The sequence below is a fragment of the Lissotriton helveticus genome, chromosome 2_1, assembly GCF_964261635.1.
Source record: "Lissotriton helveticus chromosome 2_1, aLisHel1.1, whole genome shotgun sequence".
Lineage (NCBI taxonomy): Eukaryota > Metazoa > Chordata > Amphibia > Caudata > Salamandridae > Lissotriton > Lissotriton helveticus.
This window is the reverse complement of record NC_136059.1, coordinates 1,182,714,658-1,182,858,836: the sequence shown is the minus strand read 5'-3', so window position 1 is coordinate 1,182,858,836 and position 144,179 is coordinate 1,182,714,658. Positions and strand designations below refer to the sequence as shown.

General features: G+C 43.9%; 1 protein-coding gene across 1 annotated transcript; it reads left to right on the top strand.

Moving 5' to 3' along the window:
• Positions 1–54,708: 54,708 nt before the first annotated feature.
• AMBN (ameloblastin) lies at positions 54,709–119,676 on the top strand. The gene is made up of 11 exons (XM_078677467.1): positions 54,709–54,773; positions 68,658–68,726; positions 69,942–69,992; positions 75,073–75,135; positions 78,190–78,288; positions 84,294–84,539; positions 95,639–95,677; positions 105,206–105,679; positions 105,771–105,815; positions 105,926–105,970; positions 118,626–119,676. The coding sequence occupies exons 2-11, from the start codon at positions 68,673–68,675 to the stop codon at positions 119,220–119,222; spliced, it is 1,713 nt and encodes a 570-aa protein (XP_078533593.1). The 5' UTR covers positions 54,709–54,773; positions 68,658–68,672; the 3' UTR covers positions 119,223–119,676.
• The last annotated feature ends 24,503 nt before the right edge of the window (positions 119,677–144,179 follow it).

Sequence of the window (144,179 nt, the reverse complement as noted above, 5' to 3'; positions counted from 1 at the left end):
TTTAGATTTACAAAAGTAGAGAATCCAGTATGGTCATACAAGTCACCCAAATTATTTATGCCATTATCCGAGAACATAGAAGTAGCTGAATCATGAAAAACACCTGATAACCCTGGATTATACCAGAGTGGTGTTTTGGCATGAAATAAGGAGATGTTATTCTTGACAAGGATAGATCGCCAGATATTAGCTGTGTCTCGAATCGTCTTAAACCGTACTCGTTTAAAGTAGTTGGGGTCGTTGAGTCTGTAGAAGAACATAGTAGCTTCATCCCCTAATATAAGTTTATGGAAGTAAAGACATTTATCAGGAATGAGTAGGCTGCGAAAACGAGTTAGAAAAGCAGCCCAATAGTATAATTTAAAGTCTGGTAACCCAAGTCCACCTTGGTCATAGGGGAGTTTAAGCAGAGATATCGCACGTCGTGCTTTCTTGTACCCCCAAATGAAACTGCTAATAATACCCTCCAGTCTGCTAAAGTAAGTATTACACACTTTTAAAGGTATAGACCGGAAAAGATATAGAAATCTAGGTAAGATCTTCATTTTGATTAAATTGATTCTTCCCAAGATCCCCATTGGAAGTTTGTGCCATTTTTTGAGAAGAAGAGACGTTTCTTTTAATAACGATTCATAGTTAAGTGAAATTATTGAATCTAAATTAGAAGAGATTTTAACCCCAAGGTATGTTGCAACATTACATATTCCATCTATTGGTGTTAGTGAAGTAAAATTTGTGATTATTTGCGTTTTGCTGACATTTAACCTATACCCTGATGCCCTACCATATTTATCTGCTTCGATACCTATACCTGATATCGCTTCAGGGACATTCGTGGAGAAAACCGCTACATCATCTGCGTAGGCAGTTATTTTTAGTGCATTAAGACCATTTTTGAACGGTACAATCATCTCTTGCTTGTGTAATGCGATCAAGAAAGGTTCTATTGCTAGAGCAAATAGCAGAGGAGACATAGGGCACCCTTGTCGAGTGCCACGTTCTATTGGAAAAATAGGTGAGCATTGTCCTGAATAACATACTTTACCCCTTGGTTGGTCATATAAGGATTTAACCCACTTCAGGTACTGACCTTTTATGCCGAATGCAACCAAAGCTGCCCAGAGGAAGTCCCACCCCACTCGATCAAATGCCTTTTCCGCATCTAAAAGAATCATTCCGAGTGGGGTGGGACACGTCCTAGCAACATCAAATGCCGATATAGCAGTATTAATGTGAACGGTAGTATCACGTTTGGGGATAAACCCGTGTTGAAATGGTGAAACCATCTGTGGCATTAGTAACGCAAGCCTTGTTGCTAGTATTTTTGCAAATATTTTTGCATCAGCATTAATTAATGATATAGGTCTATAAGACCCTCTCTCTTGTGGGGGTTTCCCCTTTTTAAGAAAGAATATAATTTGAGTGCGGTTCCAGGATTTTGGGGCTTGATCCCCTTTACCAATAGCTTTAATGACCATCATCAGGAGAGGAATCAGTTCCTCCATGCACCTTTTATAAAGTTCTAGGGGGATTGAGTCCTCACCTGTGGCTTTACCCTTTAATTTCCACACTTTTGTCAGGTATGTAAGTGCAACAATGTTGCGCTTTCAACATTCTGCAGACTCCGCCCTCTTTTGCCAATAACGTGTCCAGGGCAAGACGATTTTGTAAAACCATCGATCTGACCGCAACCAATTCGGTATTGACCATCAGGAAACCCCCAGCAGTGTCAGTGGATAACCGATCCACTACTGTTGACAATTTGCAAATTCTGTGTGTGTTCAGAGCCACTCCCACTGTAGGTATCAATGCACTAAAAATATCACCTACTATTTCACCAACACTTCACCAACACTTTCTCTTTTACTACCTACTAACTCATTAGTGCTTTCAGTGCTTCCAGTGATTTTCCCCACATGGTATATCTTTGGGAAGACAATACCAAAGTAACAGCTCCCATACCAATGGTCGGGCAATTTTTAATAAGCCTTGTTCCCACATATATAATAAATTCCAGGTAACACAGGCTCTGACCCATCTTTGAAACCCCAACCCCCAATTACCTTATAATTGTGTTCGCATTCAGTGGAACCAATGAATATATTGTTATAATAACTGGTTCTTTCTCTTTGAAGACAGAGTTTCCCTTTCTTTTGGAAATCCAGCAACATAGCAGCATTAGCCCCACCATTTGAGATGCTCCCTATGCTTTCAGCCCATTTAGGGGTTTTCAGATTTTTGTCTTTTGCTTTCTTTTGGAAACGTTCTCTTCTTTTCTCTACTATGTTCAGAAACATTTTCTCTTTTTCGTGTAATGAACAGGTCAAGTTATCTTTTTGTGCGTCATCTATGTTTATTTTACCTACAGTTAGAAAATATTCACTCATGTATTTGGCTACATCTCTAGTTCTATGTACAGGGTTCAGGTTTCTTCGCACAGGAAGTTCGGAGAATATCACATCAAAGTGTGAATAATAATACTGTAAAGGTCCTCTTCTATAGAACAAACTAGTTAGAATACTACAGGAGATTCCATAGGTTAGTGGCAGATGGTGGTACGTCACACCTTCAGCAACCGAAGTTGGCAGCTTCATACAGACATAACAGTCGTCTATTTCCATAGCTTCTACATAATGTACTAACAGGTTTGCGAAAACATTTAAATGAGTTTTGTTCTTAATTCTAATATAATGTAGTCCTTCCTCATCTGGTGCTTCTAAGTCTAATTTTGTTTGCTTAAGGCTAAGTGGCTTTTCTGGTGCATCTACTCTTTGCGGTGTATTTCTAGTCTGTAATTCTTCAGTGTCTTTTGGCAATTGATTAGTAGGGTACAGGTTTGGGTCTTTACTCATCATAGAAGGAATGGATATTGTTAATCCTATCCAAAGTATCAGTACAATTGCTACACTACATAAACATACTCTGCAGCATGTTTTTAAACAATCTCGTCTCGGTCTCCCATTCATAGAGGAATCAGACATTTTGACTCAAAGGAAGCTTCAACCCCTCTTTGTAACTCTGTACATCTTACTTACCTGGGGCAACTTTTCAAGTTGGTTTCGCTTCTTCTTCGGTCTGGTCAGTAATCAACTCTTCATCACTTTCGTCGCTTATTTCTAGATTTTCAAATTCTTCCAATACAAAGTAAGTCCACTCAGGACTTTGATACTTGTTATTCAGCTTCTTTATACGGGCACTTCTTCTCTTTGTTTTTATCACAGCTGCGTCAGTTTGACTTGACACTTCATTTATCTGCTCAGGTTCTTCGTTTATTGTCTTTAGTCGCAGTCTCAATCTTTTTACAAATCTAGGTACTGAGTCACCTTTTCTGAGTCTTTTAACTGGCACTGTGTCTTGACTTTCCTCAAACACTCTTTTATTTTCGTTCAGTTGTGGCACATTTGTTTCAAGTTTGTCTTCAGTGTTTCTCCCTAACTGACTAGGTCCAGGTCTTATATCGGTTTCTTCTGCCTGGTCCCTAAACTGGCTTTGTTCAGGTTATTACGACCCAATCACCTGGATTCTGGTCATGTGCTGGAGTCGTTGGCCTGGCGACAGCGTCTTCTCCAACCTGGTGAGAGATAGAACGCACTTGGTCAGCCAGTTCTTTGCAGTATTCTAGTACCAAATCATCAGATATGCTTATCAGTTTGTATCCTGGCACCCATGATTGCCACATTGCTCTTCCTATCAGTATCTCATGGGGACTCAAGCCCGTGTTCCGGTCTGGAATACTTCTAAGTCCCATCAACACAAGGGGCAAAGCATCTGGCCATTCCATTTGAGTGAATTCACATTTTTCCCAATCTCGATTTGATAGTGCCATTCAGCTGTTCTACTACTCCAGAAGCCTCTGGGCGATATGCACAGTGCAGTTTTTGCGTGATTTTGAATGCTGCATAAATCTGCTTTATCACTTCATTATGGAAATGCCTTCCTCTGTCTGATTCAATTGTGACTGGAAAACCGTACAGAGGGATAAGTTCCCCAAGTAACAACTTGGCAACAGTGAGGCTATCATTCCTGCGTGCGGGGTAAGCTTCTACCCACTTTGAAAATAGGCAGACAATGACAAGTAGGTATTTCATTCCTCGACAAGGGGGCAACTGAATAAAATCAAATTGTAGTCTAATAAAAGGGCCTTCTGCCTTTCCAATCCTTCCTGGTAATACTACAGTTTTCTTTCCTGGGTTAAATTGCTGACAAATCAGACACCTTTGGCAGAGTGCCTCTGCTATGTTTCTGAATTTCGAATTGAACCATGTCTGTCGGAACATGCGAATCATGGCATCGCTTCCAAAATGTGTGTCTCCATGTATCAACCTAGCCATAGGAGCAAGCAGACAGTCTGGCAACACAGGCATACCATCCAGGTAAACAATGACACCATCTTCCACCCTCCTCTGACAACCACATTTTCTCCAATTTTCTTTTTCTTGTGGATCTGCTGTGTCCTGTAAGTCTCTCACTTCCTCCCATGTATTTATTCCTTCTAGCATCAAAAGTTGGCAGCTGTTTACGTTTCCCCCAACCTTTATATTGATTGCTATTCGGTATCTTGCACAATGTTGGGCTAACTGCTCAGCATATCGATTACCTGCTGTCACTTTGTCATCGCCAGATTTGTGAGCAGCACACTTGACCACAGCCAATTATTTTGGTAACTGGATTACTTCCAGTAAATCCTGCACATAGTTTCCATTTCTGATAGGGGTGCCTGAAGAATTCAGGAACTCCCTTTGCATCCATAATTGGCCAAAGTCATGCACAACCCCATAACCATTGGCCATGGTATTCGATTGGTTCCAGCATAACAACTTGAAGGCCAACTCCAGTAAATCGGAGGTTCTATTTTTTGGATGTGTCACTGACCCCGAGTGGCGGCAATGGTGGCCGGCTGAAATGAGCCCTCCGGCACAGTCATCCTTGGTTGCCAAAAATCTCAGGGTTAAACTTGACAATAAGTTGTCATTGAGAGCCCATGTACTTGGTCTGGTGGGAACCTGCTTCGGTGTTCTGAAGATGCTCCGCAAGTTTCTTCCATTGCTTTCTGCGGAGCACAGGCGGATTTCCGTGCAGGCGCTTATTGGGTCCAGGCTGGATTATGCCAATGCCAAGGAATATATTCTGTGTTAAACAATTGAAGTGTCTAAACTGTGTAGATATTTTATGTATTAGGCAATGTTTTGTGTTACATGTAAATATTTGTGTATAAAAATGACTGAAACAGGCTTATAAGAAGTAAAAAAGAAAATAAGAGTGTTCATTTAAAAAAAAAGTGTATATATCATATCCACACCCCCAAAAAAAAGAGTTATAAAATAGAAATAAAAAGATTTAACACTCAATGATATTTGGTGGAGCAGTTCTTATCTCGTTTCAACGTCTGAGTTACTCTGTTGAATAATCACACGTAACCCGGTGTGTACAGTTCTCTCCTTACAAAAATTTAGTATACCTTGCTAGGGTTTATCCTTTATTGCAGGGGCCCCCACTTTACAAAAGAAATGCCCTCTTTCTTGGCCTTCCTGACTACCTGGTCCAGCGTTTACAGGTGGCGCAAAATTCTGCTGCCCGCGCGATTTATGGCCTGCATAGGCGATCGCGAGCTTCGGGGCTGTTACAGAAGCTCCATTGGCTGCCTATCCGTAAGCGGATTATGTTTAAATCCCTTACGTTGATGCACAAGGCATTGTTTGGCTCCGGGGCCGGGTATTTACGGCGCAGGCTGATCTTTTACCGCCCTGCTCGCTCACTGCGTTCCGAATCTCTTTTTACTGCCGTGGTTCCTCGCGTGCGGAAGGCCCGCACTGGGGGCCGCTCCTTTGGCTTCAAGGCACCCCAGTTGTGGAATTCCCTACCACTGGCGTTACGCAGTATTCCTAATCTGCTTCAATTTAGGAAGAGCCTGAAAACATGGCTTTTTAATGTCTAGTTGCTCTTTTGGTGGGTCTTTTTTTTTCTGTATCTTGTTTCGTGTTATGTTACTACACACTGAGCTGTTTGTGGAAAGCGCCGGGACACTCTGTCGGAGTAGCCGTGCGCTATATAAATTCATTTTAACATAACATAACATAACATACTGGCTATCAGTATATATGGTTATCTTCGAGTTCTTCCCAAATTTACAAGCTTTTGTCAATGCAACCAATTCAGCTACTTGTGCAGATTTGACTCCATGTAAATAAGATGCTTCTACTGGACCTCCTAAAGTACACACTGAGTAGGCAGCACTTAGGCCTCCTTCCTCATGTCTCATGCATGAACCATCTACAAATAGCTCATAATCTTCATTAGTCAAAGGGTCTTCTTTTATGTCTGGGCGTGGTTTTGTACTGAACTCGGTCAAATCAATGCAGTCATGCTCAACTTCTTCTCTCACTTCTGCTGAGAAAGAATTAGGCAGTAAGGTAGCTGGATTCAGAATATTACATCTAGCAATGGTTACGTTTCCTGCACCTACAAGGATTCTCTCATACTTAGTCAGCCGACTAGGTGTGAGATACTGAGTTTTGGTTCTTGTCAGCAAAATCACAACAGAATGTGGAACATATACAGTTACTGGATGTCCCATAACAATGGACTCACTTTGTTCCAGACTCATGCATGTTGCAGCTACAGCTTTCAGACATCCAGGTAATCCAGCTGCTACTGGATCCAATGTGGAAGAAAAATATACCACTGGACGTCGAGTTAAACCATGAATTTGGGTCAGGACTGATAATGCACAATTGTCTTGTGTGTCACAGAAAAGTGTAAAATATTTTGAATAGTAGGGCATTCCTAATGCAGGAGCTGTACACAGACATTCTCGCAATTTTACAAAAGCAGTCATGCTTTCGTCATCCCATTCCACAGGATCTTTTGCTCCTTTCTTTGTCCTTTTTATCAATGGTCTTGCTAGGACTGCAAATCCCACAATCCACTGCCTACAGTACCCTACAACTCCAAGAAACATTCTGATTTCTTTCTGGGTATTGGGCAACTCCATGTTTTGAATTATTCTAATTCTTTCAGTGGTAACTTTCCTGATACCTCGCTCTATCTGGTGCCCCAGATATTTTACTGATGAGGTGCAGAACTGTAGTTTTTCTGGCGACACTTTATGTCTCCTTCACCTAGATGGTTCAGTAGGTCAATGGTGTCGACAACACAGTCTTTCCTGCTCTTAGACGCCACCAAGAGGTCGTCTATATATTGCACCAGGACTGATTTTCCAAGCAATATCAAAGTTTCAAGGCATTTTTTCAGAATTTGATTAAAGATCGAATGGCTTTCTGTGTACCCCTGAGGAACACGATTCCGCAAGTAGAGATGGTTGTCGAATTCAAATGAGAAAAGAAATTTGCTGTCTGGATGCAATGGAATTGAAAAGAATGCATGACATAGGTCAATGACGGTAAACCATCCAGCATTCCACGGTATTTGGTATAGGATCACTGCAGGGTTTGGCACAACAGGACAGCAAGGAACCATGATTTTATTAACCTTGCGCAGGTCCTGTACGACCCTGTACTTACCACTAGGTTTCTTTTTGCCAATTATTGGTGAGTTACAAGGACTGCTCAATACTTCTTGCAAAATGCTTGCTTCTAGCAATCTTTTGATTTCTATAGCAACTCCTGCTTTTACTTCTGCACTCATTTTATACTGTTTAGTATTTGGGTAGACTGCATCTTCTTTTATGGCTATTTTGATTGAGTCAACATTTGCCATTGATCCTACATCTTTTCCAATAAAATCCCATACCTCTGGTTTCACTGTCTGTTGGAGTTCTTCAGGTAAGTCTTGTATTGTCAGTCTTTTATCTCTGAGTCAGGTCGTGCTAATATTAATTTGTATATTCCGTCTTCATCTGGGGTCTGGATTTAAACACCATTTGGAGTGCAAAAAATGGTACAGTTCATTTTGCACAACAAATCTCGTCCTAATAAGTTCACAGGACTGGAATCACAGACAACAAATCTGTGCATCTCTTTAAAATTCCCTATTTTAATTTCCATCGGTTCTGTAACTGGGGTACTAATTAATTTATTAGAAACGCCCACTACTTGGATCGCTTCTCCCGAGAGGGGTAGGTTTGGAATGTCTGCTGTTCTCACAGTTGAACGGGTAGCACCAGTGTCCAACAGAAAGTTGACGTCATTTCCTTCAACCTTTCCTTCAATGTATGGCCCTGACTGGTCCACCGGCAAGGAGGCGCCAAGTACGCACTCCTCGTCCTCCCCCCTCAGGCACCGTCAGTAGGTATCATCACAAAGGAATGTGTCATTTAACAGAACTTTTGAAATTGCTGCATTTCTATCCTCCCTTCCTTTGCAAGCTTCGGTGTCTTCACTCTGTTGTGCTTTGCTCCTGTAATTTGGCCTAGGTGCACGAGGCAACTGATTCTGTTTTACCTGCTGCTGGGTCTTCCGTGGTGTCTCATTCTGCGTCTGTGGATTTAAATAATTAATTTGCACATTACCATTCTGCACAGCCTTACATTCGTCCCTCCAGTGTCCCACCTTTCCGCACCCGTGGCAGGGAAATTTCTTCCTTGCTTCTTCTCGGCTCATCTTTACTCTTGGCTTTCCCCCACCCCCGGGGCCCTGGCCCTGATTATTAGTCATTTTGCTTAACTTCTGTTCCTGGTGCTCTGCTAATTTTACCTGTACCCACATGACTTTTTCTTTCAATTCCTTTCGCTTATCTTCCAGCTCATCTTCACAGTACTTAGCATATTTAAGGACTTCATCAATTGGTTTAGCTTGCCAGCAGATTTTATTGTCTTTAATCCATTGAGAGATCTCAGGTCTTAACCCTAACACAAATCGATATATGAAGTGGGTCATGTCCTTCATTTCTATGTTAGCCATGCCACTGTATGTTTTAAACACCTGTAGCAGTCGTTCATAATAAGAATGTACAGTTTCATCTCGATTCTGGGTAGTTCTATCTATTCGGGTCCAATCAGTTTTTTTTGCAGGAACCTTTCCTTTCAAATACAACATTACCTGATTGTATTTCCTCATGACATCCCCTGAAGGAGCCCCTGTCTTTGGGTCTCTCGGGAATTCTTCACTAGGCCAATCAACAGCAATTTTACATTCTGTTTATAAATCTACGGGAACTACAATGTCAAAAAAACCATCTAGATCTTACAGGAGGCATTTTTGGACTTTCACAAATCTCTCGACCTGTCTGTACCATTCTACAGGTTTTTCTCGCAATTTTGGGAAGTCATTTGTAAAGGACACAATATCCCGTCGAGACCATGGAACATGTACATATCCTTCACCTGGCAATTCTCTCATAGGATATAATTTTTCCACCTTTTCTGCTTCTTTTAAGACATACTCAGAAGTCATCTGTTTGGATATAATTTCCTCTTTTTTCTTTGCCCACCTGGCTTTCAATTTTTCTAAATCTCCCCATTTTTGTAACAAATTTAGTAATTCTCTTATCTGTACCTTCTACCCTGACACGTTCATGTTTTCCAAATCTTTATCTGAGAATTCTGCTCTGTAGGGTTTTTGCAACACTTTAGATCGGCCATTATCTATTCCCATGCTAGCTGCAGTATCCATTAATTTCTCATGGTACACTCTGGTATTACGGGTTATACTTTTGCAAATGAATAACAATTCCTCTTCACTAAGGGTGTTCAGTCTGTCCAAACCCACATTCCCAGATATCAGTTCCTCTAATTCTATTCTCAATTTATATATATCCAATGGTTTTGGCTGAGGATTTGGTTTCTCTAATTCTCGAGTCCATCTGTCGCTTTCTTCAGTAGTTACTACCGTAGCACTTCTAGTACCTGAAGCTGACTCAATTTGAACTTCTCTTGAAGTAAAAGGAGTGTTCTTTCTCTGTGAACTCCCTTCTGGTTCCCTTATCGGTAAATCCATTAAGGAAATCACAGATTCGCATTCACTTGCCTGGTCATCTATTATCAAGGGCTCTTTTCTTGGCTGTACTACAGATGGGGTTATACTTGGAGTTTTTGGACTGGCTTGCTTGTCCCCGTACAAAGGAACAAATGGGCCAATAGTAACTGGAATTGTCAGAGCTTCAGGACTGGTATTTAATTGGGAGATTTTCTGAATTAGTTCAGTTCTTTGTTTAACTAAAGCCTCTCGTTCTCTATCCTGAAGTACCTTTTCCATGGAGGTTTCATGTACTATCTGTGGAATTAAAGGAGGGCCATAACTCGGGGCACTTGGATTTGCCATACTTGGTCCCTCGCCATAATTAGGTTTCAGGAATGGGTTTCTCGTGCTTAGGGATCTTGGCTCCTCATTATAAGGTGGTGGATTCTTCATTAACAAATCCTCCAGATACTCATTGTCTGAATCACCACTGGTCATTAAATGTTTTGTTTTCTCTGTCCTTTTCCCTCCCATGTGTTCTTCTACTGTTAATACAGGGTACAGTCCTTCTACCATCATGTTCTGTCTCCATTCTTTCATTCTTTTTTCTCTGGTTTCTTTCTGTACCTTCGGATAAAATTTAGTCAACCCATTGTCAATCCTGGATCTGTCCCGCTCAAAAGCCTCTATTTCCCATTCTTCTACGGCCTCATATTGCGTCAGTCTAGGTCTGGGATGTAAATCATTCATTCGGGTTCTCAGGTTGAACAAAATTCTTCCGTTAAATGTACCTTCTAAAGGAAATGCTAAAATTCCGTCATCTTTAGTATATTCCACCCAATTTTCTAACCATACGCAAGCATGGTAGCCTCTGTCAAATAACATAAATGATGCGGGAGTATTAGGTGGTGGAATAATAACTCCTTCTCTAGTTTTGATAGGCTTGTCTTTCTTGAAATAATTCTTTACTTTGTCTACAAGAGTCATTTTTCTCTTGCTTCCATACATAATGTTATTTCTAGCTGTTCTCCACTGATCCCTCACAAACCCTTGATATCTTGGATCAGGTCGAGTCTCGGGATGAGTTGGATATCACATATACTTTTCGCAAATTACTTTTTCTGTGGTTTCAAACAATTTCAACCAATGAGTGCGCGGCTTTTCTCGTGAGATGAGTTCCCACGCTCCTGTGCTCACCCCTCCTTTACAATGCTACACGCCCGCTGTCTCGACCAATACCAGCGCGGCACTGAGTGACGTAAGCGCAGCTCCGCAACTGACTCCCTCCTTCACAAGGTATCATAAAATGTAATTCTTTATTTAAAGTGCAAGTGCTCTGTTTATTTTACAACGCAAAACATTCGCCACTGTACTTGAGTGTCTAGAAAGAAAAAAGATTTGTTTCACTGCAAGTAAATCCCTTCCGTTTACTTTTCATATACTGCGAGTAGATCCCTTCTGCCTACTCTTCACACAAGCATTAGAGAACCTGCTACTCCTTCGGACTAATCCACTCCGGGATATATACTGAGTCAAAAGTTTCACCAGCGAACCCCTTTGCTAACAATCCAGCTTAGACGAACCTGCTACTCCTTCCGTGTGACCCTTACTAGGTTATATCACAATAGAAGTTTTGCCAGAGAACTCTTTGCTATCATATACTCATACATTTATACAGAAAACCCTAATTAGTGCTTCCAGTTCTGCCCAACCATGCACTAACTTTCCTCGAAGTAAGTGACCTCTATGCGACGTGGCTTCTATTCTACCACTCGCTATTCTGCCCTCGGGGATTCCAGACAAACATATAACAATCACAGACGAGTTTTGTTAATACATAATCAATATAGCAGCATATAAAAGAAATATTTCAAAACATTTCAATACATTTCAAACAATTTATATTTGATCGATCGATTCTTATTTAGCAGCAATTTTACTTGTCACAGTTTAGCAGCAGTTTACCTACCTACCTATCTTAACTAGTCCCTAATCATGCCTCTGCTACCAGAAAATTACTGATAGAGCGCGCAGGTCACCTGACTATAATTTTTTTTACCAACATGCACACTTGGGCCCATAAATTTAATTTACCATATTCATTCTAATCGGGTAACCTACACTCTACTACCAGTAACCCAATTCGTTCCTATCTATTTCCTATATACTCGACTTACCAATCCCTGTCACTGGTACCTATGATCACAATGGATCAGGGAGCTAGCTGAAAAGATAAGCAGTAACCAAAATACAATAACATTTATAACATTTGCACTCATGTAATAACCACAGACTCAGTAAGTCTTGAAAACCTTTATCTAGTCTTCATCAAAAGTAGAAAGCATGAAGTTTACAGCAAGCAAACTATCAATAACCAAAATCATGAAAATTGTATAACCATGCAGAAAGTAGATTAGGCAGACCCCCCAGGATATAGCGGCATGGATTAGCAAATTTAGCGGCACAAATATGGAAATTTAGCGGCACATATATGGAAATTTAGCGGCATTTTTGCGGCACTATATTTTACTCCTAATCATTCATTTTCAGCATTAAAACAATGGAAACTGTTTTAGCAGACTGACGGTATGTGCTAGGCAGTCCTAACATTAGAATTGTGCACCCGTCCAGCAGATTACATGGCCCAATGCCTGGCCATGTGTACTCCCCGATGAATATTGTGCCCAACGGGGAAGTAAAGTCACAGACTGCAGAGAGACCGGCAATGAATGAGAATACTAGCTCTTCACCCATGGCATGAAGGCAACTAGCATTTTGTAGCAGAAATGCATGAAGAGAAAAATAGCATAGAGTCATATCTACTATTATTGGACAGCAGCGGGGATTATCCCCCGACCAGTGAATAAACAGGCTATTTTGTGTCACTCAATGCCCCACTCCATGCCACAGAGGTCATTATGTACTGTCGAGTATAGAATATGTACTTGAGGCATTCTATCCAAATACGAAATCCTATTTATTGACCACAGCAGAAGGGTCAGGCAAACTGGATATGTGCTGTCCATGGCAGCACATATGCACTGCATCAGTTTCTGGGAAAATCATTGCATTTCCTATTGTTTGTGCCTGCTTGCATGTGTTAGTTTTTGATGCAAAGAATAATCCAGAGGCCTTAATAGATTGGCTTTAGTATCACACTCTATGGCTGTTTGCAGTGATCCTCCCCAAGAACACTCCTTGACATATAACAGAGCAGAGTGGAATTGGTGCTGAGAAAAGGCCACTTTTCCAGTGCAAGATAACTTTTGTGCTTGAAAGTCTATTACTGCTGCTGATTTATGCCACATTGCGGTTCTTTGCACCATGCTTAATGCCAGCTTAATGCCAGCTAAGAGCTTTAATAACTCACCTTTGTACGGCAATTGATACTTTTCCCTGAATAAATCCAGATTAATAGCAATACTGCAAACATTAGAATTAGAACCTTTCATACTCGCACTTAATTTCTCGTAGTTTTCATCCATTTTGAGTTGGACAGGAGATAATAACCAGGTTCACATTCCTCATGAATGTTTTCATGCACATTGCTCTTCCGGAAAGTGCCTATTCGTGAGAAAACGATTTCCTTCCCTAACTTGACTAACCTTGCACCGGGCCTGCGTTTGGGGCCGTTAAATTATAATTACTTAGGTTTGCTGCCCTCCGGTGGCTGTTAACAGAAATTCCTTTACCCTCATCTGCTATATCTAATCCCGTGTTTTGGTCACATAATGTAGGTATGTGATTTGACGTAATTAGAATAACGCAACTCGTTGTGAGATCACTTGTTTTTCCAACGTGGTACGGAATCATAATAATTCCAGGCACAAAGATCTTCTATCAGAAGGGTGTCTCGCCATCGAATTTTCCAGACTAAATTCAGAACAAACAGGTCGGGCCGTGCAATCTCCTACTTTCCTGATGAAAGTCTATATCCAATCAGCAGGAAACATGCTTCAATAGGCGGTCATCATGACCCGATGCACTTGATTCCCCCATACCAGGAGGAAGCAGGTATTGGACGGCTGGATGGGGGCACGTAGTGACGTGTGCGCCCACAGCCAATGAAAGAACTTTGTTTGTTTTGCCAACGCTTTTTTTGTAAATATCGCGGCAATGATGCAAATATCGCGGCCATCGCGGTAGTCAGCCGATTTCGCGATTTTATCGTAAATCGCGAAATCGCGAAAAGCTGGAGGGTCTGATTAGGCCAACCATTTAGAAAACTAAAGGGAAGGTAAAAACAGGGAACATGCTAATAAGAAATTCCAGACATTAGACTTGATATGGCGTTTCTAAAGGACGGGAACATAAGAAACATGGTAGAATGTCACAGGTTGAGTACCACTAGAAAGTGGGTAAATAAAAAAGAACTATATTTTATACTAACGGAAATTTTATCATGTAACTATAGGGAAGGTGAGAAATGGAACACGCTATCAATTTGGAGCATCAACTTTAATTCGGCTAAAGGAGGGTAAAGAAAGGGAGCATCTGTATGTCATGAACAGTATTCCACAATTTGCTTAATGGATAGGGGGAAAATGGAATATGCTAGTAAACAGCTAAAATGTAAAACTTTATTATTGGTCAGCACAGGGAGGGTAAGAAAAGGAACAATGTGCAACATAAGAATTTTAGCAGTTTCAAAGAAGGCAAGGAAAGGACGTAAGTGCGTTTCCCTCACAGATTTATATTTACCTAGAATGGTGTGGAGACCAACCCTGGCCACGGGTCAGTTAAGGACAAGAGAACCCCAAAGAATGCGGTTGCCAGTAGGCCAGCAGGTGCAGAATGGAAAACCAGGGTAGGAAGACCAGATTAGTATCAGGACAGGACCACCAAAGTTGAGACCAGCACCCGCAGTTCAGTTGCAACGCCTGCGCTACACCTTCTCTGCAGCTATCAGTCAAAACCCCGATTGGGTTCTCAAATTCCCCAGCAAAGTGCTTCGCCAGCACTTTAAGGTTCCCAAAACCACGAATGGGTCTGTGAGTCTGTCTGACAGAGTGCTCCGCAGCACCTCTGTTCTCGATCAGCTATTGAGTGCGTTGGGTCAGTGACAGGTCAGCTATTTGGACAAGTCGGACAATTTCTCTAGCTAAACCTACGCTAGTTATACTATTTTCCAGGTCAGTGTTCCACCCCCCAAATGTTGCAAGTGTAAGGATCCCCAATTTCGATTGGACAAAAGAAAGGACACCACCTAGGATTTGAGCTTTCTCAAGCCCCTCATTAGAATTTTCATGCCCGCCCATCAAATTTCGGGTTCACATGATGACTTCAGTTTGCGAAACAATGGACAGTCTATCGATAAATACATTGTAGTCTTTTGACTTCTTCTTAGTGGGGTCAGACGCAAATTCCCAGGCTCATCTTGGCTGGTGCTTCTATCTGGCTTGAGTTCAAGAACACCGAGTTAATCCTCTGGCTGAAGACTGTCATGTGCAGTAAGATTTTCAAAATGGAGTATTCCCGTCCCTCATGCTCAAGGATTATGATACATGAAAAGTAAATAGAAACAGTTTTAGAACACAGAAAAAATGAATACACTGTATACCATGAATCTTTACTCTATACCCATTACTTTATAGTAACTATAGCATTCAGATTAATGCAGAACGAACGACAAAGCAAAAGCAGCAATGCAAGCTTTTTGCATGTGAGAACACAAAGCAGCCATTTTAGCTCTTATGCGCAAGTGCAAACAGTTTCCCACCAGAACTGCGAGTACGTCACGTCACATGGGTATGACCGACGCATGCGCAGTAGAAATTCCCGCATAGCAGCAGCCATCTTAGATAGCAATTCAGAAAAGGGGGGTGGCGATGGACAGAGCATCTGAATTAAACAGAACACTCATACCCAATCAAAAGATCAGGGCTTGATCCATCACCGTTTTTTAGCTCACTAAACCATCCCAGTTCAGAACCTGGCTATATACAAATTAGTCCGACCCTGGCCCAGTGCATCATGGGAACAGGGCAGACCAAACTACCAAGCCAATTCTTTACTGGAAAGGAAACAAGCTTCCGGGGACCGGTTTCTGGCATTGCAGCCGTCTTCGGCCCGGCTTGCTTGAATCCTAATGGTGCAGTGAGCAAGGGACTCATGTCTGAGCATACCCTGCCACTCCTATAGTGGCCAAAACGATTCAGAAAAGGGGGGTGGCGATGGACAGAGCATCTGAATTAAACAGAACACTCATACCCAGTCAAAAGATCAGGGCTTGATCCATCACCGTTTTTTAGCTCACTACACCATCCCAGTTCAGAACCTGGCTATATGCAAATTAGTCCGACCCTGGCCCAGTGCATCATGGGAACAGGGCAGACCAAACTACCAAGCCAATTCTTTACTGGAAAGGAAACAAGCTTCCGGGGACCGGTTTCTGGCATTGCAGCTGTCTTCGGCCCGGCTTGCTTGAATCCTAATGGTGCAGTGAGCAAGGGACTCATGTCTGAGCATACCCTGCCACTCCTATAGTGGCCAAAACGATTCAGAAAAGGGGGGTGGCGATGGACAGAGCATCTGAATTAAACAGAACACTCATACCCAGTCAATAGATCAGGGCTTGATCCATCACCGTTTTTTAGCTCACTACACCATCCCAGTTCAGAACCTGGCTATATGCAAATTAGTCCGACCCTGGCCCAGTGCATCATGGGAACAGGGCAGACCAAACTACCAAGCCAATTCTTTACTGGAAAGGAAACAAGCTTCCGGGGACCGGTTTCTGGCATTGCAGCCGTCTTCGGCCCGGCTTGCTTGAATCCTGATGGTGCAGTGAGCAACAGACTCATGTCTGAGCATACCCTGCCACTCCTACAGTGGCCAAAACGATTCAGAAAAGGGGGGTGGCGATGGACAGAGCATCTGAATTAAACAGAACACTCATGCCCAGTCAAAAGATCAGGGCTTGATCCATCACCGTTTTTTAGCTCACTACACCATCCCAGTTCAGAACCTGGCTATATGCAAATTAGTCCGACCCTGGCCCAGTGCATCATGGGAACAGGGCAGACCAAACTACCAAGCCAATTCTTTACTGGAAAGGAAACAAGCTTCCGGGGACCGGTTTCTGGCATTGCAGCCGTCTTCGGCCCGGCTTGCTTGAATCCTGAATCGTTTTGGCCACTTAGGAGTGGCAGGGTATGCTCTGATGTGAGTCCCTTGCTCGCTGTACCATCAGGAATCAAGCAAGCCGGGCCGAAGACGGCTGCAATGCCAGAAACCGGTCCCCGGAAGCTTGTTTCCTTTCCAGTAAAGAATTGGCTTGGTAGTTTGGTCTGCCCTGTTCCCATGAGGCACTGGGCAAGGGAAAGACTAATTTGCATGTAGCCAGGTTCTGAACTGGGATGGTGCAGTGAGCTAAAAAACGGTGATGGATCAAGCCCTGATCTTTTGACTGGGTATGAGTGTTCTGTTTAACTCAGATGCTCTGTCCATCACCACCCCCTTTTCTGAATCGTTTTGGCCACTATAGGAGTGGCAAGGTATGCTCGCTCAGATGTGAGTCCCTTGCTCACTGTACCATCAGGAATCAAGCAAGCCGGGCCGAAGATGGCTGCAATGCCAGAAACTGGTCCCCGGAAGCTTGTTTCCTTTCCAGTAAAGAATTGGCTTGGTAGTTTGGTCTGCCCTGTTCCCATGATGCACTGGGCCAGGGACAGACTAATTTGCATGTAGCCAGGTTCTGAAATGGGATGGTGCAGTGAGCTAAAAAACGGTGATGGATCAAGCCCTGATCTTTTGACTGGGTATGAGTTTTCTGTTTAACTCAGATGCTCTGTCCATCACCACCCCCTTTTCTGAATCGTTTTGGCCACTATAGGAGTGGCAGGGTATGCTCAGATGTGAGTCCCTTGCTCACTGTACCCTCAGGATTCAAGCAAGCCGGGCCGAAGACGGCTGCAATGCCAGAAACCGGTCCCCGGAAGCTTGTTTCCTTTCCAGTAAAGAATTGGCTTGGTAGTTTGGTCTGTCCTGTTCCCATGATGCACTGGGCCAGGGACAGACTAATTTGCATGTAGCCAGGTTCTGAACTGGGATGGTGCAGTGAGCTAAAAAACGGTGATGGATCAAGCCCTGATCTTTTGACTGGGTATGAGTGTTCTGTTTAACTCAGATGCTCTGTCCATCACCACCCCCTTTTCTGAATCGTTTTGGCCACTATAGGAGTGGCAGGGTATGCTCAGATGTGAGTCCCTTGCTCACTGTACCATCAGGATTCAAGCAAGCCGGGCCGAAGACGGCTGCAATGCCAGAAACCGGTCCCCGGAAGCTTGTTTCCTTTCCAGTAAAGAATTGGCTTGGTAGTTTGGTCTGCCCTGTTCCCATGATGCACTGGGCCAGGGACAGACTAGTTTGCATGTAGCCAGGTTCTGAACTGGGATGGTGCAGTGAGCTAAAAAACGGTGATGGATCAAGCCCTGATCTTTTGACTAGGTATGAGTGTTCTGTTTAACTCAGATGCTCTGTCCATCACCACCCCCTTTTCTGAATCGTTTTGGCCACTATAGGAGTGGCAGGGTATGCTCAGATGTGAGTCCCTTGCTCACTGTACCATCAGGATTCAAGCAAGCCGGGCCGAAGACGGCTGCAATGCCAGAAACCGGTCCCCGGAAGCTTGTTTCCTTTCCAGTAAAGAATTGGCTTGGTAGTTTGGTCTGCCCGGTTCCCATGATGCACTGGGCCAGGGACAGACTAATTTGCATGTAGCCAGGTTCTGAACTGGGATGGTGCAGTGAGCTAAAAAACGGTGATGGATCAAGCCCTGATCTTTTGACTGGGTATGAGTGTTCTGTTTAACTCAGATGCTCTGTCCATCACCACCCCCTTTTCTGAATCGTTTTGGCCACTATAGGAGTGGCAGGGTATGCTCAGATGTGAGTCCCTTGCTCACTGTACCATCAGGATTCAAGCAAGCCGGGCCGAAGACGGCTGCAATGCCAGAAACCGGTCCCCAGAAGCTTGTTTCCTTTCCAGTAAAGAATTGGCTTGGTAGTTTGGTCTGCCCTGTTCCCATGTTGCACTGGGCCAGGGACAGACTAATTTGCATGTAGCCAGGTTCTGAACTGGGATGGTGCAGTGAGCTAAAAAACGGTGATGGATCAAGCCCTGATCTTTTGACTAGGTATGAGTGTTCTGCTTAACTCAGATGCTCTGTCCATCACCACCCCCTTTTCTGAATCGTTTTGGCCACTATAGGAGTGGCAGGGTATGCTCAGATGTGAGTCCCTTGCTCACTGTACCATCAGGATTCAAGCAAGCCAGACCGAAGACTGCTGCAATGCCAGAAACCGGTCCCCGGAAGCTTGTTTCCTTTCCAGTAAAGAATTGGCTTGGTAGTTTGGTCTGCCCTGTTCCCATGATGCACTGGGCCAGGGACAGACTAGTTTGCATGTAGCCAGGTTCTGAACTGGGATGGTGCAGTGAGCTAAAAAACGGTGATGGATCAAGCCCTGATCTTTTGACTGGGTATGAGTGTTCTGTTTAACTCAGATGCTCTGTCCATCACCACCCCCTTTTCCGAATCGTTTTGGCCACTATAGGAGTGGCACGGTATGCTCAGATGTGAGTCTCTTGCTCACTGTACCATCAGGATTCAAGCAAGCCGGGCCGAAGACGGCTGCAATGCCAGAAACCGGTCCCCGGAAGCTTGTTTCCTTTCCGGTAAAGAATTGGCTTGGTAGTTTGGTCTGCCCTGTTCCCATGATGCACTGGGCCAGGGACAGACTAATATGCATGTAGCCAGGTTCTGAACTGGGATGGTGCAGTGAGCTAAAAAACGGTGATGGATCAAGCCCTGATCTTTTGACTGGGTATGAGTTTTCTGTTTAACTCAGATGCTCTGTCCATCACCACCCCCTTTTCTGAATCATCTTAGATAGCAAGCATATTAGGATTAGTAAACACATAGGCAAGCTTCACTCGGATACCCCGTGTAAAGTGAAGAAGGAAAATTAATAAGACAAACAGATTGATTAATTAATTAGGGTTATTCGAGGTTCATGAATACAAGCAAGGCGCTTTACGTGGGAATGCTTGCTCCATCAGGTGAACTACTACATGCTTCTTCATCCTTAATAAGAAGATAAGGATTGAAGTCACTGTTTTCTTCACTTGGATCACTCATTTCCTGACCATTCATGTTTTTTGTAAATTGCAACTCTTCTTAGATTCCAGTTTTCACCATTTTATAATGTGACATGTTTTGAGTGTACACTTTTTACTCTGTATGGACCACGACATTTAGTAAAACCAGCACTAAAACGTCCAGGTTTAACCTTAACGAGGTCCTTGGGTTTTATTTTAACATCACATGGAAAAAACCCTCATCCTTCACAATATCATGTTTCAAATTTGCTAAACCTATAGACTCGTTCATCCATGCTGGATTTCATTTAGTATTGGCAGGGCATTCCCTCATTACTACAAAAGGAATTTTTCCAGAGACAGTATTAACAGTAGTGCGGTCAGCCCACACCAAATCATTGACCATGCACTTTACATTGCATCTATTCAAAACAGCCTATTGACTGACCCCCTTCACCATGCGATTCGCCCTTTCCACAACACCATTTCCCTGTGGGTTTTATAGTGATGTACGGCTATGTATAATCCCACAGAACTTTAGATAAGTAGTCATCTCATTTGAAGTTAACTGAGTGCCGTTGTCTGTAATCAATTTTACAGGATATCCCTCCTCTCTAAATATTTCAGATAAAACTTCAATAATATTACTAGTGGAAATTTCCCTTACAAACTTCACTATCAACCATTTAGACATGAAATCTACCATGACCACTCCAAATCTCAAATCAGCCCTTAAACTTGCAAATGGACCTATAAAATCCAAACACACCGTGTGCCACGGTATACTTGGGTCTTCAATATTTCCTAATTCAACTTTCAAACTTTTTTCACTCTCACTGCATTCAACACATCTTTCAACCCAATCCGAAAGTTGTTGGTCCATGGTAGGCCACTAAAAGTGCTCTCTTAACCTCTTCTTGGTAAGAGTTTGACCCATGTGACCTTCATGAGCCAATTTGAACAGCACAAACCTCATGTCTTGTGGAGGAATACATTTGTCTCCCTTCATAATTATGTCTCCTTCTTTGTCAAATATAGATAAATCTTCCAGAACCTTCAATAAGGTCTTACAGCAATAGGGATAAAACTCCCCCCCTACCACCTTTAATAATGAAGCATTTGACTGCCTACATGACATCATCCTTTAACATACCTTCCTTCCATTGTTTCTAATCTATAGCTCCAGTACATAGTTCAACTAATTCATCCACGGTGACCACAGCGCCCTCACACTGCGAAGACTCAACACCTGACTTATCCACCACATCCCATGGTAGTGGTAATCTGGATAAACTGTCAGTTACACAAGTCTTCCATCCATCAATATACTCCATTCTATATAGATACTCCTGTAAACGAGCAGCCAACCTAGCCAACCTTGCTGATCCTTTACCCGCTCCACCCAGAGATAACATTTTGACAAGACGTTTATGGTCTGTTTGTAAAATGAATTGAAAACCCCATAAATACAACCAAAAATTCTCTGCACCTCATGCTCATGCAAGAGCTTCCTTCTCTATTACAGAGTAATTTCTTTCAGAACTGGTGAGTGATCTTGAAGCAAATGCCACTGTTCTAACACCAGATGTATGTAACTGTGCTAACACAGCTCCTACGCCTACTGCACTTGCATCCACTGTGAGAATTCATTTTATTTTTGTATCAAATGGAGTTAAAATCTTTGCCTCACAAGTTTCTCTTTTAATTGTATCAAATTCCTTGTGTTGCTCCTTATGCCACACAAATGTGTAGCCTTTTCTGAGGAGCATTTTAATCTTTTCTGTTTTTTCTGCAAAATTATATACACATTTTGCATAATATTCTGTGAGCCCTAAGAATTACCTAAGCTGATCCTTATCTGTAGGTGCTGGGGCTTTCTTTATAGCTTCAAGAAGATCACGTTTTGGTTTAATCCCCTCAACAGACAAAGTGTAGCCTAAGTATTCCACCTCTTCAACTGAAAATTTTCACTTCTCTTTTTTGAGAGTTAAGCCTGCATTATCCATCTTACTTAGCACATCCTTTAAAACTAAGTCATGGTGTTCTTTTGAGTCACCAAACACTAACACATCATCTTGGAAGTATACAACATTCTTTGTGTTTTTCAATACTGACCCCATCATTCTTTGGAAAACTCCAGCAGCGGATGCCAAACCAAACGGCATTCTGGTGAATTGGAATATTCCCTCAGTTGTAATAAATGCCGTTAATGGTTTGGACTCTGAGTGTAATTTAATTTGATGATAAGCGCTGTGTAAATCTAATTTGGAGAAATATTTCCCTCCTTTCAAGGATAATATCAATTTGTTTATATTAGGTAATGGGTAATTATCCAGCACAATGTTCTGGTTTAATGTGCGTAAGTCCACACAGAACCTGTAACTGCCATCAGGTTTGGTCGTGATAACCACAGGCGAAATCAAACTTGATGTTTCAATCTGTTCTATGATTCCCTGTTCCACCATATCATTAAGCATACGTTTGACCTCTTGTCTCGCAATTATGGGAACTTTCCTTACTTTATGCTGCATGGGAATAGCATCTGGTTTAAGTACAACTTTGTGGACGTACCCTTCAAGTTCACAAATTTGCTCCGAAAATAAGTTGTCCATACTTTGAACAATGGTGTCAGTGGTAGCCTCATCCACTACCATCAATTGGTGAGTTGCTCTGGGATTTATCATTATATGTAGGTCATATTGGTTTGCCCACCCAAGATGGGTGAACCAGTATGAGCCACATAAACTTTGCCTCAATGTATATTCGAGCATAACTTTTTTAATGCTTCAAAACAACTTCTTAAATAAAGAAATAGATGTCCTTTCTTACTTTAGTTTGAGTTCAGTGTACAATTTCAAGTTGATTCTTGAATACGATGAATAGTTAGTCAATCAAATCCGATACTTAATTTCAAGTCGATTCTTAAATACTTTTCACCAAGAGGATAAGTAATTCCCTCTGCGCTCTCTTTTGTACTTCTTTAAACTTGCTAGCAGATCGTCGCCTTTTGTTGTGTTCAATTAAGGATGCACTCACAGGATGTAATGCTTCAATGAAGATACTTTAATCAGAGCACAGAGATAACGTTGGCATTCCTACGGTAGCCAGTGGACAACTGACAGTGCAGAGATACAAACATAACAAGTAGCATAGCAACGCTGGAAAGAGTAATAGAACTGGACATTTTAAGTGCCCAAAACCAGAATACAACACAGTACAGTTTAATGTCACCACGAAACTGATTTCCCACCCAGAACTTTCTATTTATACATCAGTTTTTTCAAACAAAATCATGTTGTTAAACCTAGGAATGTACTAAACAGATTCAGTGACACCAGGAACATACACTTCATGTCAACATGAAGGAATCTGGTCGCCTAATGTTGGGACAGATGTCTTCTCTATGGTTTAGTAAATTTGCAGAGTCCTACATCCCATGACCTGATCCATGCTTTTCCTCCAATGGACTCCAGAAATTCCAAGTACAGAAGCGGTGGGAGGGGATTCCACCTTCTATCAAGTGATGCTGGGCAACAGGGCCTAGCTTTGGTGAAAAGTGGTCCACACAAAGTGTACCCACAACCAAAGTGAGGGTGACTGTGGCTCCCACATAAAAGGCTAGGAGGTGACTGGTGGTGGTCTGGGCAAACTATAGTTCTTGGGAATAGCTCTATTTCTTGAACTTCTGGTAGGGAGGCTGTCCACTGTCCCTCACTTGTCGTCAATACAGCCCAGAATATCAAGAATCATTGTCTTTCTTGATATGTGAAATATATACATGATATGTATGTGTGTTCTTCACTCAGTTTTGACCTGCACATGGTAGGCAGGTTGGTGCATCTCCACTGCTGTGTGTGGCTGCCCCAAAATGGTGAGTTCCCTGTAGGATGTCATCTTTATATTTTAGACGTGACAGGCTGTCCTTGTTTAGGGCCCTTCATGAAACTTGAGTTGTTCCCGAGTGGCAGGCATAATCATCATTTCTTTCACTGCTGGAATAGGTTTCTTGTCTGCACAGTGAAATCCAACATTTCCCCACTTCCTGTTTTGGTGGCTGTCATTTGGAAACCGTTCAATACTGTCTGACTAAGAACACAAAATACCTTCTCCACTTCTGACCAAACTGACAGACTAGACAGCTGAAAAGTTTCACAAGCTAAATACAAAATACAGTAATGGAAATATTCACCATTGGAGGAGGAATTTGAACTTTTATGTTTGAAAAGAGTTTTATCGAAATGTAAGCACTTTCCAATAATTGGTGATACTACAAAAACATAACTCAAAAGACACAACTACTACTAAACAATATCAAAAATAATATGAGTAATATGAGTAATGATGATAAAAGAGAGGAAACAGAGAAAAGCAGAAGGAGAAAGAAAGAAAGAAAACAAAGGATATCCCAATATATAACATGTAGGGAATGATCCACCAGTTACCACCGTCAAACAATTTAAAAGTAGTGTAAAAGAACAGTAATGAAGTGCATCTAAAAGGAAATGTAAACATGTTATTATTGTACATCACTAGGTTTAGAAGATCATAACGTCTAAAAATGTACAAAGGTAACTTATTATTCTTAACAGTATTCCAAAGAAGGGTGGAAGGAATTTTTAGAAAAGTCTTTTCATCAGAATGAAATCTGCTTAAATGCTATAACAATAAGTAGACCGACAATATTCAGCATTCGTGAACAATTATTTGCAGAGCAGGCCTTAGACCGCAAAAAACATTATGAAATGTAAGAGAAATGCCATTTTTAAATAGTTTACCACAAAGTATCAAACAGAATTCAAAGACAAAAGCGCACATTTAAATTCAGATGACATCATCAAGTGTTAAAAAAAAAGAATCAACAGTGACAATTTTTAGCTTCTGCCTCTGAAAGGCATGACAGCGTTTAGAAAACTGAAATCACGTTGTGCACATTTTAGAATAAATTGTTGTAGACCTTGCAGTCCATATAGAAAATTGCCTCGAGAAATTCCCCAGGCTCGGGGTGGTGCCTGCTGGGTGGTGAACACAGCAACACCCTGGTGCTTGAGGGGATAAAGGGCACAAATAGAGGAAAGAACCAAGCTGCAGAGAAAGGTTGGACAAAGAATGCTTGTTCTTTCGTGCAGTAGCATGTTAAAGCCAGACTTATTGGCTTGGACAATACATGTTTGTCTTTCTTGCTGTTGGTATACTACTTGTGTTAATGCTCCTCCAGCCTGCTTAATTCAGCATTTAATGCTGCACTTTGGTATAGTGCAGGCGAAAAAAAAATAGTTTTGAGATTTTCTGCTGATGGTCTCTCTTTTGCGTTTCTTCACTGTGTGGAAAATTATGTTTTCTCTTCCTTGTGTGATTTGTTGTGTTCGGAGACTGGTAATTAGACCTCCCAAAATGACTACCTAAGTCTACATGGAAATGACTCGTGGTGTGAGGTATCCTAAACCGTTTATGACTAGCAATCCCCTACTGTGTTGAAAGATCTTGGGGTTGCAGCTGAAGTACTGTCTAGTCTTTATAGATTGCGCAAGACATACATTTAGAGTTAATGACTGAACAAAACAGTGATGGTTAGCACAGAGAAGAGAATTAATGCATGCTGTTTTGCATTTGATAAATGCGTCCCACCGTAGACCATATTATGTATCAGGTGCACTGTTTATGTCAGTGCTACAGCGCACCCTAGGTGTGTAAGTAACAAACATGAATAGTGCGCCTGATTACATTGAATATGATGTCCAGTGGGGTCTACCCTGGGGGCAACGCATTGAGTGAACTATGGAGTGACTGCTTTAATCAGCCACTCCTAATGCTTAATTTGTAAAATAGGGCAGCATGCAACACCCACCACCCTTGTCATTGCTGCCAAAACAACTGCTAACCATCTTCCTCACATGTAAATGCGACAGTTCAGATTATCGCAGGCCCCCAAAGCTAAAGGAATAGCTGGGAAGGCAGCTATTAGCACTATTTTAATGTATATTGCATTACAAAGAAACCTGTTCTGCTCATCTCTAAATTAGATGAGCAGTGCCAGCATGTGGTAGACTGTTCTAAGTATGGTGTTGAGAATTAGGTGCCGACCACCGGAAACCAATTTAGGGGCTCATTAGGATGGAGGATTTTCCGCATCCTCCGGCCCGGCGGAAGCCACCGCCGGCCCGGCGGAGGCAGAAAATCATCTGCGGACCCACCAAAGACCCACTGCCAAATTAGGATGGCTGGTGGGTCCTGGTTTCAGTCCGCCGCTTTTCCGCCGCGGTTGGCTTTCAACCGCGGCGGAAAAGCACTAACATGGCTGGCGGTGTCTATCAGACACCGCCAGCCATATTAGGATGGTGTAAAATGTATGCTTTTCCGCGGCGGCTTTTCCGCCGTGGAAAAGCATACGGATCTTCACTTCGGGGGCCCGTTGCGGGCCCCCTGGGTGAAGGGGGGGTGGGGGGTGCACATGGGAGGTACCTATGGTACCCCCCTGCATATGTGTGAACAAAGCAGCAGGCACCGCACGGTGCCTGCCGCTTTGTGCACGCAAATGCGGTGCATGCATTTTTAACATTGCGGCGGGTGCAGCTTGAAGCTGCACCCACCGCAATGTTAAAGATAGAGGATGTGACCGCCACCCTGGCGGTCACATCCTAATTGCACTGGAGGGACCGCCGCGGCCCCTGCGGATGGTCCCTCCTCCTCTAGGGTGGCGGACGGATGCAAGTCCGTCCGCCATCCTAATGAGCCCCTAAGTGCCGGTGCTGAGCACCAGAAAGCACCTGTTCAAAAAAAAGCACAGGCCACTCTGTGTTTCACAGGGCAGGTAGCACCGGCCTCCATTTTATTAATAGAACAGAGATCCCCCTGCAGGCAGATGCAGTGATACACTTGCAAGCAGGGGGATTCTTGAGAGTTCATGAGACCCCCTTTGTCCCCCCAAAGGGCTGCCCACAGAGGGGCACTGGCAGTGCTTTGCCTTTTTGTGGTGCACTGCCAGTGCGCCTTCTGATGGCTTCTTAGCCTTTGCGCCCATGTCCATATTACGACACTGACGCAGAGACAGATTCGTTCATTTGCATGGGGCCACGCCCATGCAAATGAGGGAATGCCCTCTTGAGCTATCACTGGTGCTACATGTGTGCCAGTGTTTTGGGGTTAAGGAAAGGACCAGACAAGCAGCTTGAGCCCCTTCTGTAATACCGAAGTGCCCGTTGTGGGATACATAGCGGGCGCACAGGCCCATCGCAATCTCAGGGCACTTTGAGTAATGTGTCTCCAGGTAGATGTATGTTCATCTGCCGCAGTCAATTATTTCATATGTAGTTGTGAGTTTGTGTGTATGTAGTATTTCTACAGCATGTACCTAGGAGAGAACCAGTAGAGCACCGCAGAAGGTCATATTTAAATATACAGTCAGTGAATGATTGGAATGGTAGCTGGGTTCTGGGAAATGAAACGGATAGTTACTCCAGCAGGGTGTAGTGTTCCCTTAAAGAAGTGTGTCTTCAGCTCTTTACTGAATTGAAGCAGATTTGAGGAGGCCATTATGGATACAGGGATGTCCTTTGACATCCTGAGAGAAAAGTTTGACAAGGTCTCTTGTCTTGTTTTTTTCTAGTTTGCACCACTTCATGTCCAGCCTGATGTTAACGGAATATGGATTTGCCAAGAGCCGCCAGAGGTGGTGAGCTAGTTACCCCAGCCACTGGGGCAGAGCAGGTTTACACTGCCTGTAGCTGCTATGTCTGTACAAAACCTCACCTGTGTGTGCCTGAAGTCACATGATGCAGCATGTTATTCAGTGCACTGTGCTTCCAGAAAAAACACAGGTGTTTAATTTGGCCGTCTGATAAAGGCAAATAAAATAATGGACTGCACCACGATAAATGAAACCTCATTTCCTGTTTTTCGAATATGACTGTTTTTTAGTACCTAGGTATGTGGGCACAAGCTCGTGTCCTTTGCTTACATTATGGAACACAGCAAAAGACTATATTTATTTTTAGATGTGAGACTGAGGAAGTGGTGACAGCTTTGTGAATTTGTTCTCTTTGTGATTATATCACAAGAGCGCTTTGCAAGTGCCATTAACTGCACATAGAGTTCAGAATGCAAGTAGTAAAAGGAATGTTCATACACACTATTCCCCTATGTATATATGTGTGTGTGTATACATATATTCTCCCATGAGAAGCTTGAAATGGAGGGTATTCGCTTAATCAAGATTCACAAAATCATCATCCAGGAAAAGGAAGTAAAATTAGCAAGAAAAAAAAAATGCATCCAATGTTGATGGAAAATGCATCCAATGTTGATGGAATGGATAGGTGCAGCTGTAAATGAGGGAAAGGAATGAATCAAGTGTGAAACTTCCAGTGGATGCAAAACCAAAAACAATTAATTCATTAATTCATGGCATAAAACTTATGTGGATACCTCAGCCCACCGGAAAGCCTTTATGGACATTAATTTGGAACAAAATAACCCTTACAGGGAATAAATTATTGTTATGACAGAAAAATATGAACAGATTAGAATTTGTGTTTATTACATAATAATAAGATTGAATTAATCAATATTAGCCATTTCCTCCCACTGTAATTAATTACTTATATTATTTTTTAACAAAAGCTTATTTGCACTAGTCACTTAAACGCACAACATGATCATGGTAAGCACATTAGCACTTTATAAATACATTGTCCTCAGATTAAGTTGACTACTAGAACTAGATTGCATTGTGGCAACAGGAAATGATAACATGTATCCCAACAGGAAATAAAAGACATAGTGGCAACAAAAGAGAAAAACAACCTGTGATCAAGGTCTAAAGGCAGACCGAAACACGTTGGGTATTTTTGTAATCATATTGCTAATAAAAAGGAAACCAAACTTGATTGTGAGTGCGCTCCGTACTTTCTGTGCCCTAAAGCCAGATGTTGGAAAATATTACCGCTAGGCCCTGCGGGGGGAGGAAAATTCACTGCTGCAAAACACAGTGCCTTTCGGTCCAATTCGGGCATAGACGATTGGAATATATATACATGCAGCCACTCATACACCCACTCACTCACTAATACAGCCACTGACATATCCACTCATACACCCATACAGCCACTCACACACTGAGTCAGTCACCCCTAGAGTTACTCACACACCTACTCACTCACCCATACAATCAATCACACAGCTACTTATCCACCCATACAGTTACAAACACACACATTTATTTACTCATACAGATACTAACATGTACCCACTCACCTATACAGTCACTGACCGAAGAACACACTCACCCATATGACCAATACAGTCACTCATACACTCCATCACTCTCCTATACTGCCTTTCAGATACCCAGTTACTCACCCATGTACCACAGACAAATCTGCTCACTCACCCACACAGCTAAACACGCACTCACCCACTCACTCGTACATACCCTCACACAGGTACTCACTAACTCAAACAGCAACTGACTCTCCCTCTCACTCACTCATCCATACAGGCAGACATGCATACCCTCAACCACCCATGCAGACACTCAGACAGCCATACAGGTACTCAGACAACCAATCACTCACCCATGCAGGCACTCACATTCCCACTCACACACTCATACAGCCACTTAGACACCAACTGATAGACTGATACAGAAATTCACACAACCAGTCACTCACCTATACATTCACAGAGACACCTAATCACTCACTCATACAGTCAGTCATGCCCCCACTGAATCATCCATTCAGGCACTCATACACCTACTGATTCACCAATACACCTAGTATATATATATAACACTCATAAACCTTTTAAAAACACTCAAAATAACTGGATGATGTCATCAGTGATGTCATTTGAGATGTCATCAGTTATGTCACTGACCATGTCAAGAGTGATGTAATATGTGAGGCCATAAGCAGTACATTGCGCAGGCATGAGTTATAGTTAGCTCAGCTAACTATAACTGATGAATTTCACTGGTTTTGTATGAGAGAAACCTGAGCCAAACTATAATATTTTTGTAACCTTTGTTTTTTTTCAGTGATTTTCAAAGTTTTTTTAAATTCCATTTCCTTATTATAAAGTCCTTGTAACCTTTGTTTTTTTCAGTGAATTGCTATGGTTTTTAAAATGCTAATTCCTAACTTTATCGTCCTTGTAACCGTTGATTTTTCCTTGAATTTCAATGGTTTTTTAAGTAGTAGTTTAATTTGCAGAGTGGTGGAGAAAGGGGACAGGGTCTCCGACCAGCTCTCAGGAATCCCGCTGTGTAGTACTTACTGGAGGTAACAGGAGGGCTTCTGGGCCCCCAAGAACACTCAAGATCCCAGAGGACTTCATCCCCCAACGAGTAATGTACCAAGAGGTGTTTGCAGCGTGGTGAAGGAAGTTGGCATAGCCTGCAAAAACCTCTCTCCAATTCCTCTATGTTGGACTTACTGGAGGTAACAGGAGGTCTTGTTGGCCCTTAAGGACACTCAAGAGCCAAGGGGACAGAATCTCCCACCCAGCAGTGCACCATGAGGCATGTTTGCAGGGTGGTGGAGCAGGGGCTCCAAACACCTTTCAGCAACCCCCTGCGTGGGACTTACTGGATGTAACAGAAGGGCTTGTTGGCCCCCAAGGACCCTCTGGAGCTAAGAGGACTTCAACCCCAAACCAGCAGCGCACCACAAGAGATGTTTGCAGAGTGGTAGAGAAAGAAGGTATGGCCTCCAAAGACCTCTCAGCAATCCCTCTGTGTGGGACTTACTGAAGTTAAAAGGAGAGCTTGTTGATCCCCAAGGTACCTCTGGAGCCAAGGGGGCTTCATCCCCCAAGCAACAACGCACCAGTGCGCAGTTTCATCAAGGGGTCAACAAATCAACATACATAAAGCAGACCTTTATCAAAAATTCACCACTAACTATGATCAAATGTGTATTTCAAATATTCACACATTGCAATGTTTAATAATAGGGATTGCCTCAACATGTTTTCAATGACACATTTTTTTAGATAACAGCATTAAACATGTCTGTAAGTCCTTTTCGAACAAAGAAAAACCAAAAGAAATGATGGACGGAGCGTTGACAATACAAGCACTCACCCCCAGTCAACTGATCTGGGTTTAATCCATCACCGTTCTTTAGCCCACTCTGCCACCCCAGTTCAGACATGGCCATATGTAAATCAGTCTGACCCTGTGCCTCATGGGAAGAGTCCAGCCCGAACTGCCAAGCCATGCCTTCCCTGGACCGGAAACAAGCTACCGAGGACCGGTTTCTGGCATTTCAGCCGTCTTCAGCCCGGCTTGCTTGAATCCAGTGGCAAAGTGAGCAAGGGGCACACGTCTGAGCATACCCTGCCAACTTATGGCGAACAAAGAAAAACCAAAGGAAATGATGGACGGAGCGTTGACAATACAAGCACTCACCCCCAGTCAACTGATCTGGGTTTAATCCATCACTGTTCTTTAGCCCACTCTGCCACCCCAGTTCAGACATGGCCATATGCAAATCAGTCTGACCCTGTGCCTCATGGGAACAGTCCAGCCCGAACTGCAAAGCCATGCCTTCCCTGGACCGGAAACAAGCTACCGAGGACCGGATTCTGGCATTTTGCCCGTCTTCAGCCCGGCTTGCTTGAATCCAGTGGCAAAGTGAGCAAGGGACTCACGTCTAAGCATACCCTGCTAACTTATGGCGAACAAAGAAAAACCAAAGGAAATGATGGACGGAGCGTTGACAATACAAGCACTCACCCCCAGTCAACTGAGCTGGGTTTAATCCATCACCGTTCTTTAGCCCACTCTGTCACCCCAGTTCAGACATGGCGATATGCTAATCAGTCTGACCCTGTGCCTCATGGGAACAGTCCAGCCCGAACTGCCAAGCCATGCCTTCCCTGGACCGGAAACAAGCTACCGAGGACCGGTTTCTGGCATTTCAGCCGTCTTCAGCCCGGCTTGCTTGAATCCAGTGGCAAAGTGAGCAAGGGACTCACGTCTAAGCATACCCTGCCAACTTATGGCGAACAAAGAAAAACCAAAGGAAATGATGGACGGAGCGTTGACAATACAAGCACTCGCCCCCAGTCAACTGATCTGGGTTTAATCCATCACCGTTCTTTAGCCCACTCTGCCACCCCAGTTCAGACATGGCCATATGCAAATCAGTCTGACCCTGTGCCTCATGGGAACAGTCCAGCTCGAACTGCCAAGCCATGCCTTCCCTGGACCGGAAACAAGCTACCGAGGACCGGTTTCTGGCATTTCAGCTGTCTACAGACCGGCTTGCTTGAATTCAGTGGCAAAGTGAGCAAGGGACTCACGTCTGAGCATACCCTGCCAACTTATGGCGAACAAAGAAAAACCAAAGGAAATGATGGACGGAGCGTTGACAATACAAGCACTCAACCCCAGTCAACTGATCTGGGTTTAATCCATCACTGTTCTTTAGCCCACTCTGCCACCCCAGTTCAGACATGGCCATATGCAAATCAGTCTGACCCTGTGCCTCATGGGAACAGTCCAGCCCGAACTGCAAAGCCATGCCTTCCCTGGACCGGAAACAAGCTACAGAGGACCGGATTCTGGCATTTTGCCCGTCTTCAGCCCGGCTTGCTTGAATCCAGTGGCAAAGTGAGCAAGGGACTCACGTCTAAGCATACCCTGCTAACTTATGGCGAACAAAGAAAAACCAAAGGAAATGATGGACGGAGCGTTGACAATACAAGCACTCACCCCCAGTCAACTGAGCTGGGTTTAATCCATCACCGTTCTTTAGCCCACTCTGTCACCCCAGTTCAGACATGGCGATATGCAAATCAGTCTGACCCTGTGCCTCATGGGAACAGTCCAGCTCGAACTGCCAAGCCATGCCTTCCCTGGACCGGAAACAAGCTACAGAGGACCGGTTTCTGGCATTTCAGCTGTCTACAGACCGGCTTGCTTGAATTCAGTGGCAAAGTGAGCAAGGGACTCACGTCTGAGCATACCCTGCCAACTTATGGCGAACAAAGAAAAACCAAAGGAAATGATGGACGGAGCGTTGACAATACAAGCACTCACCCCCAGTCAACTGATCTGGGTTTAATCCATCACTGTTCTTTAGCCCACTCTGCCACCCCAGTTCAGACATGGCCATATGCAAATCAGTCTGACCCTGTGCCTCATGGGAACAGTCCAGCCCGAACTGCAAAGCCATGCCTTCCCTGGACCGGAAACAAGCTACCGAGGACCGGATTCTGGCATTTTGCCCGTCTTCAGCCCGGCTTGCTTGAATCCAGTGGCAAAGTGAGCAAGGGACTCACGTCTAAGCATACCCTGCTAACTTATGGCGAACAAAGAAAAACCAAAGGAAATGATGGACGGAGCGTTGACAATACAAGCACTCACCCCCAGTCAACTGAGCTGGGTTTAATCCATCACCGTTCTTTAGCCCACTCTGTCCCCCCAGTTCAGACATGGCGATATGCAAATCAGTCTGACCCTGTGCCTCATGGGAACAGTCCAGCCCGAACTGCCAAGCCATGCCTTCCCTGGACCGGAAACAAGCTACCGAGGACCGGTTTCTGGCATTTCAGCCGTCTTCAGCCCGGCTTGCTTGAATCCAGTGGCAAAGTGAGCAAGGGACTCACGTCTAAGCATACCCAGCCAACTTATGGCGAACAAAGGAAAACCAAAGGAAATGATGGACGGAGCGTTGACAATACAAGCACTCGCCCCCAGTCAACTGATCTGGGTTTAATCCATCACCGTTCTTTAGCCCACTCTTCCACCCCAGTTCAGACATGGCCATATGCAAATCAGTCTGACCCTGTGCCTCATGGGAACAGTCCAGCTCGAACTGCCAAGCCATGCCTTCCCTGGACCGGAAACAAGCTACCAAGGACCGGTTTCTGGCATTTCAGCTGTCTACAGACCGGCTTGCTTGAATTCAGTGGCAAAGTGAGCAAGGGACTCACGTCTGAGCATACCCTGCCAACTTATGGCGAACAAAGAAAAACCAAAGGAAATGATGGACGGAGCATTGACAATACAAGCACTCACCCCCAGTCAACTGATCTGGGTTTAATCCATCACCGTTCTTTAGCCCACTCTGCCACCCCAGTTCAGACATGGCCATATGCAAATCAGTCTGACCCTGTGCCTCATGGGAACAGTCCAGCCCGAACTGCCAAGCCATGCCTTCCCTGGACCGGAAACAAGCTACCGAGGACCGGTTTCTGGCATTTCAGCCGTCTTCAGCCCGGCTTGCTTGAATCCAGTGGCAAAGTGAGCAAGGGATTCACATCTGAGCATACCCTGTCAACTTATGGCGAACAAAGAAAACCAAAGGAAATGATGGACGGAGCATTGACAATACAAGCACTCACCCCCAGTCAACTGATCTGGGTTTAATCCATCACCGTTCTTTAGCCCACTCTGCCACCCCAGTTCAGACATGGCCATATGCAAATCAGTCTGACCCTGTGCCTCATGGGAACAGTCCAGCCTGAACTGCCAAGCCATGCCTTCCCTGGGGTGGCAGAGTGGGCTAAAGAATGGTGATGGATTAAACACAGATCAGTTGACTGGGGGTGAGTGCTTGTATTGTCAACGCTCCGTCCATCATTTCCTTTGGTTTTTCTTTGTAAGTCTTTTTCAACATTTTTAAGGGCACCGAACCATCGCAAAGGGTTCCCTGCACTCCTGCGGAAAATCATGCGACTTACTGTGTATTATTTATGTTGCTGGAAGGTTGCTGTGCTTCCTGCAGCCCTTCAGAACATTGCCCATTCGAGGGGTAAAATAAAAACATGTGCCCAAAAAGTCCTCACAGGACATTATAGAGCTGAATAGAGCTTAATGAGAGGCTCCTGATGCTCATTTATTATTCTTTTGTTTCTGTTTAAGAAAAAAAAGGGAGCCCCCATGCCTACCCAGGGCACCTTCGCCTTTTAAATTCTTATATTTATAAGTTTGAGGCTACAGGGGCGGAGCCTCAAGGCCCCCGTAAACCCTGCCCGCTCTCCAACCATCATCCAAACTGGGTGCTGGCAGGAGCATGGATGGGGTCCCTGGGGCCTTAAAGAGGCTCAGGGAAGGGGGAACTAAGGATCTGCGGTCTCATTAAAAAAAGATACAGCTTTTGGCCCCCCACCACGACAAGTGGGGTAGGGTGTCCTACCCTGCCCACCTATGTTGTTATTCCTTTATTCGGGCAAGGGCGCTCAGGACAAAGTCCTGAAATAGCTGTTGTCACATCAGGGCACAAGTCCTAAAAAAAGATGTGTGGGGACGCTCCAAGTTAGGTGGTGTCACCGGAAGTGACGTCACCAGGGCCAGACTGGCCATAGTGGTCACCAGGCAATCTCCCGGTGCGCCGCGCGGGTGGGTGCCGGTTTTAGGCCCTAGGGGGCCATTTTTGTTACAGGGCCGTTTTTGCAGCATAGCTGCAAAATCGTCCCTGTAACAAAATCGTCAGAAAACCGGTCCTGGCAAAGAACTCGGCGGCACCCTCAACCCCCTGCCGGGGAGGGGGGGGGGGGGTTTGGTTCCCAGTCCTGCCCTGGACATCACGACAGGAAGTGACGTCACGAAAGGTAGTCCCCTCTTATTACAGTGAGTCCCGCTTCACTTGGGGGGGGCACGTTAACCCACTGTGGAATGTAGCCTCATTCTCTGTGTGTTACCTTCTCTTTAAAGCAAATAACGTTATTTTTAAATAAATGTTTGGGGACTTAAAATTAAACATGTAGGAATGTAAATGTAAGGTGCTGAAATGCCCTTGCTTTTTTACCATCCTGAGAAAAAAAGTTTATTTTCCCCTGTCTCTGCTAACAATCGAACAGGCAGTGAATGTATTAAATTGCATTGAATGGCCGTGTATGGGAGTTTCTTCTTAACAGAGCACCTTGCGTGTCCCATCCCTTGCTGCAACCCTCCCCCATACTTTTGTGGCCTTTTTTGTTGACCTCTGTTGCATAACAGTGGCTGACGGATCAGGTGTTAATGCGCTTCTTCCCAGGTTCAACATAGCAAAGGTTACAAGTCGATGGGGGCAGGTTCAAAGGGCAAAACAGAATTTAGATAGGTAGCGCATTTGTGCGCTACACAAGATTGACAGCCAGCCCTGTACTTGGGAGATCGACGGGACGGCCGTGCGGGCAAGTAACGCCATAATGGAAAGTCCAGCTTTTGGGCAGGGGGGACTGCGACCACCTGGTAAAATAAGTTGGGGGACGCCATCCACCCACGTAGTAACCTGACTCGAGCCCTGTGTCACATCTTTGTTGACCTTATCTTTTTGATCTGTGGGTCCTCTGTGCTGTGAATCATAAAAAAATGTAAACTACATTTTTCTAAACCTCCTGAACAGAATAACACTAAATCATAAACACGCTTTCTGGAACATGGTTTTGAGGTATCAATTTCCCTATGTAAAAATCAATGTGGAAAACATGTTTAGAGACCCCCTTTTTCTCAACCCTCGCTCAAGGGATCACACCAAAACTTTGTGGGAATGATCAGAGGTGTATAAGACTTTTTGGGGGAAATTTAGTGAAGATTCGTCAAATGGCACCAAAGTTTTTAGCAAACCAAAAAATGCTTCCCCAATGTAAACATGATCCTAACTATAACTACCTTGGGTTAAGACGTATAAATAATTAGAAAAAAATGTTAATCTCATTCACAGCCATCTTTTAGAGCTGAAAACACAAGGGTGAGTTTTGGAAAGAGGCACTAACATGCACCCAATGTACCTATCAGTCAACCCAGAATGCATTTGACTTCATCAAGAGCTACTGTCCAATTCTAGTAAATGATGGAGGCAGTCAAACATCTGCCTATGTAGGATGTTTAAATACTAGACCAAATCAGCTCACCATTAACCAAGAGGGGACAAGGAGTACCTCAGAAGCCTTCACAATAAAGGAATAAAGAAACATACCCATATAATAGCTAGAAAATAACCTCTTTGGTTGTTTTATGAAAAGTAATTGCTGATTTTAGAGATAAAACGTGATTCTTCACAGTGCCAAATACAACTCACCCAAAAAATATGCTCCCTAACATATCTTACTTTTAAATTAGCTCCTAATTCCAGAATCAGGAAAATAATCTTGCTGTGCGTTCATATTCCTCCATAGTGCTATCTTTCTGATTAATATCACTATGGCTTAAACGGACTCATCAGTGAGTAACCAGTATCATCAACACCTGTCGCCTTCATATCTACAATGTGCAATAGTCCATCTTCAGAAGCACAATATAACCCCTCTACTTTGTACCCACTATAAGCCAATCTCGAATTTCTGAACAAGAATTATTGCCTTCTATCTGAAGGCTAACATGGAGCATAACATACACACAGGGGCTTATTTAGAGATTGACGGAATAAAGCCCACCATGTTTAGGTATCTCAACCTACTTGAAGTATGTCAGAATGCCTGCCTTAATTAGTGAAAATGATCAGATGTACATAACAACAAACCACAAGCCCTTTGAGCCGTCTTTGCAAGATTTTGTCGGCAGAGTTAGTGGTGGCTCCACCAGCAATAACCTGATGGTCTGCCCAAATCTAAAAAGTATAGATGGACTTTCAATTTGGTCTGCACATGGTGCTATAATAAACTCTAAGGGGTATTTACTAACATTTTGCGGCTTGGATGCACTACTTTTTTGGCACAGCCATTTCACAAAATGGTATTTCTGATTTACGAAGCCATGCAATTCAATTTTGCGGGGCTTTGCGTAGGAATTTCCCCAAAAAGAAACACATGGACTTTATATGTTTCCTGCAACTGAGGTAACCTGTAACTGATGTAATTTTGAACACTGTGGAAATTCATGTAAAGCGCTCTGATACCTTCGGATCTAGACTGTTTTTTTCCTGAACGCCGAGACTGAGCAACAAGCCTGATGTGAGGTGGAGCTGCTAGACAGCTATAGAGGAGATTGGCCCTGGTTTACCCCTCGACCGTCACCTACTTTGGACACAGTTCCTCCTTGCCTTCCTGCTTTTGGCTCCTTCCTCCTCTCCCTCCCTCCTACGAACTCTCGCAACATTGTTTTTGTTACTGTACTTTACTATGCTCCTGTAACTGATGTAACTTGTAATGCAACAATCCTAAATGTAAAGCGCTCTGATACCCCCTGGGGTCTAGTTCGCGCTATACAAAACATTAAACAAACAAACAAACAAGGTAGCGAATAGCAAAGTTTGCATTAGAGAGGTGTCTCATGAGCACGTGCAGGGGAATTCTCATGCATTCACCCATGAATTGTGGTGCATTCCAGATCTACTAAAGTTAGTAAACCTGGGAGTGTGTCCTAAAGCGATGCCTAAAGACAAAAGGTATGCTGTTCCTAGGGTGCTAGAGGGAGGAAAAGATGACTCAAGCCAGGTCAGTAATGGCAGTTAACAGTAGGTCCTAACTGCCATTACTGACGTGGATTGACCTCTCTTTTTCTCCCTCTAGCCCCCTAGGAACAGCATACCTTTTGTCTTTAGCTCATGATTGGGTCATGTATGCTGGACCTATTGAGACCCCGTCCCTACCTGCGAGTTCTTTTAAAGCTACGCCTCCCTGAAGGAAGCATAATTAGGAGAACTATCTTTTTTTCTCCTTTTTACTTCATCGATTGTTTTTGACCACAAAGGTAGCCTGTAACGCTACATTCAAGCATAGAAATATGTGGTGCAAGGGCGCCTGCAATGTGCTAGGCTGCACACAGTCCGCCAGCACTACGAGACAGCAGAAATGCACCATAGCTCAGTAGGTGTGGCACGTTTCTGCTGTCTCCCTTTCACGCATTGCAGTGCAGCAACTTTGCTTGCTGTCCTGTATTGCAGAAATTGTATTTAAACATGCCCCCTAAATGAGGTTCTTTAAGCGCAATTCCAAATACTGCAGAATAGAAGGTGACATTTACTGCACTCAGTTGATACTGTTAAGCTCCTGGAAGGGTGACTTTCAGGATTGTGGAAATACGTCCTGTTTGAGGTTTCCTAGCTGGAATAAAGAATAAAACCATTTTTATTTACTAAAAAAAAATCCCTGTTCATCCCTTTTGGCAGCTGCTTGTTGCTCAAATCTGTTAGTTGAAAACTGTAGGTGTCTGATAATTATAACACTATCCAGAAATCCAGTCAAATCACCAACTGCTGTTTGCTTATGGATCGAAATTTATCTAAACATGTGGAATACAGCCCATGGATAATCAAACTCTAGCCTGACTTCAATCTCACCTATTACACAAAGTCAGAAGTTCTGACTTGTGTGACGAAGTACACTGGGTCACTGACAAGCTAGTATGTTGACTCCTTCTGGATCAGCTAGCAGCCTTTGACACATATTATCATGAGGACCTATTGAATAGTCAGAATAATTGGGCAGGGTTTGCCAGGGAGTATATGACACTCTTCCTTCAAGGAGATTCCACATTATGAGACCTATAATTCATTTTGATGGCTACAGCTCAATACACAGTAGCATGTCCCTTAAGCCATCACTTTCCACACCTTACTATTTGTTTTGTGAGTCTTCCACTTGGGGTTGTACAGCATAATACATAATCAAATCATCTTCATGCTGTTGATACTACCTGCTCATTATCAAAAGGGCTACTGAGAGCACAGCTTTTAACACCACTTCACCCAAGCACAGTGATCACAATGAAAAAGTCACTGTTGTCACTAAGCTAATCTTGCACATATTGGGGTATAAAAGCAAAACCGTCTTAACACGCGCAAGCCAAATTTTTTGATAGACACATTGCTGCATATCTGAGAACAGAAAACGTCTAAACCATTTTCTAACAGCAAGCCTGGAAAACGCTCTGATCAGAGTAGTCATCTTCTTCTAACTAGACAACTCAACATGGTCTAAGAAAGGGTGCTGTAAGGCCTTGGGCTAATAGATCACAACATGGTCACCAACAACGTTTATAACAATGACCTTAAGGCCATGAATGAGCCTACCCTTTCAAACAAACTGTTCATGAAGTTTAATGCTGTGGCCAATCCTTCACTCTCCTAGAATGCTTCTCCTTTCCACCATGCACCCAGACAAATACCAGTGTGCCACCAGAAACGGAAGGAAAATAATACAAGATTGCTTTAAACTAACTGAAGGCCTGATGTAAATATGGATAATAATAGTAAATCCCTAGATTTCTGAAGGAAGTACTTCATCCAGCAGACAATATTTGGGTAAAATAGACAAGTCAATTTGTTGCGGAACCTAGAACTGATTGCAATACAATTTCTGTGAGTGGATTCTAATTGAAATTTTTCCATAGAAAACGATGGTGAAATGTCTACCACTCTATCATGATGCGTTAATCCAATATGGCGGATTTTTCAAAATGGCTGCCCATTATTTGAGATGTAGGGTATAACTGTTTATATGCCCATGTGTGTTATCATTTTATATGTTTTTAGGGATGGAAAAGTCAAAAATAACATTAAAAATTGTTTGTGATGACCATAATATCAAATAATCGCGGAATATGTCAGATAGACAAAGTTTGAATAATTTTTTCGTTGACTTATATGACAAAGTGTGAAGGAACGTAAATATTACAATTAACTTTTGAAATAAAAAGTTTGCTATTGTTTGTGTTTTGTTTTGTAACTTTGTTGTTATTGTTTGTTTTTTTGTTAATCAAAAATGTTTCATTTATGTGTTACAGGTTCTTGCCAGTTGCTGTGAGATACAGTGAAAATGGACGTAGAAAAGTGTTTCATTTGTGATGTGGTGTTTCAAGAAGATGACGATGTATCTGTACTCACTGAAAGAGGAGTGACTGGAATTCAAAAAACATGCAAGGAGAGAAAAATATCTAAGTTTCACGTTTGTGTTTGGCAGAAAGTTCACAAAAAATGTGGAGCACGTTTTGTTAACATGAAAACTCCGTTCCAGGAGAAAGAATCAGATCCCACAACTTCTCGTGTGAAATCCCGTCTTAATGACTGTTGAAAATGTTCCAGTTGGAGTCACAGTAGCGATAATGCCCATCCCATGAAAAGTACCATGGCCATCTATTGTAATGATATTGTGATCAATATTATCAGCTGCATATTGAACGAATTGCGGAGGACTTTCAGAAGGTTCCACAAGGACAGGTATAGTATTTCCTCTTTCTCTTTCTGCTTCAATAAGAATCTACTCACAGAAATTGTATTGCAATTAGTTCAAGTTAGCCCATTTTTTAAACTAATTTGACTAGACTAAAAATACATCAACATTATATTTGAAGAAATTAACCAAATAGAGCATAAACCCAGGCTACAGACTATTTTCAGGTATTTATAATTGTCTTGGTTCCTTGAGTCCAAGTCCATTCAAGTATCCTGGCAAATGGTTTATATGCCTTCATACTAGATCAATGAGAATACTCTAATTGACTCAAAGACTTGATTGAAAATAACCCTTCATTAGTCCAAATTGTTCAAGAAGAATTTTGCTTCAATTAGAGTCTTTAAGAGTTAGGACAATTACATGTTTTAGAATTGTAGTCCAAGCTCAATCCATAGGGCATCAACAAATGTATTAAGGAATGCCCTTGACACCTTGCATCAGAATTTACCTTTCAGATGATTTACAATTGTTGGTCTATTTCCCACAAGCCATATTCACTATATAGCAGCAGTGCTGAAACTGTTTGCACATAAAGCTTTTATAATGGTTAAAGTGATAAACTACCATAATTAAGACTGAAATGCAACACAGCATAAAAACACAGTTTTATGTTGGTCAACCAACTAATATTGGCAGGACCCGGTTCTTGAACACAAAGTTCCTAGAAACTTGTTGAGTCATTTAGGACGCCGTAACCCAGCTGTCATTTCTTCTTATCTATTTTACCCCGACAAAATACCGTATTGTTTGTGTAGCACAGGCTATTTGTTATAACCTTTGGATCTAGGTAACTTGAGAACGCATTAAAAAAACTATAAGCAAACAGAAGATTTGATGTGAATGACAAAGTCATCTGCAGACATATTGAGGACATCTCTTCTATATATTGTGTTGTAAATTTCTCTCTTATAGAAAGTCTAGATGACATGTCAACCAGATAAAGATTTGAGAGAGCGTGTGCTAGTACACCACCCTGTTTTAAGTCATCCTGTATGATGGATTGACTTAGAGAGGATGCCACCCCCAGAATTGTGCACTTGTATCCAGGTGTCACTATGTAACTAATCAATTAAAATCACAACAATATTCTTACATTGTGCAGAATAAACATACATTGTTGCAAACAGCTTAGTCAAATGTGGTATTAAATCACATAGAAAATGACAGTTTACAAGTGTATTTAGTAACAATATATGCAGTACTAACGCCTGGCCACTCAGGGAATAGCCTTTAACAAATCCTGGTTGAGTATCAGGTATTAGCTGCTGGTTGTCCAACCATCAGTCCAGGATATATACATTGACAAAACAGTGACAAAAACGGTGTACTTAATTTCCAGCAGCAATTTTCCCTCCTTGCATTAGGAATTGTGGCAAGTAGTTGCTTCCCATAGATGACCCCCTGAAAGGATTGAGCTACAGGAGTGGCTTAGCTCTGGAATCCAACCCTTTTTATTCTTCTATCGAAACTGAGATACTTGTAATTGAACAGCACACCATTGCTAAACGCAAGGAAGGGATGAGCCAGGCATCTGCAGAGAGGAAACATATCCAACTTTGCATGTGTGCTGTGATGTTGAGCATGCAAACAAACCTGGGAATCCATTAAACTATGTCTGCACCAGCCTGCAAGGGGATGTCTTGGGGGTCCATAGGACCCTCATTAGCCCCTGCAGAGGGCTTCTTTCAGCGGACGTACTTACAGTGCACCACTCAGGGGGTGCACTGACAGTGTGCCACCCTTTAGGTGGGGCACTGTTAGTGCACCTCCTGAGAGCTTCCATGCCTCTGTGTCCACATTGATAATGCAAATGAAGGAAAGCCCCCTTGAAGATAGCGCCTGCTGCCCCTTCTGTAATATATGTGTGAGTAACAACATAAATTAGACAGCTAACATGGAAAGGTCTTAAATTAAAAAAGATACTAACAAGTTTGATCAGATAAAAAGCTTCTATTTCGTTTAATAAGTATTTGATTTAAAAAAACAACATATACAATTTGCAAGAATTATAACTTCACAATAAACAATTTAAAAACAAATCCTAAGCAATTATCCTAAAGTTAATGACACAAATTATATACTATTTATACATAAATTCACAATAAGTGGCAAACAATATTGCCTCTACTTAAAGATTAAAATAAACCATTTCACAGTAGGTGGCAAACAATAATCTTTCGACGCGCGTTTCGGCGTTACAGCAAACGCCTTCTTCAGGAGCCACGATTTTTCACCAGTTAAAACTTTAAGGGAATCATTAACTTGTCATGGATATTTTCTTCATTCTGAAATGCCCGCTAAATGATATATTTGTTGTTATAAGGCATTACTTCTTGGCCAATCGAAGTGATAGATTCCGTTACAAGCAGGTAGTATATTCTCCACGTTCCCAGATACGGAAACGATAAATCTTTGAGTAGGCTCTCCTAACCAGTAAGTCCTTTGATTTGGACTTTTACCTGTGTTTCCTTTAATGCGGAGATGGAGAGTCGATAGACGTGGGGCCGCGGAGCTGCGAGATCTGCTGGCGTCTCCCGACCATTACAAGTGATTTCCCTTCTGTAATACCATAGTGCCCCAGTGGCACGCAAAGCAGGCGCAAATGCCCGTTGCGAGCCAGAGCACTTTATGTGTGGCCCCTAAATGTCACAGGAAGGCACATAATATATCATGGATGGACCACTATTATGCCTGTAATTCAATATTAACCCTTAAGACAAGTTTTGTAGCTTTTGAAGCATTTTATTTTGAAGCAGTATTGCACCGCAATTGCTTTGGTTTTCCCTTGGGCAGTACATGGTCGAGGAACACAGGGTTGTTATGACGTTGTATTTGGTAAAATCACTAACTTTTAATATTGTCTTCCGCATTTTTACAGCAGTGTGTGTGGCTGCTCGCATTTGCTGTATGTTGACCATTTACATCCTGCACTTTGCAGTTTGCACCGGGGAAACTACACTTGCATAGGTGCCCTACACCCCCCAAATTCCCTTCACATTCAAATCTACTTGTCATAAATTCATTTTGGGGTCAGTTTTATATGCGCCAACATCACCCAAAGGTACAGAGGAGCTTTACGTTACCACTAGTTACAGCACAATATATTGCCTTTCTCTGCTCACTAAGCTAAAACATACAAAAAATAAATATTATTAGTCACATTGGCGAAACCGATTGCATTTGCCAATGCTTGTTTAATGTCTCAAAATGAAAGCCAAACATATTGTCTTGGCCAATGCTTTTTTTTTAATTATTGATTTCTAAAGTATTTTTTAATAAAAATACATTATTTCTGCAAGGCATTGCTCCTCGTGTACAAATATATGACTCCCTGGATTCAGTCTGTCTAAAACTATGCTGGTCCTGGAAAAGGGGCGACCGCTCGGTCCCCCCCGAACGTATGGATGGGTGCCCCGAACCTCCCGGGAAACCATTTTGGGCGGGGTGGGCGTAGCCCGGCTGGTATGCCCGAAGTGGCGTAGCCGGGGCGCGCCTTCCCCCGCCCGAGAGAGGTTATCCTAGACACCTCGACGGAAGACCACGCCCCGTAGGCGTATCGGGGACGGGTACACGCCCTCCCACAGAAGGATAAAGGAGCGGGAACCCAGAATATCGTCCTCTTGTTCCTCGGATCGGAAGGCTGCACCCACTCGTTGCTCGTGAGCCCTCGACGGAACAAGCAGCAATTTTGAACGTGGTAATCCTGTTTTTTCTCTTTCAGTATTCGAAGGACCTTGTGGATCGACCAAGGGCGGAGGACTCGAAACCATGCCTAGCAAGAAGGCGGGAAAGGGTTCCGAGACGGAAAGGGTGTTACGCCTGTTGTCGAACCGGATGGCTTGTATGGACCGAAAGCTCGGTCAGGTCCAATCGCTCGGTAGAGGTTTGGCGGAGGTGAAGAAGCAATTGGCCGCATTGAATGACCCAAGTCAGCCGAAAAAGGTAATAGGCCCGGCCTTGCCGGGAGTTGTCCCCGGGGTTAGAGGGAAGCGGGTAAAGGAGAGGGCTGTTTCGGGGGGAGTCCCAGTCTCAGAGGTACCCCCTATTACCCCCCTCGTACCGGCTGAGAACCCAGACTTAGGCCAGCCGATCCCGGTGGTGATAACCCCGGCCGAGGATGATGAGATGCCCCCAGAATTGGCCGCACAGTTGACGGCATGGCTCAAATCGAAGGTGGGGGGCACAGTGACCCAGGGAGATCCGGCCGAAGAAGCCAGAGTACTAATGAAGCAGTTACGGCAATCGAGAGATGTCGCAAAGGCGAGTGTTCCTCTTGTTCCCCCACAGGTGGCACCTGGAGTACCAGCAGCTGGTCAAGAAAAGATGGCGGCAGCAACGGCCGATCCGGGTAAGCTCGCATTGCCGATGGTGGGGGAGGGCTCAATACCCTCAAGGCGGGAAAAGGTTGCACAGCACATTCCCATGGCCACGAAAGAGTTAATATGGGAAGACAAGTATGTCAACATGTTTTCATTGTTAACTGACCATCGCGAGATGGAGTATGCTAAAACGCAGAAAGATTTGTGGCACCCGAGTGTTTGGCGCGCCAAGATGGCCGAGTTCAGGGTGGACGAGACAGTGACGAACTGGGTTAAGGCCTTCTCTATATTTACCGCAGTCATGGGGGAACGTAAACCCGAGGTTATGACTGAGTTGGTTTGCTATCAGAATCGTATTATGGATTTTTATTCGATGTATGAGGGGGAAGAATGGAAAGGCTATGACATGAAGTTCCGTAAAGCAAAAGAATATGATGCTTCTTTGTCTTGGGATTGTTTGGACTCGGTGTCATGGCACAAGCAACTCCTGCCAGGGGCGACAGGTACGTCCTCGCCAGGCGGGAGCGGGTCCGGAGTGGTCCGCCAAAAGCCCGGGGTGCCCTTTCGAGCGGGCACAAGTGGGGGCTACCAGCCTAGAGTTGGCGGGAATGGCGGAAAAGGGGGGGTCTGTTGGGGCTTCAATCGAGGCAACTGTAACAGACCACAGGGGACATGCAAGTTTAAGCATGTGTGTGCCGGCTGTGGGAATTCCTCACACCCGGAAAGTGCATGTAGATCAAAAAATGGCAGGACGGGGGGAAAAGGTGGGTCTAAGCAGGAGTGAGGTAGACCTTTGTGACCGATTGCCCACACCCGTTGATCTCATGGTTATGATTCCGTGGTTAAACAAATACCCTGATCATGTCTCCGCTGGGGTGTTGAGGAAGGGATTCTTACATGGCTTCCACATCCCAGTGGGGGATTTTCGGGGGAACTCCTTTTGTAGAAACCAGTTATCGGTACAGCACAACCCAGTTGTGGCAGAAAGAAAATAGCAAAAGAAGTCAGTTTAGGGACAGTGGCTGGGCCCTTTCATTGCCCGCCGGTGGCCGAGTTCATCTGTTCCCCGTTAGGGGTTGTCCCGAAGAAAGATCCCGGGGAGTTTAGACTCATACATAACCTTTCTGCTCCTAGGGGTTCCTCGGTGAATGATGCCATTGACCCAGAAGTTTGTTCAGTACGATATGCATCGTTCAACGATGCCGTGGCCATGTTGAACCACCTAGGCCCTGGGGCGCTGATGGCGAAATGTGATATCGAATCAGCGTTCCGGTTGCTTCCGGTGCACCCGCAGGATCAGCGCCTGCTAGGTTTTGCATTTCAGGGAAGTTATTACATGGATAAATGCATGCCCATGGGTTGCTCCATTTCTTGTGCTTATTTTGAAATGTTTAGCTGTTTTTTGGAATGGGCCTTCACCGAGGCTACAGGGCATAGACATGTTATGCATTATCTGGATGACTTCCTTTTCTTGGGGGCAGCTGGTGATACGAACTGCGCACAGGCGCTGTATGATTTCTGCATTCTTATGAGTAAATTTGGGGTCCCATTGGCACCAGGTAAGACGGTTGGACCATCTACTTCACTGGAGTTTCTGGGAATTGAACTCGATTCTGTGGAGGGGTGTTTCCGATTACCAATGGAAAAGGTGGTCAAGTTCCGGGCTTCCTTGATGCAATGCATGGATGGGGAGAAAGTGACCCTGCACCAGTTACAACAAACGGTGGGTCAGCTTAATTTTGCCTTAAGGGTGATGCCTATGGCCCGCCCCTTTTCGCGCTCTATCGCGCAAGCAATGGTAGGTCTCAAAGAGGGTCATCACCGTACGAGACTGTCGGGGGAGGTTCGCCAGGATATGCGTATTTGGTTGGCATTTCTGGCGGACTTCAACGGTCGAGTCGTGTGGAACTCCCCGCCAGAGTCTTCGGAGGAACTAGGTCTATGGACCGACTCGGCTGGGAGCGTGGGTTTTGGCGCCATCTTGGGTAATCGATGGTCGGCACAAACATGGCCAGCATGGTGGCACTCCAACGGTCTCACAGGTAACATTGGGTTCCTGGAGTTATTCCCCATCTGGGTTGCTTTGATGACATGGACTGACGACTTCAGGGACCGCTCGGTGGTGTTTTGGTCTGATAATATGACTGTTGTCGAGTGTATTAACCAACAGGCAGCACGCTGCAAATTGATCCTAAGATTGTTGAAAGAAATTGTGCTGCTTTGCATGAGATGGAATGTACAGTTCAGGGCGAAACATGTGCCAGGTGTACTGAATCATGCGGCTGATGCACTCTCTCGTTCACATATACAGGCATTCAGGGGTTATCTGCCCACTGCGGACCTAGAGGCAGCACCATTCCCCGAAGCAATGTGGCTAATCGGTGCCCCGGATTACAAGACCTCATGGCAGCGAGTCTAGCCCCCAGGACAAGGAAAGCATACGAAGGAGCGTTTCGTTCCTATTGCACATATTTGGGTCCCACAGAGAGTCGGAACTGGGGTCAGGAGGAATCCTTCCTGGGGTACCTGATTGCACTGCACAGAGAGGGCCGATCTGTGGCAACGGCCAGTAGGCATAGGGCGGCCATTTCCTTCATGGCCCAGGTACACGGAATAAGGGACCCTACAGGTTCCTTTTTGGTGAAGAAAGCCCTTCGCGGCTGGAAGCGCCTTGATGGTTGCAAGCAAGATACGAGGCACCCGATTGGCTTAGACAGACTGTCTCTGCTTTTAGCAAAGCTGGATGAGACGTGTTCCTCCCATTTTGAAGCAGTTCTGTTCCGGGCAGCGTTCACATTGGCGTTCCATGGGGCTATGAGGGTGAGCGAACTGGTCGCAAGGAACAAGAAAGATATGGAGGGAGGCTTGTGCAGGGATCACATCCAAATAAGGGGTGATTCGTTGGTAATCGTGATAGCCATGTCCAAGACTGACCAGGGGGCTATGGGAAATAGTGTTGTCGTACAGCGCAAACGTGGGTCCCCCATCTGCCCGTTGAAGTGCGTGGAAGACTATTTGGCGCTAAGAGTGGCCGCATGGGGGGGAGTTTGCTCCGACATGAGGATGGCACCCCACTGACGAGATTTCAGTTTCAGAGGGTGCTAGCACTGGCAATCGCTGACGCGGGCATGGACCCGTGCGATTTTGGGACCCACTCCTTTAGAATAGGGGCTGCTACAGAGGCTACAGCCAGTGGTCAGAGTGCTGAGGAGGTGAAACAATTGGGCCGTTGGTCCTCGAATTGCTTCAAGAGGTATGTGCGATTGCACATGTTGTGAGTGATCAATTGACATGCACTCATGTTTTCTGTCTTTTGTTTACTTTACAGTTTCGCGAGCCTGCCACGCGGGGCGGAATTGGAGGTCGACCCAGCATCAGGAGACCAGCGGTCAGAGGCCACCGACTGGAGAGAGGATGGTATGGGTCGTGGGCCACTCATACGTGAGGCGCGCCGGTGACGTATTCAAGGAAGGTGACGCGATTCACGCACCTGGGGAATACGGGTTCAGAGTGGCCTTCCATGGGAAGGGTGGGCTCAATTTTGACAACTTTGAGCCATTTTTCGAGGGACTTCTAGGGCGGCATAGGTCACCGCCATCTGTAGTCATAGTACACCTGGGAGGCAACGACTTGGTGACACTGGGTAGACGAGTGTTACTTGAACGAGTTTTGTCGGCTGTTAGCTGGTTGGCTAAAAGAGTCCCGGGGTGCACGATTGCCTGGTCCCACATGATTCCTAGAAGGAGGTGGCAGGGCGGCCTTTCGGTGTCAGCACTGAACCATTCAGTTAAACGGGTCAATAATAAAATTGGTAGATTGTTCCGTTCTGCACAGTTGCATAACATTCCTCATGGGTGTATTCGTGGTGATCATATGTATCGGAACGATGGGGTTCACCTGTCCAGGGAGGGGAATGACTTACTCATAGGAGACTTCATTGCATGGCTAAGGGGTTTGAGGAAGCATGACCTTTAGGAGGAGTTGGGGGGACCGGATAGTCGGTCAACTATCCGGTCTGTGGCGGTAAGGTCATGATCGGTGAGCAGTAATTTCAAGGTCCCTAGAGTGGGGCGCCACCCACAATGGATGGGAGCGCCCGGGGGAAGACGGCCATTGGCCCCTTCCACGGGGAGGCGGCACCCACTAAGGATGGGGCGCCTATGGGGAGATGGCCATGGGCCCCTCCCAGGGGGGGAGGCGGTTAGATGCCCCTCCTACTAACTTCCCGGGGGCCGGATATCCGCGACGGCGGATAGAGAGTGTGGGGATGGGGGGAGAGTCCACGCTGTCCTTCCTACAGAGACCTCATACGGGAACTCGGACGACCCTTAAGATGGCGTCGGGTAGTAAGGGGGCCCCCACCACAACAAGGGAAGTCACAGTTGGCAATGAGGGTAGAGCCCTCTGCGCATGCGCCGCTCACACAGTGAGGGCGGGAGTCTGGTAGTAGGGATCTGACACCGGTTAAGACCTTGCCGTTGGCCCTTAATGCTAGGATGTACAATTTGAGTTAGAGTGTATGCATTTTCAGGATGTTAGCCAAAAGTACATGACTGCATCGAAATGTAATAAATGACAAATTGTACATAATGCATAATGATGAAACTTTTATTTAATGTTTTAAATTTTGTTTCATATTTTAATAAATACGGCCGGGAGGGTGACTCCCTCCCGCTTTCCAAAAGTTCAACTATTGTCCGACTTCCCATCCTTGGGGATATGTGTTGGGAGGGGGTGGCGGGCATCCCGGCCATATGGAAAAGGGGCGACCGCTCGGTCCCCCCCGAACGTATGGATGGGTGCCCCGAACCTCCCGGGAAACCATTTTGGGCGGGGTGGGCGTAGCCCGGCTGGTATGCCCGAAGTGGCGTAGCCGGGGCGCGCCTTCCCCCGCCCGAGAGAGGTTGTCCTAGACACCTCAACGGAAGACCACGCCCCGTAGGCGTATCGGGGACGGGTACACGCCCTCCCGCAGAAGGATAAAGGAGCGGGAACCCAGGAAATCGTCCTCTTGTTCCTCGGATCGGAAGGCTGCACCCACTCGTTGCTCGTGAGCCCTCGACGGAACAAGCAGCAATTTTGACCCACCCACCAGCCCCTGATAGCAAGTGTTTGGAGGAAATAAAGTTTTTATGGGTGATGGAAGTATAGGCCTTTTTTCCTTGGTGAGAGAATGAGGGAACGTTGAGAATAAAGATTTAATTTTTGCATTGCAGAAATGTCTTCTTGCAGGAAAGAGCAGTTGATAACACAGTAAGATGATGTGGGATTTTCTTTCCTTAGTAGGTAAACAACTGTCGTATTTATTTGTCGGGCGGTAAGGTCATGATCGGTGAGCAGTAATATCAAGGTCCCTAGAGTGGGGCACCACCCACAATGGATGGGAGCGCCCGGGGGAAGACGGCCATTGGCCCCTTCCACGGGGAGGCGGCACCCACTAAGGATGGGGCGCCTATGGGGAGATGGCCATGGGCCCCTCCCAGGGGGGAGGCAGTTAGATGCCCCTCCTACTAACTTCCCGGGGGCCGGATATCCGCGACGGCGGATAGAGAGTGTGGGGATGGGGGGAGAGTCCACGCTGTCCTTCCTACAGAGACCTCATACGGGAACTCGGACGACCCTTAAGATGGCGTCGGGTAGTAAGGGGGCCCCCACCACGACAAGGGAAGTCACAGTTGGCAATGAGGGTAGAGCCCTCTGCGCATGCGCCGCTCACACAGTGAGGGCGGGAGTCTGGTAGTAGGGATCTGACACCGGTTAAGACCTTGCCGTTGGCCCTTAATGCTAGGATGTACAATTTGAGTTAGAGTGTATGCATTTTCAGGATGTTAGCCAAAAGTACATGACTGCATCGAAATGTAATAAATGACAAATTGTACATAATGCATAATGATGAAACTTTTATTTAATGTTTTAAATTTTGTTTCATATTTTAATAAATACGGCCGGGAGGGTGACTCCCTCCCGCCTTCCAAAAGTTCAACTATTGTCCGACTTCCCATCCTTGGGGATATGTGTTGGGAGGGGGTGGCGGGCATCCCGGCCATATCAATATTCTGAATGGAGGAGGTCAGGACATTCAAGTAATTTGAAACTCAATAGGCTAAGGTTACCGCCCCCTCCCCCCAACAGGGACCTAGTGGCATATTCACAACAGAATGGCAGTGCGCCTTGTTATGCCACAATTGGAAAAGCTGCGTCCTGACATTCTGAAAATGCAGGGATGCGCAGTATTTACAATAATATGGCGCACTCCTGCATTTCCCACAGTGCTGGTGCTTAGTTTAGCTGCCTTGCACCAACGCAGGCACCCTTGCACCATAATGCAAGGTTTCCTGCATTGCAGGAAGTGAGTGTTTATGTGCAGGAAGGTGACCCTTTCTGCGCATAAACAATCACTAATGGTGATTTGTAAATTCTATATGTGCTGCAGAATATAGCACACATAGAACAATTGTAAAAATGAACACTTAGGTAACTGTTAGAAATGCGGTCCTATGAAAAAAGAAGAAATATGCAAACCCCAGATAGAAATTCATAGGCAAATCATTTATTAGTACAATTACATCATCGATATATAATCAATAAATACATTATACAGAATTATCTGTGAAAGATTACTTTAAAACCACGTTGTATTAACATCTATGACCTAATTTCTCTAGCCTAAAGGCTCCTTCATACTCACTCCGACACTCATCCTGTTTTTTTAGACTAGTTTGTAATGCTTGTATTACATGGATTAACCTACAGAGACAAAAATGTTTTCGTTTTTTTAGGCATTGTTATTTTGCAGGTATTTCCATATAGTCTCTATAATTCAATACATAAATTGATTAAAAATCCTCACTGATTAAAGAATCTCAAACATTGTTTTCATTGGGTCCTTGTAGTTTACAGACCTAGGGGGCGATTAGGAGGAGGAGGGAACGTCAGCAGGGGCTGCGGCGTTCCCTCCGAGCAGATTAGGATGTGACCACCAGGGTGGCGGTCACATCCTCTATCTTTAACATTGCAGCGGGTGCAGCTTCAAGATGCACCCGCCGCAAGGTTAAAAATGCATGAATCGCATTTGCATGCACAAAGCGGCAGGCACCGCGCAGTGCCTGCTGCTGTGTGCACGCAAATGCAGGGGGGTACCATAGGTACCCCCATGTGCACCCCCACCCCCCTTTCACCCAGGGGGCCCGCAACGGGCCCCCCAAAGTGCAAGTCCGTATGCTTTTCCACAGCGGAAAAGACGCCGCGGAAAAGCATATCTTTACCACCATCCTAATATGGCAGGCGGTGTCTGATAGACACCACCAGCCATGTTAGAGCTTTTCCGCCGTGGTCGGAAGGCAACCGCGGCGGAAAAGCTGCGGACGGAATTCTAGACCCACCAGCCATCCTAATATGGCGGTGGGTCTTTGGAGGCTCCGCAGTGGTTTTTCTGCATCCTCCGGGCCGGCGGTGGCTTCCGCCGGCCCGGGGGATGCGGAAAAACCGCAATCATAATCGGCCCCTAAATGTGGAGTCAATGGATCTGTGGAATTTTATACAATACAACTAAGTGTGGTCAGAGCACATATCTATGTAGAATGGCTAGAAGAAAATATCAGTAGCATGGCTTAAGAATTGTGTCCTACGTGTGATTTGGCTATACAGCCTTCATCAGGAAGCCATGGAAATTGAAACCTTGCGAGTACACGTTGTGCAGAATGTTGGCAGATTATGGTCCAAAGACTACACCCTAAGTTTGTAATATTGCAGATGTCACGTTTGATAGCAGGACCACTGGGGATGGGAAAAGTGTGTCTGAAGACATCCACTGAAAATTGCAGAGGGGTGCTTATTGACAGGATGTGGGTCCGGATGATGAAGCTTTGGGGCCAATGCCCACTGTAGACCGGATAAGGTTCTCCCAAGTTTCAGGGACAGCCTGGCGGGGTCATCCGCTCATCTGTTCCTTTGATTGTGGATTAAAAAACGGTAGACATGCTGGCAAACCGGCCAAAGAGAGCCCACACAGAAACAGCAAAAAACTAGGAAAAATTTATCATTTCTCCTCGTTTCACTAGCTTAATACCAAGTTTTCCCTGGTCTCATTTTTGGGGCTGAACCATATTTACGCCAGCCTTGTAAACATGGAGAAGCACCAAAAAGCAATGGGTGTTGTGATGGAATGCCCGCCACAACACCCATTACCCGCCAAGTTCACGTTAAGTGCTGCGTGAAAGTGGGCCTTATTCACAAGGGGACATTAATGCAGCCTTGTAAATAAGGTGAAGGGTTTATCGCCACAGGAGCGTCATTATGTGATGTTCCTGTGGCATTAAGCCCTTGTAAATATGCCCTCTAGTGCTTAACTTGTGTCCATGGTTGAAAGTGGTGGGCACCAGTGCACATTTTTGTGAGCAAGCGCTTATTTTTCCTTATTTTATTTTGCCCCATAGCAAGAGAGAGAAAAGCAGAAAAGGAGCAAATAAAGAGTAGGGGAAATATTGGAAAACAGGGCCAAGGGAGAAAGCAGGGATAAAAAAGAACATACACCAGTGAATTCAAGAGCTAGGAAGTGTATGGTGGTGGGAGAAAGAGGCTTGAGTTGTCTTCTAAACCAGTCACCCCTGGCATTTGCCACCTTCTGTCTGTATTTAGCAGCATTTGCATTCGACAAGGGGGTGCCGGGCTCCATAGACAAACTTTGAGCCGGTCTATTTGTTATTGTTTTATTTATTTATTTATGTATTTATTTATTTACTAATCTATGTATGTATGTGTGTATGTATGTATACATTTTCCAATTTAAGTCCTGGGACCCAGAAGGGTTTTTCACACGATCCTTTGGAGGGTCTAATCGTGCCCTCCACCCCACAGTGGGCAAGTCCATCTGAGTCCTGGTGCAGCTCTTAGTCACAGGTGTGGTGAGGACACATGGCGGTGAGGAATGTGCCCAGCATGGCACACCAGAGAGCCAGGTGGTCGTTCAGAATCTGGGTCTCTATTACGCCGTCTATTGTGCGTTGCCTCCCCACAAGTACGCGCCACGGGAAGGGGGGCTGCTCTGTGGAACTGAGGCCAGGTCCATCACGAGCCAGTGACGTAGCTGTCTGGCGTGATTGTGTTAGCGTGCTGCATTTCCTCACTTGGAGGAAAGTGTATCCTCTAAACACCGGTTAGAGTGTACAATTACAAATAATGAAGCGGTATGTGCACGTTTCTGTGCCATAAAGGAAACCTCGGAACTAATTATGTTGCACAGACATGTTCCTCCTTAATGACAATTGATGGATCAGCAAATCCGAAAGGGTTTAAAACCTACAAGGGGAAGGAAAGTTAACAGACTGAACACACACCCCTGCTATGCTGGGAGTCTTCTGAGGTGCGCGCCGGACCCTTGGAGGAAGAGTGGGCTCACGAGGTACTTTCACTGTTTTCACGTGCATGTTTTGTTTTTTTGTAAGGCTAAATGTTGCTGTCAGGGCCCGTGCGGCCCTGCAGCTCAGGTGGAGGCCACAACCTCCAGTGGGCCACCAAGTTTTCAAGGGGTGCCCCATTCGGCCTAATGCCGGTGCATATCTGTGAGATACGGGAGGCTCGGGGGCCTCACCACTTTCTACAGAGGAACCCCGTCATTTTGTGTTACATCATTGGATGTTGGTGAGTGGTGAGTACCAGGCAGAGGTGAGAAAGGAGTGAACACGAGTTTGACATTAGCAGGTGGCATTGTTAGAATACAATCTATTTTCTACAGTTTAGTATTTTACATCCATATGATTTTTATCATAGTAGTCTGACAGAATAGGGCCAAGGAAATTACTGGGGCATATTAGCAAAAACCTCGTTAAAATTATCGTCGTTTTAGCGGCAGGAAACTGCCGCTAAAACGGCGATAATGGGCTTGCTAATATGCATTATAGAATTCCAATAGAAGCCCAGGTTAGATGTGCAGGACATCTAACCTGGGCTTCTACTGGAATTCTATAACGCATATCAGCAAGCCCATTATCGCCGTATTAGCGGCAGTTTAGTGCCGCTAAAACGGCGATAATTTTAACGAGGTTCTTGCTAATCAATCAATCAATCAATCAAAGCATTTATATAGCGCGCTACTCACCCGGAGGGTCTCAAGGCGCTGGGGGGAGGGGGTCCGCTACTGCTCGAACAGCCAGGTCTTGAGCTGCTTCCTGAAGGCGAGGGGTCCTGGGTCAGGCGGAGGTGGGTCGGAAGGGAGTTCCAAGTCTTGGCGGCCAGGTGGGAGAAGGACCTTCCTCCTGTGGTGGCTCTTCGGATGCGGGGGACGGCGGCGAGGGCGTGGTTGGTCGATCGAAGCTGGCGTTTGGGAACGTAGAAGTTGAGGCAGCTGTTGAGGTACTAAGTCTAATATGTCTCATGGTTCCATATTGCCAATAAGGAACATGTATTGTTCCCCAACTGTCTTGATAAGCATCTCTCATTCAAACTTTTTAGAAGTGTTATGTTTCTGTGGCTCAGAACCGTTTGTTTATTATGAATGGAATTTTTTTTAAGTCAGAAGCCTTGTCCAACTATTTTACAAAAGTTCTTATTAAAATGTAAGAACTTAAAAACAGTTGGAGTGTTTGATAACCTGATATGATACTTTTGTAACTTTATCATCACTTTTTCAAATGATTTCAAATGTAAAAAGATAGGAACCAAGGCCAACTGTGTTTCTTTAAATTCCAAGTTTAGTTTATTTGATTAATTCACTTTTGAAACCGTTTAACAAACAAGCAGACTTTTTATGCTATGAATGCATAAACATCTTTTTGTCTAACTACTGAAAGGAAAAACTCCCCCATGTTATGTTATGTTATGTGAAGTTGTAGAGCGTGGCTAATCACTCGTGAGGGTTTCCAGACACTAACCCATGGCGAGAGAATTTGTTTTTACATAAATTCCATTTTGCTCCAAGGTCTAGGTTTGCAAAGTTTACCGTTGATAGTTAGAAATGGGAAATTTTTCCCACATTTAGAATAGTATGAAATCTAAAAATGATGATCTTTAGTGCAAGCCCCCTAACATTACCGGCCCATGTCCCCAAAGGTGTGCTCAGATGATGAGTAGATGCTACAGTGCAGGTCTGCTTGAGGGAAAGAAGGATACCACCTTTCAATTTAAAACCTCCTAACCTCACTCTGTCCTATAAGAAATATACAAGTTCAATATCGATTTATTTATTTAATTCTTTGGCATAACACCAGCACGTCACTTCTGAGCTACTTTTTTAAGCAGTGGGAAGCATGTCTGCTATGAATGCTTTCTCTTGGGCTTCGTACGTTGTTCAGTGATGTTGTTAAGTCTGATTTGGATGAGTTCCTATCATCCTTTGACGGACCTGGAGCTTCAAGGCTAGCCCAAGGACCGTAATTTGCAGGCTCTTCTTGACATGCAAAAACTTTAGGGGGAGGTCAGAAATCATTCCTGGGAATGGGAATTCCTAATTATATTAAAGTTGAGCAGGAGCTCTTCCAAGTACATGATTGTTGTGAAATGGACATCTCGGAAGGGTCAACCCAAACGTTTTGCCTTCCTCCTCCTATTTTTCTGACCTTTGTATTGGCCTAAGGACTCTGAGCACTTTACCACTGCTGACCTGTGCTAAAGTGCATGTGCTTCTCCACTAAACATGGTAACATTGGTGTATACACAATTGACCTATTTAGTTTACTTGTAAGTCCCTTGCAAAGTGGTGTACCATATATCCAGGGCTTGAAACCTTAATGCTACTAGTGAGCTTGCAGCACTGATTGTGCCACCCACACAAGTAGTCTTTCAAACCTGTCCCAGGCCTGCCATTGCAGGGCTTGTGTGAGCAGTTTACTGCCACTTCGACTTGGCATTTAAAACGAGTTGCCAAGTCTTAAACAATTTTTTTTAACCCATAACTCACCCCTAAGGTAGGCACTACGTAGCCCTAAGGACAGGGTGCTCTGTAAGTAAAGGTAGGACATTTACTTTTAAGTTTTGTATGTCCTGGTAGTGACAAACACCTAATGTTGTTTTTCACTACCATGAGGCTAACTCCTGTTGTACGTTAGCATTAGGAATTCCTTAATACACTTTTAAGCTGTAATTCCTGATTGGAAAAGAGCAGCTGTATCTTGTCTTATATCTTAGGAATGTTAACCCGTTTGCTGCTTCGAACGTTCAGCGCCAGTGCTGAACATTCAGAGAAACGGGTGCGGCCGCATCGGCCGTTGGACGTGCGCAGCACCGGGGAGGTAGCTCGCGCGATGTCCAACGGCCGACGGCAGCAGCGTTAATGATAAATCCTCTTTAATGGTAAAGTTGAATTTAACATTACTTTTTTGAAAATGGCAATTTCAGAAAGTGTACATTTCTCTGCTCTTACTGCTCTCTGTGCCTTGCAGCCTGTCTCCAATACCCGTCTTGGGTGGGTGACAGATACACATTGTGCATTTCCTCTAGACAGCCACAACACTAGAAGGATAGGTGTGTCTGAGTACCCCTCGACATACATCTGCTCTCTGATGGCCTAGCCTGGGAAGGCAGGGAGGAGCTAACACATCAATTGAATAGGCAGTGTCCTGTCCCATACAAACTGGACTTGTAACTGAAGCTCTGCCAGAAGAATGCTGTGCTGCTTAAAGGACTCAACTGGACTGCTTGCCTTTTCTGTAAGTTGCCCTGATGCCTGCTACTCTCTGACTTTGCTGAAAGAGAGCTGAACTCTGCCTTCACTCCAAATGATCTCCAAGGGCTTGTTGGTGTGCCTCCTGTCGCTTGAGACTCAAGGTTGTCAAAGTCTCTACCTCTGCTCATGTGCCTGGCTAACTGGAAGTAGCCCAGATACTGGCAACACATATTTCGTTGCTTCTCCTGTCTGTGTTCAGCAGATCCAGCCATCAACATGGTTGCGGGAGTAGAATCGGTGCATCACCTTGGAACCAGCGATTTACCTCCAAAGATCGATGCATCAGACAGCATATGACCGACACTGCAGCTTGGTGAGATCAACACATCCACTCGACTGCGTGACAAAATCAGGTGCATCTCTTAACGCATTTCAACTCGGGCACCTATATTCGGAACTGATGCATCACCTTCACTGCATGGCGAGGGATAACTCATCCTGCACCTGCGGGATTCGACATCGGCCATCTCATTGTTTCCAACCAGGAAAGGTACTTTCTTCACAGGGGCCTGCATGGGTCCCATAGCCAGCTGGCATTTCATTGCGTCAGCCTGAACTTTGACTTTGTCCCAGTCCAACATGACCGAAATTATCCTTTTTTGCGCTACTTCCTTCTAAGCGATTTACTGCATTTAATCCTTTCAATTCAATATTTTAACTTCTGTGCATTGGATTTTTGTCATGTTGTTCTTGTTTTGTTTACAAAATAAGAATCTATTTTTACAAACCTATGTGGAGTCTTTTTTTGGTGTATTCATTGTGTAACTGTGTATGTGCTGCATAAATACTTTTTTTTTGTTGAGAGTTTTATATAGCGCTAACTAGACCGGGAGGTATCAGAGCGCTTAACATGAGCACCAGTTACGTTACATACAGACACACATTCATTTTTGTTAGGCACGGGGAGATTAACCGCTTCAGCGCGCGCAGATTCCTGCGCTGTGCTGAACGTTCCATTGAGCCAATGGAACGATGACGGAATGGTTCTGTCATGAGCACAGCTCAACCGTCGCTCATGACGGAACCGTTCTGTCATAGGCATGGAAGGGGTTAAGTGATTTGCCCAGAATCACAGAAAGTTGAACGTCCCTGCCAATACTCGAACCCAGTTCCCCAGCTCCGAGGTCGACCGCCCTAGCCATCTGGCCACATTCACTCCCCATTGCCTCTTTACATAAGCCTGATTGCTCGGTGCCAAGCTACCAGAGGGTGAGCATAGGTTATCTTTTAGTGTGTACTTAGCTTAACCTGACTAGAGTGGTGGTTCCTGCATGGCCTGGGTGAATACCTTAGTCAATAGGGAATCTCATTTCTAACATTGGTGATCAGCGGTGATGGTAGATCTTGTGTTTGTGCAATACCATATAGTAACTCATACTTAGAACAACTTGAGCCTTTTTCAATTCTCCCTGTTCTGACATCTTTTGATTTTTCCAAAGTCCTTTTGCCCAAGTCCCATTTTTTCTGCAATGTCTGTGGTTATACCTGCCAATTTGGAATTCGGTCTGGCCAACCTGGAGGCATACCCTGAGACCCAGCCAGGAGAGGAGGGTGTTCCATATGGGAAGTGCCAAAAAGGCAGAGCTTCGGATAGCTCTAAAAGCAAGGGAAGTAGCCTACTCAGAAGGAGTAGTGGACAAGGAGGAGGGATCTGAGTCTGAGGAAGGATCAGAGCAGGTACCTGACAGATTGTGTTGTCATGCAGCCTACTGAGGGGGGTAACAATTTTCTCCCAGTACTGGAAGTCCGCTCTAGACTAGGGAGCAGCGTGACCTCAAATAATCTATCTCCAGAGGAGTTGGAGGACCGGAGGGTGGGAAGAAAACAAAGCTAGAGGTTGCCAAGATGGAGAAGGCTGAGGAGCAGGAAGTTGCCCTTGCTAAGCTTAAGAAGTAGCAAGCCCTAGAAGAGAAGAGGCTAATCATAGAGGGAAGAAACATGGCCCATGAGCTTAGCCTTAGAGAACTGGATATTAGAGCACTCCTAGTAGGGTCAAGCAACAACAATATTGGTGGCAGCATACTTGCAGTGTCTTCACATGAGTTCAAATTTCATATCTCAAAAGACATGGTGCCCAGTTATCGAGTGGGGGATGACGTACATAATTGGTTGGCATCCTATAAAGTTGCTTTGAAAGTGCACAGGGTCCCAGAGGAGTTCTGGGGGTAGTTTATGGTGGTACATGCCCACAGTAGGGAGGGACACACTCCATACATTAGACGCGGGAAAACAGACCAACTACACTGCCACAAAGGCCATTTTAGTCAGCAGGTTTGAACTGACCCTTGAGAAGAACAGGCAACAGTTCAGGGCCAGTGACAAACTCTCTTCACAAACATGGGTGGATTTCTTGGACTATGATGGTTAGGCCCTGAAGGGCTTGGTAAGAGGCAGAAAAGTTAATGATTATGAAGGGATGTACAATGTTTTGTAAAAGATCACATTCTTGATACTTGTTTTGCAGAGCTGTTCCAACACCTGGTTGATAGCAAGCTTTCTGACTCCAGGCAGCTTGCTGAGGGGGCAGACATCCGGGTCAGCACCAGAGTGTCCAGAAAGGTATCTGGGGGTGACCCCAAAACGGGTGGTTGAGGTTCTCCCACCAGAGTGAGAGGGAGGTCCAGAGAGACCCAGACAAGTCTCAGGGTAGGAGGGAAGGAAATGGTTTCCATGTCCCTTCTGACAAGAGGGAGAGATATTATGGTGGTCGGTGGCCCAGGACGCCCCATTTCCAAACTCGTTGCTTTGATTGTTCTCAAGTAGGACACAAGCAGAAAAGACACCACCCACTGGTGGGAACTCTACAGCTGTGGCCAATGTGGACATAGGAGAAAGTACTGCCTAGGGGCAGGTCATAGAACATGCCATGATCTCCCTCAGCTGGGAGATTGACTCAGAGGGTGAGTTTGTGATCGCTGAGGGTGGCAGTCTTCACTTCCACCAGGTGGGAGTGAATGGGGTCCCAACCATTTTCCTGATGGATACTAGGCCTACCAGGCCCATGGCTGTGGAAGAGTTAGTCTCCCCAGAGCAGTACACTGGCAAGGAGGGCAGAGTGACTACAGCCCATGGGCAGGACTTTTTGCACCCTATGATGCTGGCGTCCCTAGAATTGGGTGGGGAGGTGACCCAGAGAAGGATCATAATTAGTCCCCAGATGCCCATTGGCTGTATTCATGGGAATGAGCTGCCCCAAGTGTCAGGAGAACTGGGAGGGGAGGCCACCACATGCGCCCTGACAGTTCATTTTTCTGAGGGTACCCCTCCCAAACTGAAAGTATAGTAGCCCAGAGGTAGGGGCAGGGGAGGAAGGACTCAACCCTGACTCCTGTCCAGCCGAAGGGTACAGACCCTAGGTTAGAGGACCAGTTGCAGGATATGACTCATGAACTGGTTGGAGGGGGGGTGGACAAAGGGTGCAAGACACCTGGGGCTCCTACCCCCCACTCTAAGAAACCACAGAGGACAGAGACCCCAGGATGGCCTGGGGACTGGCTCTTGACAATGACAACTGTCAATGTCCTCTGTTGGTTGCTGTCCTTTATGGACAGAGTTTTCATTGTGTTGGGGACAGAAGTCAGACTCAAGATGTGGAATGGGCCACATCACTTTGTTGGCCATGGTGGCACTATCTGCCTACTGGGATGAGTCTTTGTGCAGATTAAAGTTAGGTGCTGCACAGCTGGGTCCGCAGATTGAGGATAAGGGTTCCCCATGGGACAGTTCAGTGGCACCAGACAGCATGGACAAAGAGATCCAACTGGCTTCAGTGAGGTGTAGAATGGTCGGCCCAAACTTTGACTTTTCCCAGCGCGACCTAAAGTAACCTTTTTAACTCCAATTGCTTCTAAGCGCTCTACTGCATTTGTTCCTTTAAAATTCAATATCTCAACTTTTATTCGTTGTATTTTTGTTGTTCCGGTCTTGTTTTGTTTATAATGCAATAATCTATGTTTATAAACCTCTGTGGAATCTTTTCGTGGTGTATTTATTGTGTTACTGTGCGGGTGGTTTGCACAAATACATTACACATTGCCTCTTTAAATAAGCCTGACTGTTCTGTGCCAAGGTACCAGAGGCTGTGCACGGGTTATGTTTTTGTGTGTACTTAGCTCACCCTGACTAGAGTGGTGGTACCTGCCTGGCCTGGGTGCAAACCTCAGCCAACCAGGAATTCCATTTCTAACAACGACTGTTTGCATTTTGTTGTAGATGTTTTACACTCTCAAACTGTAGATCTGTTTCAACCAGAATGTTTACTCTTATTAGGGTTTATGAAACGAATGCCCTCACTATTCTACCAGAATAATGCATATTTCATGGATCTCATATTCAATGTTGACGTGTGCAGTACTGATAGGTACAATTCAATATGTTCAGAGCGTATTGTGTGCGGCACAGTAGAAATATTAACACATGCATTACAGTTTGCATTTCTTTCACCCAAGCAGCACTCAGAAATGGGTTGATCCTTAATTGTTCCAAGTGTCATCCAGTTTCACAGGAACTGCACATCTCACAGGCAGTAAGGTGCTCTTTGTGACACGTATTGCTGCTATCCTTAGAAATGCAGGAACCATATTCTACTGTCAGCCTGGTGAAATGGCAAGGGACTCCCAAAGGCTTTGACTTTCAGGGGAGCTGGTGTTTAACTGTCAAGGCTTACACTAAGCGGTTGCTAAGGGAACAGACTGCCTAGTTCAGGAAGCACAAGTATACTTCACAAAAACATATTGAGCAATTAGTTTATTCTTTTCGTGAAAGTGAATGACACTTATTAAAGAAATGTGCAATACCTTTATGAAGTTAAATTGCATCAAATTACTGGTGGTTTTCACAGTACATAAAGTCCTACGACTTTCTATGCAGAGAAATCAAAGATGTAAATCAAGGTTTCAGTTACAAAAAATTTAACGTAGCACTTATACAAAAGCACACAGAGCACGTTCTCTAATTGAACTGATGTATGTGTACCTTAGTGTTTGTAGTTGTTTCTTTCCAGAGTTCACGGCTATTAGGAGAAGTTCAAAGCGTCTGTTGTGCTGGGAGCCCACTGAACCTGTAGAGATGGGGACGTTGCAGCCACAGGAGCACAGTCCTTCAGTGTTTGAGGGCAGGCTTGGCAAGTCAAGCGTTCACATTCATGCTTTAACAGATGGGACCAGAGGATTGCAGAGTACAGCTGAAGTCGGAGAGTTGTGCTGGCCTTGATGACACCATGGATGGGCAGGGAACATGATGTTTTCTGTGCAGTTTGTGATCATCACTTTGAGGATGTGGGCTCTCTGGTACCACTTTGGAATGAGTTACACTTTAGGGCGACGGGCTGCTAGCAGTGGCATACATAGCCTCACATCTGCAGAGAGAATGAGGCTTAAACAGTTATGTGCCACCTCACAGAGTGCCTCTCTCGCAGGGTAGTGGGGTAACATAGGCCCCCACAGCCCCTCGATGCGGGGGGGCAAGCTCCAGAGGGCACCCTCAGCACAGTACCCTGGCCTGAGAGCTCATGAAAGAGTCCAGAGGGAGGCCCCTCTATGTACCCTGCAGGGAGCCCCCTCAAGTTTCGTTATGCCTCTGTCGCAGGGCCACACATTGGGCTCACAGTGCAGGTGCTCACAGCAGTGACAGGCAACCTCAGGGGGTGTCTCTTTCAGGGACACATGCCAGACTGGTTCCTGCAGTGGTTCATTAACCCCTTGTGTGCTAGTGACGAGCTGAGCTCAACATGAGGGACGGTTGAGCTGCCCTCATGACGAGCTGAGCTCGTCACAGCCGTTGGAACGTTCGCACGCGGGGATAATTTCCCTGCTGTGCTGAACGTTCGAAAACGGGTGTGGCTGTGACGAGTTCAGGTCGTCACTAGCACAGCGGCGCTGCGTGCGCCCCACCTCCCCCCCACACAGCGGGGGGAAAACACCCCGCAGCTAAGGGGTTAAACAGACTGCTTGATAGTACTACGTCTGTCAGTCTTGGCCGGGAAACATTGTCTGCGGTCTCGGGCTAAGCAGTGTCAATCGCCTCTTGGCAGCACATGTTGCCGTTTTACCTAGGATGGAGCAAATCCTTGCAACAAACTGATTCAGAGAGCCAGGAGTTCAAATAATGTATCATGAATTTGATCTTATGATCAAGTGGTGAAATTCCAGTTATATGGACACAAGTCAGTCAGTCTACATCCTTCTCAGCAAGGCTCAGCTGCATAGGTCTTCTGCACAGCTCTGCACCGTTGGCCGTAATCTCTTCAAGAAAGACAATTATGGATTCTGTTTCTGGTCCAGTCCTTTCTGTGCAGTCAAAGAGCAGAACTTCAGCAAGCCAAAAGGTGAGCACTCGATAGATAAGAGGGGCTTTCTTATAACCAATCCTAGACACACCAAGCATTCCCAAGAGTCCAAATGAATTCAAATTTCATCCCAAACCTTTGGGATGAACTTATCGTTTCAAAATGGACTGCATCAGCCTAGTCTCTTCTATGCAGTGTCCGCCATTGGCCAATCCTCAAGGCAAACACCTTTTCCTCAGTGTTTCTCCCAGCCATCAGGAACTGGTCTGGCACAGCATAAAATGTAAGTCCTGGAAAAGCCCACTAAAAGCATGACTTCTAGGAGTGGGAAATGTAAAGGAGCTGAACTGGGTAATGGTGGGAAAGGTGTACTGTATCTCTGACTACCACTAAGTTCATGATCCACCCTACCACCTTTAGGACATCACTCACAGAGAAGGGTGACCCATCTTGGATATTCCACCTCACATTTCGGACATACACACCTGATTGTCCAACATATAATTGGAAAATGAGGGGGTTGAGTTATGCCTTACTGAAGGGATTTAATAGGAATTCTATTAGAATCAGCTGTCACCATTCCAGATAGCCAGTCCTTTATTTCTGAATGATACAACAAGAAACACTTTGCAAGTGTTGCAATGGTAGGCCCACCTTGATCACATAACCTACAATTGGAAAGCCGTGGCCATACCTGAATGGGACTATGTCAGGAAGTAGGAGACGTCTCCCAGTGCAATGGCCCCACTGTTATTCTCCTATGGCAGCAATCCCTTGAAATAAAAATATATGTGTTTGATTCACAAATATCAATACTGCTCAGCAGCAGTCATTTTTTCATGCAAATTATAGAACTATCCAGCCACTGCAAATCAGTGCAATAATGAATAGAAACAACTAACTCCAGGTGTTCGCAAATTAGTTCCAAGGCTCACTTATGACAAACAACCCCCTTAATTTAAGAACTATGAATTTGGAGGGGAGTGTCTAATTAAATTTCATTGAAAAACACGAATACCCCCTTAAAAAGGGCCCATTTAGCAAAACCAGTTTATAAGAGTTTTCACTATCAATATAATTTTTTATTCATTCACTCTTTTTGCTTATTTTTGCTGCACTTCAAGCTCTAACTTTTCAGATTTTGGATACATGCTAAGGCCGAAAGGCAACATTCCAAAAAGTGTTAAAACCTTTATTTTGCTTACATTAAGAAATTAAAAGTAGGACATAGTTTTTTTTGTCTGCCCTGTGCCTCGACGTAGAAAGAGGACCAGGAGAGACTTGTTCCAATCATATGAGATCGGTTGCAGGGCCTTTCCTCCTTCCATTACCAATACATTTTTGAAAATGAACTGGACATCCTCTGGGACTCTAACCCAGTAGGCTTTGTGCGTGGTGCACAATAGTTTGATCTTGATTTTTTATTCAAATGTATGTTAGTATTGACTTTAGTGTGTGTGTGTGTTACTTGGTTGGACTTCTTCAATCCCAAGCAGAATTTGTCCGCCATTTTCAGGATTCTTAAGAGTTTTTGGCTTGCACATGTAGGTAATCTTACAGGAGTTCATTTTCGACAACACCAAAAACTTCCTCTTACTGAGGGGCATATTACCAAGGGCAGTATCGCCGCTTTAGCAGCACTTTTACCCAGTAAAGCGGCAATATTATTACTTGTTAGTCCACATCACCTTCCTAAGCATGCTGATTTGAAAGATGGCTACCTTGCTGTTGGTATTTGTCCTGGTGATTAATGATTTACCGACATCATATATGACCAGAGGTCTCTGACTTTCTGTGCAGATGATGGAGCATTACCAAAGGAGTTGGCAAGTGGGGACGCAGGATTTAAGAATGACTGATTAACTTACCTAAGATCAACTGCTCTGCTTGGAATCTTTAGGATACTGTTGATCCCTTTCAGCCAGTAGAATATCTTCTTGATTGAGATGATCCTCTAACCTCCTGCCAAAGCTAGATCTGTAATTAATGAGTGTAGGTCTGGAGTTACAGATAGTGTCACTCTATCAGATTGCTAGTTGGATTATGTAGAAAAGGAGCAAAGTTAAAGAGAAGGCTCAGCCCTGGAGAACTCTGCATGTCAATTTAAAAAAGTCTGCTATTAAACCTGCCTCTGCAGTTTTTGTGCCTCTAAAGAATCTGGTGCACTTTAATGAAAAAGAGCTGAGTGCTCTCAAACAAGGCAATGGGCCAGGCGACAATTCCAGGACCCGGCATGGGTACTCACTTGGATTAGTGCAGCACTCCTGAAGGGTACTCTTCTCAAATAGTGGATTCCTCTTATCTTCCCACTCATTTCCTTTACTGCATCTGTTTTGTCTGCTATTTAATTTGTCTCTACCATAGGGTGGATTGTGCTGCTCTGGGAATAATGGAGCCTACATTTTCTGAAAAGTATCTTAAATACAATACGAACCTCTCAAAAACATCAGGGTAATCTACTTTTCACCTGATGTTTTCTAAAATGCCGCAGAGGCCCAACTCCATGATGTCAAATATTGACACAGGTATCATATGGGTACACAAACACGCACCCAAAATGTGGGGCTTGCTTGAGAGGGAAGTGAAATTAGATTAATATTAATCCTAAACTCATATTGCAGAGACTAGTGAGAAGGCTGCATGGAGATAGAGGAAGTAAGTGTGGAGAACATTGGAAGCATAAGCAGTGGCATTACAAAACTTGAGGGGGGTGGCCCCTGCAAAGTACATGGAGCCCCCCACCCAGACTCAGTCAAGAGCCCTCAGGCCAGGCTACTGACCTGAGGGGGACCCCTGGAGCTCGGAGCTCCCCACATCGCAGTGGCTGCAGGGGCCTATGTTACGCCACTGAGCATAAGGGGTAGAGCAGGAAAAGGCAGAGCAAATATTAATGGGCATTTCCACTTCTTAGAAGTTTGCACTTGTGTGGATGGAGGGCAGTGCACGGCAGAAGTCAGTGAAAAAAACCAACGAATAGAGATCAAAGTTATAGTTGGTTAAGTCACAGAAAAGTGGCAAATCTGCACCTGAAAATTCTGCTATGAACATATGTATTTATTACTTTTTTAATTCAAAAACATCCCGAGTTGTACCCCTGCAAAACTGCCGCTTGTACAGGTTTCCAGGCATACCACTGGGAATGCCATGTGGCATATTCCCCTAGCTTCCATTTCCTAAATGTATAGTTCCACACAATGTAGTATCAGGGCCTTGTTTTTGGCAGACATGTACCCTGTCACAAACGTGATGGATATTCCCTACACCATTCTTCAAGTGCACTACACGCGAATGCACTTCCAATAAACAGACAGGATATATCAGCCAAACTCGTAATCAGACCGTTAGGCACTAAGAAATGGCGCCCGATGTATAAATATGCAAATATTTCTCTTTTCTTTTGTATTTCGTAGGGGAAACCCCCTTCCCATACATCTGCTGTAAGTTTATAGGTGAGCTGCTCCTCTTCGCAGTCTGGAAGGGAAGTTACTTCAGCCCTTCGCTGGAGTAAAATTTCAAGGGTGGAAAAAGGTTAGCTCGAGTCTGGCAATGCACACAAATGTACATGTTTGTGGGTGTTCATATATTTACAACACTAACCCCACCTTCGTCTGGCCTCTTCCGATCACTTGTGGGGAGTTACTGCTGTTGGTTTCTCCACAGGCTTGGTGGAGATGTCTGCAATAGTAACCCCATTCACTCTGATAAAATTCCCTTTGTGAATTCCTGGCATGGTAAAGAGAGGTATTTTCAGCTTTATGCATATATATTTATGGACATAAATGCCCTTGTGCACTGGTCACAATAATGGTAAATAAATCAAAGGGAATTAGTAATTATATTGACTATTTGTATCTGTATTTAACTCCAAAAGCCTGTTTATAGTGTTATACATGAACGCCATATTCATGTATTTCAGAGCATACTGAAATATAGAGCCATGTTTTGGAATGATTCTAGAAAAATGTAAGTGAAAAATATGCATTCCACCGGCACGCTTCATTTCTGAAGTAAGTGCACTTACTCTGAAAGTCGATAACACGGCACAGGGTACTCTAAAAGGAGAGACGATAGGATCAAGAGGGAGGATAAAGGAAAAGAATGAAAAAGAAATACACAATAACATATTATTTGTTTTCAACAACATATATATTTTTCGCAAAATTAAAAATTTTTAAGAACTCTCATTTATCGGGGGTGTCCTGGATAGGGCATAATTGTAGGTTTTCAGCTGCCAGGATACGTTCATAATATTGTTAAAATGACGTCTGCATTATCTGACATCTTTTCAGCATGCTAAATGGTTAATTGGCTCTCTAATGTTCTGGTTGTTTGTGTTACAGATACATCTATGCAAAATGGGACTCTGGGCTGTGGTTTGGTGCCTCATTGGCACAAGTTTTGCTTTACCAGTAAGTATTGAACCATCTGATACCTACAAGATTACTTAGTAATGAAATCCAGATCAGACCAATAACAAGACCAATTTACATCTGCATGCACAGGCAGCATTTCATAGCAGCAGAATCTCACTTTGCCTAGAATGGTGCAAATTGTTGCATCAGACATGGATCAGTGAACCATGAGCCAGGATAGTTTATCTAATATTAGATAAGGTTGATCAGGAACACATAATTCAACAAGAGTTATGCCCCTAAAAACTGCAAGCATTTGTTCTTGGAATCACAGCTGGATAGGTGAGACTTGAGACACATTGGATCAACTGCCCTGAGGAACTCTACAGGTGCGAAGCGCGAGCACGGCAAGGATGCAGGGTTTGTGTAACCTAAGATTTGTGCAGTGCAGAAAAGCAACTTTGCAACTTACAACACAATGCCACTCTAAAAATACTTTTGCCCTATGTTTTGCCCGAACAGCAAAACAGGTTTAAAGGGATCTACAACAATATCTGCATATTCAAAATCAGGATGAGGTTGGCACCTTTCCTGGTCAAAAGGTGGTCATTTGAAATGTGATTGTTTACCTTGGTGAATCACTTCCTCTTGTCTTAGCTCCCCTCCTCTCTTTATTTTTCAAACATTGTAATCATTGCAATTTCAACTAGAATTGGGATAACCAGGTTACTTTAAATAAGGCTCAATCTGTCAAATTAAACATATGACCAAGCAGACAGAATAGTCACAAAAGTAAACTTAGACCTGAAGTCTTAGTTTAGACCTGAAGTCTTGTGTAGTAGACCTGAAATCTAACTTTAGGCCTGAAGTATAAACTTGGACTTTAGGCCTGAAGTATAAACTTGGACTTCAGGCGTAAACTTAGACCACAGATCCAACTTTACCTTTGCGAATCGAGCCCTGTGTGTCCCACCAACCTACAAAAAAAGTCTGCCACATTTCCCAGCTACAAAACACTTTTCTTTTTTGCAGTATCACGAAATCCTTGCAAAGAAATGTTTCTCCCCTAGGTGGTTTTTAATATTGAAAAGTGTGGTATGTAAGTAGCTCCTAGAGTCAGAATTCAACATTAACTTAAAAAGTAATGAAATAGCTGGGTGATTCCAAAGCTAGAGCTTTAGATGCTGCATTAAATAGTGGGTGAAAGTGAATAGTTACTTATTGTTGACTTGATAAAAGATGGACAAGTAATACATTATTTCTCTGTTTCAGATTTACCCTCAACAAGGTGGGATGCCAGGAATGGCCAGCATGAGCTATGAGGTATGTTGCTTCCTTGTACCGGTCAAAATTTTAGGTTTGTGGGACATTATTCAGCTCTAAACCCTCGATCATGATTGCCTCAAAAAATTATTGTTTTTTCCTTGCTCTGTAGATACCATTAACGGTAGGTCCCATAAGTATAGGGGAATGTAAATCATTGGAATTACAAGGTTTTAGGGAATAACATTCAGAAGTATATGTTTCTTCGACGATTTCTTCTTGTTTCTCCCCAGTGTTTTAAAGGGAGATTTGCCTGCTTTAAACAGCTGTATTATTTTGGGAAAAATAAAATCTTGGAATTCTGGGAGCATAAACGAATTGTCACTGGGTAAAAGTGAAGCTAAAGCTTGCTTCACTGCTCGATTTTCCAATTAATAAGAAAAGAAACAGGATTTTCCACTTTTCCTTTTTTACATTAAACAGTTTAGGATTAGTCACTGTGCATCAATGAGCAAGATGGACAGTAAACCAAGATACTCAATGGTGACAAATCATAAAAGCAGAAAACCTGGCTTTAATTGGGGTTAAATCTAGAAATGAATTCTTCAAAGGCATATGTCCAAGATAAACGGCTAATGTTAAGTTACTTATAAGGTCTAATGTTTAATGTAATTGATGTGTTCATAATTGCTCTGCACAACTTAAGTATCTAATGCTCTAGTTCAGTTGTTCGTAACCAGTTGTCCGTGGACCCCTGGGGGTCTGCACAGCTTGCTCAGCGGGTCAGTGACTGCTAAGAAAAGCAAACAATATTAGCAGATCAATAAAGTTTATGTAAATGAAAAAGCAAAATGTATAATTGAAAATTGTAAAGCATTCAGTAAATGTGAAGGAATTCAAAATGGGGGCCAGTCAGTCGGGGTCATCTAACTCAATCAGTGATTCAAAGTGAATGCTAAGGTGCACACCAGGACCCTGCCCCTGAGGGCACATTCAGATTGAGCGCCCACTCTGTTCGAGACTCCCCCTATGCTTTTTTGTAGAAAAAGCAAAGGGGGAGTACTACGATTCTACTTCTCGGAGCAGTACTGGTCCTAAGATTGTGAAGGATATAACCCACCCTCATTGCATTGCAAAGGTTTATGACTGTATTAGTCACCTGGGAATGTTTTACGGGAATTCCGTAACCAGCCCACTCTCCGGACCATGATAATCTCTTCAAATAAGGACTGATGGAGGTTTACCTTGCCCGTCAGCCAATGAGTGACTTTGTTTTTGAGCTGCAGATAACTTTCAGTTTCCTTGACCTTAAGGGGGGAACATCAGTCATCAATAATACATAGGAGGTATATGCTTGTGGCAACTGAATGACCACATCACATGGCTTATCCCTTGAAAAAACCTCAACAGGGTGATGGTGTTCCCTCTCTCGTTGCCCATGGTCTACACTATGAGTGTTATTAATTCCTATCAGTAGAATCACTGGGCTGAGCTGCATGGGAAGCTGACTGAACATTCTGTGGTAATAAAGTAACATTAGCTGTGTTGACAGCTATATTGCCAGAAGTCCCTAGCCCCATGCCGGTCTCTAAAAAACGGGATGGGTAATGCCTGCTAAGGTGACCTTGTAGGGGAACATTATGGGCAGTGATGGTGAAGGGAGCTAATTTACCCAAGAGATTTACCATTTGCATATAGATGAACCCCACAGTTTCTCCCAATGTCCCCACCACTTCCTCCATTTTAACAATTTGTATATTCAGTGCATCAAAACAGTCGATATTTGTGTTTACAATTTTAAAATAAGGTCTTGATGACTGTAAGGTCCCATAGATAAGACATGATTCTAGGCAAGTTTCCCCTTTTTCACCCCCTTCCTAATTTGCTTCAAGACAGGGACTTGCTTGATATTACAATGTTTTTGCTTTTGGACCAGGCCCCTTCCCTAAAGGCTCTGATCAGTTGAAAGGTTGTCACGCATTCGGGGTCCAGCGTATGGTTTACAGGCTCAACCTCATTGTTAGGATTACGAGGTGAGCGACGTAAATTGAAAGTACCCTCAATTAATGCTCCAATGGAGAAAATCCTGCTGGACGACAGTAGATGTTAGGGTGTGGTCCAGCCTCTTCTGGGCTACGATGCACGCGGACTGGCCTGCCTTTGCCCCGCAAGAAGCAGATATCAAGTCTACGCAAACCATGAAAGCAGTTTCGAAGGGTGTTAATCAGAATACAAATCAAATGTCTTTATTGCAATCATTCACTGTAGCTATTTGGTGCATTTACTTACTAAACCCCAGATAGTAAAACTATGGGAAAGATATACGAAGGGTCTGCATTGGCCTTCCATTTCACAAGGCGATGCAAGGGAACACAGTGTGATTTACTAACCCACTCAGTTCTGCATAGTTTAGTAAATCCAGATTACCATGGGCAGCATGAATCTCTGTCTTGCGTTTCTCTGTGTTGAGAAGGCATTCCATAGATGGAGCGTCACGTTTCCATGCATCCACCCATGGATTTTGACGTAATCTCAGATTTACAAAGGGTAGTAAACCTGGGATTACATCAAAATGGTATACCTTCCCAACAGAGGCGTAGCGAGCAGAAATATCTTCATTTATCCCTGTTGTTTTCTCTTTCTAAACTTGTGTCTGCAACACGCTAGAAAGCGGAAAATGCCTCTAAGGAATGCTTTTTGCGGGAAGGTGTCCCTTCCTGCACAAAAAAATGCTGTCTGCAATGCAGGCACCCTTGCACCCAGTGGCAGCTACCTCAGAATGGGGGTGGTGAGGCGGGAGGGTGTATGGTGGAAATGGATTAAAAAAAATAACAATAATAAAAAAACAAGCTTACCTTTTCCTTCGCTGCTGCGCCGCCTCTCCTTCGTCCTCTTTAGGTCTGCTACAGCACTGGAAGCACTCAGGCTTCCAGGCTCTGTCAGCCAATCAGGATGCTGCAGAAGCAGCATCCTGATTGGTCAGAACATCCTGTTTGGATGCTCAGGCAGGTCCTAGGGTGGCTGGGCATGTTCTCCACGGGCTGTGCATACAGCCCAATGGAGAACATGCCAAGTACGCATGACACCCAAACTGTCATGTGCACTTAGAGGAGTGCAAACAACTCCTTACTCTGCTTGGCGTCACAAAGCCCAGCCCCATCCCCACCTCGCTCCGTGTGCCGCATAGAAAAATAAAATTATAATAATGTACTGTTATTATCGTTTTATTTTTCTTTTGTGCACTGCTTAAATAGCAGTGGAGCGACGCTCCTCTGCCTTAGCGGAGGAGCCGCCACTGCTTGCACCACGGGGGAAAGGTGCCTGCATTACTGCTAGAGAGCTGGAATGTGTTATATCTTAGTATAGGGTGCCAGAATTTTAAAGCCAAAAAACAAAAATAGAAGAAGGACTACAATTTTACTTCAAGCGGGCGCACTGATTGACAGTGCTCCTCAGCAGAGAATTACAGAAGAGGACGTAAGATCATACATAAAATGCAATTTTTAAACCCAGTAGCTTGCCTGTTAATTAAATTGCTTTCTTGAAACAACTACTAACCGTTCCTGCTTTGTAAAACATAAAAAAGAAGCTCCCCCGTTTTCAGTTGGCCCTCTCTAAAAACCGGGACATCAGCTATATTTCCTGAAATCTACCGGGACAGCTGGTGAAAAGACGGGGGACGTCCTGGCAAATTCGGGACGCCTGGTCACCCTATCTTAGTAGATATGGCACATTCCTGCTCTCTCCCTGTCCCACAGCTCAGCAAGTCATCTTGCTGCTTTTTGTTGCATGACATTTTGCTAAATCTGGCCAGGGCCGGACTGGGAACCATAACCGGCCCTGGCAAAATGTCCCCCCCCCCCCACTACCCACTCTGGACGGTTGGAGGTGCCGCCGAGCTCTTTGCCGGGGCCGGTTTTCGGACGATTTTGGTAAAGGGCCGATTTTGCAGCTGTGCTGCAAAATCGGCCCTGTAACAAAAACGGCAACCAGGGGCCCAAAACAGGCCCCCACCTGTGCGGCGCACCGGGGGATTGCCCGGTGCCTGCTATGGCCAGTCCTGCCCTGAATGTGGCCCTATGCATGGAATGAGTGCAGCTTAATACCTCACAGCAGGTCAACAGGTCTTAGATAATAAAAATTGCCAGATTCCCTGTCCACTGGCTAAGCAATTACTCAAAATACCTTCTGGGGCATTTTGTCATCAGCCTAATATCATTGTCCTACAGTTAGGGCCACTGGAATTATGTGATTACCACATAAACATAGATGTGCTGCATTTGCCACATAATCCACCATTTGCTGCTGCTGCATAATCTGCAGATTTTAACAAAAAAACGTGTTTCTAGCTTTAACTGATCAAAAGTTACTAAAAACCATTTGAAAATGCTGCCACACAGGGAAGGCCCTTCGCAAATGTTAACTGACCACCTTTCTGTTGCATATTGCTGTATTCGGGTGATAAACGGTATGAAAGAGTTGAAACCTTCTTGCAGACCGTGTTAGCATGTATAAAAATGTCGAAATAATCAAGTAATGCTATCATAAAATATGCCGCATTACGCAGAGTAATTTGCTTTTCCTGTTGCATAATTTAATCAACCCTGCCGCATAATTTAATCAACCCTGCCGCAGAATTTGACCTGCCCCTGCCGCATAATTTCAGTGGTGCTGCCTATTGGCCTCTAATGGCAAGAACATCAGAACTCACCTCAATGAACACGTTTAATGGTATCCGTAGGCAGAGATTGTCTCACAGCAGCCTGCCCACAGACAGCTGACTCCTATTTTTGAGGAGCAGCGGCGTGGCAACGGTGCATTGGATCCTAATGCAAGCAAGGAAAATGAGCCTTCCTGCTCCCCAGTTGATTTAGGAAAATGCATCTGTAACTAGGGTGCAGAGGGCACCTCACATCCCTGGGTCACTGTTCCCACCACTCGAGAGGCGCAAACGACTGCTACGCCCCTCATAAGGAGTGAGAGAAGTTCAACATCAAAGAGATATAATAGTGATTGTAGCTGGTTCACAACGTCTGTGTCAGTGGAGGGTAAAACATGATGACTGTAAATTTATGGTTGTCTGAGAATAAGTGCACATGACTTCCCTGCTATGTAAGACTGATCTATGTTTTGTTTTTAGAGAATGAAACCATACGGGAGTCCAAATGGGATAAACATACATGGAATGAACATGAGGCCACAGGTAACCATTTCTCACTCACTGGTCTACATGCCTTTGTGAACAAAATCTAATTTACATTGATCTTACTTGACACTTAGGAACATAAACTAAACTGGTCAGTGACATGATGAAGCGTCCATCTTTGCTCAACTGTACTTTTTGTATATTACGTACGTCCTCTATGTGCAGCTTGGAGGTCCTGTTAGAGCCAGGTGTCCCACCAAGCATATTGCGGACTCAAGACCACTGCACCACTGCCAGTGCACTCTGATCTCTGACGGTTGTGGTGGTGCAATGGCAGTCCGACCGCCCTAGTAGTAATAGGGAAGTTAGACCGCTGGTGCAGTGGTGCCCGCACTGCCACCGCAGCTGCGACAATCCATAGGACAGCTGTAGATGTAATTAGGCCCTATGTGTTGAAGGTGACATCAAACTGCTTCCTGATCTACCCTGAAAGTGTGTGAGTTTGCATGTGTTAAGACCTGTCTGCGTGGATAGTTGGACTCCAAGCATTGAGAGTGTGTTCAATCGGTTTTAAAAGTGGCAGAGTTGTGTTTTGCAAGTGATGTATCCATGAGATCTGTGGCCAGATCCATCTCGGAGGTGTTTAGTAAAAAGGGATATCCCTCTGTCTTAAGCAACATCACTAAAGGCGAGACTGTTAAAATCAAATTGGACTATACACAAAACAACACAATGACTGAAAGACAGAATCACACCATCATGGAAAACTGGAGGTTAGTCATTAGTGCAATGTCCTATTCCTTTACAGAGAAATCCCACTTTAAAAGTTTGTGATGGCAGAGTCGCAACTCACAAATATGGTGGGGTAAGCATGGGTTTTCTCGATGAAGGATGCTAAAATGAGAAAGAGACCCGAGACCCTACAGAATAAAACACGATCGTAGCATTATCACTGCTAGGCAGCTGAACATGTGTGTGCAGATAAGGGTTACTTGTTGAGAGCGAGAATACATGAAAAGGAGAATTGGATATACCATGTTTTGCAAACCTTAAGAAGTTATTGAAGATGTGGGGAATGCTGGGAGAGCCCTGAGGGCAGTGTGTGAATTCTATGAAAGATTGCTTGGTACCTTGTGAGATTGAGGAGGGTGATGCCACCAAATATGAATCACCAGATGGATGTTGTGTGCTTCTGTTCTCTCTGTATGGTTCCCTAGAGATCCCTTATGTGGTGTAGCCGATGTCTTGGTTAGTGCTTGAGGAGGGGATACTTTGTGTCAAGTTCTTCCCTCGCTTCTGCATTGAATGAGTATATATATATCATTAGTTGTGTGCTCCTCATTTCAAGTAATACTGAGGGTATATGGAAGGAGCCAGTTTGGAGGTGTCCTTGCTACGAACAGTCCAGTTAGATCTGTAGGGTGTGTCCTTATTTTATCCTGAAAAAACATGTCAAGACATCACCGTCCTGATTCAGGTTGGGCGCATCAAGCCAGTGGATAGTAAAATCAAGTCAGGTACTCAGACTGATTAGGTTAAAGACACAGATAACTCCAATTACATTCATCATATACAAATTGGCCTCATGCATAATCATTCTGGATAGCCTGAAAGCCTACTGGAATGTATTATTTGGAGACTCAGCAATTGCTCCCTTAACACAGGCTGGGCCTTGCACTGATGCCTTAAAATATATTTATTCTAAATGATTTGTACTTACTCTATTTGCAAGGGAAGGAAGAAAGGTGGGAGACCCTGCTGAAATTCCATCTATGATAAATAATTATCAACAGCAAAAGGAACACTGCCATGACAGCATCCCTCACTGTGTTGCACTACAGTGAGGGTCTGGGTGTACATGGTAAATCATCAGGCAAAGTTCACCAGCCTATGCCGTTCCAGAACACATGCGTTTTGTATTGAGCGACAGTTCATAATTGAGTCAACATGCAATCTTAAAGAAGCAAAGTCAATAGACAGCTGTGGTAGCCAACAGCGAGCATCTCCTAGGTGGCTAGAAAAAAATAAACACAATCCTTACAGTTATCTCACATCCATTCTCCACCAAAGCAAACTCTAAAGTGTCTAAACTAGATATGACTCAACCTTCATCCTCAAGCACAGCCAAAGACACAAGCTAGTGGTTCCATCTGAGGGAGCGGTTTAATCTCTTCTGCACCTTCTCAGTGTTGGAGCTTTCAAGGAGTGTGAAATCTCTACCAGGGGGAAGCATGTATACATCAAGGTACTAGTGGTACCTACGATGCTCCTGTTTGCCTTCACCAACAGGTACCAGAACATTTTTGCAATAAGCAATTGGACAGGAGCAGGCTTTAATTTGCCAGGAGTTCATTTGCATGAAGTTTTGCCTCTAGCAAATAATCTCTTAAAAGCGCATTCAGTATCGCAAAGGACCTCTTCCTCTGTCGGCGCTTTTTTCCACGTGCTAATCTCTTGTCTAAGTATCAATAGGAACTATTGTAATGACCAAAAGTTGGATGTTTGATTTGAAAATGTGCAGATTTTTAGTAGATATGAAACGATTGTGTAACGTCCCATGAAAGAAATATTATTTACAGAAATAAAATAACTCATTTTGCTTCACTGTTAATTATAGTCTGTCAGTTATCCCGCTGATAAACAGAGGAAACACACTTAAGATGTGGGTGAGGGGCTAGGTACAAGATTGCACTGTAGACACTGACATCTTATTACTCAGTTTGTGCAAATGTAAAATTTCGTTTTCCAAGGTTCCAAGGTTTGCGATTCTAACAAACTTTACTTCATTAATTTTGTCTTCCAATTACTCAATATTGGCACATGTCAGAACTACACACCCCAAAACTTTTTTGCGGTAGTTTTTTTTTCTGAAAAAGTTTTTTTTTTGTGCTGGAGTTTGCTATTAAAAGCAGGTTATGCAGGAAAAATCTCTTGCAGAATGTATTTGTCCCTGGTAATTTTTTTCATACCGTAAAGTTGGCTTGTCACAGTTTTGTCAAATTCACACACCACTGGCAAATCGTATGTGTCAACTTGTTGCAACTTCTGTGGTTACACGTCTATCTGATCTCTGTTTCTAACACTTGGTTATTCTTTTACTTTTAACACAAGTATGGATTTGGTGACCGGTTTCCCTCATGGTGGATGCACGGGCCTTCTGCTGCTTATCCTTGGATGCCCCTAAGACCACGTGAGCATGAAACACAACAGGTTAGTGGGGCTTCTTCAAAACTTCTGCAGATAAAACTGATCTGGTTAAATGGGAAATACAGCTTGTATGCCTATGTACAAGAAGGCAGTGCCACTTGTAAGAAAAATAAATAGGGGGGTCCAAAGGTTTTTTAGGAGCCTGCTACCTGGGCTACCAAATTATGGGATTGCGGAACACCAAGGCATCCTAGTCTTGGTTTCACCTCATGTTGCATGCCTCATTCTGCCACTGCATAACACCTCCTGTTGATCTGGGTAAAATTCTATGGTTAGATTCTAAGTTCTGATCCCAAAAATAGTTGCTGGTGCATAGCACCTGCAACAACATGCACAAATTAAGCACTGCAGGAAGGCCCCTTTAGGTGGCGGTAAGCCTTATCCTACATAGTTTCGAGTACTGGTATGTGCCCCCCTCAATGCAGAATATTAGGGATCACCATAGGTTTAAACGGGGCAGGACTGAAGAGACATACCTTTTTACCTGTCGGATTACATATATTCATCAATTGGCTACCTTAGGTACCATTTTGTTTATTGACAATGCAAATGAGAATCCTCTTTCTTTGTTACGAGCCTCTTAGCTAGCACTCAGTTGAGTTTTTTCATAAGAAAAAGGGCATTGCCACATCACCTACAGTCAGTACTATCTGGGGAGTGGCTATATTTCCTCAAAATAACCCGACGTGTATTTATTGAATACATGTAATGACTGAAGACAGCTTGAATATCCTTAGTCCTAAGAGGATCACACAGGCATTTTGAATATGTGGAATCATAGCAAGGGATATTTAGAGAGGAGAAGTTAGTTTCAGTTTAGAGGTCCAATTCTGATTGCACCAAGGCATTCATCACTAATATCTTGTGAGAAAAGGTCAGGAATGGAAGAACCCTCAGCAGCAACCACAAATAAAAAGCAAATTTTAGAAACTGGCGTGAATATTCTGACCATAGAAGGCTAAAGTCCATTAGGTCACCTACATTCTTCATAGTGAGTCAAGTAAAGACTCATAGAACAGAACCACGAACTGATATCCCAAACATTATGGATACTGGGGCATATTTACAAGCTCCTATCGCCGCAGGAACTCACTTTTAGTGACGTTTCTGTGTCAATAAACCCTGAGCCTTATTTACTAGGCGGCATTAAGTACAATCCAGCACACTTAGAAGTTACAAATCACTATTCTAGATCACTTAAGTATAGGAAGGACCACCTTCCTGCACATAAACAATCATTTCCTTAACGCAGGTACCCCTGCACTATGGTGCAAGGGTCCCTGCGTTGGCACTAGGCAGCTGAATTTACAACCTGTGTAGGGAGGAACGTAGAGGTGCATTGTATTATTGTAAGTACGGCACATCCCTGTGTTTCTAAAGTGATGGAGCGTGGCATTAGCAATTTCTGAGCCAACCCATGCTCCGCCAGAAAAATCTCAGTTTTGTTGGATTCAACTTATAGACATAGAGCTTCGAGGACTGATCTAGATGCCATGGAAAATGAGGCTAAATATCAAAAATGTTAATTAGAGAAGCCCACGTCTGAAGCAGCACCCCATGAAGAATTTCACAACTACTAGCAACGGAGAAACCATAAGATGTATTGTAGCCGAAAAAACACGGGGAGTTTGTAAGTATTGACTACAGACATCCACGCTTTTGCATTCTTTAGTACGCGTGCATATTCAACAAATATTTGGTCCTGAAGAAAGCCCCATTGACCCTCTGGGCTCCCTAAAGTGGCTGAAACATGTAGACCACATATTAAGGATATATGGGACCAAATAATTATCCAGTGCATATCCATCACTATTTTTAATATTGACCTGGAACACCTAAAACATTAAAATAAAAATTATGATACAAAGGATCACAGGGATTCCCAAGCCAATTTTAAACTCACCACATTACATTCACTGAATCACACCGCAGCAATCTGGCGTCACAGCCCACCCTGGTGGCATTCAACAACCAGGGAGGGAACCCAATGATGAAGCATATCACCTACTAGGTAGGTGAGTGAGGGTTCTTTGAGAACACCCTGTAGGTTCCAAGCATTTGAAGTACATCAAAAGGGACAGAAGGAAGTAACCTGATTACAAATAGGTAGATGACTCGTTCTCACTTTGTTTCTTTTCGATTCAACTTAAGACAGCAGTGAATAGTTACTGGTAGCAATGACTGCCAGACAGCTGGAGAGATTAGGAATCCTCCTTATTATCCTTTAAAGCCTTCATAGGACCCCTGTCTCCACCAATGTTCAATAAAATCTCTGGACCGCCTGTAGACATGTAGAACAAAAAATCTGCTTCATGCAGTAGACATGTGGAGAGAGATTATGTCTCTGCGACCCCCAAGAGTATGGTACAAGAATATGATGGCATAAAGAATTCCTGCAAAAATATTGTGTCCTTCATAAACTGCAAAATAGTAAATTATAAATAAAATAAACTACAGACATAATACATTACAAAAATATTGTCCTACTGGAATAAGTAATAGAAAATCTACATTCAAGAGATCAATACATTTACAAACAAAATTTAGGCAACAATATTTACACCAGATGATATTTTTGTTCTCAATTTTCCTACATACAAGCAACTTTCTAGACGTTAAGGTAAAATTACTCACTTGAACTGTTTCCAAACAACCTGATAAAAAGGAACAGAACAATTCAGGTGCAGTGCCCCCATCTGGAGCTTTTTTAGTCGCAGGACAAGAATTGGGTGATCAATTGTCTTGAAGTCTGCTGATAAATCCAATAATATATGTCACCGTCCTTATAAACCATCCAGTCCAATTCATCTAGGACAAAAGTGGACACAAGCTCATTTGCTCATGCCAGGCCCAAAACCGGTGTGGAAAGGATTAACACTGACATTCTTCTCCGTAACCTCTTGCAGCTGGTCAGCCACTACATGTTCGGATAGATGTGCAGGGTGTGTCAACCGAGTAATGTGATTGCAGTGTAGAGGGCCAGAGGGGTTCAATGATGAATTTGAAACAAGGGTCAGAATGGTATTTTATTTTAATGTCTATAGGCACATCCCCATGCACAAAAAAGCGTCCTAACATATGACTAATGGAAGGACATATTACTGCCTTAGCCATCAATAGAGGTTTACACTGACAAGATTCAAGGGAAGATCCAGCAGGCTTATTGCTTGACATACCATCCAGATATTGATTGTTTGTGCCAAATAGGAATGCATGTTGAGAATGGCTGTTTTGCAGGTTATGGGGCACATTTTGAAGATCACACAAGCAGCAAAAAGGTGCCATGGTGTTTGGCCTAGACTTGTCTGGAAACACGACAGACTGCACTATTTCCCTCTAATCGGCAGCATTTCGAACATTTGATGCTACCCTTTTTTCCCCTTCTAAAAAAAGAAGTGCCAGTTGGTGGTTAAATGGGGAATATTGATTTATGAACACACCTTTTCAATAATACTGTATTTTCTGACACTGCCGCCTTTGAATTAAATAAAAAGTTATTGTCCACATAACATTTCCTGGGATATGTCTGGACTTCAGAAGATCCTATGCAGTGCCACCTGGAACATTTAGTTTTTACAGGTTGTTTGCTCCCAAATGCTAGGACAAAGCCCAGGACACACACATAAATGCAATGGTCTTTCCAGAAAGGGATATACAATATTAGAAAATCCAAATAAGAGAAATGATCACCTGACCTCCATGAGGTATCTGTTGTGGAAAGCTGAAGTCCCAATGACAAATTATTCATTTGTTTTTCACCTAATGTTCAGGGGTAGGTTGGGCACCCATCTTAGTTGTCATCCTACTAACTTGAGATCCAGCTGACATGATTTCTGTTTTAGTGAGCAATGGTTGTGGATCTACTTTCATCTGTACCTACAGGTTGTCAGCATAGCTAAACAGGTAAAATGAAATATTCAAGCAGAAAGGAAAGTGGTCTGAGGTGGCATGCCAGTGTTTAGAGGATGAGTAGAAAGGTAGAGTCATAATGATCTGGAGGTCACATGGGAGGAAAGAATATACGCTGTTGAAGGGGTTGTCTTGCAGCCCACTGTCAAAATGATGTAGAGAAGGGTAGATGAGGAATCATCTAAAAAGCAATTCAGGGAAGGGTAGCAGACAAATTCAGTTTCTGATTCTTGGTTATTGAAGTTATCCGATGAGGCCATATATGATGAGCCTGACTCATCCCTCATGGACTGGAACCGAGCTAAGTATTTTCTAGGAAGTTACAAGCCTTAACGTAGGGGCTGATTACGATGTCAGGCGGATTTGAGTCCAGACGGCACCGTATCGCTCTAGAACCGAGCGACCTTAGGTCAGCTATTCTGGCCTCTGGATTAGGATGTGACTGTCCATAAGGTGGTCGCAAACATCCAATTTCCAATGGAAGCTTGTGTGGCGGGCAGAAAAGGCCTGCGGCACAAGCTTCCATTGAAAAATGGATGTTTGTGAACATCCCAGCACTGTGTGGAAGGCATCATGCATTGCCTGCGACAGGGTGCAGGAATGTTTAGGGCGGCCCATTCCCCATAGAGGACAGTCAGGGGGGAAGGGGTCTCTGATAGGGGACGCTAAAGTCCTTTTCCATCAGCCTTTCCATGATGGAAAGGCAGACATGGAAGGGCTGTCGAAAAATGAATCATGATCCTGACGGATCAGGAGCCTTGACGGATTGATCCCCTTACCCTTGGAGACTAAAGTGTGCAAAGGGAGTAACCTAGTTATCGAATGAGAGGGCAATAGTATCCTAGGCACGCATACCAGTGTCACTTGATAGTAACTGTCATATATACTTCTCGGTAACAAACAACTGCCTATTGCCTTGGAAAAAAACAAGACATTAAGGAGCATATTTACAAGCCCCTAACTCCGCTGAAGCGTAACTTTTTCTGACGCTCCAGTGGTGTTGCGCCAGTTCCCATATTTACAAGGTGGATCTAATTTACACTGTGACATACATTAACGCCACCTTCTAAATATGCCCCTTTCTGCTGCAGTCTGCTGCTGCAAAGGGGCGGGCCCCGGGAGTTGCTGTGAGCGTTCCACCGCAACACCCATTGTTTTTTGATGCTGCCCTAGATTTACAAGGCTAGTGCAGCGCCACAAACAAATGGCGGTTAATATCTGGTCTTATAATGGTGATAGGAGGAACATTTATTAATTTTTTCTGTTTTTTTGTTCTTTCTATGTGTGCTGCATTCTGCAGCCCACATAGAAGGAGCAAATCACTATTATTGATTGTTTATGTGCAGGATGGTGCCCCTTCCTGCATATAATCAATTGCCCCTGCAGTGCAGGCACTCTTGCCACATCGCTCAAGGGTGCTCGCACAGGCGTAGGTCATGTTTTGAGCACCCACTCTAGGGAAAAACGCAGGAGTGTGCCATAATTTTGTAAATACAGCGCATACATTTTTTTCGAAAATGTCAAAGAGCAGCATTGGTAAATTTGGCGTAACACAGCGCTCAAGCATTTTGCTGTAAATATACCCTTCAATCTATCAGGCCTCATACCAACAATGCAGGTCTGTGAGGACTGCCCTGTTATTCGCTATGGCCTGCTAATATGTAATTGAAATGCCACTGTTTGATTAGTATGCAGCAAATATTCACAGAAATATACCCTCATATAGGTGTGCAATGTGTGCACATTTTGTATGCCTATGCCGTTAAAAAAATAAGTGCCAGGGCCCAAAGATTTGTTTAGAAGCCTACAACCAGCACTATCGAAGATCACAGTGTCGAATACAAAGGTTGTGTAGTATTGATTTCACCATTTGCCTCTTTAATCCACCAGCAGCCATTCCCTGGGGATCTTTTAATCCCAACTCTATCCCATGTCACTGTTTAAATGGCATTGTAACTATTATCAAAATGTTGCATGTGTCTTAAAAAGTAGAAACTTCAGTTATTTTAAAACCGTTTTAATACTTTTACATGTTAGTTTTTGTGGCTATATTGGCGTCCTAACCGCTGCTTATCTGGTTGTTGCCTTCTTTTCTGCAGTATGAATATGCTGTGCCAGTTCATCCTCCACCACTGCCTGCGCAACTGATCCCACTCCAACCACCAGAACCAGGACTGCAAGCAAAAAGTCTTCCTCAGCAGCCCCCGCTCGAAACACCTGTCCGCCAGGAACCCCACCAGCCAGGGCAGCAGCTTCCGGTTCAGGGGAGTCTGCCAGCCTTGCAGCAAGGAGAGCAGACACTTGTGCAGCAGCAAGTGGCACCACCAGAAGGGCAGCCCCAGCAGGTAAATACTCACCCTCGTATTGTAGCAGTGAATGTCTGTTTAAAAAAGTTTAAAAATGTCAGCTCAGTGTTACAATATACTTCATTGTCATCAAATTAGGAATTCTAAGGTAATAATTGTTAGTTTTGCCTACTTTGGGTGCAATGTGTAGTATTTATGTATTTCACTGTAATCTTTCCAACTAAAATTATTTAAAACGTTTGAATAAAATTTCGACTTCATGTATACTTTTTAATAATTGTTCATAACTGCATAGCTAACAGTTATGAATATTATAATCCCTCTTTTGGGAACCAACAAATATATATCAAACTTTTTCATGAAGATGCTAACATTTTTAATGTTAACTATATCATTAGTTACCTGTTGTGTTGATAGTATAATCTTTTCCTAGATTTAGGGCCTGATTACGAGTTTAGCAGTGTGGCAGCGGGCCGCCACATCAGCTCCCCACTGCCACCTCACCAAACCCGTACTAAGACCGCCTGCCTTATTCCGAGTGGAATACAGGGCAGGCAGTCCTGATGTGGCTGGCACAAGGCACTGTCTTAGAAATGCAGCTCCGTGGGACTGCCACTGCACTTTCCAACATGGCATGGACTGTAAAGCCCATGCCGTACTGGAACAAGGGTTGCATGAACACAAGGGGCACAACATGTGCCTCCGTGCATGCATTCCCTGGCCCCGAGGAAACATGGGGCCATGTCGAGCCCCTTACTTTCTTCACTTCCACAGTTTTCATGGTGGGCTTCCTGCCATGAAAACCGTTGCGATGAGGAAACTCAGAATATGCGTGGCAGTAATGCAGCGGCACCGCCAGATTATTGCTTGTCAGACCACTGCTCCACCACCAAGTGGTCGCGGATACCCAGCAGTTCGGTGGTTTGTGTTGGTGGGATCGGCACACTCAGAATGCAGCAGTCGCACCACCAGTACGGACACCACCACAAGTATGGCAGTCCTAAGGACCTCTTTAGTCATAATCAGGTCCTTAGTCTATTCCTTTGCCTAATGTGTGCAGGGCATCCTTGTTCCACAGCTGACTGTGATACTGAACCATTTAGCAGGGTTCAAATTAGCAGCCACAGCATGCATGCCACCCTAGGGAAGTGAGCTGTGTACATCCCATGCCATTGATTTTTTAAAAACAATTTTTTATTTTGGAGGGTTCAGCAATCAGAATATTATCATAATTAACATCATAAATAATAGGTGTTAAATATATAATAAATAATATATGAATTTATAGTTATACAATTAAAATAAAAGGAGATAGGATAGGATATTACATTTTAGAAGAAGAATAGCAATACCATGTTCTTAGCAAGTCTGATTAATAGATAATAAATAGCACTGACACACACAAAAAATGTACATTCAACTGTAGCCTTCCAAATTTCCAAGAGTAGCACACTTACATTTCATTCAAATTTCTTTCCCCTATGCTTATCAAAGAAACTCCCATATCAGTTTATACTTAGAGCAAGAAACTGACCTTAAAGCGTATCTTTTTTCCAAATCCCCAACGCTAGACATTTTGCTCAACCACTGCTGAAAAGGGGTAATTTCACAACGCCAATTCTGCAATATCAAAGATCTGGCTAATACAATGATAAATAACCGTCTCTCCTCTACGGGGCTAATGATTATATCAGGCAAAGTATCCTAGACAGCAGTCTGGGTATCTATAACCACCCCGGCGCTAGTTTGTAAATACAATATTTCTCAATGTTGTCCCAAAATTGTTTAGTTTTCGGTCAATCCCAAATAGTATGAATCCAATTGCCCCTACCTCCTACTGAGCATCTAAAGCAAGTATCTGGTATCTGGGGGCATGTTTTATGCAAGAACGCTGGAGTTCTATATAGTAGCCATTTAGCATAATGTTGCATTCTTCTCAAATTAGCCCCTTTCAATAAAGTGGCATTGAAGTATTGAACTTGTTAATGTTATTCCAAAATCCCAACAAGAGATGAAGATTCTTTTCAGCCTGCCACTTATCCCGAGCCTTCTCAAACGTTGTATTAATAATATTACTTCTAAGGAAGGAAATGCAGCCACTTGTAGTAGATTCAATCAATTCTTTCAGATGCAACCTTGAAATGAACAGAGTAGGATCTATATCTTTTAGAAAATGTCTGATCTGAGAATAGGACCATTGTATTGTAGCTTTAAAATATCAAATACTATGCTCAATCCCTCCAGTTTTTCTAGGCATATTTATTAATACAATCAAAAATCGTGGAATAGCCATTTCTTTCCCACTTCTATATAATATTAATATTTTTCTCTATCAAAAGTCGGTCCCCTCATGAATATCAACCAGAACCGTTTACCAGAGGTATATTATAATACTTATACATTTTGGCTTTTTTCTGTTTTAATAAACATTAAAACAAAAACCACAAATGTATAAGTTTTATAATCCCATGCCATTGTTGACCCTTTTCCTCAGTTAATTTTGGTTTATTTTGTTTACCAAAAGCTTTGATCATTTAATTTCTTTGTTCACCCTGGTTATTATTAGATTCTTTGTAACTCCCTCCCTCGTCAGTTAGGGATAGTTTTTACCAAATTGTAGCTTTTGTCTATTCTTTAAAATGCAGTCTCTTTCTGCTTCGTTCCTTGTAGTTACTGGAGTCCTCGTCCTTTTTTATGTTGATTAACTTATTTTTAAAATGCCTTTTATTTTGCCTTTATCATTGTGTTTGTATGCATTGCTTTCTTCTGATTGCAGTTGGCTGGTTCTTTTGTTTCTTTTTACTCGTTGCTTTCTTTGGGAGCATTCAAATTAGCACAAAATTGCAGTATTACTGTTATTTATTGTGAAGATCAATATTTAACAAGTATTGTCTTGTTCTAGCAGTACTGTTGTAGCTTGGCAATTGTCCACAAAGTTCTGCTCCATGGGCTACTCCCACTTTTATGGACCACTTTGTTCAAATTGTGGATCACAACTCTGTCTCGTTTGATATCATGTTGGGGTTAGGTTAACAAAATACTGTGTGGACTCTCAAGTGTTAGGCGTGTGTCCAGAAGTAACCACACAGGACCTGATTCATAAACGTTCGGTAAGTTTACTACTTTTTGATATTCACAAACTGCAGTTTTGCAGTAACTTACACTTTAATAGTAAATCAAGCACTACACATGGCCAACCACATGTAGTGCAACACACTCCTGTTGAAAGTAATCGAGGTAGAGACTTAAATTAGAATCCAACATGAAATCATTTTCATTTAAATACAATTATTCGAAATAATTTGAAATATTATGAATGTAAATTATTGTTCAATAAATAAATAAAAGAATAAATAGGTCAACGTAGTGCATATTTACTATTTATGTTTTACAGATGTTTAACATCAATTTATATTTATTATATTTTTTACAATTTGTTTTAATTTAAATGAACACTGTTTCCAATGGAATTTTATTTTAATTAATTTTATAACTAAACAATAAATATTTGCTTTTTGATATATGTTTATCATTAGGTTATAATTATTTATACTTTTAATTATTTTAAAATATTGAATTTCAATTAACATTATTTCCTATGAGGTTTAATTTTAAGGCCCTACCACCATTGTTTTCTATGGGAGGATGTTGCAGTACCAGGGGTTGGTCATGGGTTGTGCTGGACTTACTACAAAAGTGTAAGTTACTACAAGAGGGAATGTTACTACAAAACTGAAGTTTACCCAATACCGAAAAGTCGTTGATATACTCAAAAGCTTAAACTTACTCAAAAGTGCAAGATTCCTTTGTAAACAGGGCCCTCAGTTCTTTCCTCAGTACTGTAGGTCTGTGTTTGGATGTAGAAGGCAGTTGAGTTTGGAGCAATGGTGCCATTGAATCTATCAGTCGCTTTCAGCAGAGTTGGTCACTCACTTTTTTTGCACTGACTATCTCAGGTCAGAGTCTGGGGCATAGTATTGAACTGAATTTGGTCCTGTTATCTTGGACTCAATTAGTAGCAAAATGTAAAGGGGTGAATACACCAGGGCTCTGTGCTCTAACCCTTATTTATTTAAATACCATTTTTAGATGCAAAGATACGGTACTCCAGTCAGCAATAGTTTTCATGTATGTTGACAATTCCATGTAACAGAACTGCTGCCAGTTCATCTGCTTTCCGATCACATTTGACAGAAACTCATTGGTGCAGGTTTGCAAACTTTCTGAAATAAAATCTCAGCATTTCAGAAATTCTGCTGACATGAAAGCTCTCCCATGAGCTCATCATAGAGGGTCAATGACCCGAAGGCATCTCCGCGGTAAGGAACCTCGGAAACAGTAGAATCAGAAATGTTCCAGGCCCATAAATTTCTGTAGCATTGAAGAACTGCTTTTTCAGGATAAACATCTCAGGAAATACTGCCCTCTCTATTTTTCATCATCACGATGCGGTTTTGCATATTGAAGAAAAACGTTCAGAAATAGGTACCTGGCAGCATTGGGATAATAGGTTCGAGTTATGCCTACATTTCTAACATTTTATCTGCAGAACTTTGAGGTAGAACTATGAGTGGCAGAACCCCCTCTCAAGTGATTTGAGTGGTGGTAATCCTCACCTTAAGCTCTGAAAATAGTTAACATCCTTGCTTTATATGTTGATGTTCAAGCATTTTGTGCTATGTCTAACACCAACACCCTTATTGTAGTTTTAATTCTCAGGCACCAAGATAGATTTGTAAGTAAATGTTAGATCCTACAATTCCTCAAAAGCTGCTGATGTCCAGAAAGGTTAATCTGCAGGCAGTTCCAAATCTCCTTGTTAATAGAGCACATAATCACCCAAAATCAGCCTCTGGGACAATTTTGAACTATATAAAATCTGTAGAAAAAACACAAATAATCACCAAAAATAATCAATGGATTAACGACGATCCTTGCTTTCTAGAGCAGCATATTACCCAGCATAAAGCACTTCAATGCCTCGTCAGGGGTAGTAAACGTTATATAAATACAATTACATTACAATACATAAGTTCAGAATAACCACTTACTGGGAAACAGTTTGGAAATGAGCACCGCCAGGAAGTAGATCTAGAATTTCAAGGGGTACAGCAGTTATAGTAATTTATATCACATCAACCTTATTACAAAATATTACTGATATACTAACATCGCCTTAAGTATTCACTCAACCTCAACCCCCAGGATAGGTCAAGGTTTTACGGTAATCCGAATAAAGGTTATGTGCTAATTATGTGCGTTTAGGACACTGTGAAAGAAATACAAATGATGCCTCTTTTTTATTCTAATATGTCAATTTTAAAGCACTTCTGATGGACCGTGAGCAGTAATTTTGTTGCTCCTCAAATGGACCTGGTAGAGTAAAATTTCAGCGCCAACTATAAAGACGTTAGGCATTTGCAATGAAAACGAGGCACGTTTTTAAAGTTAAAACATGAAATTTATTAAAGGATTCAGATCATTGAAGAAAGCAAAATTAAATGGTAAGGAGTCAGCCAATTAATCAATAGCATGAATTCAGAATCAAATGCAAATAATAGAGCCGCAGATCAAACTAAGGTTTAGCTTCAATAAAAGAAGTCATGAGTCATAGTTCAGACCAACATGATGTGTCCTCCTAAATATCAGGGGAGAATGAGCCCCACACCCTTTGAAGAGATTTCTTATACAATGGAAAATACTGTGAAAACCTTGCCTGAATATAAATATATTAAAATCACATGAATTGAACCAATCAGATTATAGGAAGAACGATACAGTCAGCAGGTTCACATAAAGCTGGTGCCACCTATGGTGCTCTTCAGGCAACTAAATAGTCAGTACAAATACTGTTATGTGATATACAAAGACACATTCTAATAAGAATCACACCATGGTCTCAATAAGTGAGGCCTAGGGAATGATTCCACTCAAAAGAGCAGTGTATCACAGAGTCCTAACAAATCATCATTATTTATTTATTTATTTATTTATTTATTTATTTATTTATTTTTTACATTTGTATGGCGCACAGCTACCCAAAAAGGGTTTCCCGGCGCCGACAACATGTTGCTGGACGAAGTTACGCAGGAAGGCTTGCAGAGAATTATTTATTGAAAAGCCAGGTCTTGATATACCTTTATATATACTGAGAAAGAGACATTACATCTCAGAGCTGAGGACACAAACTTGCTTGGCCATGAATCATCTGTGTGCAGAGTAAGACATAATTAAGAAAATACTTACATGCTAAAAAGATGGTTGCGGACAAAGCCCACATTAGCTAATGTTAGCATAAACAAATGTCCTCAACAGAATATCTTGATTTCAATATATGTTAATCACATTGTGTTAATATAATTATATATGAATAAAATCTTGCTATCACAAGCTAGACAGGAATTACAATTCCTGTTCATCTAATTCATCATTCAATGAAATGGAAATTGCGTGGATCACAACCAACAATAAGTTGAATGAGAGATGACCCAGTAATAATTAGTACATGTTAGAACTGGGGGTCTCAAGTTGGCAGAGGTAGGTACCACTGTCCAAATAGGGACCCTTGCTTCTAGTCAGGGTAAGAAGGATGCACTCTTTAGATAACCCCTGCTCACCTCCTTGGTAGCTTGGCACGAGCAGTCAGGCTTATCAAAGGCAATGTGCTAAGTATTTGTCCCAACACTCACAGTAACACAGTGAAAACACCACAAACTGACTCCTCAACAGTTTAGAAAAATGAAGGTATTTAATCTGAACTACACAAGACCAAAACAACAAAAATCCAACATACACAGTTCAAGAATATGGTTTCAAATGAGTTCTTAAGGTTGCGTTAAAATAATCCATAGTTGCGTCACGTTTTAGCCAACAGTACCTTTAGATGCGACAAAAGTTCCAAGTGAAAGCTGTAGCGTTGTAAAGCAAGTGATGCGTCACTCCTGAGACCCTGGGGAGGCGATGCGACAACCCCACTGGATGTAGTGGGTGTGTTGCGGTGACTCCAGTCTGTATGGGGGGGATGCGATACCATGTGTGGATTCCGGTGCACAGGTTTCGGTGGAAGCGGCTTGCAAAAGGTATGATGCGACGATCTTCGGGGCGACAACGATCTCCGGGGTGGCGACGATTTGCGGCTCAGCGTTGATCTTCTCCTCTCGCGGTCCCTCGATGCAATGGCTCTGCGACGACTCTTGCAGCGACGTGATGCGGTCCGCAAGCAAGCGGTGCAACGATCTCACCCAGTGACGACAGGCTCTGCAACGATACTCGCAGCGATGGTACTCTTCCCGCACCGGACTGGTGCGTCCCCCAAACGAAGGATGCAACGACTCTGGCAGCGGCAACAGTCGCTGCGACGATCTCGGCCTTCGTAGCTGCGGGAATTTCCTCGCACTGACGGGGATGCGCTCCGAAAGCGAGTGATGCGTTAAACTTTGCAGAAAGTTCTTAAAATCTTGGTTTCCAGCTTCCCAACACAGGTACAACTTCCAAAGGCACCACAACTGGCCCAAGCACTCTAGGAAGGACAGAACTCTCTCAGCAGAGTTCAGGGAAGCTGGGTGTGAAGTCCTTTTGTTCCTGGGACTTCTTAACAGGGAGCCAGCTCTTCTTCAGGCCCTTGGAGATTCCTCCGTGGAAGAGGACACAGCACAAAGCTAAGTCCTTCTCCTCTCCTTGTCAGCAAAGCAACTGCAGGTCAGTTTAGCAAAGCAACAGCAGGACAGTCTTCCTTCTTCAGTCTTCCAGCTTTCTCCTTGGCAGAGGTTCCTTCTTGATTCCAGGATGATCTCATCTTCTGTAGTCAGGGGTCCTGTACATATACCCCTAAAAGTCTTTGTTCCCTTTGCGCAGGAGGGCTCTGAGCCCGGTCCGAACCAGTTCTGGGTTTTCCTTGAGCACTTTGTTGACATGATTCCTTCTCTCCTTTCACAGTGCAGGGCAGAGACATCAGATGCACCACAGGGGGTGGAGCCAGCACTGTGGGTGGCAGGCACAGTCCTATTCAGGTCCCAGGTGCAACTCCTCCCTCCCATCTAGATGCAGATCTCTCTATTCACCACTGGGCGGACTCATTCTGTCTCCTGGAATCCCCCAGCCCTGTCACTCACAAACCAGACAGTCAATTCACAAACAGCCAAAGTCACACAGCAAGGTCAGGCAAGAAAGCAGCCACTTTCTAAAAGTGCCGCTTTCAAACACAGGATTTAAAAAACACCTTTCCTAAAAGATGTGTTATTAAATTCTGAGTTCAGGGATACAAGACTTTTATGTCCCATCTTGCTCCTATGGGAAGATATGCAGGTAACCACTGTACCCAACATTCCCCATGATAGCCTATGGGCAAGATATCCTTACAATAGTGAAAAACGAAAATGGCTGTAATTCACTACCAGAGCATGTCACCTGCACTAGTACATGCTCTACCATTCACATACACTGCACCCTGCCCAAGTGGGTACCTTGGGACTTCCATAGGGGTGACCAATGTGTACAGAAAGGGAAAGGTTAGGCTTGGTCAGTTGGGACACTGACCAGGAGGACATGGCAAGTTCACAGACTGCACACAGGCGCTGCAGTGGCACGCCTGAGACACCATTTTAGGGCTACTCATGTGGGTGGCACAATCAGTGCTGCAGGCCCACTAGTAGCATTTGTATCAACAGCCCTGGCACACTCAGTGCACTTTACTAGGGACTTCTCGGTGATACAAATATGCCAATCATGGACAACCAATTACAATAACTATTTAGACAAAGAGCATATGCACTTTAGCACTGATCAGCAGTGGTAAAGTGCCCAGTGTCCTATTGCCAACAACCACAGGTCACGAAAAATAAGGGAGGAAGAAGCATAAAGTTTGGTGATAACCCTGCAAAAAGGGCCCTTTCCAACAGTACACAAAGCAACAATATTCATAGATTTCAGCAGTCTCAATTATTTAAGCCAAAACTCTAGAGTTACTGACAAAGTGCTCAAAATTAATATTTTTGTCTGTATGCTTTAAATCAAACTCTCTGGGGCACCAAAGTCTTTTTCTAATTCAGAACGTTTTCAACTTCTCTGCTTTGCACTGTGTTGTCCACTTTGAACAGTCATGCACCAATGTCTCACTTATTTTCAGAGTCACAAACAATAATACATGAAAACTTTGTTGAATGATTTTACACATACACTTGAAGTCTTTAGTTATGGATTCCAAACAATGACAAACTATGACCATATTTATGAAATATTACAGGGTCCGCAGTTGTTAGATACCTTTTCCATTCGGAAAACACAACCAGCATTAGGGCTCAAATGTTTGTAACTGGAAGAAAGCACAAAGAAATGTGTCACAGGTACCAGCCGCGGCCCGTGGAGGGAGTTGCGGTGGGGCAAAAGGCGGGGCAGGGGAGGGGCAGGGTGGGGGATGCTAAAAACCGGAGTATATATAATTGGAAGTAAGTAAACAATTTAATTAATGAAACGAATTTTGTAGCGCGTCCTGCATCACAAAATGCGATGCAGCTCACGCTACGAAATTAATTTTATTAATTAAATTGTTTACTTACATCCAATTATCCATACTCCGGTTCTTAGCATCCCCCACCCTTCCCCTCCCCCGCCCCGCATTTCGCCCCACCGCAACTCCCTTCACGGGCCGCGGCTGACAAGTACTCCAACCATCAAGGTGAAATTATCTGCATTCTCAGTCTGTACTACTCACTAGTTATGGAGGAAAACAAGCAGCACCACCCTCCCCCACTAAAGGGAAGAACCGAACTATCACACTGGACCTCTCCTGAATAAAACGCACCCAGTGTTTGGCGGGTTTGGTATTTCATTAGCAACATGTTTTTATATTGATGAAATAATAGCTGATTTACATTAATAATAAATTATACATTTAGGTGCCGATTACGAAGCGGTCAGAAAAGGCTCCAATCGTCGATCAGAGCCTTTCCGACCACATCGTAATATGCTAGTCGGATTCCTTTCCGCCCGCCTCATTATGATGGAGGCAGTCCGAAAGGAATCCAAACTGTCATTCTGATTGTCTTCCGAAAGGCTCCATCTGCCAGTTGGAATGTGGCCACTAATCCGGATCTTTCCGCCCTTGGGATTACGATGTTGGGTTTCGTCAGCCTTTCTGTGCGGTCTTTCCGACACAGAAAGGCTGTCGCAACTCGACGCTGGGGGCCCCCGGCAGCGTCCCCTAGGTGCACGACCTCCTATTGGAGGCCGAGGGGTTGCCTTTGGTGTCCCCCTGTTTATCCCTGCACCCCGTAGCAGGCACCTTGAGGTGCCTGACAGAAAGTGCAGGGATGAACTGCACCTCTGATTTTACAATGGGAGCATGCATTCCAACTGGTTTACTGGCCGAATATATGCTCTAGTCTTAAAGTATAGGAACACTGTTCGGTCACATCCTAACTAGTTGGTCGGGACCACTGACCAAGTGTTGGTTGGTCCCATGATCGAGACGATGTCGGACGGAGGTAACTCCACCTGACATTGTAATCAGCCCCATCAAAGAAAATATATATATTGTCCTTTCATTAAATTTTCCTTTTTGGCTTATATATTATTTAGGCTGGCTTGGAAGTGCTTTTCTTTGAAACGTTTTTAAACTCTTAACTAGCTTTCACATCCTCTTTATGGACTTTACTGCTAGCATCGAGCCATATTTTAAGATGTAGGACATTGACAAAATACCATTTTGTGACAAAAATTTCCTGAGTGTCTGCAACAATGCTATATTGATTCATGAGCGCAGTCTTAATGTCTTTGTCGATATTGGCACTAGATACATAAACAAAACTCTCTGCTGCTTAAATAATATGTGAAATTTACTGTTTACTTGACTAAAATTGTATCTTTATATTATGTGATAGAAAGACAATGGTGTGGTATTTTCTAGGCGTAGTAATACTTGAGTGGCGCTGGAGCATGGTCAGCCTCTCAGTAGCTTTAACATCCATGCAGAATCTCAGCTATCTAATTACAGCCTCCGAAACTATTCATGAAACTTCCAAACTATTCATGAAAGTTCCTGCTACTCTTGGATTGCCTCCTAAAATGTTTCAGTCACTCACTTTTATTCTACCAGGACCAGTCCATCTTTAAAATAATCATATTTTCATTGCTTATTTCAGCTTCCTATGTGGGATTACACTGATCAGAATGGACGATCGGTAAGTAGATCCTTCTCATACATGGCTCACTGTAAATTTGTTAATCAAGATGTATACTTATTTTCAAATTATGTATGTTTTTGACCTGTGCACCTCATACCTGGCTCATTGTAAATGTGCTAATCAAGATGTCTACTTATTTTCAAATTACTTATGTGTTGACCTGTGCACTAGTGATTGAAACCACATGCAGACAATTATACGCAAACATGAGTAGATGGAGAAATCACCATTTTCTGATTTTTCCAGTGGTGTCATATGTGATGTCACTGACCATGTCATGAGTGATGTAATATGTGAGGTCATAAGCAGTGCATTGCCGGAGCGTAAGTTATAGTTAGCTCAGGTAATGATAACTGCGGAATTTCTATGGTTTTGTACGAGTGAAATCTGATTCTAGCTATAAAGTCCCTTTAACCTTTGTTTTTTTTCAGTGAACTTCTGAAGTTTTTTTATGTTGTTTCCTAACTATAATGTCCCCGTAACCTTTGGTGTTTTTAAGTGAATTGCTAAGGTTTTATAAATGTATTCCCTAACTATAACCTGTAACTTTTGAGAGTGAGTGTGTGAGTGAGTTTCTCAGTGGGTCTGTGAGTGGGTGTGAGAGTTTCTCAGTAGGTCTGCAAGTGCCTCCATGACTGTGTGAGCCAGACTGGGAGTGAGTGCATGAGTGTCTGAGTGGGTTTGTGAGTGGATGCATTAGTCTCTGAGTAGGTCTGTGAGTGAGTGTATGAGTCTCTGAGTGGGTGTATGTGTCTGAGTGGGTGGGTGAATGAGTGTCAGAATGGTCTGTGAGTGGCTGTATGGCTCTGTAAGTGAGTACATAAGTGTCTGCGCATGCCTGTGAGGGGGTGTGTGAGTGTCTGAGTTGGTCTGTGAGCAGATGTATCAGTGTCTGAGTGGGTCTATCAGTGGGTGAGTGAGTGCCTGAGTGGGAGTAGGTATCTAAGTGTCTGTATGGGTGTGTTAGAAGCTGTGTGAGTGACTGGGCCACAACTGAACCACACCTGTCCAGTTATCCCACAAAAGTCTAGTTTTGCACAAAATGTCTACCCAACTTGAGTACTTTCTACTAGTTAATTAGTAAGTGCTACCATGTTGGGCAAATGCCTAGTACACATTTTACACTACAGCTGCGTAACGGACCACGGGGAAATATCTCCAGTGACCTTGTGTGCATTTTGGCAATGTGGTTGTTCCTGGTGCTATTTTATCTAGAAATATGCGATAACATGAATCAAGACAACGAGACTAAAAAAAGGTAAATATTCACCAAACAAGGATCTTTTCTCTTGACTATATGAAGTAAGTGCTTTGTTTGATGTAGATGTCATCATATTCCTCGGCAGCAAGAACTCCTCACTAAAATCAGTGAGAAACACACTGCGGTGTCGCTTGTTAAGCCCTCACTAAAATCAGTGAGAAACACACTGCGGTGTCGCTTGTTAAGCTGTCTATCATCCTCGCAAAAGGCAGGAAGACCTTGCATGCTACTAAGGTGGCAGGACTAAACAGATAAAGCTTTCATGTGATTAAGCGCATTGTATACTCATAGTGATTTAAAGGGTGAACCATGTACTTTGCTCTCACCATGACAGGATAACAAATAACCCACTCTTCACAGTCACATACAGATTGTGCTCCAATAGATCAACGAAGCAGTCACTTCCACAAAGGATTTCAGGTTGTCTTTCAATATGAACTGGCGAGAAAACACACTTGCGTTGGCTTTACAAAGCCCCTAAGTAATGATTATTTGTCCTTTATAGAAGTAGAACTTAATGGGGACCCTCGACCCCTACAAACGAAGCATCCCACAACTAAAATAAAATGAAAATAAACAAGTGTTTCACAATTTACTTATTTAAATTTCAATTAAACAATTCATTTACAGATAATAATTAATAGTTAGTTAATTATTGTTAATTAACTTCCCACCCTAACCCCCTACAAACCCAACAACCTGCTATGACACAGTTAAAAATGTATAAAACCTTTTTTAAAAGCAATTAAGAACATTTATATAACCACTAGTAGCCCGTCCCGACGTTGTCCGGGTATGAAATAGAATGTGTGTACTGTGTGTATTTGGCAAGGGCAATTTATTTTGAAATCTCGCGGTAGACAACATTTGTTGTTTCATTAGAATAGGGACGGAGAAGGCCCAGCTGCAGCCCTGGTTGATGTTAGCAGGGGTGTGTAATTGGTGTAGTGATCCGCCGCCTGAGCCCGGCTACAGCCCTGGTTGATGTTAGCAGGCACGTGTAATGTCGTTGAATGAGAGAGTTATCAGCTGCGGGTAAATCCGTTTAATGAGACAGTTGAGTGACAGTGAGTCGGAGAGGCTGCAGTAACTGTCCCCGCAGACACGCTCATTTGCGTGTTCCCCCACTTGAGGCCCAGATGCAGGCCTGTTTGATGTTAGCAGGCGCGTGTTCCCCCGCTTGAGGCCCAGCTGCAGCCCTGGTTGATGTGATCAGGCGCTTGTAATTAGTGTACTGATCTGCCGCCTGAGCCCGGCTAGAGCCCTGGTTGATGGTAGCAGGTGCGTGTAATTTCGTTGAATGAGAGAGTTCAGTAACAGCGTGCAGGAGAGGCTGCAGTAATGTTACTTACCAGGCCTCCAGGTGAACGCGTTTGTCACGCCCCCAGCACACGGCCACAGCAGACGATCTTCTGATTAATGTACGACCCACATGGCATGAAGGGCGGAACGTAGCACACGCCCCCAGCATTTCTCACGCCCCCAGCGTGCCCCTTGATGCGGCGCAATTGCGTTCACATGGCATGAAGGCTGGACACACGCCCCCAGTGTTTCTCACACCCCCAGCGTGCTCCTTGATGCTGCGCAACAACGTAATTGGCGCTTGATTGTACGACTCACATGGCATGAAGGGTGGACACACGCCCCCAGCGTTTGTCACGCCCCCAGCGTTTGTCACGCCCCCAGCACACGCCCACAGCCCACGATGTGATGGCCGTACCACACTCCCCCAGCGTTAGTCACACCCCCAGCCCACGCCCACAGCACAACGCAGACACGCCCACAAGGGACTACTTTGCTGGCACGTTCTTTTACCTTTTAAATGTATAGAGGAGTTGGCCTAACGGCTAAGGCGCTCGATCTCGGACCTGGGGATCTGGGTTCGAGTCTTGGTAACAACGCCAAACATCCTGTGATTCTGGGCAAATCAATGAATCTCCCCGTGCCTAACAAAAATGAATGTGTGTCCTCATGTAACGTGACTGTTGCTATGTAAAGCGCTCTGATACCTGATTCAGTTCAAGTCAAGTTTGTGCTATATAAAACTCTGCAAATAAAATATATATATATATGGTGGCCGTCTGCATAGCCTATGTCCTTCTGCTGCAACTGCCCTTTCCAACGCTGTATTGGGTGTTGTGATTGGTGCTGTGGTTACTGAGATTACCCGCCTCAAAGGTTTGGGCTCTCTCTTTATAATATTAGTATGGATATGGACTAATAAAACATGCCATTAATATAACTAAAACACATTGCAATTATTAAAAAGCAATACTTTTAACCACTATATTAGTCAAAAAGATGTTAAAAACTTCAATATCATATACAACAATATTACTTACATTAAAAAAAAATATTCTTGTCAACAATATTTGTGCATCATGATATTTTTTGGTCACGATATTTGGATTTCGAGATTTCTGTCTCCCGATATTTTTAAATGGATATTATGCCCAAAAACCCTCCTGATAGGTCCATGGAATTAAAAACGAGTATAGATAAAAATATAAACATGCAGTCTCACAATAAAATTTAGTTCAGATGATTACAATTGGGCTCACACAGACATGCAAATAATACATTGTAGAATATTTATTTAGCAGACAAAAATAGGAAAATATAGTAACAGAGCAGGTATAAGCTGTATAAATATTTGCAGATTCAGATATATCTACTTTTTCCAAAAGGGTGTCAAAAGCCGTTGTCATAACATCAAATTGAAAATTGAAAAATGGCCCTGGAAAAGGAGGCCTTTTTAGTTCCTTTTAAACCATATCAAAGGACAGATTCGTCAAGATGGAGGAATGGAACTCCACCCATTAGATTCATTCCTTAAAAAGAATTATCCTAAAGTTCTTGATTTTCTGAGCAAAGGCAAAGAGTATCCCTACTCCAAAGAGAGTAAGCGAGTTGGAAGATAGCCAGCTTTTGCGATAGGTAGCGTGTAGCCCCCGAGTGAAATATTCTGTTAACTATACTGGCCAGCTTCAACAAATTACTGGCTTTTATTAGAAAACATTAGGAGTGATCAGAGTGATGTTTTCTGGTCTTCCAGTTCCTGGGCAAGCATGGAGGCAGCATGAACAACTGTCTTGATAGGGGGGGCTAGGTGAATTTTGAGGATGAACACAAATAGGCTATTTCCATTTTCAAGTCTTGATAGGGCTAGAGATTGAATCACTGATTTAAAGTCCTCTGTTCGAATAAGTTATTTTAATTCAAGGAGGAGCCTGATGTACTATAGTGCTCATCTGGCCCAGAAGTTTCTATGGACATGCAGATTTTGGTCATGCCAGTGCTCCGCTCCTAAACTGCCAAACTCAACCGCTGCCCACCCGCCAGGTTAGGAGTCATTTCATGGTCTTGCGGGTGGGGAGCATGACAGTCCTGTGGGGTGCAGCCTAAAGGCTCATATGTGAGCCTTTGAACTGCAGCCCGAGGGAACACCAATGCACATTCCCGCACAGGATGGACTTTGCAGTCAATATCATGCAGGACATGGGGTGCATGCACATAGGGGGGCACACCATGTGCCCCCTTGCATGTACATCTAGGCACAGGGCCACCGGGGGGCCCTATAAGCCCCCCTTACTTCCCTGTCTGCCTCACTTTTCATGGCAGGATCACTGCCATGAAAAATGTGGAGGTCAGGAAAGCCAAAATATGCTTGGCGGTGCCACAGCGGCACAGCCAGCAAATTACTGCACCAGACTGCTGCATCAATGACGAGGGATCGCAGATCCCCAGTGGTTGCTGTGGTCCCATGATGGTCCGACCACCGTAGTTATAATACAGCGGTCAGACCACCAGAGTGGTGGTAGCCGACATGCCACCATGGGTTTGGCGTTCCTATGGCCAGCCAAACTTGTAAAGAGGTCCTCAGATTTTTGTCCTGGATGATGCATAAGGATTGAAATATTTATCAATGGACAGCTTGTAATCAGACAGATTTATTGAATCAAGCTTGGATTCTACTGGAAAGGAACAATGTTGGGCGGGGATCAGGAGTGATGGGGAGACCAGTAGGAATTCTATTTTGAGCAGGTTCAATTTGAGTTGCTGGTGTGGCATTCATGACTGAAGGTATCTGCCTATTATTATGTTAATGATGCCAAAACCTTGTGACTAGATGCATTCATAAACAGCTGATGTGTCAATGTACAAATGATGAGAGGCCTTTTATTTACTGCAAAGAGAACTTGGGTTGCATGTAGAGAATAAATAGAGTCACTACTAGGATAGAATCTTGGGGAGGGGCTCCTTGTTTGAGACAGCAGGGGCTGGAGAGAAACTTTGCTATTCGAATTTGCCGATACTGATTTTCCAGACTAGGAGAGAACCATTTCAGAACTATGCCATTTACCTGATGCGTTTTTCTAAGATTTTTAGCAGAGAGGAATGAACAACTGTATCAGATGCTGCTATGTTATGCTTTTTTGTGGTATGTTATATTATGTTAATGTCACGTTTCGCTACGTTACGTTACGTATAGTAAATGTTTTTTGTGGCGCTCTACTTGCACTGCAGAATTGGTATTGCGGCACTGGGTGGTTTAGATCTGGGTTAACAGCTGAAAATGTACCTGTCACAGTAAGGACAAGGAACATATTTAACAGAAGAGATGGATATTCAAGCCATGTCTGAAATGTCCACCATTTACAGTTTTTCTTGTGTTACTGGTTGAGAATTCTAAACTTCAGTTGTGTCTAGTGAGAAGGCTTGGCCTCCCAAAATGTGTATGATTGTCTACTGTTAGCCAATGTAAAGCTATTCTAGGTTAACCCTGCCTGCATGCAGACAGCTGTGTTATGAAATGTATGTGAAGTCAATTCTAGTAGGACTACATATATGGGTATTTGTATCATTTCAGAAATATTCAGACAGCAAAATATTTTCTTAGAAAGGTGATGATGAAAAAACCTGTACTGACCACTTGTTGACTTGAGGCTCTGTGGTTAAATCACACTCCATCAAGATGCCAATGTTATTAACATTCGCGGATAGTGCCAGCCAAGAACGTCAGTCAAGTGGTCCTATCCTGCCTGGACAAGTGGCATGTGGTGCTCCAATAAGCATTTTTTCTCTTTAATGGCAAAGAGCATTACATTTTTAGAGCATATCCACTGCTCAATACCAAGCTGAGTGTTTCCAGAGCTTTTATTTGCCTTTGTCAATGCAGGCAGGAACTAAAAGATTTATTTTGAATATCTGCATAATAGTAATCTATGAGATTGCAAGCTTTTATCAGCTTCATCAGTAGGAGAATGTTTAGGTTAAATAATCAAGGTGATAAGTTGGGGACTCTTTAGTTTTAGTGGTTCATGATAGAGAGAAACAAAGTGGTGAAGCTATCAATGGTGCACAGGTTCAGTGGCATTGGGATCCAGAGGCCTGGAGATCCCACTGAAACCCTGATTATTGCTGTCGTTTGCTACACAAAGAGCAGACAGGGCACCCATTTCCCCAGGTTGCTGTAGGGTCCATGGCACCCTTGAGTCACCACTGATGCCAAAGCTGAATCTCTAGTACTGCATTCCCAGAGCCTATCAGGAAGGATGTTATGGTTGATGGAGTTAAAGGCAGATGATAAATCTAATAAAGTCAGGATGTCACCATCAGCAATTATGCAAAGTAGTAACTGCCTCCCTGAATCGCAAGGACAGAAAGCCTGTCTGTTAATCATCAGGAAAATCATGGGAATCTATACATGACTTGAATTGTGTCTTGACTGCTTGTTCTAGAAGTCTAGATTCACAGGGAAGTACGATATTGGACGTTAAGCAGGATCAGAGGATCTGTGTGTGACTTTTTTTTTTGCAGGATTACTATGTTAATTTCAAGTAAAATGGAACTGCCTCAGACAAGTAGAGGTGTTTCCAGCGGATGTAAGAATGGGCATGATTGAAAAAAAGGATGATTTGCTCAAAATAATGTGCCAGTCAGAAATCCACCGGGAGCCTGTGATTTTAATGTCCTTAACTACTATCATTGAGCCTTACATAGAATTTGGCACAGGGGAAATACATCTGTAAATCTGCAGTGCTCCTCCCCACCAAACCTGCATTTACCCAGCTCTCTTTAGTGTTAGGACAGCACTAGTTTGCCAGTGAAAGCCTCTAGCCAGGCGACCCATACACCAAGGGGCCATCAAGTCACAATGAAGGTTGCCCCCTGCTCATTGAGGGAGGGGCGATGGTCTCTGACTTTCTTTAAAACTACGAGAATACTGTCTTGTATTTGGGCCACTTGTTTTATGTTCACTGAAAACATACTGCTTTACAAATATTTTCCTCGAAACAAAAATGTTTGCCAAGCAGGTGCTTTAAACCTGCAGTGGCCTAACGTTTAGGAACTCATATCTACCTTCACAGCACTAGAGCACAGTGCTCAATGAATATGGGTTTGGACTTGAAAATGAGTTTTGCTGTTCTGTGTATTATTCGCGTAGGGTTTCATGGTTCTTCAAAGAGGGGTTTTGGCGCCATAGGCATTCTTCCTATTTTTTAATCTATTAATTTTTAGTGGACTTCTTCAATTCGAATCCTGACTTTATTGTCATTTTCTGTGAGGCTTATGTGGCCCGGTTTGCATAGCCAGCAAATAATGTGAAGTATGGCTCTATGAGCGTTTGAGACCATCACCACAGTGGGAGGTGTTAGACAAGTATCTTCAAGGAGTGAGATACTCAGTGTGGATCAGAGGTTTCGAGCAGCAGCATCAGGGTAGCTGGCTGATGAGTGTTACAGGCATACATCTCAGACTCAGGAATCATGGGCTCTCCTGGGACTGGGGATTATCTGAAGGTGAAAGAGAGAGATGATTTAAGTTATCTGGTGGTGGAAGCGACTCTGGAGAGAAAGCAGATGGTACAAGGGTGAATAATATGTTGAATGTTTTGGAGCCGGTGGCATATCTCATGGGCACCAAGTAGTCGAAAAAAAACTCAGACCAACAAGTGATGTCATTGGAAGTGAAAATGAGGTCAGGTTTCTGGCATCCTCTGTCGAGCAGTTGCATTAGAGTTTCAGTAAAGTATTTAAGTTGTCTACGTTTATATTTCTTGATGGAATTCCTTGATGGGTTAGGAGGGCTGATCATGAAAGGAATGGGTGCCCACTCTAGTAACCAGACATGTCATTGCTGGGTGAGGCATGATCCTATTGCAGTTGGTGAAAGACTCCTGCAGAGACAACAGCTTGGGAATAAGTTAGAGATGGGGGACCGCAGCAGCGGTTCACTTAGGAAGTCCAGCATGGGTTTGTATAGGAACGCAAAATATTACATTGGAATACAACGCAATATCACTTTGGTGTTATTTACTTGGTGTGTTTCTTATCATGCACTAATATAAAATTATGCATGGAAATCTGTGAGGGAAAGGCTTGAGCTAGAAGGAAACAGTCTATATCCAAGGTGGGAAAAATCAAGTGTGCCCTTGCACCAAGGAAGCATTTAGATGAAGGCATTTGCATTCGAAGATCTATCATTTGTGAACATTAGCATTCAATATGCTAGAAAAGCATGAAAACACGGAGGCAACTTTACAAATTGAGGCTTTGTTAAAGGAAGACATGAAGTATTCTGCAGAACATAGATTAAAAAATAGTTTTCTTTGAACTTGATCAACCACTCCGTGGCTGTTCAAAGTCATTAATATTTATTATGGGCCTTTTAAACAACAACGTACAAAAAGGAATGGCACTCAGCATCTGATAAACATGTGCTAGCAATATTATTAAAATAGAATTGTATATAATTCTCATCTAACCTGCAGTTCATTCTATCAGCCTAAAAATAAGGCACTAGAATAAATTTGTAACACGGTCAGACAATAAGCCTACAAATTAAGAGCCGGAAGTAGCTCTCCTGTTGCAGTTAGATAACTTGTAGTTAATTAATATAAAATAGTCACAAACAAACTTTTAGTGAGTAGTAATAAGTCTGGTGGATCTTAAACCACTAACAAGATGTCTGTCATTTTAAAATAGACATGGAAGGATGCACGGGTAAGTGAAGTAGAGAAAGGACAAGGCAGCAGTTTAGCGGAGACTGTGGGTGGTGAAGAGCATTGTGGGAAGGGATGGAGAGTAATAAGGTGTTAGGGAGAGCAAATGACGAATTTATTAGACAGGGAGGGTGCAATTTATTTTTGTTATCATGTATGTAGGTACCTTTTTCTTTGATAACCTGTGAAGCTCATTGTTGAAATCCTACACACATATAAAATAATTAATCATTTAAGCAAATCTTTCTGTTTTTTAAAGCTCTTCCCTGTAATACAAAAATGGCTTCAATACGGATCAATGCAACCAGTCCAACCACAACTTGTGCAAGGACCAGTGCAACCAGTGCAGCCGCAGCTTCACCAAGGACCAACGCAGAACATCCAACCCCATCTTCACCAAGGGTCGATGCAGCCAGTTCATCCACACCTCGAGCAAGGATCGGTGCAGCCCTTGGTTCCGCAGCTTAACCAGGTACCCATGCAGCCGGTTCCTCCACAACTTCATCAAGGACCCATGCACCCTTTTCATCCGCAACTTCATCAAGGACCCATGCAACCTGTGCATCCTCCCTTTCACCATGGACCAGTGCAGCCTGTCCATCCTCACTTTCACCAAGGCCCAGGGCAGCCCGTCCATCCTCACTTTCACCAAGGTCCAGTGCAACCTGTCCACCATCACCAAGGCTCAATGCAACCAATCTATCCGCAACTCCATCAGGGGCCGATTAACCATGTAAGTTTAGTTTAGCAGTCTTTTTGATGTTTCTCCCTACTTTTAGTCTTCAATGCACATGTATTTATTTTATTCTTCTATTTGATTGCAGCCATACCCTGGACTCTATTATATGCAATATGCAACAGACCCAGCAGTAAGTCTGATTTTTAATGTCTATGAAAGTGTTCTACAAGGAAAAGCAATGTTGTTGTGTGGGGGAGATTTGTGATTAACATTCTGGATATGTCATTTGTTTTCTCACAGGGATCGCCTGCAAAGGTTGGCATTGTAAGCTCAGAAGAAATGCAGGTAAGCAGCTAAGCCTCAGTCTCACAACTGGTTAGCGTTAGCTGCATCGAAATATGTAATATATATAACTATTTCAAATATCACAAATTAGTTGCCCATTCTTTCAGAAGTTAACAGTAAAACGCAAGCAGGAACTCCCCAGCAATGACTACTTTGTCTGGATCAGATGGGGTGAAGTTCTGTATTATTTTTTTTACCCTTCTGCCCAAACCACTTAAAGATGAGCTGTGATTACTTGTTTTTCTCTGTATGTGTTTATTTTCGATTTCAACGGTTTCAACATAACAATTGCAGCCTGTAAGCAAGAAGAATCACATCCCTGCCCCAGCTATCCACATGTATCCTGACAGTTAGAAAACAACATATGCATAGCATCAATACTACAATAATGCTTCTTGTCACAATAATTAAAAGCATTTAAATAGTAGAAAAATAAGAAGTTGGAGCTTACTTGAGCTTAATAGCTGACATAAATCCAGGGGCTTTTGTGTGGTTTGTGTTAGTCTCACAAGCTTACACATTACAGGTTGGATTGATTATACAAGTAGTGTTTTGTAAGTGAAGATGCTGAAAGCCTGGGGACGTCTGGCTGGACAGCACAGTTATCTGCAAGATATGTAGGGCCTGGTGTACGAAATTTCAATTCACACAAAGTGGTTGCAAATGGTGCACTGATGTTTTGTGAATGGAAAGGAATTTTGCGAAGTGACCTCTGTACTAATAGGTTGGTTCACAACATTCAGAATCGTTGTGGGTTGCACTTCAACTCACCTCATAATGTGCATGAGGGAGGTCACAAATTGAGACCCACCATGATTGCCTAGAGTTATAGGCATGGTGGCCTGATAGGGTCAGCAGACCACCATGCCTGTGATTGTTTTAAATAAAGTAATCATTTTTTTTAAATGCAGCCCATTGTCCTGAAAGTAAAATTTAAAGCATTTTAAAAAATGTAAAAAACCTTTTTAGGAGGAGGCAGTGGTACGATGGATTACTGCCTTCTCGTAAAAAAAACGTTTTTATCAACATTCTCAAGAGAAAAAGGGTCCCTATGGGGAACCTTTCCTGCTTGCAAATGGCTTGCAATCAATTTTGAAATGATAGAAAATATTAGTGTTTTGAAACCAAAATTCGGTCTGCCCTCAACACGCACCATCCAAATTGCTATTCCTTAATTTTTACTTAACACATTGAACGATTCAGAAAACAGTCCCTGAATTGTTAATTGGGTTTAGTACAATGCAAAAAGTGTTTCAGCTGTCGCAAACCTTCAGATTGATCAAATCTGAGGATTTGCTTTGTACCAGGCACATTGTTATCAATTCTTTAAAATAGACATAAAATGGGATTTAGGGCCACACATAGCAGTATTATTCTTTCACAACATGCTGTTGGGTTTTTAATGGATCTCAAGAAAGCAGAACCTGTCTTTGTAGTGTGTGCTAACCTCCTGCTGGTATAAAAAGTGGAAGATATAACCCTCATCCACTAGGATTGCCCCTTTGTGGGATACTTCATCACAGAGTTCCTCTTGTTCTGCTATGGAACAGGCATGCTACTACTTGCAAATGACATGGGAGCACTAAATTGTATGCTCTAAATGTTCATATAATAGGAGTAGGAGGTTTCTTATGTGAAAATTAAAAACACCTTTCAGATAGGAGGGCACTGCTATTATCCGTCCTCCAACGGTATGGTTATAAAAATGCGGAGAAAAATAGACAGTATGGATGTAATGACCCTTTCTTTCTACAGGCCTACATGTTTCATTCCCCATGGCTTTTATTAAGGAGCAAGGAATTAACTCCCTGATTCCACTCTTGATCCATTAAAATAATTGATGGAAAGTAACTTCACACACTCTGCATGCTTATAACTATATTTATCACCTACTTGGTGTTCAAATCACAGGGAATATCACTATTCCTAATAGATGTGCGCACTTAAATACCTCATTAAGCATCCCTTTCTAAGCCTACATGGGCTTTTATTCACTTTGAGGTGTTTCTAAAGCTATTTTGAACAGGCCGATTTACCTACCTAGCTGGTTGAAGCACCCTGTTACCTTTGTATCTGCCATAACCTATGGCAGTCTAAATCTCTCCTTATATATTGCAGGTTGACAGACATTAACGCCAAGTAACTGATAGGTATATTTATAAGACTGCAGAGTGCGTGAAGACACCTTGCGTCAATTACATTATTTGGATTTGGAATGGAATCAGTGAGTTAGTTCTTTGGACCTGAAGAAAAGACATGGGAAATGGCCTGAAACATTCAGACCTATAGAAAGGAACTGTCATTACATCCATACTTTCTATTTTTCTCTCCTTTTTGTAACCATACCATCTGGAGGACAGGTTAAACATTGCTTTCCTACCAGGCATATATTTTAAATTTTCATTAAAAAAACTCCTGTTCTATCAGCATCTAGAACATACCATTCAGTGCTTCTGCATAATTCACAGGTAGTAGCACACCCCATTCCATAGCAGAACGGGTGGAACTCTATGATGAAGCATGCCACCAAGGGGCAACCCTGGTGGGTGAGGGTTATATAAAAACGCCTTGTTCTTTCTTCCACCCTACAGGCGGTTAGCACACACTACAAAGATTGGCTCTTTTTTCTTGAAATGTATGAAACTAGGAGGACGAGCCCCTCTGGGATACTCCTCTTATCTCCTCCTTCTTTTGATACAACTTTTTATTGGATCCTATTACCTGCCAGATACTGCTTGTAAAATACCTTTGTGAATAGCAAACAATTGCAAATTTAAGTTTAGCTTTGTGAATCAAGTCCCCGGTCAGCCACTGGACGTAGGCTTCACTTTGTTCATTTTGTACCTGTCTCCGCAATTGGATATTTCATTTCCTGTTTCATGCGATTCAGATGACACCTGATTTACTAAGGGCTTGCATTGCCCTTGCGTCAAGCAAGGTGATTCAAGGCAAGCCTTGCATGACTCTATGCTCTTGCAGGACTTTATGTTCTTGCATGACTCTACATGGCTTAGTGACTCTAGAGTCAGGCAAGGCAGCACAAGTCGCTTCCTTGCATTATTCTGCAATGGGAAGGTCGTACATGGGTGGAGTGTGGGTGTTCCCACGCATCCACCCATGGGTTGTAGCACAGTCCCAGATTTGCTAATAATAGTAACCCTGGGAGTGTGTCAAAATGGTTCCTCTTCTCAACAGAGGTATAATGAGGAGAAATATGTTCAATTTTTATTTCTCCTTGCTATTTTCTCTTTCTATGTTTGCTTTTGTGCAGGAGGTGTCCCTTTCTGCACATCAACAGTGCTGCCTGATACACAGGCACTCTTGCACTGCCGCACAAGGGTGCCTGCATTGCACCATCAGGATTCAAGCAAGCCGGGCCGAAGACGGCTGTAATGCCAGAAACCGGTCCCCGGAAGCTTGTTTCCTTCCCAGTGTAAGAATTGGCTTTTGTAGTTTGGTTTGCCCTGTTCCCATCATGCACTGGGACAGGAACAGACTAATTTGCATACAGCCAGGTTCTGAAACTGGGATGGTGCAGTGAGCTAAAAAACTGTGTTGGATCTAGCCCTGATCTCTTGACTGGGTGAGAGTATTCTGCTTAATCCAGAGACTCTGTCCCTCACCAACCCTTGTTGTAAATAATTTTGTCCACCCTAAGCGTGGAAGGGTATACTCAGACATGAGTCCCTTGCTCATTGCACCATCAGGATTCAAGCAAGCCGGGCCGAAGACGGCTGTAATGCCAGAAACCGGTCCCCGGAAGCTTGTTTCCTTCCCAGTGTAAGAATTGGCTTTTGTAGTTTGGTTTGCCCTGTTCCCATCATGCACTGGGACAGGAACAGACTAATTTGCATACAGCCAGGTTCTGAAACTGGGATGGTGCAGTGAGCTAAAAAACTGTGTTGGATCTAGCCCTGATCTCTTGACTGGGTGAGAGTATTCTGCTTAATTCAGAGACTCTGTCCCTCACCACCCCTTGTTGTAAATAATTGTGTCCACCCTAAGCGTGGAAGGGTATACTCAGACATGAGTCCCTTGCTCATTGCACCATCAGGATTCAAGCAAGCCGGGCCGAAGACGGCTGTAATGCCAGAAACCGGTCCCCGGAAGCTTGTTTCCTTCCCAGTGTAAGAATTGGCTTTTGTAGTTTGGTTTGCCCTGTTCCCATCATGCACTGGGACAGGAACAGACTAATTTGCATACAGCCAGGTTCTGAAACTGGGATGGTGCAGTGAGCTAAAAAACGGTGTTGGATCTAGCCCTGATCTCTTGACTGGGTGAGAGTATTCTGCTTAATTCAGAGACTCTGTCCCTCACCACCCCTTGTTGTAAATAATTTTGTCCACCCTAAGCGTGGAAGGGTATACTCAGACATGAGTCCCTTGCTCATTGCACCATCAGGATTCAAGCAAGCCGGGCCGAAGACGGCTGTAATGCCAGAAACCGGTCCCCGGAAGCTTGTTTCCTTCCCAGTGTAAGAATTGGCTTTTGTAGTTTGGTTTGCCCTGTTCCCATCATGCACTGGGACAGGAACAGACTAATTTGCATACAACCAGGTTCTGAAACTGGGATGGTGCAGTGAGCTAAAAAACGGTGTTGGATCTAGCCCTGATCTCTTGACTGGGTGAGAGTATTCTGCTTAATTCAGAGACTCTGTCCCTCACCACCCCTTGTTGTAAATAATTTTGTCCACCCTAAGCGTGGAAGGGTATACTCAGACATGAGTCCCTTGCTCATTGCACCATCAGGATTCAAGCAAGCCGGGCCGAAGACGGCTGTAATGCCAGAAACCGGTCCCCGGAAGCTTGTTTCCTACCCAGTGTAAGAATTGGCTTTTGTAGTTTGGTTTGCCCTGTTCCCATCATGCACTGGGACAGGAACAGACTAATTTGCATACAGCCAGGTTCTGAAACTGGGATGGTGCAGTGAGCTAAAAAACGGTGTTGGATCTAGCCTGATCTCTTGACTGGGTGAGAGTATTCTGCTTAATTCGGAGACTCTGTCCCTCACCACCCCTTGTTGTAAATAATTTTGTCCACCCTAAGCGTGGAAGGGTATACTCAGACATGAGTCCCTTGCTCATTGCACCATCAGGATTCAAGCAAGCCGGGCCGAAGACGGCTGTAATGCCAGAAACCGGTCCCCGGAAGCTTGTTTCCTTCCCAGTGTAAGAATTGGCTTTTGTAGTTTGGTTTGCCCTGTTCCCATCATGCACTGGGACAGGAACAGACTAATTTGCATACAGCCAGGTTCGGAAACTGGGATGGTGCAGTGAGCTAAAAAACGGTGTTGGATCTAGCCCTGATCTCTTGACTGGGTGAGAGTATTCTGCTTAATTCAGAGACTCTGTCCCTCACCACCCCTTGTTGTAAATAATTTTGTCCACCCTAAGCGTGGAAGGGTATACTCAGACATGAGTCCCTTGCTCATTGCACCATCAGGATTCAAGCAAGCCGGGCCGAAGACGGCTGTAATGCCAGAAACCAGTCCCCGGAAGCTTGGTTCCTTCCCAGTGTAAGAATTGGCTTTTGTAGTTTGGTTTGCCCTGTTCCCATCATGCACTGGGACAGGAACAGACTAATTTGCATACAGCCAGGTTCTGAAACTGGGATGGTGCAGTGAGCTAAAAAACGGTGTTGGATCTAGCCCTGATCTCTTGACTGGGTGAGAGTATTCTGCTTAATTCAGAGACTCTGTCCCTCACCACCCCTTGTTGTAAATAATTTTGTTCACCCTAAGCGTGGAAGGGTATACTCAGACATGAGTCCCTTGCTCATTGCACCATCAGGATTCAAGCAAGCCGGGCCGAAGACGGCTGTAATGCCAGAAACCGGTCCCCGGAAGCTTGTTTCCTTCCCAGTGTAAGAATTGGCTTTTGTAGTTTGGTTTGCCCTGTTCCCATCATGCACTGGGACAGGAACAGACTAATTTGCATACAGCCAGGTTCTGAAACTGGGATGGTGCAGTGAGCTAAAAAACGGTGTTGGATCTAGCCCTGATCTCTTGACTGGGTGAGAGTATTCTGCTTAATTCAGAGACTCTGTCCCTCACCACCCCTTGTTGTAAATAATTGCATTGGTGCTCGGCAGCATACAGTGTGCCCCCGCAGATAGAGCAGTAATGCTTCATATCTTAGTAGATATGGGGCAATCGTGCTCTCTCCCTGTCACACAGCTTGCTGCCTGGCTTTTCAGTAAATGTGGCCCCTGGTTTACACCCCTTAGAAGCTCAGGACACTGCTTGATGTAGTAGCTGGCTGCACTTTACAAATTGTTTCAATCAATTAATCAGTCAGTCAATCAAGGGCTCATCGCTCTTCCCCACGCTGATAACAAACCTCTTATGTGTAGGGTTGTGTTCCACTAACAAAACCTTGAGTTTTCCTCGATGTTTTTAAGTTGTCCAGCGGAGTTGCCTGTAATCCACTACCTGACCTCGAGCTCCAGGCACTCCCTCTTCTGTGGGCATCAGCCAGGTGTCATTCGTTTTTTCCTATTGTTTCACGGACTGTAAATAAAAATCAGGGAGAAACAAAAACTGGCCCTCGCAAACTGCTTGGCTGGCCCCCTATGGGGAGGGGGGGCGACGCCGAGCTGTTTGCTAGGGCCGATTTTGTTACAGGGGGCCGATACTGCCATGCCCCCCCCCCAGGGTCCCAAAACCGGCACCACCTTGGCGACCCACTGGGGAAACACCTGGTGCCCGCTATGGCCTGTACGGCCCTGATAAAAATACAAATTGGTGCCTGTCACACAATTAGTCTCCTTTTCTCTCACTAGTGTCAACTTGTGCTCATCCTAGCCTGGCACGCCAATTTTTTTGAAACTAGGTGTTGATTGGTGTCATTTAAAAAAAACGAGTGCACATTTAATAAGTCTGTTAGTGCTGTATTTTCACCTCTAGGAACACACAGGCTTTCTGAACCTAACTAGTAATTTTCTGGGTGTGCCTCCAGCTGCATATAAACCACTGCTTGCAAATGCTTCCTGCACACCTCTCAACCTTCTAACCCCAAAATACATGCCTGGTGCAAAGAGCATGGATGAAATGTCGATTGGCGTGTCCTAAATTTTTTGTGTGGCCAGTAACATTGGGCCGAACGGATATGGTTTAAAGCCACCAGTAGCTTTTCAAGTTAAAATATTCTGTCTACGTTACAGGCTATTACTAGCCCATATTCCAAGTGCACTGGTGTAGTCAGGCATGACCCTTGTGTAGCAAGGATGACATTTATGCCTTCTAGGTTACACCTGCAGGTGGTGCTATATTTCATTACCTATTTTGTGAAAAACTGAGAGTACTATTGACTCTCAATCACCCACCGCAGCTAATTATAAATAATAAATCCACATATGTAAAGCGCAAACGTATTACCCCTAAGGGTATCCAGGCGCTGGGGGGCCGTCGGGGAGATTAGGTGAGCTATTTCCCAGAGTCACATGATGCAGAGCTGCCGCCCACGATTGAACCGGGAGCCCCACACTCCAGAGTCAGCCGCTCTGGCCACTGTGCCACACCTCTCCCTCTATACAATTTAGACCAGGGGTACCCAAAGTATGGGCGGGAGCTGCTTGCGGACCTCCTAACCTTTACACATGGCTCCTCCTTAGCCTGCTGTTTACTAAGCAGTGACATTCAGATAACTGTTACACTCCCAAATATTTTTTTACACATTAACTGAAGTAAAAGGAACAGAAGCAAAGAAGGTGTCCTTCTCCACTTATCTTTACAAATCCCTTTATTTCAAAGACATTGTGAAAAAAAGAATATACTACCAAGCTCTGATAAAGGATCTTCAAAAAGCTGTATTTCATGAACTTATCAAGTGTTTCACCTTAGTGCATCAGATTATAAAACTGCATTGAAAGGCACTTTGTAAAAGGGATAGTTCTCAAACATGAATTTGGAAGCATTCATGCCTTCCTCGCTCTATCAGCAGTGCATGTGTGAACCAAGAGAAAAGTAAGTTGGCATGTGAAACCTCTATGTGGTATAGCTTACAATTATGCATGTAACAACATTATAGTTTATTAAGTCAAACATGAGGTTTTGTACAGTGCATATTCAGAACTCATATTTTTCAAGGTGCTCTGCTATGTGATAACAAAAAATGATGGGGCAAAGTGAAATAAAACAATTTGGATACCTCAATTTGGTCAGTTAGGGAAGCTGGGACTGTATTCAATGAAGCCCTCCGTCACATTGCAGACCATACTTGTTGGCACCTGGGAAAATGTTTGTGTGTACCATGATTTCTGGGCTATTCTATTGCATGCAGTTGCTAAAGAATTGGTCAATGAAGAATGAGTGTCAAAAAGAGACGAGGGACTAGAAATCAGCAGTTCTATAAGATTAGGATTGCCTATTTTTCAAATGAATTGGAGGGCTTGAACATACTTAAAACAAGCTTTTGATTTAGTGTCCCCAAAGTCTCGCAACCCCAAGCCTTCAGGATTACCAGTGTCTGTCAGTGCCAGAGCACATCCCTGCCCATCCAGTGTTTGGAGTGCCATTTAAGTCAATTGTGCCTTGACAAAGAAAAACTAATTTCCCATCACTTTTAGACTGCATCAGATTTTTTGTGTATGCAACACTGTTCCCATATGCAAATGCAAATTTTAACATTCCAGAGGATTCACGCAGGCACTGTTTTCTTAGGTGGCCATCTTTGAGTGGTTTACCAATAATGTATTAGTTCCAATTCGAATATGTATGGTGCGCTGCTTCTAAATACATCAGCCTTGTTAGAAACAATTACAAGAATTGATAAACTATTCAAAGTTCACCACATGCACTTATATACACACAGGCGGCCATCTTTGAATATTTTTTTCACACATTACAAATACTTTGCCATTCCAAGTTAGCCATTGAAGCAATGAGTCGGCCATATTGATATGCAAAAGTTGGCAGTCTGCTCTTTCACCAGCCTATAGCTTGGCCATGAATTAGCGTATTAAAGACCTGATCTATTGGCTTTGCCAATGCTTGTTCTTGTTTTGAGTCTATGTGTGAAGTCTCATGTTATGCTCTGGCAATGCAGCAGATATGCATCTTCCTGCAGAATAATAGACGTTTTCTCTTGCTGGGAATGTCCATGCCAGTTTCGTATTCACCTCTTGGGATTCAACCATCTTGTTCCTCTATTATTTCCAGCAAAACATAGTTGCTTTTGAGGAACCCAGTCAATTTATATTCCATGCTAGGAACCTATCACTACTGTGGTCTGCTGAAAGTACCAAGAATTTCTTTCAAACGGGTAGTGAGAGTTTTATACTCCTCCTGAGAAGCCAAGAGTACCTAGATATCTGTTGAAAAGCGAAGATTACAAATCTCATCAGAAATCCAAAATCGCCAGCCCTCTGTTCACCTTCTAGAATGTGACAACCTGGCTCATCAAGCCTTAGAGGGAGATGTAGTGGCTAATTTACACTACTGTGTTAAGCGGGTTGCATTTTAGGGACAGGTCCTTGGAACCAGCCATACGTCCCTCCAAAGGGCTCCTTCGGGGCACACCTTGTGGCACACCTTGCGGCACACCTTACGTGTGCTGCTTCCTAGGTAGCGCACAATAATTTGTCTAATATAAGGCTTTTGCCTGTGCGTATGCATCAGTTTGATGACACTGATGCAAAGTATCCCCTCATTCATATGTGACTAAATCCCCATGTGAATCAGGAAACGCTCCTGTGGCAATGCTCGGGTGAGTAGTGTGTACTGAAACAGAACAGGCTGCATGTGTGGCACTTTTAGTAATAAGTAAGTGCTCCGGTGGCATAAGTGCCAGCTGTGCATTTTTTAGCTTTTGGTTCTGTTTGTAAGCATTAAGTCTATTTCTTTTTAATTCCTTATTAACTGTGAGGTAGTGTTATAACTGGGGGTCTCTAGTTGGCAGAGTTAAGTACCTTTGACCAAATAGGGATCCTTGCTTCTAGTCAGGGTAAGGGGGTACACACTGTAGATAACCCCTGCTCACCCCTTGGTAGCTTGGTACGAGCAGACAGGCTTATCCCCAAAGTAATGTGTAAAGTATTTGCAATAACACTCACAGTAACACAGTAAAACGCCAAAAATGTACACCACACAAGTTGTTATTAAAATATAAATATCTTTATATAGTTTACGTCAGATCAAAACGACATAAAATGTACATACATGAATTACTCCTTCTTAGTAATGCTCTCTATAACTTTCTAGCCTAAATAAACTTGTGGGTTCTCTTGGAGGCTAAAGTTCACTTTAGGTATGCTCTTTGTTGTCAACACAGTTCAAGTTTCAATGAAAAGAAATGCGGTAATCCTCAGTACTGCTCTTGAAAGTGTGGTCAAAATGCCACTTCCCAGTTCTTTTAGAGAATAAATCTTCGTCCCTGCAGCAGTAATGGGACTATGGGCTCGGGTGTCAAGGCGGGGAAGGGTACTATGGCAGGGTTGTCCCGATCAGCAATACCCCAGCTGGGCTAAACTGAGCGATACCACCAAAATGTCCAGCAATGCTAAACAGAGGGATATCACCAAAATGTCCCTGCTGCCCTTCACAGCAACCACCACTCTCCTGGACCAGCACGTTATCTTGCTGTTTGCGTGTCTCTACGGTCTCCCGCACAGTTCCAGGTTGCCCCGCTGGTCCCCCACCCGCACCTGGCCTCGCACAGACAACAACCCGGCCCGGAGCTTGTTACCTGGAGCTTCTCTCCCGGTGGCGGTGCGTTTCAGCCGATCTTCGGTAGGAGCCCTTCTCATCCGGCGGTGACACGCTGGTCGTGACGGGACTTCCTCCCAGCGGCCTTCCTGGTCCTCATAGCGGTGACGTCGGAGCGGCGTCCCTATTACCAGGCAATCCTTCCGGTTTTACGGCCTCATCAGTGGAGGGCGAATGCGGGCAAAGTTCTCGCTTGACTCCCGGGCTGGCAGCGATGATTCCAGGGCCCGCAACAACTCTCTGGGCAATCCGGGTCAGTGATGAACAGATACCGGCCCTCAGTGCGTGAGTCGCCAGACAAGCAGAATGGCACAGCGGCCCCACTGACGTCCGGAGGGCACACCAACAGCCCCAAGGCAGTAGGGACAGTAAAGCGCGATGTAGGGTGATTTGGTAGGAATCCTTGGGTAAACTTTTATGTTCCTGAGTTTTAACAGGAGGCCAGCTCTTCTCGGGCCCTTGGAGACTCTTTAGGAAACAGCACACAGCAAAGTCCTTTCTTTACGCAGGAGGGGAACACAGCACACAGCAAAGTTCCTCAGTTATCTTCCTTAGTAATAACAGCAAACTGTAGGCCAGCCCAAGGTCACACAGCAAGGGTAGACATTTTCCTCAGTCTCTTCAGCTGATCTTCTTCTGCAGATATTCCTCTTGATTGCAGAAGTAGTCTAATTTTACTAGGGTTTCAGCACAGCTTCTAATACCCCAAAAGTATTTGTTCTTACATGTGTTAGGGGTCCAGGATCAAGTCCAAATCAGTTCTAGGTGCCCTCTGCCAGGGCATGTCTTCTTTCTTTGTGAGGAGAGGCCAGGGGGAACATCAGACACCGCAGGAGGTGGAGCCAGCATTGTGGCAGGCAGGCACAGCCCTATTCAGGCCCAGGTGCAACTCCTCCCACCACTCTAAGTGCAGCTAGGTCTATTCAGCCTAGTGCTGACTCACCCTCCCTCCTGGAGCCACCCCCAGGCTCTCTCACTCACTAAACCAGACGGTCAAAACACACACAGACAGAGGCATACAGAAAGGTTGAACAAGAAAATAGCCACTTTCTAAAAGTGCTATTTTCAAACACAGAACTTAAAAACCATCCTCCCTTAAAGATAAGTTCAGGGATACCAGATTTCAATTTTCTATCTTGCTCCTATGGGAAGATATGCAGGTAAACATTATACACAGCATTCCCCATTCTAGACTATGGGCAAGATAGCCTTGCCATAGTGAAAAACGAAAATGTCTGTATTTCACTACCAGGACATGTTACCCACACTAGTACATGTCCTGCATTACACCTTACACTGCACCCTGCCCAAGGGGGTACCTTGGGCCTACTATATGGGTGTCTAATGTGCAAGAAAAGGGAAGGGTCAGGCCTGGCAAGTGTGTACACTGAACAGGACAACATGGCAGTTAGCAACTGCACACAGGCACTGCGGTGGCAGGCCTGAGACACCATCTTAGGTCTACTCATGTGAGTGGCACAATCAGTGCTGCAGGCCCACTAGTAGCATTTGAATTACCAGCCCTGGCACACTCAGTGCACGTTACAAGGGACCTTACAGGTAAAACAAATATGCCAAACATGGATAGCCAATTACAGTAACAATTTAACCAGGGAGCACTTGCACTTTGGCACTGATCAGCAGTGGCAAAGTGCCCAAAGCATAGAAACCAGCAAAAACGAAATCCAGCACAGTGTCAAAAATACAGGTGATGGAGGCAAAATGTCAGGGGAAACCACGCCACGGATGCCAGGTCTAGCAGGTAGTTAAAGTGTGTGTTTAGACATGGTATGCAATGTTATTGCATTTAACTGCTATAAGTGCTTTTCATACAGCTTGATTAATAAGTGTATGATTTTCTTGTTTTTTATGGTCTTCAGAGATGTGGTATTGTAAAAGTTATTTATATGCTGTTCGCAAGTCTTATAATCACTTTGTGTTCTGTGGGTTACAGGGAAGCCCAGGTGGTGGTGCACATGCCTTCGGTGCTTTGTATCCAGGTTATGTGGGCATGGGTGCTGGTCACAGCGGAGGAGGAATGACGCCAAACTCTGCTGTCCAAGGAGAATTTACTACAGAAGATGACACACCTCTTGCAAGAGGCTCCCCAGTGGGGCAGGGAGGGGTGGTAGTAGTGCAGAATGGAAACACCCCTGTTGTTGCACCTAACACACCTGGTGTTGGATCTGGCACCTCTATTGCTGATCCCTCCCTTCCTGGAAACACTGCCCTTATACCAGAGGGAAGCCCAACCGGCCAGGGCAGTATACTCCCAAACCTCAACAATAACGTCCCAAATCTAGGACCAGACCCCGCAGGGCAAAGCAAGATGCCGCTAGGCGTGACTTCAACTCAGGCATCAACAGTGGTGCAGGCAATATCTAACAATAGTGTTCCATTGGGAAATGACGGCACAGCTCCTGTTGGAGTTCAGAAGGAAGTGCCACCTACTGTTGCTGGCCCAGTCACTACAATAATGGCGCAAAGCACTATCGCAGGGGCAGACATGGGCCTACAGTCAGAAAACAAATGGTATTTTCAGGAACCATGACAGGTCTTATCACTTTTAGAACATTCAACTGCACTTGTCTTACAGGCGCAATATACGTATTAACATATATAGGCCTCTTAACGCTTCTAACGAAAAACGACACTGCATTGAATTGGCACATGCAACTGCAACAGAGATTACCTGCCTCAAGCTCCCAATGTTGCTGTCATGTATTATTTTGCATAGTAGATGGTTAGTGATTCTATGTGAAGATTTATGTGTAAAATGTGTGCATGGTATTTTATGAGTTGCTATAAGTGCACATCAAATTGTATTAATATGTTATGTGTATGTTACAAGTATGTTTAAATTATTTTTTTAATTATTTTTCAGTATTTTGAAAGTGCAGTACGCATAGGCCTTAAGTCATGTCTTGCATTCAATGGTGTATCTTTGTATATGAAGCTGCTTGCCGGACCTGCAGAAAATACCAAATAAAAATTCCAAAAAGAAACCTATGTGCAGACTTTAATTTTAATAGTTATTTTTAAGTGTGAGTGTATGCTCAAAAGTGATTGATAATCTAGACATAAAGATTTGAGGATTGGAGAGAGGCAAGCACGGGGCCAATACACATGCTGATGTCCTCACGCAGTTAATTTTATGAGGGACAAGTGGAACGAAAGGGAGTATCCTTGCGTCATACAATTAGCAGATAATAATACTGAAGAAAAGACTTCAGACACTAATCTCAGTTCTTTTAATTTATTCAAATATCAAAATAATAATTACAGAAGGCAACATGTTATTTAATCAATTGGGAAAATTAGCACAATGAAATCATAAGCAACCCCATAAGCTAGTTCTCTCTAAGTGTCCAGCAAACTGAGATAAGGTCTGTTTTATTCAAAGACTAAAGCAAAAGCACAATAAATCTAAGCTCCATCTCTCACTTTTCTGAAGCTAAATGTAAAATTCATATAAATGCCTTTTTGGCTGTTCCCTAAATAGCATAGATTTTATGTTATAGACTAAGAATGCACACAATTTTCATAGCATAACGTTACATAGATGGGCGGCACGGAATGTTACATGCATAGGAACCGATAAAACGGCTAATTTATTTACACCCACTTCCGTGGGATTTCTAGTGGACAGTACGGCCACACCTGTTAGTAACACGGAGTAAATAAACACAAATGTAAAACTTAACACAATGAGCTGTTTCTGCACATCTAATAACAGCGGATATAAATAACCTTGCATGTTACAAAGTTCTCTTCTTCGACCATGGAAACTAAAGGAATGTTATGTTTAGAAGCAGAAATACAGCATAAACTGCAGCTGAATTTAAATGATTTTCTGAAACAGAATGAAAACATGAATGTGCAGGTCTCCTGCATGCTAATAAACCAACAGTCCTTTAAATGCTGCAGTCTAATGTGGTCTAGTCAAGCTAACTAAAGCCAACCTAAATTAAGACCAATATTTTAAAGAGTAAAGCAGGTAAACAGGGAAGCCAGAATACAATTTTAAAATAATGTAAAATACTACAACAAATAAAAGCAACGAATTGCATAAGTGGTTTCAATCTTAGGCAGCTCCAGCTAAGCCCTACATTGAAACAACACACAACAAAGGGCCTCATTTCCAGAAGGGCAGATTTACCATGGGGAGATGTTCAAGTAGGAATTTAGGATTCCAGTTGGAACCGCCTGTGCAAAATCCAGCCATTTTTCAGTATTTGTCCTCGGAATTGTGAACCATGCAGGCACAGAAATGCTGGCCCTTTTCCAATGGTTATCTCCAATTTCGGGGACAGATCCGCTTGCATGTCAGCAGCAGGGCACAACGGGTAGCAGGGTGAGAGCAGATGGGTGTGAAAGGGTAGCACAAAATATGGCCTGGCTGGGCTGAGCATTTTTAGCTCCTCCTGTGGTGTAGGTGACAGCAGGTGGGGCCGGGCTCAGCCTTTCCCTTCAGCCTCTGTTCCCTCTGGTAATCTCTAAATTCCAAAAAGACTTAAAACCCTATAGTGTGGTGTCTAAAAAAAGGGGGGAATCCCTTATTAAACATAACTACTTCCATACTAAATGAAGAGTGGGTCAGACAGTAGAGAATACAAACCAATACTTAGTCGCTTAGGAGTGCTGCACTGCACTGGGACTGGCATCAGCAAGCATAACGATACATTATGTACACTTCGAAATCAATGAAACCACGCCCACCACGGAATTTGACAAGTAGATGCAGCTAGACAGTAAATTACAAAGGAGTAAGTTTCGATTCTGAGGCCGGGCACACATTATCTACTATTCAAGGTCACTCTGCCTGTACCCACCACTAGACAAGTGGGTGAAGGCATATGTCTAAAGGAAAGGTGTGCGCTAATAAGAACAGTGCATTCATTAGTGTAGCAAAACTCAGCTCAGAAGAAACAGAACCTAGAGAAGACTGTTTCTCGGAAATGGCAAAGGATTAGTTTAGATTATAATTCAAAATGGCGGTCATACACAAAATGGTGCCCTGAATGCTAACTTTACATAAAACAATGCGAAAGCATATTTTTCTATTCTAACACATGGACTTTAGTAAACAATGGGGTTAGCATCACCTGGAAGAGCAGGGTAACTATTAAAACTTGCATTGGAAATAGAATTTTGTTCTGGATTAATTGTTTAGTTAAGGCACCTATGGCAGATTGTTAAACAAGCATTGGCTAACAAAATATCTGTGGCTTTAATGTACCAATAGTTATTAATGTTAATATTTAATGAAATTAATTTAATGTTTGTCTATGGTTTTAAGTTTAAGCTTTAAGGGGTACTAAGGGATTGATATGATTCATTGATGGGTAGCATTAAGGAGTGCTAAGGGGTTATGAGGGTTCGGGGAAGGCTTGGTCTAGGAGTGGTAAGGGTTTTATGGTGCTGGTAACAGTAAGGAGTGAATGGTTTTCAAGGTTCAGGGATGGGTAATCTTAAGAGGGAGTAAGAAGTTTGTAGAGTTCAGTTAAAGGTAGCTTTAAGTGGTTGTAAAAATGTTAAGGTTACAGTTAAGGACTAGTAACTGTGTCTGTAGGGTTCAGGGATGGGTATCATTAAGTGTGGTTTTTAGGATTCAGTGGTGGGTGGCATTAAAGGGTAGTGGGGGTTGTCGGGGTTCAAAGAAGGGTAGCATTATGGGGAAGTAAGGAGTTTGTAGGGCTTAGGGAATTATAGCGTTAAGGAATAGTAAAGGGTTCCATGGTTCAGGGAAGGGTAGTGTTAAGGTGCTATAAGGACTTGTCAGTTTCAGTATCAGCGTTAGGGAGTAGTAAGGGTTTTTAGTATTCAGGGATGAGTAGCATTAAGGGGTAGCAAGGAGTTTTCAGGGTTCAGAGAACGGTAGCAATAAGGGTTGTGAAGAGTTTATAGGGCTCTGTGATGGGTGTGTTATGGGGTAGTAAAGGGATTTTAATGTTCAGGGAAGAGTAATCTAAAATTAAAGTATGTTCCATAAATTCACTAATTTAATGTGTTTTAATATATTCAAATATTAAATTTGAAGTAAGTTAAATATATTACTATTAGTTTGTTATGGGGAAATAAATTAAAATTAATAAATAAATTAACTTTTTGGAAATGATATGTGTGTATATGTAGCAATATTGACACACACGCACACACAACCACACACACACACAAACACACACACACACACATAAATATATTTAAATTCTGAAAAGCTCTATATATATGCTCCCATCTGGGCTGCTACAGAGAAAAGCAATCACCCTGATAATCTAGGAGTTGGTGTTTAATAACATACCAGTGGCATGTGTGTGACCCAAAGGATAATCTTTATCCCTTAACACAACAGTGCTGCTGCCTCAGTCAGCTTGGTAAAGAATTTATCAAACCTGCTTCGAGGATAAGCACTCTGTGGAAGCACACAGCTTTTGTGAAATCAATAGCTGTACTCAGTTGAACAACCATCCTGGCAGAGCAACAGTCTCTTACCATGGGGCTCCTGAAAGCTCTGTTTTTTAATCACATTAAGTTAGGGAACAGCTGCGCCGTAAAGTAAGACCTAAAACGCAACACTTTCACTTTCTGTACCAGCATTTGGCGAAAGAAGTGAATGAATTAGCAATCAGTAACTCCTGTTAATGAGCCGGAAGTTGAAATGAAAACATATATGCATTATTAAAATACGAATGTCATCACACTTTGAGGTTCTGAAAAACTGGATTTCGTATAATTACTCGAGAATTAAAACTTCGTTGAAACATGACGAATTTGGTATCAAAAGACCGAGAATGACGAGTACATCATGTACATATATTTTCAGCATATTCGGGTGGCGATTTCACCTCGAAATCGTCATTTGCGTTCTGAACCTTGGCTTCATTTATATGTTGCCCTTTACATAGGCCTTAATCCAGTTGATTTCAATTCCACAAGGACACGTACTCCTTAATCGACTTTTCCATGACCTCAGTACAAGTTGGAACCATTGCCCCAGGCCGAACTCGTTAGGTCAGTTCCCTCCGAGTGGCCGAAGCAAGATAGCATCTAGGCTCAGCAAACCATAAAACCATTTCAGTGCGCACACCTGCCATATCTCGCTCACATCTATCTTGACTCTTTTGCTTCACTTACTTTATGGTGGGGAGGTGCCCGGTTTTATTAGGGGTCCAGTGATATCTGATGAAATGTTGGGCCTTGCCAAATGATTTGTTGTAGGCAGCACGAAGTGAAATATGGACATGTCATCATGACTCTGCTTTCTCTTTGTACTAAAAGTATGTTAACGATTTACTTTACAACCAAGAATGTTTTGCCTGGAGCCCAAAACTGTGTATAAGAAGAGAAGCCTGACTTTGCAAAGGTGTGCAGTCTCCTGAGAATATACCTGTGTTGTACTTCTAGGACACTTGTTACCTTGGTTGCAGCCAATAAACTAATCTTTGACTTCACCTAGAAGACTCCGAGTTTCTGTAGGTCTGGATCAGGAAGAACCCGAGGTCTCTGGGTGTTGATTCCCTGGCACCGCTGGGTTACCGGTTCTGTACCGGTTCTTAAAAACCCAGTACCTCAACTTCTAGTATACTCCCAGCTACCTCTCGCTATATACCTTACAGTTTTATTCCCACAGGTGACCCTGGGCCTGTAGAGCCTGTACAACTCATCGCACCCCTTCTTAGTACCATTTAAAACCACTGCATTTTTTCTGCACCAAGGATTAAAGTAATTTACCTGTATACAGATTTTTAGCCTAGTGACTCATCCTATGTTCATGAGTTTCAAAAAGAGATCTCAGGCAAATCATGATAGAATAGGGTAGAAGGCACAATAAAAAACACACTGCAAAATAGTGTTATTGATACAAAAATAGGAAAATCCTTTTATCTTATAAATTGCAGTGTCACTGTATCTTTAAGCATAATTATTAATAGAAAAATATATACTATGTACATAACATACATTACAGTCATCAGACATACTTAAACTCTTACATACATCCACTTCTCATCCTTCTCTTTATCAATATGCTGCATAAGTACATGGTATTTGTACACTAGTTATATTTATATCACAAAGTTAAACAGGGTGTTACGTAATAATCTTGTACAATAAGAATTTGTAATTACAAGCAGATCAAGGGTCAATCGCTTATGGTACATAATTGTTAGCATAGATGATGTTTCAACCCATACTGATAAGAAGGTCTTCATTAGAATAAGCAATTAATTGCAATTACGTAAGCCCAATAATCAGTGCAAGACTGGGACTAAAGTCCCAATACTGATCAAGGCAAGGCCAATCCCAAAACAATACTGCATTGTAACACATCAAGAGAAAGATTCAAGTAGCGCTCAATCTGGCGTTGTGATGGTTTCATTTCAAATTGTGTAAATCAATTATTTTTAACAAATACCAATGGTTAGTCAGGAGGACACACAGGTAGAACTGCAGCGCCAGGACAGAGCTCCCCACCTCATTGATGCAGGATTGAAGAGACACTGGAGTAGTTGGCCAAAGAGCTTGTGATTCGACACAATACTGGTCATCTGTCCACTGGAAATAGTACTTTACCACTTCAGCGAGAAATTCAAGCTTGGGTGCCAGGGTAAATGGCAGAATGTCAAGGGCTGTAGCATCTCTTCCCTGTTTGGGTCTGTAAGGGCCCGGAAAGCTTATTGAGCCAGGGATGTTGCCACTTGAGCTGCTTCACATTATCCTATGTCTCCCTCACAACTCCCTCCATTTCCCTAACCTAAACCCACAGCTTAATCAATGTTGCAGCTACAGAACCAGTTTGCAGCTAAAGACCTTATCAGGCAGCACTTTCACCCCCACTGTTCTGGGTATATCTCACAAACCTCTACTGAGGCTCTTGTGGAGTTTCTGGGTTTACCCTTCACCGATTCTTGATGGATCAAATGTACCCTCTACTGAGTTGCCTGTGGAATTTCTTCATTTACCTCGCTGGTTCTGAGAAGAACCCATTGATTCCATACTGAGGTGCCTGTGAAATTTCTTGGTGTACACCTCACCATTAGACCTCCTTAATAATTGCCCCGGCGCTCATTGAGATACCTGAAAATTTCCAGATCATAACCACACAACCTTAGGGTGGACCCTATCGTCCTTCTACTGAAGTGTCTCGAAAACCACTGCCGGGACTACCAATTGCAAATTTATAAGCGCTTTACCTCTGGGACACCTTAGAACAGAGGTCTTCAAACTTTTGGATGCCGAGACCCCCCTGTCAACATTTTCAAACGTAAGATCCCCTCCTGACAAAAATTTCTAAACCTCTAGGTTATGAGGAAGGTGAGGACCAAATTATGTGACAGGCTTGACTAAATTATGTGAGTAGAAAATGTAAATAATGTTCTGTGATGCTGCGTATTTTGGGGTAGCGTTGCTTTATTATTTAGAATTTTTTTAAACACAGTAATACTGAGGAAAGATTTCACCCCATCAGTACCAGTTAAGCAGTTTACCCATGCCCCTTTCCTCTCACCCCCTTCCTTCCATCCCTCTCTTCTCTCCTCTCCCAACCCGGATCCATCTCTCACATTGCAGGCAGATGGTTATTAGCCCCAGGACACCTTTTGGTAACAGTAGCGCACTACAAATGTAAATAATAGGCAGAAGCAGGGGATCCACTAGACCCGAACTTCGGTGGGGGGGGGGTTAACACTCCCAGCCAGGGCTTGTCCACCTTCTCCATGAATTTCCTCACTACCACTCACCAACAATACACCTCATCTCTCTATAGCACCTGTCTGACAAACATTTCATTTTTTTATAGTGCTACTCATAGTTTACTCACACTTAGTTCTGTGATGTGCATGGTACATCTTCTTTGTACCAGGCACTTTAACCTTCTGCACTGTGTGGGTGACAAGAGTGCCCATGTGACTGCACGGTGAGCAATGCAACAGTGTGAGAGTAGGGTAAAAGGAGTGACTGCAGGGTGAGTGAGGTGACCATATGAATTTGGGTTCGGCTGTAAGTGCAGAGTGGGATGAATTAGTGCATGGTTAGTGATGGCCTTGTTTGAGTGAGCTACAGATTGAGCAGTAAGGGGGGGACAGGTGAGTGGAGTGTCACATGAGTGCAGGGTGAGAAGTGTGCTCGTGTGACTGCAGGGTGAGGTACAGAGTGAACAATGCAAGCGAATTTTTACTGCAGAGTGATAACTGTGAGAACAGGGTGAGCGGGTGAATGTTGTGAGTGGATGATGATCAGTGTGAGTGCATTGTGATCACTGTGAGTACATTATGATCACTGTGAGTGCAGGGTGAGTGGGTGAATGTTGTGAGTGCATGGTGATCAGTGTGAGTGCATTGTGATCAGTGTGAGTGCATTGTGATCAGTGTGAGTGCATTATGATCACTGTGAGTGCAGGGTGAGCGGGTGAATGGTGTGAGTGCATGGTGATCAGTGTGAGTGAATTGTGATTACGGTAAGTGTAGGGTGAGCGGGTGAATGGTGTGAGTACATGGTGATCAGTGTGAGTGCAGGGTGAGCGGGTGAATGATGTGAGTGCATTGTGATCAGTGTGAGTGCATTGTGATCACTGTAGGTGCAGGGTGAATGGGTGAATGTTGTGAGTGCATGGTGATCAGTGTGAGTGCACTGTGATCAGTGTGAGTGCATTGTGATCACTGTGAGTGCAGGGTGAGCGGGTGAATGGTGTGAGTGCATGGTGATTGGTGTGAGTGCAGGGTGAGCGTGTGAGTGATGTGAGTGCATTGTGATCAGTGTGAGTGCATTGTGATCACTGTGAGTGCAGGGTGATCACTGTGAGTGCAGGGTGAGCGGGTGAATAGTATGAGTGCATGGTGATCAGTGTGAGTGCAATGTGATTGCTGTGAGTGCATGGTGATCAGTGTGAGTGCAATGTGATTGCTGTGAGTGCAGGGTGAATGGGTGAATGTTGTGAGTGCATGGTGATCAGTGTGAGTGCACTGTGATCAGTGTGAGTGCATTGTGATCACTGTGAGTGCAGGGTGAGCGGGTGAATAGTATGAGTGCATGGTGATCAGTGTGAGTGCAATGTGATTGCTGTAAGTGCATGGTGATCAGTGTGAGTGCATGGTGATCAGTGTGAGTGTATTGTGATTAGTGTGAGTGCATTGTGATCGCTATGAGTGCATGGTGATCAGTGTGAGTGCACTGTGATCAGTGTGAGTGCATTGTGATCACTGTGAGTGCAGGGTGAGCGGGTGAATAGGATGAGTGCATGGTGATCAGTGTGAGTGCAATGTGATTGCTGTGAGTGCATGGTGATCAGTGTGAGTGCATGGTGATCAGTGTGAGTGTATTGTGATTAGTGTGAGTGCATTGTGATCGCTATGAGTGCATGGTGATCGCTATGAGTGCATGGTGATCAGTGTGAGTGCATTGTGATCACTGGGAGTGCAGGGTGAACGTGAAAGTGAAGGCGAGAATGAGAAGTGAGTAGTCTGAAAGCAGGGTGCATTCCCAGAAACTTGAAGTGTAGGGTTTCAGATATAAGTTAAACTATTGCTATAATAGCATTAATCAGGGTTCGAAGGTGGAGGAAATAAATAATGTGCTGATCCTGCAACAAACTTCCAGTCTAATGATTAGGGTTACCAGCTCATTATTTTGATGCCCCAGAAATAAGCAGTCACCTACAGCTGTATTTTTTGCACTTATCTGTGAATACTTAGAACAGCAAATATAAATAGACAGCACTTTTTAATTGTGTTCTAGGGATGCCTCAATGATCCATGACTAATAATTGAAGAGAATAAAGACAGAAAAGTCACATAACTAATTAATATATACTTTTTTTTATTTATAACTCAATTTAGTGTCAAGAGCAGGTCTCTGCAGGATCTTTAAACAACACATAGCAGGCATGTTTCTTTTGGCAACCCAACTTTATATTTATTTTCAATAAATGCATTCTCACACTACAGCAGTAATATAAGTGTAAAAATACAAATGTAAGGAATAGGCAGAGCGGGGGCCCAGGGGGCACTGGAACCATAAAAAACTAAGCTTTGGTAATCAGTTAACAAAGGCATGTAAATATGCTAATGGTCTTCAAAGACCTGTGAAAACTCGGGCCGGAGATAAGACTCGAGACACTGCCCAGCCGAGGCCCCAGCAGCGAGAGCTGCACTGCAGAAACCCGGGCTGAGACACAGGATGGGGCAGGAGGGGGGCTGAAGCCCTGGAGGCCAGGGCAGATGTGACACTGTGAAGGCGCGACCCCCTTTGCATCGCTCCACGGCCCCCCTGGGGGTCGCGCCCCACAGTTTGAAGACCCCTGCCTTAGAACCTCGAATGAGGTCCGGAAATTGGTTTATGCCTTATCCCTCTGGGTTGACCCCATAGAGCAGCTACTGAGAGATTTACAATTTTATAGGCTTTCCCCTAGCCACATTTGGGTGGACCCCACACACCTTCTTCTGAGGTATATATTCAATATCCTAGTTGCATCATTTACCACTTCTGGGTAAATCCCACAGGTCCTCAACAGAGGGCAGTGAACTCTCTGAGGGGCCTGAATACTCCTACATCCCAACTACACCATCTCTGGGTGGCCTTCAAAGGTCCTCTCCCGAGTTGTCAGAAATATATTGGCTAACTCATCACTGCTTCGGGGTTGACGCTAAAGAACAGCTACAGAGAATCATATAACTTTCTTGGTTTGCCGCCTCTTCTGAGAAGTGTACAATTTTCCTTGGTTTGCCCCATCACTGTGACCCTACATTCAATCACCATTTGTACTCCCCATCACTTCTGATTGAAACCAGTGGGTCATTTTCTGAGGTGTCTGTTGCTTCAGAGGCATACCAAAGGCCTCAGGGCACATACTTGCATGGTACGTACACCACTGTGCTACGATTTGAACATAGACTGGTGAAGCCAGGGACTCTTTTTCAGGCCCACACCAAATAATAATGCATGACATGACCTGCAGTATGTAGTCAGGGAACCTTTATATCCTTGTCCATTTTGAAAAATACAAGTTGGTGGAACCTCAATATTTTCCACTGGCATGATAGGCGGTGCAGGAGCAACAAATCTCCTACACCTTCTCGGAAATCTGAGATCAGGGAAAGTGGTTGACCAACATGTCCCAGGTTGTGGTCTGCCCCAAAATGCCCAACCAATGTGAAATCATAGGCTACGCTTAATAGGAATGTCCTGTACTACTGGGCGACCACCAATCTCCTGGTTGCTCCAAGTTTTGGGTCCCTAGCCTCTCTGTAAAAGACAGCCTCTTCTCAGTAGATTATATGGGTTCCACCAGTATCCCCATGCTGCTACCCTGGTGCTAAAGGCCTTCAAAGGTTGGGTACTATCTCTGCACTTGGCTGAATTATCGTGCACCCCTGTCCCATGCAACTAAAAGAGTTCTGTCAGGTTTTTCAGGGTAGGTTCTTCTTCTCCTTTAGGTTCCAGATTTTCCCCTAGAGATCGGATTCCTTTTGGCCTGAATTATATTTTAAGTCTGGTTTTTCACACTTCTTGCCCTTACTCTTGATTATGGAAACCTGATCCATTGCTCCAAACTCCAGGGTCCCTTGACTTCTTTGACGGGCTGTCTGGGTCCGATTAGCCACACTCACCCACTCAGACAGACCCAAACGTTCTGCATGCATTCTCTGTTAAACCTGATATCTTGGTGTGGTATTTGCCCAAAATGTGTGCATTCACCCCCTTACTTTGCTGAGCTCCTTTTTGTTGGCATTAGGACTCTGTGCATTTTACCCCTGCTAACCAGGACTAAAGTGTTTGTGCTCTCTCCTTAAACAAACTGTAAATTGGCTTACACCTATTTGGCACATTTAATTTGCTTGTAAGTCCCTGGTTATTGGTATCACATGTACCCGGGGCTTATAAATTAAATACTACTAGATGCCCTGAAACACTCATTGTGCCACAATTTAAAGTAGCACTGCAAAGCATGTCTTAGGTCTGCCACTGCAGCCTATCATGCAGTTTCAAAACTGCTATTTCGACATGGCAAATAAGCATTTTGCCATGCCCAACCCTTTCTTTTTGTTGGTACTTATAAGCACTGTTAAAGTAGGCCCTAAATGTTTATACAGTAGGGTGCAGGGCAATGTTCCCTCTAATTTTTTTCCTCTGTGTGCGGCAGTGTGAGGTCTCTGTGCGCACCAGCCACGGCAAAGTGCGCCAAGAACTCAACCACGTGTGGACGCAGCGACAGGGGTTCTGACACTGTAGTTCCTGCTTGATTGTGCAGATAAATGACCTCGGTATTGAAACAGAGGAGGCCTGTTAGATGAGGCAGGCAGGGCTGGACTGGGAATCCAAAGTAGCGCTGGCAATTTTGTCGCACTGGTTCCCACCCACCCGAGGTGATGTGGAGGGGGCAAAGTGTCAAGCACTACTGCTTAAACCCAGTCCCTAGCACTTGTGTTTTTCTTACTGAGGGTCCATATTGCAGCATTGCAGCATCACTGCAAAACTGCCCCCAGTAACTCAACTGGCCCCCACTGCTCCAAAACTGACCCCTTCCAGGCAAACGCCTGATGCCTGCTAAGGCCAGTCCAGCCAGGGGGGTGGCCTTCATATTGGTGACTGGCCTACAATGGTTGTGTCATGTTTAAAATGAGAAAGTGCAGTGCAGAGCTTCTGCAACTACGACAAAGCTACATTAATATATATATTAGGAAAACGGGGCAGCCCGCCTCCTTCCAAAGTGCCAGTGAACCTTTTCTTTCCTAACTAACTACACAGTGGCAGCTCAGGGACTCTTAAGGACTTTGAGAGCCCTCAGCCAAACGTATTTTGCAGGCCTCTCTGCGGATCAGCTTTGAATTTATGATCCAGTTTCAGCTTTCTCGTGTCCTTTTGGCCAAATCACAAACAGTGCACAGGCACACTGGTTCAAATTCCAAATGTGTTTATAGTTAATATTCAGGGATAGTGATGTATTTTTCCAATATTGTAACACAGTAGAAACCCACTAATACTACTGCAAATATTCACTGTGACATCCTACCATTTCTCATAGCTGAGATCCTGTTTGTATCTAAGATAAACATTTTGTATGGATGTTGCATGAAACAAAAACACATTTGTCAGAAAATGTCTATAATACAATCTCACACATTACCTAGATTAAAAATAAATGAAAGGAGATTGCTATTTGCAATAATCTGTTTAAGAATTATTCAAGGTCATCAGGGCAAGACTCTGCAGAGCAGAGCTGGCTCTACCAATGCGGGGGTTAGTCCACTCTTTAAAACGGATAATCATGAGTTCACTTATCCGCTCTGAAGATGGTTTCTTGGATACGCCGGGGGGAGGGGCTAGATAGGAGCCTAACACCAGAGTTACACTGTTTTTTAGACACAATAGGAGCCTAACACCAGAGGTACATTGTTTTCTAGACACGATAGGAGCCTAACACCAGAGGTACATTGTTTTCTAGAAAAGATAGGAGCCCAACACCAGAGGTACATTGTTTTCTAGGCAAGATTGGGGAGGGGATGTAGCCTTATGGATAGAGCGTTTGACCTCAAAGCTGAGGAACCGGGTTCAAGTATCTGCAGCGACGCTCAACATCCTGTGATTCTGGGCAAGTCACTTAATCTCCCTGTGCCTACCAAAAATGAATGTGTCCATCTGTAACAAAACTGGTGCTACTGTAAAGCGCTCTGATACCCAATATCTTTGGGTCTAGTTTGCGCTATATAAAACTCTAAAAAAAAAAAAAAGACAGGATCCTGATACCAGGATTGCATTCACTAAAGCAGATAGCCAAGCCACTAAAGCAAGATTATCTAAAATGTTTCTCCAATATCTTTTACCAATGTAAGACTGCTAATTCCCAACACTGGAAATATAGTCTGATCCCTGCTTGGGAGAAATGATGGGATAATATCAATAGGAGTGCTTACTTCAAACTTAAAATCAGACCAGGAATTCTGCTTGTGGACGAATCTTTGGAGGAAATGTAATAATTATCTATTAGAACCCAATATCCTTTGACAAAATGTTCGGCATGTGAAGGAATGAATAATAAATTAGTCAAAGGGTCAATTTTGCAAAGCTGGGGTGCCCAGTGTTGGTTCTCAAGGGCTGGATCTATGTCAGATTTTCAGGATAAACATTGACTATGTCAACAATTCCCTTCACCTTGGTTGTATCTAAAGCTATCACATGCAGATATCCCAAACCAAGTGCATTAAACCCTTGTGGACATCCCTGTTGTAAACTGTTCATTCTCCATTGTAGGGGTTTCTTGGCACTAATTACAGACGCGTATTGTTACACATCCTAAAATGGATTTCATGTTATCAAACTCCAAAGGATGAAAAGCTGAGGGAGTCGGTGGTGGATTCATTAATCCACTATGCCACCAGACAATTGCAGTGCTCGTGTGACTGGGCTACTGCACTGGATTAAAACATCATAATTGTACAATTGGGGAATAAAATAAACTAAAAGAGGAACATCTATGGGCTCTCCTAGCAGTCGGACCCGAGCCTCAGAAAGAGGCCCATTTATGAGGGACATCCTCATTTTGGAGGAAAAATGATTACAGTTCTGTCTTTGTTTCGTCACACATTTATCAACACGATATAGCATATTTTATGGGAGGGAGTCTTTTTAAAGGTGATGTAACACACACATATGATTATCTTGGACTCCACCAATTCTGTGATCTCTCTCAGTCCATGACACATTACAAGGTGGGGAAAATCTGACAGATATGGGTATCAAGCAGGCTCCAGTGGGATAGAAGAAATAATATCCACCCATTCAATCCTTGGCTTCTATGCTGTGAATGAGATGATCAACAGGGAAAAGGAACTTTAATTTAATTTTTTTTTAAAGAAAATCTGGAGAGAGGAGGCACTTATGTATCCAAAGATAGAAAGTGCAGCATGGCGCTTGGGACGGGGTTTCACTGGAGAACTGCATATCCTTTTTTCTCAATACACACATGCATCTCAACTTCCAGCCAATGCCACAGTTTTCAGTTTGATAGTAAAAGCACACGTTATGTTTTTAGGCTTGCTGCATGCCTTTTGTTAATAGAGGGCGGCAGATTACGTGCCTTTTGGAAAGTTTTCATGTTATTTGCAGAGCCCGACATACTAATCCACCGGGCTGCATTTAGCATGAAAACTATTAAAAAGGCACACAATCTGCCGCATTCTATTAACAAAAGGTGTGCAGCAAGCCTAAAAGCACCATGTGTGCTTTAGACGTCATTCTTTTGTGCTAGTTGCATGTCTTCTCTTAATAGAGCATGGCTGAGAGCTGATTGAGGACCATTGTGAAAATATTCCTGTTAATTGTAGCACCGTCGTGCGCTGCAATTAACATAAATATTTTCACAATGGCCCTCAGCCGTGCTCCATTAAGAGAAGACATGCATCAAGCCCAAAAGAACGGTGTGTAAAGCACATGTCGTGCTTTTGGGCTTGCTGCATTTCTTCTCTTAAAGCTGAGAGCTGATTGAGGGCCATTGTGAAAATATTTATGTTAATTGCAGCACACTACTGTGCTACAATTAACAGGAATATTTTCACAATGGTCCTCAAACAGCCCCCATCTGCGCTCCTTTAGCAGCAAGTGCAGGAGCCACCGCAAGCCTTAAATTAACATTTTTCGCGCCGCTGCTGTTCTAAAAGCGGCGGCGCGAATGCTCTTTCTGAGATGTTAAGTGGATGCGCGCTCCCCCACGCAGCACTGCGCGCTCGGGGGATCTGATGTGCGCGCGCGCACTGCCGTGCACGTTCCTGGGAACACTGGGGCAGGGTAATCTCAGATTGGAAGCAGATAGAGGTATGTGGTTTACACTCAAATGATCTGTAAAATACATTTTAATCTGAAGTTGTATTTGAAAATCCAACTTTTAGAAAGATATTATTTTCTTTACCAAACCAACTGTGCCTTTCTGCCAGTGTACAGGCTCCCATGGCCGTGAATGACTCTGCTTTGGTGATTTGTATCTTGCTTCTAGACATGGCAACAAAGAAGGCTTAGTTGTGAGGGGACTAAGGAGCTATCCCCTGCCCTGATTACACTTCAAAGGGCTCTGCCCACAGCACACACAAAGGAGCCAGACACCAGGCCTGCTTTGCTTTTTTGTCACCGTAGATTGTTGGGAGCCACGCCCAGGGAAATGGGAAGAACTAACCAGAACCAGTTTTGGAGGTAGGTTATGGAATTCCCACACACAAAAGCTGGCACTAGTAATACAAATGTGGCATCTTTAGAACAGCTAATCAGAGCACACCTGGACCCATGGAAGAATCAGAAGAAGGACTGCCATGCTGCCAGGAGTACTGCCCTACTGCTGGAAGGAAGATTGGACCTGCTTGCTCTGACCTCAGGCTTCTCAGAGTGACTCCAAGGTTCAGTTGGCTGACCTCGTGTGTGAGCTACAGGGACACAATAAAATTCCATAGGACTTCAGTAAGAACTTGGGTTACTGGTTGAATGGAGTGAAACCCTACTCAAGCAGCAAGTAATATCCTAGTCAGAGTGAGGCATAACCAAACCCCAAAATATCCTGCACTCAGCCCCTGATAGCTTGACACAGAGGAGTCAGGCTTAACTAAGAGGCAATGTGTAAATTATTTATGCAGCTCTTCAAACAACAACAAAGTGTCAACACAACTAAGGAAAATCCCATACAAATTTAGAAAAATAGAGCAAACTTTAATAAATAAATCAAGTTCAAAATGAGAAACATCCTGCCAGTATAACCAGAAATATGCAATCTTCAGGATTTAAGTGAACATAGCACCAAAAATCCAAAAGCGCCACTCACAGCTATCTGCTTGAGCAAGATCAAGAGAAAGTCACAGGTTCAGGCCGTCTGTGATGGAGTGCGGGTCGGATATAGGGGCCAAACTAGTCCCTCTGAAATGTTACCTTTTCGGTCCGCCACAAAGAGTCCCGTTCAAGTGGAGGGGGCTGCGAGAAGCAGGCCATTGCTGTAGCGTGAAGATCAGGCCTGGGATCATGGATGGTCACAGCTGTAGCACAAAGATCCTGTTGTCATTGCAAACAGTTGGGCTGGGACTTCGTGGTGATTCTCCCCGTGAGCCCTCGATGCTATAGAACAGAGTCAGGTTGACCTAACTTTGCATTGGCGGGCAGTGTGACCAACGAGGTTTTGGTGTTAACTGGCTTGTTCGCAGTTGTGAACATCCCAAAAACTTCAATTCTGCTCCACTGAGGCCACACTAAGGGTTCAGGAGATGAAGGGCACCACCTGAGTGTCAGGGGCTGGCTCCAGCTGGATGTGGGTGCTGGTTCGGGGGATTGGGAGCCAGTTATGTCCCTGTGGCTCTTAACAGGAGGCCGGAAGGCTAGCCTATGGGATTCACTCTGGGAGTCGTGGGTTCAAGTGCAGTTATAATCCCTCATGCAGTCCAGCAGGGGGGCAGTCCTTTAAGCAGCACAGAAGTCCTTTGTCCTGCCAGAGTCTTCATAGGTCCAGAAGTGTGCTGGAGAATTGGTGTCTGAGACCCAATATTGATCCCGGGTGTAACTTTGCAGTGGGAGAAGCTTCTATAGGTTTCCCTTTGAAGTTCACATAGTTCCTGCTTTCCCTGCCCTGGCTCAGGACTAACAACAGGGGGTATGCAGCCTTTTGTGTTGTCGCTGGATACAGCCTATTCAAGTGTACGTTGGGCTGTGACCAGCTCCCCCTCCCATCCTGCCTGTGATGGCCCATCCAGGCCCACCTAAACTCTCTATTGTGTGCAGCTGTCCAGGATGAATACAAAAAGCCCAACTGTCAGCTACACCGAGTCATGTGACCCAGTCACAGACTGCGGGCACTAATTGGCTATGACAGGAAAAAGTCAACTTTGTAAAAGTGCCACTTTTAAAATTCTAATTTAAAATCCGACTTTACCATAAGAAGGGAATTTCCAGTACAATTCCAAAGATATCAAACATGAACTGATTCACTGTATATGTTAGACCCGGGATCCCTGGTTGGCTGAGGTAGGTATCTTAGGCCAAACAGGGCCCTTCTGAGATAGCCCTTGCTCACCCCCTTGGTAACTTGGCACGAGCATCCAGGCTTATCTTCAAGGCAAACGTGTAATCTATTTACAACCACGGTCACAGCAACTCAATGATGACACCACAAATGAACTCCACACGAGTTTTATAAAAACGAGTATACATTTTGTATAAAAAGATATATGATAAGACAACACAATATAAATTCAACATATGAGTATGGGTGATATTCCTCCTGGCTTGTTGTTAGGCCAGCCAGCCCTTGTCAGTTCTAGTGATATTAATGAGCACTTCTAAACATTCCACTGTAGTCCTAATACCATGTTATGCAGTTCGTAATGCTAGAATCTGGCCCTTAGCAATGGAAAAATAATGCAATGCGTGACGCAACAATCTGGCACTTTGCAGTGTCGCAATAATGCAATGCGTAATGCAACAACCAGGTACTTTGTTATGCCGAAATAATGCAATGCGTAATACACTAATCAGGTAGTTTTTTTATGTAGAAATGAAGCAATGTGTACACCATAATCAGGTACTCCGTCATGCAGAAATCAGATAATGCATAATACACTCCGGCACCGATCACAGGGCCTTTGGCGGTCTCTCCGCCACTTCTTCTAACTTGCAGTCAGTCTCTGTCTACAGTTACCCCCAACACAGGCATGGTGTAACAAGAACTGCAGCTCCACCCTCCAGCCCCGGTACTGCCACGTCGTTGGCAATATGGGCCGCAATATGAGCCGAAGCAGAGGCTTGCGCTGCCAGAATGAGAGAGAGGTCAAGAGCATGTCCCTCTGAGCCCGCACCCGCCCCAGGAGTCGACACAGTTTACCTGGGGGTCGAAAACTCACTCTCCTCGACCAGCGGTTTGGGCCACCGATGCAATCTTAGTGAATGGGCAACGGCGGGCTTGGGTCGGCGTCTCAGCTCCTCCGGGGCTACTGGTCTAGGCTGCTTCTGCTAAGTAGATCTCAGGCTGCCACAGGGCACACGCCCACAGCGCCACTGAGACTTCCTTAAGCTTCAGGGTGCATGATCTCCAGGCACTCCACAAAAAGGTCTCAGGCTGCATAAAGAATACGCACACAGCTCTGCTGAGAATCACTTTAACTCCGGGTGCACGTTAACAAGGCGACCCTCACGAAGGTCTCACGCTGCACAAAGCCCATGCACATATCGTCAATGAGACTCAGTTGGATTCTGGGTGTGCACGATAACAAGGTAATCCTCACGAAGGTCTCACGCTGCACAATGCACATGCACACAGTGTCGATGAGACTCACTTGGATTCCGGTGCACAGGATAACTGGACAATCCTCACAAAAGGTTCAGGCTGAAAAAAGTACACGCACACAGCATTGCTGATCCTTGCTTGGACTTCACGTGCCACGATCACAGGGCACACCGTACGAGGGTCTCAGGCTGCAAATAGCTCACGCACACAGTGCCGCTGAGACTCTCCTGGAAACTTTTGTGTTCCTGTGTTTCCGCAACACGGAGCCAGCTCACCTCGGGCCTTTGGGTATAAGTTACTTCAGGACACAGCACAGCAAAGTCCTTTCAAGCAGGGGGACACAGCACACAGCAAAGTCCCTAAGCCTTTCCTTGGTTAAAACAGCAAACTGCAGGCCAGCCCCAGTACACACAACAAGGGTCAGTCCTTTCCTTCAGTCTCTTCAGTTGTTTCTTCCTTGGCAAAGGTTCCTCTTGACCACGAAGTAGCTCCAGTCTTTTTCAATCTTGATCAAGCCATTCTCCAAAGTTCAGGGGCTTAAGATCACATAGTTAAACCCCTCAATGGATTTGAAGTCTTTGTGTTTCAGAGGGCACTGACCCCTGTTCAAACCAGGTCTGGGTGCCTCCCTTCCAGTGACACCTTCTTCCTTTGATTAATGGGGGTCTGGATTCTCAATCACTCAGCAGGAGATGGGACAATTGTTTTATAGCTGCAACCCAGGCCTCTTCACCTCTAGGGACTACTCCTCCCCCTACACTCCAGATGCAGATCAGCCTGTTGCTGTCTCACCTCCTCCCCTGGGTCTAGACATTCCCCAGATCCTATCCCTTTTAAATACAGACAGTAAATCCACAGCCAGGTAGAGACACACAGAAATGGTTAGAGCACAAAACCACAGCCATTTCTAAAAGAGTGGCTTATAAACACACAATTCAAAAACCACCTTCATAGAAAGATGTGTTATTACATTGTGAGTTCAGGCATACTAAATTTCACCTCTCCATCTTAAGCCTTTGGGAAGATAGGCTGGAAAACATATTATACAGCCTTCCCATTCCATCCTATGGGCAAGATGGCCTTTAAACAGTGAAAAACGAAATGGAGATTATTTCACTGTCAGGACATGGTCCACACCTTTGTACATGTCCCACCTTTCACATGCACTGCACCCTTCCTAGGGGGTACCCTGGACCTACTATAGGGGTGTTTGATGTGCATAGAGCATAGAAAGAGAAGGGTAAGGTCTGGCAAGTGGGTGCACTTGTCAGAAAAACATGGCAGTTTAAAAGTCTGCACGCTGGCCCTGCAATGGCAGGACCCTGTTCCCTTTTTAAGGCTACTTGTGTGGGTGGCACAATTAGTGCTGCAGGCCCACTAGTAGCATTTGCAATACCAGCCTTGGCACACATAGCGCACATTACTAGGAACTTTACTAGTAAGGCAAACATACCAACCAATCATGGACAACCAATTACCATAATACTCTACACAGGGAGCACTTGCACTTTGACACTGTTTAGCTGTGGCAAAGTGTCCAAAGCATCTATTACAGCATCAAAAATAGAGGAGGTAGAGGCAAAAAGTCAGGGGTAATCATGCCACGAATTGCCAGGTCTAACAGTTCCCATTTGGAAATGATAGCTTATTACATGTAATAAGGTAACTCCAATGTTATCCTATGGGAAAAATAGCCTTAAAGTAATATAAGATGAATTTGAGAGTTTTTTACTACCAAAACAGTTAAAAAGGCAACAACACCAGGAACTAAAAATCCCACTCCAATTTTTAAAACAGAGAATAATGTAATGAACAAAATGACACCAAAATGGCAAACGCAATAAGAACTGGAGATATGAATTCTTAATTTTTAATTTTAATTTTCAAAAATAGCACCAAAAAATGGCAAGCACCAACCGTGGTCATCTGTTAACTAAGCACGATTTATCGCTGACTGCGATGGAACGCAGCTCAGATACAGACACCAGGTTTAAACTTGTCAGAAGTTTAACCTTCTCACTTAGTTTCTGAGATGAAAGTCAAAAATCCTCAGCTATCAGGCAAGGTCTTGATGAAGCTGTTGACATTTGGTGAGTAAACTCTCAGAGTCAGAGAAGTTAAAAAAATAGCACATAAAGAAGTCTTTCACTGGGTGGATAGGTTTGGGGCCTTCGCCTGGTGAAGATTTCTACATTTGTATATAGTCACTTTTTTGGAACTCAGGTTCCTCCAGCGGGGCAAGGCTGCAAGCTGTAGACAACCAGGGCACCATAACACCAGTGGCCCTCTCCACAACATCCTGCTGAAACAGATTTGGCGGTCCAAACTAATTTAAGTCCCAGGTTTTTCTAAATGTTAAGAGCAGTACACATTGGCACAGCCAAAGTCCCAGGACCCCGGGAACAGCACTTAGTGGGCAAGACTCACTGCAGCAGAAGCCACCAGTAGGATTGTTGTCAGATGCAGTTGGAACTAGTACGCTGGGCATATCAGGAAAAGGGCTTCAAGCTACTTGTTGTGTTCCTGTAGCTTAGAAAGAAGTCAGCAGAGTGAAAAGGGATTGGACTTCTTCTTTCTTCTGCAGAGAAGGTCCAGCCGTTCAGGTCTCACAACGGCAGGTGAAGTTATTTTTCTGTCTTCCACAGGTCCAGTAGTGTTCTGAAGAGGATACTCAGAGGTACCACTTATATGTCTGAAACTAGCCTGTAGGTGGGGGTGAGTCTTCACACCTGCCTAACCAATAGGGAAACAGTTCTCAGGTGTACCGCTACACAATTTTGGGTGTGTCCTGCTGCAAACATTCCTACAGTGCTCTCTCTCTTTCTAAAACAAAGATGGAAAAATATTTCTTTTACTGTGCAGAGCTCCTGTGCCCACCCCAGAGGTGCGGCCAGATATATTTGAAACCTCCCCCTCTGTGGTCACTTTGAACCAGCTTGGAGGGCAGCTCTTTTTCCATTTAGATTGGTGCCCATCTGACTAGGTGGACAAAAGAGGGCTCAGTCCAGGTGGCAGCTCACATTTTCCTGTGACAGGATCGGTCTCTTTGCAGTTAACTAAGTTCCTGAGCACAGTCAACTTGATCCTCCTGCCAGAGGAACATAACACCCATGTCCTTTGTATCAGCTCTAGAATCAGGTTCACACCTCATCAAGTAGGCAATTGTGCTCCTGTGAGACAGTTGGAAGCTCATGTAGGTAAGGTAAGGGGGACTTTCTAAAAGTCCCTTTTCTAAAATATGCATTAAAAATCCGACTATGATAAGACGATTGGCCTTGTAATAAATGTTTTATAAACCCCAAGTACAAACTTTTTTTATGTTACATTATATTATTCAGATTTGTAGAGTGCATTATCACCCAGGAGGGTATACTGCCGCTGTGCTAGTGTAAGTCTAGCCGAACCAAGGCCCCAGTGGGATGACTCAAAAAGCCTGATCTTCAGGTTCTTGCATAATTCAAGAAGTGAGCGGGAGGCTTTTATGAATAGTGGCATGTTGTTCCAGGCTTAGAAGCAATATAAGAGAAGGCTCGACCACGGTATCTGGTTGTCCTTATTCCTGGTATGTGCGCAAGTAACAGTCTCAATGAGTGGAGGTGTCTGGAAATTTTGTCAAAGCAAATGCGATTGTTGATGTATGCAGGGCCAGGGCTGTGTAGGACTTTGAAAGTGTGGGTGAGGAGTTTGAATTAATTCTCTTTTGTGCATGGGGAGCTGGTGGAACTCCTTCAGGTGTGGCGTGATGTGAGTGCAGAATGGGCGGTTGAGAGTGATTCTGGCTGCAGAGGTCTGAATGGTTTGCAGGCTTTCGGTGAGTTTTTTGTTTATAGCGGCATCAAGTGTGTTCCCGTAGTCCAGCTTGCTTTTGACAATGACGTGTGTGATGGTTTCCGGGTGGTAATTGACTCAAATTGAGTCATTTGAAAAATAAATTCAGGATCTTCATGGAATTAAAGCATAGTGCGGTGGGGGGCACTAGAGAGCCCAGACACAAGATAGCGCCACTTAGTGAGGCTCTACCAGCCGGAGTATTCAATCCATAATTTATCCGCGTTATACGGGGGCATTGGGGTATGTCCAGAGGTGCCTGTGTGCCTCTCGCCTTGCTGCAGTACAAAAAAACGGAATTTATGATTATGGAGCTTGTATGTGGTAAATCTGTGCAGTGGAGCTGGCTGCAGCCTGCATCTGACTTGTCTTATGCATGGGGCCCATGTGCGGACTCCTGGCGCCAGTGCACCACACCACAATCGGTGGGCTGCGAACGCTTGAGGAGTGAAGCCCTCTGGAGAAGTGCAAATGAACAGGCAGTGGTGGTCATTACAAACCCGGGTGAAAGACTTTGGGCTGGCGAGTTACTTGCCTGTATGTGGATTGGCAGAGGTGTGGCTGAGCCCGGCTAGCTTACACCTGAACGCGGCGGAGGTCTGCCTGTGGTAGTCCAGAGATGAAGCGATGAGTGACTGTAGGCCTGCCCCGTTTGATTGCCTATAGTGGCGAACACCTGGGACCTATAGCGCTCTCCTCGCTGCGGGGAGTGGGCGCTGATGGAGAGGAGTGGGCCCCAGGTGAGTGGTCTGTGGCTGCCTACTTATTGAGCAATCAATTGGAGCATGGCAAGACCCGGCTGTGGCTACGAGAGGATAGTTGTGGCAGTCCAAGCCCGTAGTGCAAAACATGCAGGAGTCTGCCCTGTACAACGCCTTGGGGGACACCCACGTTAAGATCACCCGGCTGCATGTGGGACACCCTGGGAGGGGGGAAGTTCTCCCGACTGTGATTTAGAGGTGAGCAGGCGGCTGCCCCTTGTGAGGTCCATATTCAGACTTCAGGAGCCAATGAGCCGGCGGGCCAGGTGCTTGGTAACATTGGGGCTGGATTTGGCATGCTGCGAAGTAGAAGAGTGACCACAGCCCCACTCCCCCTGTATGCCCAAACGGAGTGCTGAGTGCACTGGATGGTGCCCTGATGCCGCATAATCTTCTCCGCTTGACCACATCCTCAGGGCAGATATGGGCCTGTCAATGCAAGGTGATACCATGGTTCTGATCCCAGTGCCTGCAGAGCAATCAAAGGGTTCCTCTCCTGTTTCCTGAGCCTACAATGAGTTGATCGAGTGGTGATAATCGCATTGCGGCCTGGCTACTGCCGTATCTTGCACACCTAGTACGCTTTGGCTTGCAAGTGCCCCCCATGATTACTTTACCGGGGTGAGGCAGGCCCAATCTTGAAACTTTTGGGCCTCCTCTTTCTTGTGCCTTATTTCTGGCACACGGCTATGCCTGAGGAGATTGCCAGCCTGTCAGCTGGACAAGCACCATTTTACACATTTGCTGTGATTGAAAGAGTGGGGTCTGCTCTGCTCCTCCATCTGCCCCAATCTGGGAGTGAGGTGGACCCCGAAGGTGTGGAGTCTGATACTGTGTGCACCCTCATTTGCTTCTTGAGCTTCGTTGATGGTACAGAATGGGGAAAACTGATGCTAGGCAGTACAAACTCTCATTTGAACACTTCTGTCATGGAGATAGGCTTTGCATTCACACTGTGTTAAGTTAGCATGAGCTTAATAGAAGTTTAAACGCCATTTTTCCTTTCTGCTGCTTCTGCACATGGCACATATTGTTATTAATGCTTTGAGCCTAGTAGAATATTTCGCTTCACACGAGAATAATATGTTTTACTATTGTATCAGCTTTGCTTGGTAAACTATGTCTGAACAGTGAGTGCCGAGCCCTTCAATGTTATTTCAACACAGTGGTTGTTGTTCGGTCTGATCAGCGGATGTCCTAAACATAACATATATGCAGCTGTGGCCAACTCTGGTTTTGGTGCGTTTAATAATGCACTGCGCAGAGCTTGCACACACACTTGATGAATATTCGCATGCAGAGAGCTGGTGTAGAAGATGATGTGATCCCTTTCTACTAAGACCAGAGGTATGGGGCCGCCCTTCTAAAACCCAAAGAGACCTTCTGTAGATATAATATAATATACTAGCAAGGGAGGGTAAGACTGAGGTGCCATTTAGCCTTCTTCCCTTTAGCATTTTTACATGCTTTCTCCCTTTGTATTTTATGGACTAGTAACTATGCTGATAACCTTGTTGCTTATAATATGTTTGGTGGAATTAGCTAAGATACTGCGCCTGAGAACACGGCATTAGAAATAAATATTTAAAATGTGCACATGTCTTCATTAACTCCTTGTTCTGGACTGGTATGTTATTATAACGAAAGAGTGTTCATATGTTCCACGTTACCTGAGGTGTTC

Excerpts from the sequence above, each read along its gene's own strand:
- AMBN (XM_078677467.1), top strand. The coding sequence starts at position 68,673 with ATGGGACTCTGGGCTGTGGTTTGGTGCCTCATTGGCACAAGTTTTGCT. Across the intron at positions 68,727-69,941 it reads GCACAAGTTTTGCTTTACCA|ATTTACCCTCAACAAGGTGG; the intron begins GTAAGTATTGAA and ends TCTCTGTTTCAG. Across the intron at positions 78,289-84,293 it reads GTGAGCATGAAACACAACAG|TATGAATATGCTGTGCCAGT; the intron begins GTTAGTGGGGCT and ends TCTTTTCTGCAG.